Source organism: Nomascus leucogenys, chromosome 2 (assembly GCF_006542625.1).
Source record: "Nomascus leucogenys isolate Asia chromosome 2, Asia_NLE_v1, whole genome shotgun sequence".
In the NCBI taxonomy this organism is placed as follows: domain Eukaryota; kingdom Metazoa; phylum Chordata; class Mammalia; order Primates; family Hylobatidae; genus Nomascus; species Nomascus leucogenys.
Window position 1 is genome coordinate 71,562,800 of NC_044382.1, and position 144,179 is coordinate 71,706,978.

General features: G+C 44.4%; 1 protein-coding gene and 1 pseudogene across 1 annotated transcript; one reads left to right on the forward strand and one right to left on the reverse strand.

Moving 5' to 3' along the window:
- The first annotated feature begins 41,915 nt into the window (after positions 1 to 41,915).
- Positions 41,916 to 109,537, forward strand: N4BP1 (NEDD4 binding protein 1). The gene is made up of 7 exons (XM_003262977.3): positions 41,916 to 42,356; positions 89,651 to 91,341; positions 98,393 to 98,523; positions 100,571 to 100,667; positions 103,926 to 104,033; positions 105,795 to 105,902; positions 108,773 to 109,537. The coding sequence occupies exons 1-7, from the start codon at positions 42,159 to 42,161 to the stop codon at positions 109,128 to 109,130; spliced, it is 2,691 nt and encodes an 896-aa protein (XP_003263025.3). The 5' UTR covers positions 41,916 to 42,158; the 3' UTR covers positions 109,131 to 109,537.
- On the reverse strand, positions 51,367 to 52,240 carry LOC101177977 (annotated as a pseudogene).
- Positions 109,538 to 144,179: the final 34,642 nt, after the last annotated feature.

The window sequence follows — 144,179 nt, forward strand, 5'->3', positions numbered from 1 at the left end:
TGAGCCCAGGAGTTCAAGACCAGCCTGGGTGACATGGTGAGATCCTGTCTCTACAGATAAATAATATAATAATAATAACTTATGGATAGTTTAGTTCTGAAATTTTTTATTTAGTATTTTTAAACCATGGTTGACTACAGGTAATTGAAACAGTGAAAAGCAAAGTGCATAAAATGGGAAACTATTGTACACATGATTTAGATGAATCTCAGAAACATTATGCTGAAAGAAAGAAGCCAGACACAAAATTATTTAAGAATACATGCTGTATGATTGTACTTAAAGAAAACTCAAGAAAGAGCAAATCTAATCTTTAGTGTCAGGAAGCAGATGAGTAGAGCACAAGGAAGCCTTTTGGAGTAATGGAAGTGTTCTATATATTGAATGAGGTGGCAGTGCACATCTACATGAATATATCTGTCAATATTCACAGATCTGTACACCAAAAAAAAGATGCATTTTATTGTATGTGTGTGATGACTTCAAAAGGTTTGTGGAAAAAAATGAAATTAAAAGATAAAAATAGAACCCAATCCAAAGTCCCAAAAGTATGGAGCAAGATGGCTGACTAGAGATGCCTGGCATTTGTCCTACCAACAAGAAAGACCCAAGGCAACAAATAAACAATGAAGATTTCAATGGAGTGTCAACAAGAGAGTGCTGGAGTACAGCAGGGGAGTGGAGATACACCTGTGGTGGCTGGAAGTCCAGAAGGGCAGTGTGGAGGCACCTGGCCTCTGAAGCCCCATGTCCCCAACGTGGATCAGATCTGCCTAGAGTCAGAAAACCTTCCTGTTCCAGGGAAAAAGTAAACAGAATATGCCCAGCAGCTTCCATTGCCACCACAAATATCTACAGTTCTTACCACAGGAGAATCCCACAGTCCTTGAAAGCAATCAGCCCAGTTTGGAGAGCTTCCAGGAGTTCACATAGCACATTGCCCCAGATTAGGAGCACAAAGTGTGCACTCCCCACCCTTCACTGATCCCCTGTGAGCCAAGCTTCTGCAGCACAGCACCTAGACCAGAGCCTCCTCTGAAATGCACCCTGCTGTGGGGGCCAGTAGACTGCACGTCTCCAGCACTAGGGCTCCATCTTCGTTATGCCAAGCCCGCTCACATGGCTGAACGCCACAACCTCAGTTGCATGGAACTTTGGCCCAAAACTGGCTGTGACTCTGGTTTTTCACAGCAGGGAAAGCAACTCCCAACACCACACTTTCAGCCAGAGGAACAGACTGCCAGTCCTGCCCAGGGCAAACCTGCCTCTGAGCCAGCCAAACTGCTGCACACCCTCCCCCAAGCAGAAGAGGCCCCTGGGTCTCTGAGCAGCTTACATGCCCCCAGGCCAGTGGAATGGTTATACATCCATGCCCAGGACCTGAGAAACAGCTCTACAGCACCATTAAACCCCACAGATATGCCCTGTGCCCCCAATAAGGGCCTAAGAAACAGTCCCACAGGCCACCTCTGGTGGGCACACCGCCAGGCCTACCAAACCTCCAAGAGCCCACAACCCAGACCTGAGAAATAGCCCTGTGGACCATGACCAGGCAGACATGCCGTCAGCCCAAATAAGGAGCCCCATACCCATATCCCAGGCCTACAAAACAACCCCATGAGCCACTCTCCACAGAAATGCTCCCAGGCCAGCTGAGCAGCTGTGTGCCTATGTCCTGGACCTGAGAAATAGTCCTATGGGCCTCCCTCAGCAGACACACACCCAGGCCAGCTAAGCAGCCATCCAACTGCATTCCAGACCTGAGAAACAGCCCTGCAGGCCCCTTCTGGCAGGCATACCCCCAGGTCGACTGAACAACTGTATGCCCATATTCCTGGCCAGAATAACAGCCCCATGGGCCTAATCCCAGGAAGCCAGGCTCCAAGTTGGCCAGCCCACCATGTGCACACAGTCCCAACCTGAGAAACCCCTGTGAGCCCACCTTGGCAAAGTCACACCACTGTCACCACAAACTCTCAGTATAGGCCACTGAGAAACTCCAAATGCCACTAGTATGACTTACAGCTGAGGAAACTACACAAAGACTACACTACTGAATCCAACTAGAATAAAGACCAATGCACCCCACCAAACTGACACCTCAAGACCCATTCATACAAATAAGTATTTCCCTACAAAACCTACTCCATAAAATTGGAACAGGTGGCTTTTCTAACAGACGCATAGAAATCAACATAGGGACACGTCAAACGTGAAAAAGCAAGGAAACATGGCACCTCCAAAGGGAAACAATAACTCAGCAACAGGATACAATCCTAAGAAAATATATAAAATTCCAGAAAAAGAATTCAAAATAATAATCCTAAGAAAATTCAGTGAGATACAAAAGAATACAGACAGACAATTCAATGAAATAAGAAAAACAATTCGTGATTTTAATGAGAAATTCAACAGAGATAGATATCATAAAAAATAACCAAACAAAACCTTGAGCTGAAGAATTCAATGAATGAAATAAAAAATACAATTGAGAGCTTAAACAACACACTGGACCAAGCAGAAGAAGGAATTTACAAACTTGAAGATAGGTCTTTTGACATAACATAAGCAGACCAAAAAAAATTTTTAAAGAATGAAGAAAGCCTACAATATTTAAGAGACATCATTAAGTGAATAAATATTAGTATTAATATTACTGGCATTCCAGGAGAAGAAGGAAAAAGTGAGGAAAACATGTTTAATGAAATAGTAGGGCCAGGTGTGGTGGCTCACACCTGTAATCCCAGCACTTTGGGAGGTCAAGGCAAGTGGATTGATTGAGGCCTGGAGTTGGAAACCAGCCTGGGCAACATGGCAAAATTCTGTCTCTCCAAAATTGCAAAAATTAGCCAGAAGTGGCAGCACATGCCTGTAGTCCCATCTATTTGGGGGCTGAAGTGAGAGGATCATTTGAGCCCAGGAGGCAAAGGTTGCAGTAAGCCAAGATCATCCCCCTGCACTCCAGTGTGGGTGGCAGAGCAAGAATCAGAAAGGAGGAAAGAAAAAAGAAAGAAAAGAAAGGAAAGAAAGAAAGAAAGAAAGAAAGAGAAGGAAAGAAGGTAAGAAGGAAAGAAAGAAGGGAGGGAGGGAAGAAAGAAGGAAAGAAAGAAAGAATGAAAGAAAGAAAGAGAGAAAGAAAGAAAGAAGGAGGGAATGAAGGAAGGAAAGAGAAAGAAAAAAGAAAGAAAGAAGTGATAAAGAGGGAAAGAGGGAAGGAGGAAAAGAAGGAAGGCAGGAAGGCAGGAAGGCAGGAAGGCAAGAAAGAAAGAAAGAAAGAAAGAAAGAAAGAAAGAAAGAAAGAAGAGGGAAGGAAAGAAAGAAGGAGGGAAGGAGGGAGGGGAGGAAGGAAAGAAAGAAGGAAGGAAGAAGGAAGGAAGGAAGGAAGGGAGGGAGGGAGGGAGGGAGGAAAGATAAGAAATAATAGCAGAAATCTTCCCAGGTCTTGGGAGAGAGATGGATATCCAGGTCTAGAAGCTAAAAGAATCCTAAATACCTTCAACTGAAGCAAGACCTTTCTGAGGCACATTATAGTCAAAATGTCAAAAATCAAAGATGAAGAAAGAATTCTAAAAGCAGCAAGAGAAAAGTCAAGTCATATATAAGGGAATCCTAATTAGACTAACAGTGTGAATTTCTCAGCTGAAACCTTACAAGCCAGGCGAGAATGGGATGATATATTCAAAGTACTAAAACAAAAATACCTGCAATTCAAGAATATTATACCCAGAAAAGCTTTCCTTCAAAAAATGAGAAATAAAATATTTCAGAGACAAGCGAAAACTAAGGGAATTCATCACCACTAGACTGGCCTTAGAAATAAAAGTTCAAGGGAATATTAAATCTGTAAGTGAAAAGATGATAACCACCAACATGAAAACATGAGAACATACAAAACTCACTGGCAGACCTAATACAGAAAAGAAAAAGAAAAAAGAATCAAACTTTATCATTACAGAAAATTACCCAACCAAAAATATAAACAATAAGAGAGGAAGTAAGGAACAAAGGATATACAAGACTATCAAAAAACAATCAATAAAATTATAGGAGTAACTCTTCACCTATCAATAGTAACCCTAAATATAAACAAATAAAATTCTCCATTTATAAGATACAGGCTGGTTGAGTAGATTTTAAAATGAGACCCAAATATATGCTGCCTACAAGAAACTCAACTCATAAAGACACACACAGAGACCAAAAATGAAGGGATGGAAAAAGATATTCTGTGCAAATGGAAACCAAAGTGAGCAGAAGTAGCTGTGCTTACATCAGACAAAACAGACTTCAAATTAAAAGCTATTTAAAAAGACAAGGAAAGACATTCTATAATAATAAAGGGATCAATTCAGCTACAGAATATAAAAATTGTAGATATATCTGCACCCAACAGCAAAGCACCTACACATATAAAGCAAATATTATTAGATCTAAAGGGGGAGATAAATTCCAATACAATAATAGTTGGAGACTTTAGCACCCCTTTCTCAGCACTAGACAGATCATCTACACAGAAAAACAACAAGGAAACATAACATTTAAACTGTACAACAGACCAAATGGACATAACAGACATTTAAAGAACATTTCTCACAACAGCTATAGATAAACATTCTTTTTATCAGCATATGGAACATTCTCTGGGATTAACCATATATATTAGGACACAAAGCAGTCTCAAATTTTTTTTTTTAAATATCAAGACCAGGCACGGTGGCTCATGCCTGTAATCCCAGCACTCTCAGAGGCCAAGGCAGGCAGATCATGAGATCAGGAGATCAAGACCATCCTGGCTAACATGGTGAAACCCCGTCTCTGCTAAAAATACAAAAAATTAGCCCAGGCGTTGTGGCATGTGCTGGCAGTCCCAGCCGCTCAGGAGGCTGAGGCAGGATAATCACTTGAACCCAGGAGGGAGAGGTTGCGCTGAGCCAAGATCATGCCACTGCACTCTAGCCTGGGTGACAGAGCAAGACTCTGTCTCAAAAAAAAAAAAAAAAATCAAAATTATATCAAGTATTTTACCTGACCACAATGGAATAAAACTAGACATCAATAATAAAAGGAACACTTGAAACTATAGATAAACATGAATATTAAATAACATGGTTCTGAATGACCAATGGGTGAAAAAATAAATTAAGAATGAAATTTTAAAATTCCCTGAAGCAAAAATAGAAACACGACAAAAAAATCTGTGGGATTCATAATTTCTTCTTTTTTTTTTTTTTTGAGACAGAGTCTCGCTCTGTCGCCCAGGCTGGAGTGCAGTGGCGCAATCTCGGCTCACTGCAAGCTCCGCCTCCCGGATTCACGCCATTCTCCTGCCTCAGCCTCTCCGAGTAGCTGGGACTACAGGCGCCCGCCACCACGCCTGGCTAATTTTTTGTATTTTTAGTAGAGATGGGGTTTCACCGTGGTCTCGATCTCCTGACCTGGTGATCCGCCCGCCTCGGCCTCCCAAAGTGCTGGGATTACAAGCGTGAGCCACCGCTCCCGGCCATAATTTCATAATACATCAAAAGCAGTATTATAAGGCAAGTTTATAGCAATAAGTGCCTACATCAAAAAACTGAAAAGATTTCAAATAAACAACTTAATGCCCAGCTTCAGTGGCTCGTGCCTATAACCCAAGCTCTTTGGGAGGCTGAGTGAAAGGATTGCTTGAGCCCAGGAGCTTGAGACTACCCTGGGCAACATAGGGCAACAGAGCAAGACCTTGTCTCAAAAACAAACAAAGAAACAAGAACAAAAACAGTCTAATCATGTACATCAAGGAGCTAAAAAAGCAAGAACAAACCAAACCAAAATTAGAAGAAAGGAAATAATAAAGATAAGAGAGGAAATAAACAAAATTGAGACTAAAAAAATATAAAAGATCAGTTAAACAAAAAACTGTTTTTTCAAAAAGATAAAAGCCACAAACCATGAGGAGACTAAGAAAAAAAGAGAGAACACTCAAATAAATAAAATTAGAAATGAAAAGGGAGACATCACAACATATACCACAGAAATACAAAGTATCAAGAGACTACTATGAATGGCACACTAATAAATTCAAAAACCAAGAGGAGTTGGATGAATTCCTGGACACATATGACCTACCAAGATTGAACCAAGAAGAAACAGAAAGCCTGAACAGACCAATAGCAAGTATTGATATTGAATCAGGAATAAAAAGTAGTGATTTCACTACTGAGTTCTGCCAAGTCTTTAAAAAAGAATTAATAGCAAATATTTTTAAACTAGTCCAAAAAGTTGTAGAAGAATTTTTCTTAACTCATTCCACAAGGACAATATAACTCTGATACCAAAACTAGAAAAGGACATAACAACAACAACAACAACAAAACTAGAGACCAACATCCCTGATAAATATAGACACAAAAATCCTTAACAAAATACTATCAAACCAAATCCAACAATACATCCAAAAGATAATACACCATGACCAACTTGGATTTATCCTAGGAAAGCAAGCATGGTTCAACATATGCAAATCAATAAACATCGTACATCACACCAATAGAATGAAAGGCAAAGCCATATGATCATCTCAATATATGCAGAAAAAGCTCATGACAAAATTCAGTATCTCTTTAATTTGTTTTTTGTTTGTTTGTTTTTATTTATTTATTTATTTTTGCAGATGGAGTCTTGCTCTGTCACCCAGGCTGGAGTGCAATGATGCAATCTTGGCTCACTGCAACCTCCTCCTCCTGGGTTCAAAAAATTCTCCTGCCTCAGCCTCCTGAGTAGCTGGGGTTACAGGTGCATGCCACCATGCCCGGCTAATTTTTGTATTTTTAGTAGAGACAGGATTTCATCATGTTGGCCAGGCTGGTCTCGAATTCCTGACCTCGTGATCCACCCACCTCAGCCTCCCAAAGTGCTGGGATTACAGGCGTGAGCTGCCACACCCAGCCAATATCTCTTTATAATAATAAATTCATAATAAATTAGTTATAGAAGGAAAGTACCACAAATAATAAAGTTCATTATGACAATTCCAGTACTGAATGGTAAAAGGCTGAAAGCTTTACTTCTAAGAACTGGAAAAAGACAAGGATGCTCGCTCCCACTATTCTTATTCAACTTGGCACTGGAAGTCCCACCCAGAACAATTAGGCAAGAGAAAGAAAGAAAGGACATCCAAACTGGAAAAAAGGATATCAAATTGTCCCTGTTTGCATATAACATGATCTTATATATGAAAAACCTAGACCCTACCACTAAAGTCCAGAACTGATAAACAAATTCAGTAAAGTTGCAGATATAAAATTAATATTTAAAAATCAGCAGCATTTATATACATAAACAACAAACTAGCTGAAAAAGAAATAAAGAAGGCAATCTCATTTATAACAGCTACAAAAAATTTAGAATACCTAGGAATCAATTTAACCAACAGGTAAAAGACCTTTACAAGGAAAATCACAAAACACTGATGAAATTGAAGAGGATACAAACAAATGAAAAAATATCCCATGCTCATGGATTGAAAAATTATTATTGTTAAAATGACAACACTATCCAAAGCAATCTACAGATTTAATGCAATCCCTATCAAAATACCAATAACATTCTTCACAGAAATTTTTTTTTAATCTGAAAATGCATAGAACCACAAAAGACACAAAATAGCCAAAACAATCCTGAACAAAAAGAACAAGGCTGGAGATATATTATCAGACCTCAAACTATAGTACAAGGCTGTAGCAACCAAAACAGCATGGTACTGGCATAAAAACAGACACATAGACCATTGCAACAGAATAGAGAACTCAGAAATTAATCCATGTATCTACAGCCAACTGATTTTTGACAAAGCTGTCTAAAATACCCATTGGGAAAAGGACAGTCTCTTCAATAAATGCTGCTGGGAAAACTGGATATCCATATGCAGAAAAATGAAACTAGATCCCCACTTCTCACCATATAAAAAAAAAACTTAAAATGGTTCAAAGACCTAAATGTAAGACCCAAAATGATAAAACTACTAGAAAAAAAAGACATAGGGGAAATGCTTTAGGACATTGGTCTAAGAAAATATTTTACAGATAAGACTCAAAGCACAGGCAACAAAAGCAAAATATACAAATGAGATTACATTAAACAAAAAAAGTTTCTGCATAGCAAAGGAAACAATCAACAGAGTGAAAAGACAACAGAATAGGAGAAAATGTTAGCAAACTACTCATCTGACAGCATATTAATATCCGGACTATACAAGGAACTCAAACATCTCAAAAGCAAAATAACAAAAAAAATGGACAAATGATCTGCATAGATGCCTCTCAAAGCAAAATGTACAAATGGCCAACAAATATACTTAGAAATGCTCAACATCACTAACCATCAGGGAAATCCCAATGTAAGCCACAATGAGGTATCATCTCACCCCAGTTAGGATGGCTATTATCATAAAGACAAAAAATAACAAATGCTGGTATGGATGTAGAGAAAAGAGAATTCATACACTGTTGGTGGGAATGTAAACTACTACAGTCATTATGGAAAACAGTATGGAGGCTCCTCAAAAAAACTGCAATTAGAGCTATTATATAATCCAGCAATCCCACTACTGGGAATTTATCCAAAGAAAAGGAAATCATTATATCGTACAGACATTTGCACCCTCATGTTTATTACAACACCATTCATAACAGCCAAGATATGGAATCAACATAGGTGTCCAACAACAGATGAATGGATAAAGGTAATGCAGTACATATAATATACACAGTGAAATGCTATTCAGCTATAAAAATGAATGAAATACTGTCATTTGCAGCAAATAGATGGAACTGGAGGATTTTACGTTAAGTGAAATAAGTCAGGAACAGAAAGCTAATTAAACACCACATGTTCTCACTCATATGTGGAAGCTAAAAAACAAAAATGTTGATCTCATAAAAGTAAAAAGTAGAACAGAGGATACTAGAGTCTGAGAAGCATAGAAGAAAGGGAGGATAGGGAGAGATCTGTTAGAGGACACAAAATTCCAGCTGGACAGCAGGAATAAATTCCAGTGTTCTATACCACTGTAGAATGACTATAGTTAGAGAGAGAGAGAGATTTTTTTTTCCCAAATAGCTAGAAGGAAGATATTGAACATTCCCAACATAAAGGAATGATACATATTTGAGTGATGGATATGCTAACTACCCTGATCTGATCACTATATATTACATGTATGGAAACATCACTACATACTCCATGAATATGTACTATTATTATTTGTCAATTAAAATGTAAAATAATGTAAATCTTAAAAATTAAACTGTAAACTGTATTTCTCAACATAAGCTCTATCAAGTTCAAGACACTTTTGTATGCAATGATACTAGCTAAATTTTAGTCCATCCCTAAAGAACTAAGAGTCCTAGGAATTGAACCATGTCAATGCAGTCTTTTTTACATTATTAACTGAAAACAATGTGTGCTCTTTAAAGATATATTTTTAAGATTAGGAAACAAAAAAATCAAAAGGAGCCAAATCAGGACTGTAAGGTGGATGCCTGATGATTTCCAATTGAAACTGTCACAAAACTGCCCTTGTTGGATGAGAGGAATGAGCAGGGGCATCGTCATGGTGAAGGACTCTCTGGTGAGGCTTTGTCAAGCATCTTTCTGCTAGCTAACTTCCTCAAAGCACTCTCATAATAAGCATATGTTATCATTCTTTGCCCCTAGAAAGACAAGAAGGAAAATGTGTCAAGCATCCAAAAAACTGTTGCCATGACCTTTGTTCTTGACCAGGCTGCTTTTGTTTTGACTGGGCCACTTCCACCTCTTAGTAGCCATTGCTTTGATTGTGATTTGTCTTCAGGATTGTACTGGTAAAGCCATGTTTCATCTCCTGTCAGAGTGGCTGTTATCAAAAAGATAAAAGGTAACAAGTATAGGTGAGGATGTGGAGATATGAGAACCCCTGCACACTGTTGGTGGAAATGTAAACTAGTATAGTGGAAAACAGTATGGAGGCTCCTAGAAAAATTAAAAATAGAACAACTATATCATCCAGCAATCCCGCGAAATCAGCATATCAAAGAGATATCTGCACTTCTTTGTTCATTGCAGCATTATTACAATAGCCAAAATATAAAATCTATGTAAGCATCCATCAGTGAATGAATGGATAAAGAAAATGTGGCATATATATGCAATGGAATACTATACATCCTTATAAAAGAAGGCTATCTTGTCATTTGTGACAACGTAGATGAACCTAGAGAACATTATGCTAGGTGAAATAAGCCAGGCACAGAAAGGCAAATACTGCATTATCTCACTTAGGATGTGGAATAAAAAAAAAATTGAACTCTTAGAAGCAGAGAGTAGATTGGTGGTTATAAGGGGCTGGAGATGAGGAGGAAACAATGAAGAGATACTGGTTAAAGGACCTAAAATTTCATTTAGACAGGAGGAATAAATTCTGGAGATCTATTGTGCAGCATGGTGACTATAGTAAATAATAATGTATTCTATACTTGAAAATTGCTAAAAGAGTAAATTTTAAATGTTCTCATAAAAATAAGTGTGTGGGGTGATGGATACATTGATTAGTTTGATTTAATTATTCCACAAAGTATACATATATGAAAGTTTCATAATGTATACCAAAAATCTACACAATGTGTCATTTTTTTGATTAAAATAATAATAGTAATAATAATAAATTCTATGTAGCAACAATCCCTAGACTAAGGAAACAAGAGCCCCTCAGCTTTACCCCCAACCAGCTGAGCAGCCGTAGTTAAGGACATAGCTTCTCTTTGGCTATCCCTGGTCTCCTCTTCTGCAAACTTGAGACAATCACCGAGAGCCCTGGTGGCTTTTGAGAGGGCAGTTTAATGGCATGATGAGGGCAGGAGCCAGGCCAAAGAGGATTTTGAAGGGAGCTTCTGAAGGATAAACTGTTTAGTGTTTCTTGACTGAAGTTGGTAATTACAAGATGTAGTTCAGAGTTATCAAGAGGACAAGTATCTAAGCCCTGTGCTGATTGTTAAGGGCCAAGGGATCCTAAGGGCTTGGCATCTGGCCCCATTCTCCTGCATTTTCTCTTCTCTAATTTCCCAATGATCTTACCAGGACAGCTTTCTCTCTCTGCATGTGTGTGCCTGCACAAAGAGCTGCCTTGTTAAATAGTAATTCTCATTCTTACAGTCCATGTCCTTTTCCCCTGGCCCTGTTTCCTCTTTCCCTCTGTAAGGTGAATGACTGTGCAATTCAATCTATATTGGAATTAGAAGTTTGGAGCAGGTACAATCACACTGTATCAAATCATTTTGAAATTAATGTTCATTCAGACCCATAACCAGGCATGTGGCAGGTTAAGAGGGCACACGTGGAAGGGCCCCTGCCAGCACACACTCATCCTCCCAGAAACACAATCAGGCCCTAGCTCAGCATTTCCCAGATGTCAGTCATTTGAATATACCTTCATTATTTCTAAGAATATTTTGCTATATTCACTTATCACCCAACTAATTTTTTTTTTTTTTTTTGAGATGAAGTCTCGCTCTGTCACCCAGGCTGGAGTGCAGTGGTACAATCTCAGCTCACTGCAGCCTCTGTCTCCCAGGTTCCAGTGATTATCCTGCCTCAGCCTCTCAGGTAGCTGGGATTACAGGTACATGCCACCATGCTTGGCTAATTTTTTTGTATTTTTAGCAAAGACGGGGTTTCACCATGTTGGCCAGGCTGGTCTCCTGACCCCAGGTGATCTGCCTGCCTCGGCCTCCCAAAGTGCTAGGATTACAGGCATGAGCCACCACGCCTGGCCCACCCAACTAATTTTTAAATCAACTTTAAATCAGTTACCTGTTTTTTAACTTAGCTCTTCATTAAAAAATAATAACCATGAAAAGAATGGGTTTGATATGTTAATAATATATTTTTTCTAATTTAAAATATACATAGTCATTCCTCAGAGGGTATTGGTTCCAGGGCACTCCTGACCCCCTGCAGACACTAAAATCTGCAAATGCACGAGTCCCTGTATAAAATGGTGTAGTATTCGCACATGACCTATGCACATCCTTCTATATATTTTAAATCATCTCTAGATTACTCATAATACCTAATATAATGTAAATGCTATATAAATAACTATTATACTGTATTTTTTACAGTAACGGCAAGATATAAAATCTGTACAGGCTGGGCATGGTGGCTCACACCTGTAATCCTAGCACTTTGGGAGGCCAAAGAGGGCAGATTGCTTGAGTCCAAGAGTTCGAGACAGACCAGCCTGGGCAACATGGTGAAACCCCATCTCTACCAGAAGAAGTTACAAAAAATTAGCCAGGCGTGTTGACTCCCACCTGTAGTCCCAGTTACTCAGGAAGCTGAGGTGAGAGGATCTACCTGAGTCCAAGAGGTGGAGGTTGCAGTGAGCCAAAATCATGCTACTGCACTCCAGCCTGGGTGACAGAGCAAGATCCTGTCTCAAAAATTAATTAATTAATTTAAATAAGATCTGTACAATGCAATTCCTGGTTGGTTGAAGGCACAGATGTGGAACTCACAAATATAGAGAGGGCCCACTGTATACATCATGCTCATCCGTGTAACTGTTAACCTCATTTTCTGTACCACCAGTGTACATACCACACTTTGCAAAATACCATTAGAACTCATCACTGCACTCCAAGGCGATCATTGGGAAGGTGTATGCTCCTCCCATGCCTCAGCATTGCAGTAACACTTGTCCACCTAGATCCCATTTTTTCAATAGGAGCCTTCACTGTATATACTTAATCTGGATTAAGGTCATTTTTTGGAAGGGAGGAAGGCTTATATTGGTTTGCTGGGACAGCCACAACAAATTACTACAGACTGGGTGACTTAAGCAACAGAAATTTATTTTCCTCCAGTTCTGGGGGCTGGAAGGCCAAAATCAGCAGGACCAGTTTCTTCTGAGGCCTCTCTCCTTGGCTCATAGATGCCGTCTTCTCCCCGCGTCCTCATGTGGCCTTTCCTCTGTGCTTGTCGGCGTCCTAATCTCTTCTTATGGGAACAGCGGTCATATCGCATTAGGGCTCACCCCTATGACCTCGTTTGCCTTGATCACCTCCTTAAAGGCCCCATGTCCAAACACAGTCCCATTTTGAGGTACTGGGGGTTAGGACTTCCACATACAGATTTTGGGAAGACGCAAGCTAGCCCGTCGCAGGGCTTAAATGCAGGATGAGAGAGGATGGTGAATTCAATATGAGGGCCATGGTTGGAAGAATCAGGCTGCAGGGGATTACACAGGAAAAGTCAAAGTTTGAAAGTAAAATGAGGGGGAAAAAAGGCAAAAAGTAAGAATCAGGTTTAAACACCTGAAGACATTATTCATTCTGATTTACAAGTCACTGGATAAAAAAAAAAAAGAAAAAGAAAAAAGAGGATATTACTCATAACCAAGAAGTGCTTATGGCCCGGGCACAGTGGCTCACAGCTGTAATCCCAGCACTTTGGGAGGCTGAGGCAGGTGGATCACGAGGTCAGGAGATCGAGACCATCCTGGCTAACATGGTGAAACCCTGTCTCGACTAAAAATACAAAACATTAGCTGTGCGTGGTGGCGGGTGCCTGTAGTCCGAGCTACTCGAAAGGCTGAGGCAGGAGAATGGCATGAACCCGGGAGGCGGAGCTTGCAGTGAGCCGAGATGGCGCCACTGCACTCCAGCCTGGGTGACAGAGCGAGACTCTGTCTCAAAAAAAAAAAAAAAAAAAAAAGTGCTTATATATAAAAAATTGACGAGTCTCTAGAACATCCCAAATCCAATCAAAACAACCATAGTGTTGTCTGGTTGTGAATGGATCTAGAAAGATATAAACAGGCTGGGCACGGTGGCTTATGCCTATAATCCCAGCACTTTGGGAGGATTGCTTGAGCCCAGGAGTTCCAGACCAGCCTGGGCAACAAGGTGAGACCCCGTCTTTACAAAAAAAAAAAAAAAAAATCAAAAAATTAGCTGGGCATGGTGCTGTGCACCAAGTCCCAGCTTCTTGGGAGGTTGAGGCAGGAGGACCATTTAATCCCATGAGGGTCCAGGCTGCAGTGAGCCATGTTTGTGCCACTGCACTCCAGCCTGGGTGACAGAGCAAGACCCTTTCTCAATTTTTTTTTTTTTAATCTTTTTAATTTTTTTTTTTTCTTTTGAGACGGAGTCTCGCTCTGTCACCCAGGCTGGAGTGCAGTGGCGCGATCTCGGCTCACTACAAGCTCTGCCTCCCGGGTTCACGCCATTCTCCTCCCTCAGCCTCTCCGAGTAACTGGGACTACAGGCGCCCGCCACCAGGCCCTGCTAATTTTTTGTATTTTTAGTAGAGACGGGGTTTCACCGTGGTCTCAATCTCCTGACCTCATGATCCGCCCACCTCGGCCTCCCAAAGTGCTGAGATTACAAGCGTGAGCCACCGCACCCAGCCCTCAATTTTTTTTTAAAGAAAGACATAGACAACTGACAGAACAGTCTTTGTCCAAAGGGAATGTGTGTAGGGCAACTCAGGAAGATGGGGCAGAAACACAGGAGTCTGTGTGATCTTGGACACTGTCCAGGGTCAGGGAGCAGAGGGTGTAGGGAACTTACCTAGGTATTTACCTTAGAGTACAGCTGGAGGCTGAAGCGATGCCACCGGCCATGAGGATGGTCCACCTGGCTGTGCCTCCCAGAAAGGTCTGCTGACCAGGAGGAAATGTGCCCATCAAGGAGCACAGGAGTCCGAGCTGGATCTGTTATGTGTCTCATGGTTTCTCCACCCACCTCCTGGAAGCATGACTGGCAACGTAGTAATTAGGGCTAACCCCAAATATTCCAGTTCTTCTCTCCTCCCAAGAAACTGCTAGGATTGCATTTCCACTCCTTTGAAATTAGTCCATGTGAGTCCATGTGACCTGCTTTCCATGTGACCTGCTTTTGTCAATGAAAAGGGAGTGGAATAACATGGGTCTCTTCCAGGGAGAAGCTTGAAGAGACAGTGAGGGATTTGCTATAGTTCTTTTCCTTCCTCTGTAATGGTTGAAATGGAGACTCTATCAGCCTGGATCCCAGGGCACAATGATGAAATGAGTCCCTCTGCTGACCTGTGCTAGACATATAGAATAAGCAAGAAATACAGCTTTGTTGTGTGAAGCCGCTGAGGTTTGGAGATTATTTGTTACTGGAGCAGAGCCTAGCCCACCCTGACTGATAGTTAGTGTGAGCCTGTCCTATTGAGTCTGCTCATGTCAGTATTGAGAAAAGAAAGGCAGAATTTCTGTTTTGTTTGTTTGTTTGTTTGTTTTGAGACGGAGTCTCATTCTGTCACCCAGGCTGGCGTTCAATGGTGCGATCTCAGCTCACTGCAACCTCTGCCTCCTGGGTTCAGGCGATTCTCTAACCTCTGCTTCCCGAGTAGCTGGGACTACAGGCACGTGCCACTAAACTTGGCTAATTTTTGTATTTATAGTAGAGACAGGGTTTCACCATGTTGGCCAGGCTGGTCTTGAACTGCTGACCTGCAGTTTGGAAGGCCTGCCTCAGCCTTCCAAAGTGCTGGGATTACAGGTGTGAGCCACTACCCCCGGCCTGAGCCACTGCACCTGGCATAACTTCTAAACCAACAAAGCTTAGAACGAAACCCTGAGACAAAGTGATCAGTCTTAACTGGCTAACTAGCCTCCTTCTTTTCAACTTGCCCCTGTTGCCCTTTGAGATATTTGCCCTTTTATCTAGCTTGATTCCAGCAATGAACTGTGGGTCCACCCCCTTATGTTCTATATTACCCCACACAAACCAGCTGTCTGTGGGCCATGTCCAAGCTACCGACATGTTCACTTAGCATGCTTAAAATGTTTAATTAGTTAAAACTGGAGGATTTTATATAAAAATCTAGATTCCTGGCTGCTCAAAAGAAATTAGAGACTTCCAGCCCCCTTGGTCCTATATTCTTATATGACTTGAAGCAAAATCACAGCTACCCCCTTCAGATGGGAGCTGAGCACACCAAGATGCCACAGACTCCACTGTTCCCTGTTGCTTAACCTCTGTTGGCTTCATTCACTTCCTGCCTCAAGTCTGAGAGAATCTGAGTCTGTGACCTCTGTGTCTGCTTCACCCTTACACACACACACACACACACACACTCTTCCAGTCACTCCATCCAGCGTGTATTTTCCCAAACATTCTTTTCCACTGCTTTCTGCCTTTACGTTCCATTTCCTCTGCCTGGAATGCCCCTCATCATCTCTACTCACTGAAATAAGCCTGTGCATTCATTCACCAACACCCAGCTCAACTGTCACCTTCTGAGGCAGCAGACGCCTGGCTTGGCATCCATCTCCCCTCCCTGCATGGCCCAGTCTTCCCTGGAGACAGAGATGGTCGTGTATGTGAGTCCTGGAAAATGAGATGGAAGCGTAAGTGTGTGGTGGATGTCATGGAAGGCCACCGAAGGGAAACATCTCTCCTGGGAACTGGTGTGCACACCGCCTGCCTCCTCCCTCAGTCTAGCCTCTGGAGCAGAGAATGCACCCTCTCCATTACTCCTGCCTCCTTCAAGACTCTTGTCAAATGTCACCTCTCAATGAGATCTTTTCTTTTTGTTCTTTTTTTCTGAACTCTGTTGCCCAGGCTGGAGTGCAGTGGCGCAATCATAGCTCACTGCAGCCTCAAACTCCTGGGCTCAAATGATCCTCCCTCCTCAGCCTCCCGAATATCTGGGACCACAGATGTGCACCACCACACCTGGCTAATTTTTTTAGTTGTAGAGACGATATCTCGCTATGTTACCCAGGCTGGTTTTGAACTCCTGGGCTCAAGCAATCCTCCTTCCTTGACCTCCCAAAGTGCTGGAATTACAAGTGTGAGCCACTCAGCCCATCCTTAATGAGATCTTTTCTAACTGCCCTACTTAAAATATTGACACCCCTCCCTTCCCAACTCTCCCGACCATCCTTTCCCTGCCTTTCCCCTAATGTGGTCTACTTTTTAATATACCGTATAATGTACGTATTTAGATTTGGTATTTATTGCCTGTCCCCCACTGGAATATCAACCTCACGAGGGCAGGGAAATATCTTCTTTTTTTTTTTTTTTTGGTCTTTTTTAACACTTGTGTATTCCAAGCACCCAGAAAGAACCCATGATAGACATTAATAAGTATCCTGAATGAATAATACACCTCAGCCATTCCATGCCATTTGAAACCCAGACATTTTTAAGGTTAAGTGTTACTCCCACTTTCCATAAAAACCAAGTCCTATAGGCTGCCTCTGCATATCACCTCTCTGATCAATTTTATCCTCTCTATGTCCCGAAACATTGCCTGCGTTTGGGGCTCTGTCATCTCCCTCTAGCTATGGCATCAGCATATCAGCATCCTATCTTTCCTTTCTTTTTTTCTTTTTTTTTTTTCTTGAGATGGAGTTTCACTCTTGTTGCCCAGGCTGGAATGCAGTGGTGCCATCTAGGCTCACTGCAACCTCCGCCTCCCAGGTTCAAGTGATTCTCCTGCCTCAGCCTCCTGAATAGCTGGGATTATAGGCACACACCACCAAGCCCAGCTAATTTTTGTATTTTTAGTAGAGACGGGATCTCACCATGTTGACCAGGCTGTTCTTGAACTCCTGACCTCAAGTGATCCACCTGCCTCAGCCTCTCAAAGTGCTGTCTCTCTGTTCTCAATCCTTTCCCCTCCAACCAACCCTACAGAGAGAGGACCTCACTGTGTTAATGTCCTGCTTAAAACCTTTCTATGGCAGGCGGGCATGGTGACTCACACCTGTAGTACCCCAGGAGACTGAGGCAGGAGGATGGCTTGAGCCCAGGAGTTCAGCCTGGGCAACATAGTGAGACGCTGTCTCAGAAAAAACAAATTTATGAGTGTCAAGTCAAGGCTAAATTGGAAAAAATAAAATAAATTTAACCAGCCTCTCTGTGGCCCCCATGGCCTTCTCAGGAAATCCACACTCCAATGGTCCTCAAGCCTTAAGTGGTCTGGCCCCACTTCCTGCTATGCCTGCTCATCCTCACACCACCACCCCCAACATTCCTCAGGCCTGCAGAACATCTTACTGCTGGCCACAGAGCTCTCCTGCAGACATTTTCATCTTCTGCTCTTTCTGCTGAAAATGATCTCCCTGAGTCTTTTTTTTTTTTTTAAGGGTCTTGCTATGTTGCCTGGGCTGGTCTTCAATACCTGGATTCCAGATGTCCTCCTGCCTCCGCCTTCTTGGTGGCTAAGATTACAGGCATGAGCCCTGCTATTCAGGTTCCCCTGCCTCTCACCAGGCTTGTTCCTGCCTTCCTTGGGGACGTCCTCCAGGAAGCCTTCCTTAGCTTCACACCAGGCTGGGTGAGCTGCCTCATATCTGTGTTCACATATCAGCTTGTGCTGATCTCGGTCGGCTTTTCTGACTTGGCCGTGAGATTATGTGAGCCTTGAGGACTGGAGTTTTGTCTTATTTTATAATCCCAGTGAGGCTGGGTGCAGTGGTGTGCATCAGTAAACCCAGGTTCTGCAGTGAACTATGCAGTGAGCTGTGCTAATATCTGTGAATAGCCACTACACTCTAGATTGGGCAACAGAGCAAGACCCCACCTTTAGAAAATAAAAACAGGCCAGGCCGAGCGGCTCACATCCGTAATCCCAGGACTTTGGGAGGCCAATGTGGGTGGATCACCTGAGCTCAGGAGTTTGAGACCAGCTTGGCCAGCGTGGCAAAACTCCATCTCGGCCGGGCGCAGTGGCTCACGCCTGTAATCCCAGCACTTTGGGAGGCCGAGGCGGGTGGATCACGAGGTCAGGAGATCGAGGCCATCCTGGCTAACATGGTGAAACCCTGTCTCTACCAAAAAATACAATAAAAAATTAGCCGGGCGCAGTGGCAGGCGCCTGTAGTCCCAGCTACTCGGGAGGCTGAGGCAGGAGAATGGCGTGAGCCCGGGAGGTGGAGCTTGCAGTGAGCGGAGATCGCGCCACTGCACTCCAGCCTGGGAGACAGAGCGAGACTCCGTCTCAAAAAAAAAAAAAAAAAAAAAAAAAAACCCATCTCTACTGAAAATACAAAAATTACCTTGGCACAGTGGCGCATGCCTGTAACCCCAGCTACTCAGGAGGCTGAGGCTGGAGAATCGCTTGGACCTGGGAGGCGGAGATTGCAGTGAGCTGAGATCGTGCCACTGCACTGCAGCTTGGGTGACAGAGCAAGACCCCATCTCAAAAAAAAAAAGTAAATAATAAATAACAAATTAAATTTATTATTTAAATTTTTTAAATAACAAATGATAATTCCAGTGAGGATACATCATCTAAATAGTAAGCACTTAGTAAATAAGAAGGGAAGGAAAGCAGGAAGAAGGGAAGGGGGAAAGCAGAAAAGAAGAAAGGTCTCAAATGCTCAGCTCTCTTTCTGGGCATATGGTGGGGCTGCACCTCTCCACCCACTTGAGCTCGTGCACGGCCATGCGATCTGCTTTGGCCCATGAAGTATGAGTGAAAATCACATGTGTCACTTTTAGGCAGAAGCAGACAGGTCAGTCTGTGGTCTCCATCCTCTTTTTACTGCCTACCAGGTCACAGAAGCACGTGTTGAGATGGAGTCTCTGTCACCCGGGGCCCCGAGTGACTAAGACCAGCAGAGCCCCTGGTGGACCTGCAGTGGACACACAGCATGGGGGGAGAAAGACACTCTGTTCTTTTGAACTGCTGAGAGTTTAGGGTTTATTGTTAACCTAGCACAATCACGTCTCTTTTTTTTTTTTTTTTTTTTTGAGACAGAGTCTCACTCTTGTTCCTCAAGTTGGAGTGCAGTGGCACGATCTCAGATCATTACAACCTCCACCTCCCAGGTTCCAGTGATTCTCCTGCCTCAGCCTCCTGAGTAGCTGAGATTACAGGCGCCCACCACCATGCCCAGCTAATTTTTTGCATCTTTAGTAGAGATGGGGTTTCACCATGTTGGCCAGGCTGGTCTCAAACTCCTGACCTCAGGTGATCCACCAGCCCTGGCCTCCCAAAGTACTGGGATTATGGGCATGACCCACCTTGCCCAGCCACGTCTCTTCTTTTCTTTTTTAATTTCAGCTTTTGTTTTAGATGTAGAGGATATATGTGCAGGTTTGTTACATGGGTATATTGCATGATGCCAAAGTTTAAGGTACGATTGATTCTGTCACAAGCATAGGACCCAATAAGTAGTTTTCCAACCCCTACAGCTCCCTCCCTCTACCCTCTAGGAGTCCCCAGTGTCTATTGTTTCCATCTTTGTGTCCTATGCACCCAATATTTTGCTCACACTTATAAGTGAGAACACGGGGTATTTGGTTTTCTGTTTCTATGTTAATTCAAGTGCAGTTGGTTTGAGGTATCAGGGAAAATCACATCTTTTTACCCTTTTATTTGCTAAGAATATCAGACACTACCTTGTCTTTCCCACTGCTATACAATTTTAATTCCAATTGTGTGTTTTCCATAGATTCTTGCAAAGATGCTATAAGGCAAACAGGTGAAATATTATTATCCTCCACCTACAAACTAAGAAAAAGAACCTTAATGACTGCGCAGGACTCCCTGGGTAGGAGAGAGGGGAGCTAACACCAGAGCCCAGGTCCCCGGCTCCCCACCCAGGGCTTCACTGCTTGGCTCCAGTCAATAAAATAGCACAGGTCTAAAGAGTCTAAAATCTGGAGATCCCCACCAGAAAGGGGTCCTTCTTTTGTTACAAAGGAAATATATCCAAAGGTTAGAATCAGGCCAGGCGTGGTGGCTCACACCTGTAATCTCAACAATTTGGGAGGCCGAGGCAGGTTGATCACTTGAGGTCAGGAGTTCGAGACCAACCTGGCCAACATGGTGAATCCCCCATCTCTACTAAAAATACAAAAATTAGCGGGGAATGGTGGCACGTGCCTGTAATCCCAGTTACTTGGTAGGCTGAGGCAAGAGAATCGCTTGAACCTGGGAGGCAGAGGTTGCAGTGAGCCGAGATTGCACCACTGCACTCCAGCCTGGGCGACAGAGTGAGACCTCGTCTCAAAAAAAAAGAAAAAAAGGGTTGGAATCATGGACTTTAAAGCCCGACTGCCCAAGCTGGCCCCAGCTCCAGCCCTCACTACCCAGAGATCATGAGCATAGCTCCCTCTCTCTCAAGCTCCATTCCTCCAGGCCTGTAACACTGGGATAATAATAGTACCTACTTCTTACTTTTGTGAATTTTAAATAAACAAATCCGTGAAGAAGACTTGGCATGGCGTCTGGCATATAATAAAGGCTCACTGAGATTTCTCTATGACTGCCCTATTATCACAGTTCTTTCCATTTAAACAGCCGCCTTCCAGGATTGTAATGCCAGACTGCTGCCACAAGGTGGCACTGTTGTCTCTGGCCACCCTTCCTGAGTCGCTAAAGCTTCATTTCTCAAAATGCCAAGTTGAGTCAGGACGGAAGGAGAACCCAGAAAAAGATGACACAGTCCGAGAACTCCAGCCAAAAACGTGACCTCCTTGTCATATCAAAAATGATGAAGCTGCTTCCTTCTTTTATCTCTGCTCTTCCTTGTAGCTGGATTCCCACACCTCAGAATAGGCTGAAGCAGCTGGTAAAATTGGGCTGCCCAGCCCCAACCCCACACCACGGGCATAACTGGGCAGGAGGTCCTAGTGGAAGGTGATTGAATCCACTGCTGTAGAGAAGGGCTTCTAGGGCTGTAGCACGCTTACACCTCACCTGGGCACCTCGTGAAAATGCAGATTCTGATTCTCAGCCTCTCTGTGCCTTATTTTCTTCATCTCAAAATAGGGAATAATAATGGCACCTAATGGCCGGGCGCGGTGGCTCACGCTTGTAATCCCAGCACTTTGGGGGGCCGAGGCGGGCGGATCACGAGGTCAGGAGATCGAGACCACGGTGAAACCCCGTCTCTACTAAAAAATACAAAAAATTAGCCGGGCGCCTGTAGTCCCAGCTACTCGGAGAGGCTGAGGCAGGAGAATGGCGTGAACCCGGGAGGCGGAGCTTGCAGTGAGCCGAGACTGCGCCACTGCACTCCAGCCTGGGCGACAGAGCGAGACTCCGTCTCAAAAATAATAATAATAATAATAATGGCACCTACTTCAGGGAGTTATTATGCAGAAAAAGATGACAGCATGATCCATTAAGTGATTAATTGAATAAGCAGGGCACATGGCGAGTGCCCTTGCAAACTTTTATGTTAGAGAGAAAAAAAGGTCAGGCTTGGGGCTGTGGGATGGGGCCTGGCACTGTGCATTTCTTTTTTGTTTGTTTGTTTTTGTTCTTTGAGACGAAGTCTTCACTGTAGCCCAAGCTGGAGTGCAGTGGTGCAATCTCAGCTTACCGCAACCTCCACCTCCGGGGGCTCAAGCGATTCTCGTGCCTCAGCCTCCCGAGTAGCTGGGACTACAGGCGCGTATCACCACGCCCAGCTAATTTTTTGTATGTCAGTAGAAACGGGGTTTCACCATGTTGCCCAGGGTGGTCCCGAACTCCTGAGCTCAGGAGATCCGCCCGCCTCGGCCTCCCATTACAGGGGTGAGCCACCGCGCCCAGCCAGCACTGTGCATTTCTAACAAGCTCTTGGGTGAGGTCTGTGCTGCAGTTCCGGGCCCCATACTCTGAGGACCTGGCCCATTTGTGGCAAATGGAACTGGCGACCTCTTGGAAGTCAAGGCTGCAGTGAGCCGAGTTCCTTATGCATGCCGGTTCACCCAGCTGCACAACAGCCCTGTGAAATCAGTGTCATCGTTCTCGTTTTATGGATGATAAACGAAAACATTAAGTAACTGTCCCAAGGTTGTAACAGCTAATTATTAGCGGAGCCGGAACTCAAACACAATACACTTCTGCTAAATCAAATGTCATTGTTTTATGTTGAATTAAAGTAAACATGGCCCAGCTTTCCCTCCCTGACTTCCCAAGACAAAGAGAAAAGGTCACAGAGGCAGCAGAGAGTGGAAAGGAGGGCAGCGCCTGGAGCCAAACCTACTGGACTCACAGTCTGTCCAGTCAGGAGCTGTGTGACCTTGATAAGTTGCTCAGCCTCTCTGTGCCTTATTTTCTTCATCTCAAAATAGGGAATAATAATGGCACCTACTTCGAGGAGTTATTATGCAGAAAAAGATGACAGCATAATCAATTAAGTGATTAACTGAATAAGCAGGGCACATGGCGAGTGCTCAGTCATTGTCTGCACCGAGGGCTCATGTCCAATGCTGTGAGAACTGCAAGGACCCATGATCTCCACGTTGGGCTTTAGGGAGCTCACAGTCTGATGAGGGAGAGTGGGGAAAGTGATCGCAGAAGGCCCATCGGAGCACCCATGGGGAGCGATCACCACCACGCAGCTCAGCATAAGGCAGCCACCAGCACCCCACAGGAACTGTCAAAGCTCATCTGTATGTTCATCTGCTCCTACAGTCCCCCAAAAAAGTTTAACACCTTGAGTGAGTCCACTCATTATGGACGCAACGAGACCACAGAGGACATGAAATGGAGGCTGTGAATCCACTAGGCCCTTTGTTCCAAAAGCCTCTTGCAGCAGGAGCTGACTACAATGCGAATGACTGCAGTGTGTAAAGATATGATTTGTACCATCAGGCCTCTAAATGCACACCTGCGACTTCACATGGTGCCTCAACAGTGATCCATTCCAAGGTGGGAGGAGAGGCAGCCTCGCATTTACTGAGAGAAGGTGGCTGGTCTCAAATGTGGGGCCTGGCTGTTTTCAAGGGTGAGTCTAGACACTCTTTACTCTGTAGTTGCAGTTTAAACCCTGGGTAATTTGAGCCTGCTCATCTGGGTCATAGTTAACAATGTGTCTTCAAGAGACTGGAAACAAACTGCCCATCAGGAAGCCGGGTAGTCTCAGCTACTCTGGACGCTGGGGTAGCAGGATCCCTTGAGCCAAGGAGTTCGAGGCTATAGTGCAGTATGATTGCACCTGTGAATAGCCACTGCACTCCAGCCTGGGCAACATAGGGAGACCTCAACTCTAAAAATTAATAAAATAAATGCCCATCATTAGGGAACTAGTGAAAGAAATTGTAAAATAAGCTGCTTGAGCAGATAAAAACAATAGAATGTGGGGGCTCTCAATGTTCTCATACAGAAAGATTTCGTACTATGAAAATAACAAGCTACAGCTGGGCATGGTGGCTCACACCTGTAATCCCAGCACTTTGGGAAGCTGAGGCAGGCAGATCATCACCTGAGGTCAGGAGTTCAAGAACAGCTTGGCCAACATGGCGAAACCCCATCTGTACTAAAAATATAAAAATTAGCTGGGCATGGTAGCATACATCTGTAATCCTAGCTACTAGGGAGGCTGAGGCAGGAGAATTGTGTGAACCCAGGAGGTGGAGGTTGTAGTGAGCGGAGATCACGCTACTTCACTCCAGCCTGGGTGACAGACTGAGACTCCATCTCAAAAATAAAAATAAAAATAAAAATAAATAAAATGTGGAAAGATAGTCCCAGCAACTAAGGAGTCTGAGGCAGGAGAATCACTTCAGCCCAGGAGTTTGAGGCTGAAGTGACCCTTGATCGTTCCACTGCACGCCAGCCTGGGCAACAGATTGAAACCCCAACACACATACAAAAAAAAAAAGTGGAAAGATCCATAAAAAACAAACAGCAGTGGTTACCCCTAGGGGAGTCCACTAGGAAGACGGGGGACAGAGACAGAGAGAGCAGTGCAGGTAGGAGCAGACCTAGTTGCCCCTGGTGGCCTTGTTATTGTTTTATGTTGAATTAAAGTAAACATGGCCCAGCTTTCCCTCCCTGACTCCAAGACAAAGAGAAAAGGCCACAGAGGCAGCAGAGAGTGGAAAGGAGGGCAACGCCTGGAACCAAACCTCCCGGACTCACAATCTGCCAGTCAGGAGCTGTGTGACCCTGACGAGTTGCTCAGCCTCTCTGTGCCTTATTTTCTTCATCTCAAAATAGGGAATAATAATGGCACCTACTTCAGGGAGTTATTATGCAGAAAAAGATGACAGCATGACCAATTAAGTGATTAATTGAATAAGCAGGGCACATGGCGAGTGCCCTTGCAAACTTTCATGTTAGAGAGAAAAAAATGGTCAGGCTTGGGGCTGTGGGTGCTTACCAACTTTCTTTCGGTTCCCTCCAAAATCCCTCCCATCTGTGGGCGCCCTTCCACTGAATGCCTTTTTAAAAATTGTGGTATAAAAAAAAAACATAAAATATATAATCTTTACCACTTTCAACTGTACAGTTTGGTAACATTAAGTGTATTCACATTGTTATGAAAGTATTTTAATACTTATGTAATTTTTTTTTTGAGATGGTGTCTCACTCTGTCACCAGGCCGGAATGCAGTGGTGCAATTTCAGCTCACTGCAACCTCCACCTCCCGGGTTCAAGCAATTCTTGTGCCTCAGCCTACCGAGTAGCTGGGATTATAGGCACCCAGCCACCACACCAAGCTAATTTGTTTTGTATTTTTAGTCGAGACAGGGTTTCACCACGTTGGCCAGGATGGTCTCGATCTCCTGACCTTGTGATCCACCCACCTCCACCTCCCAAAGTGCTAGGATTACAGGCATGAGCCACCATGCCCAGCCCTGTGTTGCCTATTTAAGAAATCAATTTAAAAATCATTATGCCCTCATCCTACCTGACTTCAAACTATACTACAAGGCTACTGATACCAAAACAGATACATAGACCAATGGAACAGAACACAGCCCTCGGAAATAACACCACGCATCTACAACCATCTAATCTTTGACAAATATGACAAAAACAAGCAATGGGGAAAGGATTCCCTATTTAATAAATGGTGCTGGGAAAACTGGCTAGCCATATGCAGAAAACTGAAACTGGACCCCTTCCTTACACCTTATACAAAAATTAACTCAAGACGGATTAAAGACTAAAATGTAAAACCTAAAACCATAAAAACCCTAGAAGAAAACCTAGGCAATACCATTCAGGACATAGGCATGGACAAAGACTTCATGATTAAAACACTAAAAGGAATTGCAACAAAAGCCAAAATTGACAAATGGGAGCTAATTAAACTAAAGAGCTTCTGCACAGCAAAAGAAACTATCATCAGAATGAACAGGCAACCTATAGCATGGGAGAAAATTTTTTCAATCTATCCATCTGACAAAAGTCTAATATCCATAATCTACAAGGAACTTAAATTTACAAGAAAAAAACAACCCCATTAAAAATTGGACGAAGGATATGAACAGACACTTCTCAAAAGAAGACATTTATGTGGCCAACAGACGTATGAAAAAAAGCTCATCATCACTGGTCATTACAGAAATGCAAATCAAAACCACAATGAGATACCATCTCACGCCAGTTAGAATGGTGGATCATTAAAAAGTCAGGAAACAACAGATGCCAGAGAGGATGTGGAGAAATAGGAACGCTTTTACACTGTTGGTGAGAGTGTAAATTAGCTCAACCATTGTGGAAGACAGTGTGGCGATTCCTCAAAGATCTAGAACCAGAAATACCATTTGACCCAGCAATCCCATTACCGGGTATATACCCCAAGGATTATAAATCATTCTGTCATAAAGACACATGCACACGTATGTTTATTGCGGCATTATTTACAATAGCAAAAACTTGGAACCAACCCAAATACCCGTCAATGATAGACTGGATAAAGAAAACGTGGTATATATATACCATGTAATACTATGCAGCCATAAAAAAGAGTGAGATCATGTCCTTTGTAGGGACATGGATAAAGTTGGAAACCATCACTCCCAGCAAACTAACACAGGAACAGAAAACCAAACACTGCATGTTCTCACTCATAAGTGGGAGATGAACAATGAGAACACATGGACACAGGGAGGGGAACATCACACACTGGGGCCTGTCAGGGGGTGGGGGGTAAGAGAAGGGAGAGTATTGGGACAAATACTTAATGCACATGGGGCTTAAAACCTAGATGACAGGTTGATAGGTGCAGCAAACCACCATGGCACATGTATACCTGTGTAACAAACCTTCACGTTCTGCACATATATCCCAGAACTTAAAGTCAAATTAGAAAAAAAAGAAGAAAAAAAGTCATTATGCCCAAATACGTCATTGATGTCTATTTCAGTTGAGTAAAGAGACTTGTTATACTGGGAAAGAGAAAAAAAGGGGAATATGTGCCTTGAAATCAGACTGAACTGAATTCAAATCCTGTCCCTGCCATTTACTGGCATTGGAAAAGTCAAGTAAGTTCTCTAAGCCTTTGTCTCCCCTTTCTTTTTTTTTTTTCAAGACAAGGTCTTGCTCTGTCGCCCAGGCTGGAGAGTGCAGTGGCTCAATCTCGGGTCACTGCAGCCTTGACCTCCCCCGCTCCAGCGATCTTCCCACCTCAGCCTCCTGAGTAACTGGGACTACAGGCATGCGCCATGTCTGGCTAGTTTTTGTATTTTTGGTCGAGACAGGGTTTCGCCATGTTACCCAGGCTTCCCCGTTCTTCAAAATGCACATGAAAATGATGTCCATCAAATGCATTCCCGGGAGCATTAAATGAGAATTCTTGTAAAGCAAGGAGCACATAATCTAGCCCAAGAGCGCTGCGAGTTCACAGTGACTCTTTATTTTGTACTGCACTTGGAAGAATGTTGGACAAAGCGCGTGCCTTGGAAGCCAGGGCAGGAGTTCTCAACCTGTGGAGCACCAGGAACACCTGGGGTTCCTGTTAAAAATATCCATGCCAAGAGTCCCACCCCAAACCCACTGAGCTAGAATCTAATAGAGGTGGATGGAACCTGAGCCACTGTATTTTAACACCTGCCCCCCCGCTTTTTTTTTTTTTTGAGGTCGATTCTCCTTCTATCACCCAGGCTGGAGTGCAGTGGCGGAACTCCGCTCACCACAACATCCGCCTCCCGGGTTCAAGCGATTCTCCTGCCTCAGCCTCCCAGGTAGCTGGGACTACAGGCGCGCACCACCATGCCCAGCTAACTTTTGTATTTTTAGTAGAGACAGGGTTTCACCATGTTGGCCAAGCTGGTCTCGAACTCCTGACTTCATGATCCGCCCTCCTAGGCCTCCCAAAGTGCTGGGATTACAGGCGTGAGACACCGCTCTCGGCCCACCCTACCCCTTTAATTCGGGCACATCAAAGCTGAGAACAGCTAGGTGGAGATGCCTTTCGTCCTTGGGTGTCACTTCTGGGCCTCAGGAGGTGGCAGGCCCAGGCAGACTGATGTGCTAAGGTTGTCGTTCTAGATGCTGAGAAGTTCTGAAGTCATCGCCAGACAGTGTTAAGAAAGAGAGCTTTAGGGAGCAATTTCCCTCATGTGACCTGAGGGCGGGGGTAGAGATGGAGGAAGTCGCCCTCCCCACTCTGACATCTGATCACCTTCTGTCCACTTGAAGCAGCAAAAAGAGGGTGCAAAGTCCCCGTTGCATTTTACTGAGCTTCTGATGCACTCCCCCACCTCCCCAGCTGCTCTCTCCACATTCGAGGAAGCAGCGCGGGTAGCAGCAGACCCAGTCGCCCCTGGTTGCCTGGAAGTGCCCTTCCAAGCTTTTTTGCTAGAAAAAAAAAAAAAAAAAAAGCCAAGCTCGGGGCTGTGGGTGCTTACCAACTTTCTTTCGGTTCCCTCCGAAATCCCTCCCATTTGTGGGAGGCTTTTTCTGCCAATCACCCACGTGCATTTGGTTTGCATCCCAGTTCGGCCTTGCTGCTGGCTGCCAGAAGCTCTGCGTGCCGCGGGTGGCCCCGGAGTCTCCCTCGCGCTCGGGTGGAAAGAGCTGGGACGCCCTCGCAGGCTGCGCTGGCGCCGCGGGAACAGCAGGTGGCGCCACGGACCCAAGGCGCCCTGAGCCGGAGCGGTTCCTGGAGAGAGCAGGAGTGTCTGTGTTCACAGCAGCTCAATAAATGCTTGATAGGTATGTGTGAGAGCTGAAACAGTTTCCCGCTGCACTCTGTGTCCAGGTCTAAGCAGCAAAGCTGTCAGGAGGGTGAAAAAGCGAGTGTCCAGAGGTGGGAGTTGAACAATGAAAACACATGGACACAGGGAGGGGAACATCACACACCGGGTCCTATGGGTGGGTGGGGGGCAAGGGGTGGGGGAGCATTAGGACAAATACCTAATGCATGCGGGGTTTAAAACCTAGATGACGGGTTGATAGGTGCAGCAAACCACCATGGCACATGTATACCTATGTAACGAGCCTGCACGTTCTGTACATGTATCCCAGAACTTAAAGTCAAATAAAAATTAAAATTTAAATTTAAAAAAAAAAGTGAGTGTCTCCGCAGGAAGGGCGGGCGGACCCTCCGCCTTGCAGAAATGGGGAAGCCTGCCCCGGGAGCAGGGAAGGCCGCGCAGCACCAGGAGCGGAGGGGCCAGCACTCGGTCGCCAGCTCGGTGGTCTGAGACCCTACACGGGCTTCCCCAAAGACCTGCGGCTGCTAGCAACCCCCACCCCAGGGACAGAGTCCTCGGTCCTGGGGCATCAACTGAGAATTTCCCACTCTGAGTCATTTACATCCCCTTCATGATTTTGGACGTACCTACACGTCACCTGAAATATGACTCAGTTATTTCTTTCTTCGACTCAACTTTTTAAAGTTAAATGTAGGCCAGGTACAGTGGCTCATGCCTGTAATCCCAACAGTTTGGGAAGCCCAGGCTGGAGGATCTCTTGAGGTCAGAAATTTGAGAGCAACCTGGGCAACATAGCAAGACCTCATCTCTCAAAAAAAAAATTCAGAGCAGGAGTGGAAGTTTATTTAAAAGGCTTTAGAGCAGGAAAGAAAGGAAAGGAAATTACGCTTGGAAGAGACCCAAGCAGGCACCGACATCAAGTGCCCATTTTTTTTAATTAGCCGGGTGTAGTGGTGCACACCTGTAGTCCCAGCTACTCAGGAGGCTGACGTAGGAGAATCGCTTGAGCCTAGGAGTTAGTTCAAGGCTGCAGTGAGCCGGGATCACACCATTGTACTCCAGCCTGGGTGACAGAGCAAGACTCTGTCTCTAAAATAAATAAACAAGAGTTATATGTATTAAAAAAAAAAAAAAGTAACTAAGTAGAGCTAAATATAAGGGAAACAGTTTATTGCTATACTAACTAGAAGCCCAGTATTTCTCACCAAAACAGAAGAGAACTATAAAAATAAATACACAACAGTCATGATTTCTCACAAGTCTGGCAGTTTACTGCTGAAAAGCAACTGGTATCTCATCAGTGCTGTGTTTTCCACACTTGAGGAAAATCAGGGATTCCAGCGCAGAAACCAACAGGAATTCTGAATGAAATGAGATAACAGGTGGTGAAAGGAAAGCCAAGCAAAGCCTGAGAGAGAGGGGGTCAACCCTGAACGACATTCTGTGCCGGGCAGCGGATTCCAGGGCTTCTTGCAGGATGCACATTCTTCTGGAAACTGCGAGTTATTTTTGACTGCTAAGCTGGAGAGGAAGGGTAGAGGCCCAGTTTCCTGTGAGCCCGCCCCACCCCTGAGGTCTGATGCCAAGCTGATGGCATTACAGGGTCAGGTAGTCCCAAGAGGTCACCTGGCTGGCCTCCCATATCTGGTGACCGATCACCTGTCCCACAACCTTCTTGAGGGGTCTTCCTCCCTCTGCCCCAGTGCATTGCTGCTGTGGAGGTAGCTGCAGGGAGGCAGGACCCAGGGCAGCTGGCCAGACAAGTGAGTTCAGGGAAGATAGAGGAGGTGGAGTGGCCCTTCCCTAGACACGGCTTCAGTGAGCCTGTGATTGAAGAGGTGTCTGCACTGGGTTACGCTGTAGGGAAAGATAATCATGGAACTGTGGGCAAGGCATTTCCCCTCTTGCTCTTGGCTTCCTCTTCTGTAAATTAAAGAGCGTGGGTCAGACAGGATCTTATAGTGAAGAGTCGTTTCCAAGCACCTCTCCAGCCTGAGACTTGGGGCTGTTAGAGGGAGGAATTACCTGGCCAACCGTGTCTTTCACTACATGCAGTTGTTTTTCTTTTTTTTCTTTTAAAGACAGGGTCTCGCTCTATCGCCCAGGCTGGAGTGCAGTGGCCTGATCATGGCTCACTGCAGCCTCGAAACCCTGGGCTCAAGTGATCCTCCCACCTCAGCCTCCCAAGTAGCTGGGACTACAGGCACCCACCACCATGCCCAGGTAGTTATTTTATGGTTTACAGAGATAGGGCCTTGCTGTGCTGCCCAGTCTGGTATGCAAGAGTTTTGTAACAAAGTGTGCAAATGGTCTCTCCTATTATTTCAGAGAACCAAGAGCCCATGGTCAAGTAGAAGGAGAACCCTCCCCACTGTGTGTGTACCGCAATCCTGGAATATGGAAAGGCCATTTGTACTACCTTGTCCTGGAGCTCTTTATGTCAAGAAGCCCCAATTATTGATCCTGGGCAGTCCCTAAAGTAGCCTGGTATGAGTTGGGGAGTGGGACAGGTGATCGGTCACCAGATATGGGAGGCCAGCCGGGTGACCTCTTGGGACCACCTGACCCTGTGTTCAAGGGGAGCCAAGGCATGCCTCTGCCCCTCTAGTTCTGCAGGGAAGTCTTCAATATTGCACACCTGCTGTGACAGTCCTGGCTCAGTCCCTTCCTAGTGGTGGGAACTGCAGTCAAGTTAATCTCTCTAAGCCTCAGTTTCTTAATCTGTAAAATGGGCATAATGCCTACTTCATAGAATTTTTTGTTGCGGCTAAATGAGATCATTCATGTAGAGTCAGTCAATCAGTATTTGCTGAACACCTACTGTTCTAAGCGCTTGGTGCATAGCCTAGTTCCTTGTACAGGATTAGGCACGCAGGGAGTTTTGGAAAAGCAATGAATATAGGTGTATATATGTGTGTGTGTGTGTATATATATATATATGTATATGTGTATATAGAACATCTTCCATACTGCAGCAATTCCATTCAATCCCCTCTTCCAAACATGAAGGGGCTAGGCTTCCTCTTGGCATGGTAACCAGGTTCCAAGTAAGACTATTTCACTACCAAGTGTTCCAAGAAAAAGGAAGTAGAAGCTTTCATCTTCCTAAGCATTGATCTTGGAAGTCCTGGAACATCACTTCCACTGAATTCTATTAGTCAATGAGGTCACAAGGCCAGCCCAGATTCTTAAAGAGAAGCATGCACATGCAGGAAGGAAGGAATTTCTGAGGACCATCTTTGGAAACTACCTAACACAGACGAGGAATAGAACAGGCCTGGTTTCCTGTGAGCCCACCCCACCCCTGAGGTCTGATGCCAAGCTGATGGCATCACAGGGTCAGGTGGTCCCAAGAAGTCACCCGGCTGGCCTCCCATATCTGGTGACCGATCACAAGTTCCACATCCTTCTTGAGGGGTCTTCCTGCCTCTGCCCCAGTGCATTGCTGCTGTGGAGGTAGCTGCAGGGAGGCAGGACCTAGGGCAGCTGGCCAGACAAGTGAGTTCAGGGAAGATAGAGGAGGTGGAGTGGCCCTTCCCTAGACACAGCCTCAGTGAGCCTGTGATTGAAGAGGTATCTGCACTGGGTTACGCTGTAGGGAAAGATAACCATGGAACTGTGGGCAAGGCACTTACCCTCTTGCTCCTGGTTTCCTCTTCTGTAAATTAAAGAGGGTGGGTCAGACAGGGCCTTATAGTGAAGAGTCACCTCCAAGCGCCTCTCCAGCCTGAGACTTGGGGCTGTTAGAGGGAAGAATTGCCAGCAGTTGCTCACTGACACTGTAACATTTATTCATTTGTTCATTCATTCATTGCCTGCCTTCCCCTCTCATATGTAAGCTGATGAGAACAGACATTGCTTTGTTTAGTGTTATATTCCCAGCACTTAGAGTAATGCTTGGCACTTAGTAGGTGCTCAGTAAATATTTGTTGAATGAATGAATCAATCAATCAATTAAGTAATCAATTATTCAGTTGTCCTAACCAGCCACAGGAAGTTGAGTAGGACAAGGAGGTTTCATGGAAGAAGTGAGAATTGGGCTGGGCTTTGAAGACAGGGAGGCCTGGCAAGAATGTGTTCTATTGATGAGCCAATGAGAAGCAGTGAGAAATAGTGGGCTGATGCCCCAGTCACTTTGGTGGACACACAACCAACCACAAACCCTTAACTAATTGTTCTTTCACACCCCATACAGGGAGCTGAGAAGCCTTCATTAGATTTGATGTGTGTGTGTCCCATGGAGTATGTAGAAAGAGGATGCTGAAATTTTTTTTTTTTTTTTTTTTTTGAGATAGGGTCTTACTCTATTACCCAGGCTAGAGTGCAGTGGTACAATCATGGCTCACTGCAATCTCAACCTTCCAGACTCAATCCGTCCTCCCACCACAGCCTCCCAAGTAGCTAAGACCACTCTGCCTGGCTTTTTTTTTTTTTCTTTTTTCTTTTTTTTGAGACAGAGTCTTGCGCTCTCACCCAGGCTGGAGTGCAGTGGTACGATCTTGGCTCACTGCTGCCTCCGCCTCCTAGGTTCAAGTTATTCTCCTGCCTCAGCCTTCTGAGTAGCTGGGATTACAGATGCACACCGCCGCACTTGGCTAATTTTTGTGTTTTTAGTAAAGACAGGGTTTCGGCCGGGCGCGATGGCTCATGCCTGCAATCCCAGCACTTTGGGAGGCCGAGGCAGGCAGATCATGAGGTCAGGAGATCAAGACCATCCTGGCTGACATGGTGAAACCCTGTCTCTACTAAAAATACAAAAAATTAGCTGGGTGTGGTGGCAGGCGCCTGTAGTCCCAGCTACTCGGGAGGTTGAGGCAGGAGAATGGCGTGAACCTGGGAGGCAGAGCTTGCAGTGAGCTGAGATCGCGCCACTGCACTCCAACCTGGGTGACAGAGCGAGACACTGTCTCAAAAAAAAAAAAAAAAAAAAAAGACAGCGTTTCACCATGTTGGCTGGGCTGGTCTTGAACTCCTGACCTCAGGTGATCCGCCCGCCTCAGCCTCCCAAAGTGCTGGGATTACAGCCATGAGCCACTGTGCCCAGCCTAATTTTTTAAGATCTTTTGCAGAGATGGCTGGGGGGGAGTCTTGCTATGTGCCCCATGCTGGTCTTGAACTTCTGGGCTCAAGCATTCCACCCACCTCAGCCTCCCAAAGTGCTAGGATTACAGGCATGAGCCACTGCACCTGGCTGAATTCTGAATTATTAGCTCAGCCCTAGGAGCAGGGCTTTCTCTGAATTATCTCTGTAGGCCAATCATTTTCAACTGGGGACAGTTTTGACATTAGACAATGTCTGGTGACGTTTTTCTTGTCACACCGGGTGTAGGGGAGTGGTTGTTATTAGCATCTAGTGAGTAGAGGATAGGGATTCTGCTAAACATCCTACAATTCACAAGACAGGCCCCTACAACAGAGAATTATCTCACCCAAAATGTCAATTGTGCCCCTGTTGAGAAATCCTAGCTGTAGAGGTGATGGGAAAATGCTTTGAATTAGAAACATTTGGGAGCTGGCAGACAGCCGACAATCTCTGTAGTAGCACTTGGCAGAGAGCTGCGTTCCCACCTAAGGACTGCATGTTATAAATAGCTCCTCTCGGTATTGTGGCAGTTGTAGCAGTTTGAATCAATGTCAGAGGAGTTTCAATACATGGATAATAAAAATGCAAAGGAAATATATAAAGGGAGAGAATAAAAGACTAGAAGCAGCAGACGCATTGAGAAGCAGACGCGTGCCGCTAAGGAGAAGCACGCCATCCACACTTGAATGGAGAGATTCTTCCTCCAAAATAGCTCTCAGATTCCTCCACTCCCTCCCCACTGCAACTTCCCTGGTCCAAGCCCCCATCCTCTGGCACCTAGACCAATACTGCCACTGGGAAGAAAAAAAAAAAAAAATATATATATATATATATATATATTTGTTTATATAGAATATCTTCCATACCACAGCAATTCCATCCAAACCCCTTTCTCAAACATGAAGGGGGCCGGATCACGAGGTCAGGAGATCAAGGTCATCCTGGCTAACACGGTGAAACCCCGTCTTTACTAAACATACAAAAACAAAATTAGCCCGGCGTGGTGGTGGGTGCCTGTAGTCCCAGCTACCAGGGAGGCTGAGGCAGGAGAATGGCTTGAACCCAGGAGGCGGAGCTTGCAGTGAGCCAAGATCGCACCACTGCACTCCAGCCTAGGTGACAGAGCGAGACTCCATCTCAAAAAAAAAAAAAAAAACCATGAAGGGGCTGGGCTTCTCTCGGCATGGTAGCCAGGTTCCAAGTAAGAAAGTAAGACTATTCCACCAGCAAGTGTTCTTGCTGGAAGTAGAAGTAAGCCTCCACTTCCTTTTTCATGGAACACTTGCAGGTGAAATAGTCTTACTTGGAACCTGGCTACCATGCCGAGAGGAAACCCAGCCCCTTCATGTCTGAGAAAGGGGATTGGATGGAATTGCTGTGGTATGGAAGATATTCTATATAAACATATATATACCTATGTTCTTCCCAGTCTACTCTGGCCTCCTCCACTCTTTTTCCCCAGAGAAGGGAGACAGATCTTACAGCATAAATTAGATGATGTATTCACTGCTTAACCTGGGAACACCAGGGGCAGCAGCTCACTCCTACAATCCCAGAACTTTGGGAGGCCAAGGCAGAAGGGTTGCTTGAGGATAGGAGTCCAGACCAGCCTGGGCAACATAGTGGGACCCTGTCTCTACAAAAAATTTAAAAATTAGTCAGGTGTAGTGATGCTCGTCTGTAGTCCCAGCTACTCAGACTGAGAGGCTGAGGCAGGAGGATCACTTGAGCCCAGCAGTTTGAGGCTGCAATGAGCTATGATGGCATCACTGCACTCCAGCCTGGGCAACAGAGCAAGTCCCTGTCTCAAAATAAAACAAAACCCGGGAAGGCTTTTTTTCCTCATTATACTAAAATAAAATACAAAATCTGTAACAGGCCCACCACATACATTCTGGAGGGTCTGGCCTTATCCTGTCTCTGGGTGTTTCTGGAGGGCTGCATCCTGCCCTGTCCCCTGTTCCTGGAATATGTCGAGCTCAGTTCAGCCTCAGATCACTGCCCCCATAGAGTTGACAGTCTGATGGTGGAGGTGGATCTGAGTCAATCCCATCACTCAAGCACACATAAAACTGGCCCTGGTGCCACAAGTGACAGGGCCACAGTGCCAAGAGCCTACAGCAGGAGACTTGGCTCACCAGAGAGACCAGTGAATGAATTCTTGACAAAATCACTCTTCAGTGGAGCTTTGGAGGGTGAGGAGTTAACTAAATGAAAATAGGGCTTGGCCAGGCACGGTGGCTCATGCCTGTAATCCCAACTACTTACTTGGGAGGCTGAGGCAGGAGAATTGCTTGAATCCAGGAGGCGGAGGTTGTAGTAAGCCGAGATTGCACCAGTGCACTCCAGCCTGGGCGACAGAGCAAGACTCCATCTCAAAAAAAAAAAAAAAAGAAAGAAAAGAAAATAGGAGGAAGTGGTCGGGTGTGGTGGCTCGGTGGCTCACACCTGTAATCCCAGCACTTTGGGAGGCCAAGGCAGGTGGATCACCTGGGGTCAGGAGTTTGCGACCAGCCTGGCCAACATGGTGAAACCCCATTTCTACTAAAAATACAAAAAATTAGCTGGGAGTGGTAGCGCACGCCTGTGATCCCAGCTACTCAGGAGGCTGAGGCAGGAGAATAGCTTGAAGCCAGAAGGCAGAGGTTGCAGTGAGCTGAGATCGCACCACTGCACTTCAGCCTGGGAGACAGAGTGAGACTCCATTTCAATAAATAAATAAGTAAAATAATAATTTAAAAAAGAAAACAGGAGGCAGGACCAGTGAGTGCAAATGCCTTGCCATGGTGTGAGCTGGGCCCAGTGCAGAGAGGAGCAGAAGTGCGGCAGGAAGGAGACAGGTCTGGTAAGGGCTGCCACTCAAGGCAAGGGCTTTGGATTTTATTCTGACCCTGAGGGAAAGCTCTTGGAGGATCCTAAGTAAGGGTCTGACAGATGAGATTTGCAATTGAGAAGATCACTCTGGCTGCAGCATCGATATTTGTAAATAATTTATCCAAATCTCATACTGGTTGTAGCTCTTGACATTTACAGAGAGGCCAAAAAGACTATGGGGAGACATCATGGTTGTCAGAGAGATGATGGTGGCTTGGATTGTTGACAGGGGATGAGAGAAGTTCAACAGTTTGCAAATTTATTAAAACCTTGTGTGTGTAGTTGAAGAATGATATTACTGTTTCTTACTCGAAGGTCCTACATGTGATTGTACCAAAAACACAGAACCCAGGAAGGCACACCAACCTTGACACTGCTGGCCAGGGAGCATCTTTGTCTGCTGATCTGATTGGTTGGGTGTGCCGAGCAACATTCCATGTGCAGGTCTGTCTGGTTTTGACAGCATCCTACGGCAAGGACGGTCCAAGACTAAGGGGTTGGTCATGAGACCATGTGATCTCCTCTTGCTCACCTTTGCACAAGGGCAGAAGAAGGGGCTGGCTGCATATCCAAGCTTGCTGCTGCTGTCATTATGGCATAGCACATAAGGCCGCTCAGCAGAGTCATGTAACCAGCAAAGGGTCCGTCTGCTTGCCACTGGTACAAAAATGCCAGAATAACAAGAGCAAAGTGTGATAAGGAGATTTTATTATCCATCCTAATAAGGGAAGGAGTGGGTGAGATTCTTTCCAAAAACTTCCACCCGTCAATTTGTGGAGGGAATGGAGGGGTTTTTAAAGAGAGAGGGGTTTGGAATGGAGGGGGCTAGGAGGGGTCAGTGGTGCAATCCACTCCAACAGCTTATCTTGAATTATTGTTCCCTTTGGTGAAGGGGCCAGTGCCATCCTGGGCCTGACCAGGTTACAAATGAACTGCAGCCAATCTTGCAGTTAATTTCTAGTGCGTGAATGTGAGTAAACGTGAGTGAGTGTAGCCAGGAGTAAGTTTCAGCCTTGACCGGGGAGAGAATTCTGGAGGCATACGGTCCATGTCAAGATCCAGCCCCTGAATGGGCACAATGGCTCAGGCCTGTAATCCCGGCACTTTGAGAGGCTGAAGTAGGCAGATTGCCCAAGATCAGGAGTTTGAGAGCAGCCTGGTCAACACAGCGAAACCCTGTCTATACTAAAAATACAAAAATTAGCTGGATGTGGTGGTGCATGCCTGTAATCCCAGCTACTCAGGAGGCTGAGATAGGAGAATTGCTTGAACCTGGGAGGCAGAGGTTGCAGTGAGCCGAGATTGTGCCACTGCACTCCAGCCTGGGAGACAGAGCAAGACTCCATCCCAAAAAAAACCAAAAAAAACAAAACAAAAAAAAATCCAGCCCCTGAAGCTTCTAAGGAAATACATGACCAGGTAAGTGAGCATGGTGTGTGCTTGACAAGCATTTGGGTAAATAAATGTGCATATGGCATGGGAGCATGGAATGGGGAGGGATAGGGAGTGGAGGTTCATAGTCAATTCCAAGGCTGTATGTCAAGATGACAGGAAACACATATGCAGCTTGTCTCAAAATTGTATCTTGAGACCGGGGAGAAAGACAGAAAGAAAACAAGGTTTTAAAATGCAGTTTGAAGCCAAGCTGCTTGGTTACAGTCAGACTGCCTGGATTCAAATGGCTATTTCTACCACTTCACTGACTAGCTCTGTGGAACATTCCAGAACTTCTCTATTCTTCTGTTTCCTCTTTTCCCCTTAATTTACATTTTTTTGTGGGGGGGGGGCAGGTAAGAGACAGGATATCGCTATGTTGCCCAGGCACACCTTGAACTCCTGGGCTTAAACAATCCTCCCACCCCAGCCTTCCAAGTAGCTGAGACTACAGGCACCTGCCACCACCCCCGGCTGGTTTCCTCATTTTTGAAACAGGAAGAAAAACAATAGCAACCACTGTTGGAGTTTTAGGAGACCAATAAACACTCTTTCTGCCCCTTCCGAGTTCAGAACTAAGGAAGAAAAGCAGATGTCAGCCAGGTAGAGATCAGAATGTCATCTTCACTGCTGACGAGAGCTAGACTGGAGGATGTGGTTGAAGTGAAAATATTTTACCCCCAGTCACTAACACAGCAACTGCAGACAGCCCATTACCAGGGTACAGGGTGGTCCAACCCAGCATCAGAAAGTTATCAGTCAGAGAAATCCTCCTCCTGCTCTGGGGAAAAGGAGGATGAAAGCTAGATAGACATGTTCCTCCACACTTCGCCCTGCTGGGGAATGGAATAGGAATCTCCTCCTGTCCTTGAAAATATGAGAAGCAAGAATAAGTGATTCTCTCAACACCATTTTATGGGCTCATGAGGTTGTTATGAGATTAAGGAAAAACATAGCTAAAGTATCTAGAATACAGAATTCATAAGGTTTCATCTCTGGCGTCAACTGTCCTGGCTGGTCAGGCCAGCCAGATAGGCAAGGCTGGTTAACCAAGGGAAGTTGTGGTTGAGTGAGAAACAGCATGAAGCAAGGGAGTTCTTGAAAGGGGATTTTTTTTTCTCTCTCTCTCTTTCTCCTTGTTCCTTACACTCAGGAAACCTTGAGAGTTCCCTAAAGGGAAATGCTAATCAAATATGAACTGGCAAGTCTTTTTTTTTTTTTTTTTTTTTCTGAGATGGAGTCTTGCTCTTGTCACCCAGGCTGGAGTGCAGTGGCGTGATCTCAGCTCACTGCAACCTCCGCCTCCTGGGTCCAAGCAATTCTCCTGCTTCAGCCTCCCAAGTAGCTAGGATTACAGGCATGTGCCACCACACCCGGCTAATTTTTTATATTTTGAATAGAGACAGGGTTTCACTACGTTGGCCAGGCTGGTCTCCAACTCCTGGGCTCAAGTGATCCACCCTCCTTGGCCTCCCGAAGTGCTGGGATTATGGGTGTGAGCCACCACACCCAGCCTGGCAAGTCTTAAATTAAAACTGGAGGAAAAATCTCCCAAAACTATGTATCTTCAATTATACACCAACCCAGTGACTTACTAGCACAGCTTCATGGCCCAGCATTTTTTAAGCGTGTGTGTATGCACTGCTTCTGTTGGTTTTGGGTGGGAATTTTTTGGAGGGAAGTGGGGAGAGGAAGGCACTGTGGTGTGTTTTTCAAGGCAGCCTCCCTCCTCACCTCTTACAATTAAGCAATTAAGAATCGCAAGCAGGGAAGTCACTGGGAGCAAACAGGAACCAGCCCTGGGGAAAGCCCTGTCCAATCACTGAACAATAGCAATTCCGTTTAAAGTGAGTGCAATAAGGCAGGAAATAACATGCTGTGTTGACAACATGCCTTACTGATAGATTGCGGTTCTGCAAGCAATACATCAGCAATGCCACACTTTCCACCTGACCTGCCTCAGCCAATCCCAGGTCATCTACCTGATGGAGCAAGGTTGCTGGTTGTGTGGACATCAAGGGAAAAGCCCAGGGGAGCAGGAATCTGTTGGTCTGTGAGCCTAGTTGTTCCCTTCCCTGTGCTGAATCACTTCTTGGTGGGGCACTGGGAGACCACACCTGAGTTTCTGAGACATATGGAAACCCCCAGCAGCCTGGATCTCTCACAGGTTTTACCTTGGGTAAATCCTCCTACAGAGACCACTACCCCTTGGTATTTCCAACTACAACATCTTTAGCTCCTCCTCTTTTTCCTGTAGCGGGGATGTACACAGATGGCACAGGCTCCTGGGCCCACAAGTTCACTGTGGTTGCATAATCTGTACAAAGATTTTCCCTGAAAATTGGGCCTTAAATATATTGCTTAAGTTAGCAATAAAAATGTTCAGTGAGCACTTACAGTGTTGGGTACTATATTAATATTCACAATAGGAAGTACTATTATCTACATTTTATACATGAAGAATTAAAACAGAGAGAGGTAATATTCCCAGAGCCCCTGTCTACTATAGCCACAATATTTAGCTGAAGGAAAGGAATCCAACACTTTATCTTCCACAATCTGTTTTCATGGACTCAGAGAATATAAAGGCCTGGAAAAGGCCTTAGAGATAACTGAGTGTAACCTTTTATTTTACAGATCAGAAAACAGACCTGGAGAGGGGTTAGGGTTTATTTGCCCCAGTCCCAGGTAAGATCATGAGTGAGCCCCCAAACTCCCACTTTTCGGGCTTCTCCCATAACATATCCCCTTTCTTCCCTCACAAAAGAAATCACTCTCCTGAATTTATCTTTTTTTTTTTTTTTTTTTTTTTGAGACGGAGTTTTGCTCTTCTTGCCCAGGCTGGAGTGCAATGGTGCAATCTTGGCTCACCGCACGCAACCTCTGCCTCCACAGTTCAAGTGATTCTCCTGCCTCAGCCTCCCTAGTAGCTGGGATTACAGGCATGTGCCACCACGCCTCGCTAATTTTTTTTTTTTTTTTTTTTTTTTTAGCAGAGATGGGGTTTCTCCATCTTGGTCAGGCTGGTCTCGAACTCCGGACCTCGGGTGATCCGCCCGCCTCTGCCCCACAAACTGCTGGGATTACAGGCGTGAGCCACCGCGCCCGGCCTTCTTGAATTTATCTTAATCATTTTTTTGCTTTTCAATTCTCCGTAAGTATGCCCATTTTCTTCTCTTCTTGCTACCATTTTTACTGAAAGAAATAAAGAGGGAAAGAGAAAAAAGTGAGAAGAGCAGCTAAGAAGGTAAAAGGGTAGGGAGGAAGGGAACAAACAGAGAAGGAAAGGTCTCATCTGCCTGTGGATTAATGTGAAACTGAATAACTCAACTGCTAGAATCCTGGTTTGAGCGTCAAGATGTCTGAGGTCAAGTCCAATCCCTGTGACAATCTCAGTCTCGCCTCCTGGCAATTAAGTTTCCCCAACTATAAACCCATATATCTACATCCACCAGACCCCGCGAAAGCGGTTTGCCCTCATCCAAGAAGTCCGTCCAGGCCTCCAGAACCACCTCTTTACTCTCAACCAATATGGCGACTGCAGGTGACGTCAACTTCCGTCGCCCTCACCCTACTCCGTTCCTCTAGGGGGCGGCGAGCCTCAATGACGGCTGCGGCCGGGGCGCACGCGCGGCGGCGGGGCCCGGCCCGCGGCGGCGGCAAAGGGGCGGAGGGGTTCGCTGCCAGCAGTTTGCCAAGCTGCTGCGGTCTTGGCGGGATGGTATAGCCGGGCCTGAGGGCGGGCGGCGGGGCGCGGGCTGGGGCGAGGTGGCCGGGAAAGGCCGACGCCGCCTGACTGGCTTGGGTGCAGCGGCAGCAAGCTGAGGGGGCGTCGCCGCCACCGGCCCCCGGCGCCGCCGCGGGAGGCCGCGCCCGCCATGGCGGCCCAGGCGGTGCTGGACGAGTTCACGGCGCCAGCCGAGAAGGCGGAGCTGCTGGAGCAGAGCCGCAGCCGTATCGAGGGCCTGTTTGGCGTGAGCCTGGCCGTGCTCGGCGCTCTGGGGGCTGAGGAGCCGCTGCCCGCGCGCATCTGGCTGCAGCTCTGCGGGGCGCAGGAGGCGGTGCACAGCGCCAAGGTGAGTCCGGCCGCCGCCCCCGCGCGCCCGCGGCCTCGATCGGTCCGGGTCTCCGGGCTCCCGCTCCTCCCCGCCCCCGCCGTCCGCCGCGATGCGCCTGGGTTGGGAACGCAGTCTCGGGAGCCAGCGAACCTGCCTTTTCGGCTCGCGAGCCATGTGATCTTGGATAGCGGCTTGATCCCCGGATCCTCAGTTTCTCCATTTGTAAAGTGGCGCTGACGAAAGTACCTACCTCAGAGGGCTGTCGCGAGGATGAAAGTGGGGGATGTGCATGAAGCGCGGGCACAGCGTGTGGCACGGACGGGGCGCGCTGCGCATGTCGCCTGTTGTTGTCAGTTCCCCGGCCCCCAGGATGGTACGCAAGGCCTGTTGCTGGGCCCGCAGCCTCGTCCACCACCTAGGCCTTTATCCCCCAGTCCCGGGCCTCCACTACTGCAGTTCTGAGCCATTTTGGGATCTCAGTTCCTCTTGAGAATCGGAAAAAAACTATTAATAGTAATAAAACGCTCGGAGAATGTCAGAAAGAAAGGATGTATGTTTACCTATTTTTTTCTATTTGAGACAGGGTCTCACTCTGTCACCCACAGTGGAGTGCAGTGTGGTGCTATCTCAGTTCACTGCAGCCTCGACTTCCCGGGCTCAAGTGATCCTCCCACCTCAGCCTCCCGAGTAGCTAGGACCATAGGAGCGCGCCACCACGCCCGGCTCAATTTTTTTTTTTTTTTGGTAGAAACGGGATTTCACTATGTTGCCCGGGCAGGTCTCGAACTCTTGGATTCAAGTCATCCTCCCATCTCGGTCGCCCAAAGTGCTGGGACTACACGCGGGAGCCACCGCGCCCGGCCGGATATTTAATATGTTAAAAAATAGCGTTATTCTTTGTATTGATATTACGTACAACTAACATTTACATAACGCTTAAGAACATCACAGGTTACTTCAGAAGGAATGTGCAGCCCTTATAGCTTCTAATAAGGTAGATTTTATCCTCCCCACCACCACCCCGCCTTTTTTTTTTTTTTTTTAATTAACAGCTGGGGAAACTGAAACTCAAAGTGGTGACTCACCTTCTGCCTAAATCAGCATTTCAGACCTCTTCAGCACCTCTATCTACTTCCCCCCCTTTCCAAACCAAAAAGCAACATAGTATGTTCCTCCTCCTGGGTAACCAAGTTTTTCTAGGTTTTCCCATCTCCAAGTAGGGCAGCAGGATTCAGACCTAGGGAGTTTGTTTCCAGAGCCTTCGTTCTTGATACTTGCCTCTCATATGATGAGCCCTGTGCGGGGTGGGCAGGAAGGGCCCTCTTTTTGCATCCTACTTTGTCAAGTAATGTCAGTGTCTTTGAATCTGAGTAGTCGTATCTCCTATTGTTCTTAGATTTAACAAAAAATCGTGTTTGCTTTTCACATCCTTAGAGGAGACAGGGCACTCAGCTGTATAGTTCTTCACAGCTTAAAACATTGTAGGCCAGGCGCGGTGGCTCACGCCTGTAATCTTAGCACTTTGGGAGGCCAGGGCGGAAGGATCACGAGATCAGGAGACCGAGACCGTCCTGGCTAACAGGGTGAAAACTGTGTTCCTCTTGAGAATTGGAAAAAAAACCATTAATAGTAATGAAACGCTCGGAGAATGTCAGAAAGAAAGGATGTGTGTTTACCTATTTTTTTCTGTTTGAGACAGGGTCTCTGTCACCCACACTGGAGTGCAGTGGCGCCTCTACTAAAAATACAAAAAATTAGCCCGGCATGGTGGCACGCGCCTGTAGTCCCAGCTACTTGGGAGGCTGAGGCAGGAGAATCGCTTGAACCCGGAAGGCAGGTTGCAGTGAGCCGAGATTGCGCCACTGCACTCCAGCCTGGGCGACAGCGCGAAGACTCCGTCTCAAAAAAAACAAAACAAATAAAAAAGCCAGCATTGTAGATGTAGAACCAAGTTTGCTTTCCTGGGCTTAACTTTTTTAGTCAGTTGGATTGCAGACAGCTGGTCTAAGGCGCGTTCCCCTTCGTCCATTCTCCCCAGCTATCCAATCTTCTGCACTTCTCAGGGCTTAAAAGCTTGACATGATTAACTCGCATTTTCTTCTGAAAATCTCTTACGTGCATTCATTCCTTTCCTTTCTATTGCCTTTGCTGCGGTTAAGACTTTCATTCCTGTGTGTCCCCTCCCTTGCTCCATTGCCTTTACTCATTCATTGCTCCCTCCCTCCCTGGTTCAACTTGTATTAGAGTAATCCTCCTGCAAAAAGTCATTCTCCTGCCCTGGAACCTACTAGAGCCTCCTGTCACCTGTCTCATTCAGCCTAAACTCCTTCTCTAACTTACAAAACGATTAATCCAACCCCACTTTATTTTTCCAGTGTTCTGGTTTAGCACCTTTCAGCTTAAATCTCCACTGTAGTGGTAGTCTCTGCCCTTGCTGTGCGTTCTGCCTCCTCTGGGTTCTGCTGTTGCTCAAGACTCATCGCAAGCATGGAGAATGACTCCTTTACTCTACAGAAGAGCCCTGCTGGTCCTGCCAGACCTGCCCAATGCCAGTTTTCTTGGCTGTCCTTGCCACACAGTTAAGCCAGGCTGTTTGGGAAAGGTGTGTCTTACAGTTTCTTGCTAGTATGTGCTCCTGCTTGTTGATCTTTGTGATATGTATTACTCATAAGTCAACCCTCCCATTTGTAAGAAATTCTTTTTTTTCTCCCCTTGAGACTCATAGGTAAGAGTTGAATGCCACAATCAGGGCTTTTTTGTTCTGAATTTGTTTTGGAGTTTTACTTTCTTGAAGGAGGAGAAAACCATTATCTTGATTTTAAAAACTAAGAACAGGAAAGCAAATTTGATTCAACATCTATAATATTTTAAGTTAGGCTGTGGAAGAGCAGCAGATTTAAAGGAAGGAAGATTTAGAGCAAAGAAGAGTTTTTCGACTATAGTGTCTCTGCTCAAAATAAGATGAGGTGAACTGTCTTGTGTCCCACCAAGTGGTTTGCTTGTGTTTTGCCTTTAAAATGTTAATTCACTGCCTTTTGCAAATGCTAGAGTAGAGGAGAATGTGGAGCTTAGTTAGGTGGGCCTCCATTGAGTGCAGAGGGGCGAAATGGAAACTACCAGTAGACAGTGATAGTGCCCATGCAGGTTGAAAAACAGGCACTGACTCTGTACAGTGACCACTTTTGTTAAAGGGAAGATTTGTCGTAGGAAGCAGTACTTCAGCTGGATTTTGAAGAGCCAAATATTTCCAGGTACCTGACCTTCCAGACAGAGGTAGTTGTGGAGCAAAGGCCCAGAAAACATGGAGTGTCATGGTAAAAGGTGTCCAGGTGCTCCTGTGAAAGATGAAGCCTGAGGTACCAAAATGCCAGGCTAAGGTCATTGGACCTTATTTAATAGAGAGTCAGGATTTTGAGAAGCATGGAATCTTCCAGAAACAGAAGACCAACAGTGAAATGAACATTGTTGCAAGTTAGCCTTGGGTATGAGTTGGGTAGGGGAGTGGTAAGGTTTTTACAGGGACAGGGCGGCTGTGTGGATGTAGGGATTTAGGGGTCGGTTTTAAGCCAGGTGGCAGGAGGGATGGTTAAGTTGTTTGACCTGTTGACTGGTGGGGCCACCAGCTCATCAGCATTTAAGGAAAACTTCTCTGGTGCCAGGGAGTGTACTGACGGTTGCCCCTTGACCTCAAGGATCCCGTTGCCTCTTAGGGGAGACAGACATGGGGAAGATACAGTAAAGTGTGATACATATAACAACTGCAATGTGTGCAAGGTGTTTCTGTAACACAGGAATGGAAGGGTTGCTCTGCCAGCTGGTTTCCTAGGGAACAGGGAGCACCTGGCAGAGGGAAGAAGCTGTGCTGAATCACAGGGGCATGAAAGAGGGCAGTTGTATCACAGATTCCTCCAGTGGATAACAAAGTGCTTGGGGCCTGCTGAAGAACATGGATTTTTACCTGCAGGTAGTCAGTGGAGAGTCGTGGAAGAGTTAGGGGGACATGAGAAATTGACATTTCCACAAATGCCTCAGTGTTTACACCTCTGGGCTGGGGCTGCTCAGTGTGGTCTGTTGCTGGTTTTCAATAGTGAGTACAGAAATTGAGAATAAGGGTTGAGCAACTTTTATGCAATTTGGCATTAATACAGGGGCTAGAGAGGCAATGTCTGAGAGTGAGAAGTCCTTTTAAGAGGGCATTGTCCGTAGGGGACCCAGAGAGAGGGGACTGAAGTCAGTGCTGGAAGACATCTTGGAAGCAAAGGATTGTGAGGATTGAATTTCAGAGACAAAAGGGAAGTACTGGCTAGCTGTTGACTCATTCGCAAATAGAGATTAAAGTGAAGAAGCAGAGGTAGGACCCTGCCTGTGAAGCAGTGGTGGAAAGGGATGAAGTTGAGGGATCTCAGCCGTGGGGGTGAGATCAGTTAGAATTCTTCTTTTAGGCCAGGCGCGGTGGCTCACGCCTGTAATCCCAACACTTTGGGATGCCGAGGTGGTCTGATCATCTGAGGTCGGGAGTTCGAGACCAGCCCACCAACATGGAGAAACCCCATCTCTACTAAAATTACAAAATTAGCCAGGTGGGGTGGCACATGCCTGTAATCCCAGCTACTCAGGAGGCTGAGGCAAGAGAATCGCTTGAACCAGGGAAGCGGAGATTGCAGTGAACCAAGATCACGCCATTGCACTCCAGCCTGGGCAACAAGAGCAAAACTCTGTCTCAAGAAAAAAAAAAAAAAGAACCCTTCTTTTAGATCAAAGAACCACAAACTCAGAATGCTTCCTGGGACCAGGCAGGGAACCTGTGTAGGGAAGAGGGGTGGTCGGGAAGAGGGACTGTGGTGAACGAAGCCATGTGGCCCTTTTGGAGAGGGCAGATTCCCGTGCGTATCGCATTAGTCAGTTACATGGTAGGGCTCAGTGATGTCCAGTCTTCTTACTGTCTAAGAGAAGCAAGGAGTCCGGATTTAATTCTGTAAGATATTGTATTTAAGTGGCCACTAATTTACATTTTAAAAATCATACACATCGAATTCATCGAATTATATGAATAAAATATTTTTAAACTACATATTCGAAAAAACAGTTATATGTGCTAAACAAAACATGTCAGTGGACCTGAGCTTTGTTTTGTTTTGTTTTATTTTTTGTTTTTGTTTTGACCTTTTTTTGTTTTTTTTTTTTGTTTGTTTTGTTTTGTTTTGTTTTGACCTGAGCTTTGGACTGCCTTTTTGAGACAGGGTCCCCAGGCTGGAGTGCAGTGGTATGATCTCAGCCTACTGAAACCTGGGCCTCCCAGGCTCAAGCGATCCTCTTAGCCTCCTGAGTAGCTGGGACTACAGGCATGTGCCACCATGCCCATGGTGTATTTTCGTATTTTTGGTAGAGATGGCATCTCACTGTGCTGCCCTGGCTAATCTTGAATTCCCAGGCTCAAATGATCCTCCCACCTCAGCATCCCAAAGTGCTAGGATTACAGGCATGAGCCACCATGCCTAGCCCATATGTTTCTAATACTTGAAGAGGGTATTTGAAGGCCCCAGTGGTGTACAGTACAGTCTAGTTCATCCCCAGGGAGGGAGCGCAAGAGCTCCGAAATAATGGGATGTGTTAGGTGCAGTGGAACTGCTGCAGACTGAAAACTTAAGAACTTAAAAGGACTGGGATGAAGAAACGGCCAAGGAAGATTAGATAGTGTGAACTTACAGTGTCACTTGAGCCAGAAACTCTCAAGTGAAACTCTCAAGTAGGTAATGTTTTCCTCCCCTCAAGAGGTTTGTGAAGCCAGGACACAAGGATTGGAGGTAAGGGGTCTGAAATGCAATAGAGCAAGGCACAGTGGGGCCTAGGAAATATTTCTGAAGAGGTCAGCCTTTTTCAAGCTAGGACAGGGAAACAGATGAAAGCAGAAAGGGCAGAGTGAGCTGCAAGGATTAAGGGAGGGACAAGACCTTTGACGCTGTGCCCTCTGAAACCTAGGGGGTCATGCACACAGGGAGGTTAAGTATTGGAGAATTCTGGAGGTTGTAATCAGAGTAATTTCAGAGCTTAGAATCTTGGATGTAAAGGAATTCTGAGGATGACTCTGAGGGCCAAGGGGTGCCTCAGTAGTTGTGGGTGAGCTGCCAGTGTTCCATACATCTTAGAGAAGTGAGAAAGTAGAGGAGATGGCAATGTGAAGTATCTGGAGCTAGTGCTATGCTGGGGTCACCAAAGTCCATAGCAAGAAACTGGGTGCTAACAGTCAGTGAAGCCTGGATGGTTAACAAATAAAAGAATTGGAAGTAAATGGCACAGCTGCTTGTTTGGGGTCTCCATGAACCTTTAAGGTGTGGAGTTTGCTGACCACAGCTGCCCATCAGTTGATGCTTAGCTTCAGGCATTACTTGATGGCAGTGAGTAGCCACCGAGAGGCCTAGCCAGTGCCCTAAACAGTACCAGCCTGGAGGACTTCAAGCAGAGTCCTGGGAAGGACTACTCAGTCTTAAAACATTGAAGTTACAGTACACCCATGAAACTCAGGCAGGCTACCACCCAGTCCATTTTTAATTTGTGAGAAAAAGGGTGTTTAAGAACAGCTAGTAATTAATCTTTTCCCAGTTTTTACTTATATATTTATGGAGTAAGGTAAGAATGAAAAAAAATGTAATTAAAGTAGAAGTGGCCTATTGCAGTACTGACTTGAGAGGGTTCAAGTTGACCAGGTACTGTTTTACTACCTTTTCAGTTAGAAGAGCCTGGTACCTGGTTTCATGAATTTTTCTGTGCGTGTGCGGGTGTGTGTGTGTGTGTGTGTGTGATAGGGTTTGGCTCTGTCACCAGGCTGGAGTGCAGTGGTGTGATCTCAGCTCGCTGCAGCCTTGCCCTCCCAGGCTCAAGTGATCCTCCCACCTCAGCCTCCTGAGTAGCTGGGAGTATAGGCACATGCCACCATGCTGGGCTTTTATTTATTTATTTATTTATTTATTTTTATTTTTTATAGAGATGGGGTTTCCTCATGTTGCCCAGGTAGGTTTCATGAATTCTTGAACAATTGATTTGTTCATGAAGGAAAGAATTCATAGATGTAATACTGGGTAGTGACATGGAGTTTTTGTTTTGATTTTACCAGGAAGAAGGCTGGTGGCCTTTTTTGCACTTCCCAGAATATTTTTTACTCACTATGGTTGTGAAAATCATCTTCTTAAGAAACAGTGGTTTGTTCAGTCTCTTCTTATGGCTAACATTTTGGGATTATACCAGAATGTTGAAATAAGGGATACTGGTATTGCTTACGCTGGGGTCAGAAGTGATTGCCTGTAGTTTCCTCTTTCTTGTCCATTTCCCAGGCAGTATTGTAGAATTGTAATTAAATCAAGGACCACATCTTGTTCTGTGTTGGCTTTTTATGAAATTGATGTAATCATAGAAGATTAGCAGTCTTGAGTTTCAAGAACAAAATTGTAGGGGGGAAATCCTTACAGTAATTAATTAAAAAACTTTTTTAAAAATCAGTTTTTTGTTGTTGTGTTTTTTGTTTGTTGTTGTTGTTTGTTTTTTGAGACAGGGTCTCACTGTGTCACCCAGGCTGGAGTGCAGTGGCATGATCTCGGCTCACTGCAACCTCTGCCTTTTGGGTTCAAGTGATTCTCCCACCTCAGACTCCTGGTTAATTGGGAGTTCAGGCTTGCGCCACCATGCCCAGCTAATTTTTGTATTTTTTGGCAGAGACAGCGTTTCACCATGTTGGCCAGGCTGGTCTTGAACTCCTGACTTCAAGTGATCTGCCTGCCTTGGCCTCCCAAAGTGGTAGGATTACAGGCATGAGCCACTGCACCTGGCCAAAAATCAGTTTTTCATATGGAAACAACATAAAGGAGTTGTTTTGGCTTAAAGAAACTGAATTTAGCCGGGCGTGGTGGCATGTGCCTGTAGTCCTAGCTACTTAGGAGGCTGAGGCATTAGGATTGCTTGAGTCCAGTAGTTCCAAGTCTGTAGTGAGCCATGATTGTACCCCTGCACTCCAGCCTGAGTAACACAGCAAGATCTTGTCTCTTAAAGACAAAAAAAAAAAAAAAAAAAACTTTTTTAGAAAGATTCCTAACTTAGAAAGGTTTTGTTCAGTCTTAGTGCTGATAGAATTAGTAATTTACATTACTTGATGAATAAGAGCTGTAGGAATAAATTCATGTCTGAAAGTATGAAAGTCATTTGTGATTATGGCATCTTTTGATTGAAATTACCTACCTACCAGTCTTCTGGGATCTTTATCCGTTCTTGAATCAGCACCTTTTTTTTTTTTTTAACTTTTTAAATGGTTTTATTTTATGTGCAAATAATGAACAGGTGTTGTACCCATAAATTCTACTTTCCAAAAACAGGAGCTTTTTAAAGGAAAACTACGTAATAACTTCTAAAAGGCACTGGGATTCCCACCTCTAGATCATTGCTAGACTAGAAAAATAAAGTTTGTTCTACCAGGAATAACAAGTTAGAACTGAGTATTCTCCAAAGTGGAAATTCCAGAGTGTAGCAACAGTCCATGCAAAGATTATTCAGTTCTAATTCCCAACATCCACGACTGCCTATCAGAATGTTTAAACCAGGTCAAAACAGTCCAGCATAATTAAGCATCATCAAACAATGCCATTATGCTCTTCTAAGATGCAAATAAACCAAAACAGGAAATACTAAAATCAAAATAATATTTGACACTGTCATACAAATTGTTAGTTCCTTGTATCCCCCTTTCCATAACATTAATAAAGGGAATATTTGGCTGCAAATAATATTTTATTTTATATATCACTAGCCATGATTTTTTGCCATTAGTTATTATACAAATGCTGCCTAGTGCCATTATCCAGTTGGCATAACCATTTTATGTCCACAATTCACTTCTATAGTTACAAGTAGAATTTTCGTGATTTACATATCTATCAGTGAAGATTTAACACTGAGATGCAATCTAACATCCGTAATATCTGATGTTTTGTAGATGGCAGTGTAGGAAAGATATATTTTAATCACTTTTCATTTAAGTGACCTTATGTAAAAAGTAATTTAGCAGTTCCAAGTCTCCAAAGGGCATTTTCAAATGTACATAAAAGAAATGGTTACAGAGATTTTTAAGAAGCATCTTCCATGTCCACATTCTCTTGTAACTGCTGTACTATTTTCTCTTCCAACTGCTTCCCTTTGCCTGCAAGAGGGACTCAGATAAGCTGGATGTTTTGCTTGACCTCTTTGATATTCTGAACTTTCTGTAGCTCTTTATTTTTCTTCAATCTGTTCATTATACATTTAGCTTGGCGTTTCTGTTTGATATCTTCAACTCTCTTCATTGCTTCAATAGTTTTATTCCATAGCTCTCACTGGTATTTGATGGTTTCATTTCTACGTTTTTCATATTCAAATGAATTATCCAGTGTAAACTCTTTGCCACCTGCTTTCCGGAATGCTTTGGTCCACCTAACTTTGCAAGGATTGTGCTTCTTTTTAAAGTTTTTATGACATTTAGATTTACAAAATCTGAACATCTTGCAATCATTGCGGATGAACATCATGCCGTGGCCAGGGTAGATGGGCCCAAACAGAAATAACACTTCACAGTACACATGTTAAACCTGCATGGGTCACCACCAACCAAATGCCAAGCTTGAGAAGAATCAGCATATTAAATTCACAGTATGTTTCATTCTTGACCCTGGTATTTTTTAAATTAACAAAATGAAACTGTTACTTTGTTATAATAGGTAGGTTAATGAAGGTTGATATATCTCTATTAGGTAATGAATTTGCCTGCAATAATAGAAACCTATACAAAATAAGGGTTTCCTTTCATTTAAAAAGTCTAAAGATAAGCAGCAGTCCCAGGGTGAGTAATAATTACAAACTGTACCCTTATGGTCACAAAATGACCACTGCAGCTCCAGCCATCAGGTCTCTCAAGAAGGAAGGATGGAAGAAGAGGTAACAGTTTTCCAGAAAACCCTAGCAGGTTTCTGCTTACCTCTAATTGGCTAGAACTATATCATGTGACCACTAGTAGTAAAGCAAGCTATGAAATGTTCAGTTTTACCTAGGCACATCGCTACCCTAAACAAAATATGGATTATTTTCCATGTGTTTTAAAAATTATAATTCCTAAAAAGCATATAGCAAGCATTCATTTAACTCATTTGTGAGGGAACCAGCTGGATTGGAAAACTGGTTCAAGGAGCACTGGAGGAAATGAGTACAGGTGCTGAAAAAACAGTGTTAGAATAAGATTGCTAGATTTGGGTACAAAACTGGTGAATGTCCTTGTGAGAATGTAGGAATAACTGACTCAGTTTCTCCTGCTTATGTGGACTCTAACATGCTTCTAACACAAGATGTGTGGGAGTTTTCCTCTTACCCTCTATTTTGCCAGAATTTGTGAAAGAACAACCATACCCCCATTAACTCCTTAGGAATTCTGACATAGGGTTTGAAAACAGTTGCAGTTACTTGCTTAGGAATCATCCCTGCTTAGTGTAACTGTAGTTGCAGCCCTGGTCCTGTGACCACTGTATCAGATGGGGATGAGGGGCAGGGGCAGTGGGAATCGAGGTGATACTGGAAAGAAAGAAAAAATTATAGTTGTTATACCAGTATACCACTCAGCTATACCAGTTCTCCAAGCTTGTAGCCTAATTCCATCAACCTTACTTTCCTAACTTTAGCCTCTGTTAGGACTTTATGAACCGGTTTTGTTTTTACAATACTAGGTAGGGGAAGTGTTTCCCCACCAGACATAACATCCGTTTCCATAAAACATTCAAGTAAAGGAGATACATCTTTTTAACTTAAAGCCTGTTTATTACCATTCCAGTTTATATAATCCTGTCAACCCTTACCTTTTCATATTCTCCCAATCTAGTAGCCCTAGTCGGGGCTTTCTTCACCCTTTATTCTTCACCCTTTCTTCACTCCTATATCAAGGAGTTTCAGGGATTTATCTTCACCACCCCCGAAGGTTTTACCCACTTGTGTACAGAGGCTCTGAGCCCCCAGCCAGAGGGTAGGCAAAAGGACACTTGTGCTTTATCAATTTTGCCTTGATTAATCTCCCTAGGCAATTTCAGATCAGATTTCTCATTGTAATCTTTGCCTTCTGACTTTAAATTTCTCCAACGTGGGACAAATTGAGGGACCAAGAGGGGCTCCCTTAGACCTACCTTATTTTTCAGTAGTGTTTTAAAATCTTTGTTTTAGTCTCATTAATTTCATTTTATTCATGCCATTTCTTAATAACCACCCTGCTGAGAGGAGTCCTGTGACTCTCCACCTTGTTTTCCTTTTTTGTATCACCCCTATCAGTGATTTTTTACTCACCTTGTTAATGATCCCTTAAAAATTTTCCTGGAAGGAGTCCTTTGACTATCCTCCCTGCCTTTTGCCATTCTTTTGTTAATTAATGTTTTTATTAGTGTCTGTAAGACCTAATGAAGCTGAGGAAGGAAACCTGATATGGCTTCCTGAATTTTGTGGTTTTGCAGCAGTAAGGTTATGTGAGGGCTTCCACCCTAAAGGACACCCTTAAGCACAGCACTTACCAATTTCCTGAGAAAAACATCTTAAGCAATTCTTAAAAGACCTGGGAAGCAGGCATGTTTGCTGAACGAGTGCCCCAGTCATTTTAAAGCCAGTCTCATATGGCATGCACATCAGTTGCTTTGTCTGGGATGTTCCACTTAGCATTTATAGAGGGAGTTGGGTAGTCCCCCTTCTCAGGGGAGCCTTTTATCTAGTCCACCAGCCTGGCTGTTTGCTCGGGAATAACCACCTTTGTCTGGATCATGTATAGCCATGCGATTGTTCCATTGTGAGCCATGCATTCTGCATCCACCAAAACTTTTTCTCCATTTTGCAGCATTATACAGAAGCTTATGCATGCAGCCATAATAGGTTTGTTGCCTCATGTCCACAGCAAGTCAATATGCACAGACACTGGGTTGCAGTAGAGAAAGAGGTTTATTTGTAGGGCCACTAAAGGACAAGACATGAGGAAACCTCAAATCTGACTCCCTAAGGGATTTGGGGGGTTAGGGTGTTTAAAGGTTTTGAAGTGGGCCAAAGTGTAGATATCATTCATTGGTTAGAGTGCAGGGTGAAGTCGTGGGACAGGTTGAAGAAGAAGCTGTATTCTCATGCTGATTCTGTTCCTCTCTGGGGGTCTTAAAACTGGTTAGCATCAGCTGTTCTGCTGGAATTTGACATCTGAAAAACATCCTAAGCAATTCTTAAAAGCCTTATGATTCTAAGGTCAGAAATTTTATCTATAGGAAAGTAGGGATGCAAACTTTCGGTGTCCACTACTACATGACTTTTGGTTACAAGGAAGTAGGTCTAAGTTCAGCTTCATTAATGCTTAATTATAACTATCTTTCTGCCCAGAATTCTTGTTAACCCTGTGAGGACAGCTTCGTATACCCTAAATTCAGAATCTGTCTTAGTAATGGCTTTTCAGGAAGTTGATACCAATGTAACCGCCCAGCGGGTTCACCTTGCCCTCTGCCTAGACAAAGCTGATTTATCAAGATAGGAATTGCAATGAAGAAAGAGTAATTCATGCAGAGCTGGCTGTGTATGAGACTAGAGTTCTATTATTACTCAAATCAGTTTCCCCACATTCGGGGATCAGAGTTTAAAAGATAGTTTGGCAGGTAGGGGCTCGGGAAGTGGGGAGTGCTGATTGGTCAGGTTGGAGATGGAATCACGGGGGGTTGAAGTGAGATTTTCTTGTTGTCTTCTATTCGTGGGTGGGATGGCAGAACTGGTTGAGTCAGATTATGGGACTGGGTGGTGTCAGCTGATCCACTGACTGCAGGGTCTGCAAAATATCTCAGCCACTGATCTTAGTACTGTTATCCCCAGGAGCAATTTGGGGAGGTTCAAACTCTTGGAGCCAGAAGCTGCATGACCCCTAAACCATCATTTCTAATCTTGTAGCTAATTTGTTAGTCCTGCAAAGGCAGACTGGTCCCCAGACAAGAAGGGAGTCTTTTCGGGAAAGGGCTATTATCAGTTTTGTTTCAGAGTCAAACCATAAACTGAATTCCTTGCCAAGGTTAGTTCCAGCCTACATCCAGGAGTGAGCAAGGACAGCTCAAAGGTTAGAAGCAAGATGGAGTCAGTCAAGTCTGATCTCTTTCACTGTCGTAATTTCCTCAGTTACAGTTTTTGCAAAGGTGGTTTCAGTCCTTCCCTTTGGGTTTAACAGCACCTTATTCTTAAGGTGTGGGCTATGAAGTTGGGAAAGGGCCGTCAGTCACTCTGGCTGCTTTCTCTTAAGTGGGCGTAGTGGGGGAAGGTGTTGACCCCAAAGTGAGAGAAGTGGAACCGCTTTGCAGCTGTCTGAGTGTATTCACGCAGGCGAGGCTGAGGTTCCAAGGCTTCATGACAAAGGTGTTAGTATTCTCATCTATGGTTTTAGTAAAGCATTTAAGTGGACATTTAAATACTGAGTTCTAGGATAAGGAGTGCAAATTCCAGTTAAGCATTAGTTTGGGGCATTGTGGCTCACCAAATCTAAATTGCAGAGGAAAAAAAGTAAAATAAAAACTCAAAAACAACAATAACAGGCGTACTATAGTTTTTGAAACACAATGTTTCTCTCCTAGTCCTTATTTTTATTAAAAACAAATCATGATAGGACTGATTTGTTTGCAAAATAAACTTTAGTTTATTATACTTGGCCTGATTTCTTCCACAGAGCACAGCAAGAATAATTATTTCTCACATAGCCTTTGTAAATTGGCTTTGATGGAATTCAGTTCCGTAAGGAACCTCAGTTAAGACTTTTTTAAAGCCAAGCCCAGCCATGGGTTTATACCCTCAGATAGCAATGAGTTGGGTAAATTCCTCTTCTCTTGAGGTCCCAAGATAACTTGCGGCTCCTGGGCCTGTCAGAAAGTGACATTCTTTACTTACCACAGGTCAGGAACCCTGTACAGGTACTGTGTAGACAAGGTGTGAGGTCACTCTTCCCAAGGGGCTTTTATTGGCTCTATAAGTCAAGTTCGATTCCTTAAAGGTAAGCACGCCATTCCAGTCAAAACCTTGGTAAAGTAACCAGTTTCTCCAATTGTGTCCTGTGAGAAAAGAAAACATTCTTATTGCACTTATGTAAATAACTATATCACCATAAGTTAAAAATACAAATAGTTTCCAAATTCTGGAGAAACCAGGTAGAGAGAAACAAATGTGCTTCAAATTTTGTTTACAAGAATATACTTTACTGAGTTGTTAAAAGCTGTAAATAGTGCAAAAGAAAGTTTTCTTTTTCTTTTTTTTTTTTTTTGAGACAGAGTCTCACTCTATTGCCCAGGCTGGAGTGCAGTGGCGTGGTCTCAGCTCCCTACAACCTCTGCCCCCTGGGTTCAAGCAATTCTCCTGCCTCCCTAGTAGTTGGAATTACAGGTGTGCGCTACCATGCCTGGCTAATTTTTGAACCCTTAGTAGAGATGGGGTTTTTGCCATGTTGGCCAGGCTGGTCTTGAACGCCTGGCGTCAAGTGATCCACCTGCCTCAGCCTCCCAAAGTGCTGGGATTACAGGTGTGAGCCACTACATTTGGCTTTGAAAAAATGAGAAGGATCAGCAACATTGTAAGCAAAAAAAGTAAAGAAAAAGATTACTTCAGTTTTCTGTTCGGTCCGTTCAGTTAACTCCTGTTCTGCTTGATATTCATGAACATTTTAGCTATCCCTGGGAGTCCTGAAAGTTTTTTTTTATTCTAATGTGACAATCTCCAGCATTATTAGAAACTTGCATTCAGGAGCACCTGTCGAAGTTTTATAGCTAATTATAAAACCATCTTCTAAAGAGGATCAAAACAAGATAATTGTCTGTGGATGAAAAAACATTTTAGGGCAGCCACAGTCAAAGACACAATTGACAAGGAAATTTGTTACCTCTGTGGCACACAATAATTTAACATAACAATTATATTATTGGTAACATATAGTGAGGCATATTAGAATTATAGAAATCTCATACAATTTTGTAACACATACTAATAACATATTTATATGAATGTAACCCAAAGAGAATCAAATACCATTTTATATTTGACAGTGTTTCCTTTGTTGAAAATACTGGATATCAGACGGGCACAGTGGCTCACACCTATAATCCCAGCACTTTGGGAGGTCGAGGCAGGCAGATCACTTGAGGCCGGGAGTTTGAGATCAGGCTGGCCAACACAGTGAAACCTCGTCTCTACCAAAAAAATACAAAAATTAGCTGGGTGTGGTGGTGTACACCTATAATCCCAGCTACTTGGGAAGCGGAGGCATGAGAATTGCTTGAACTCATGAGGCAGAGGTTGCAGTGAGCCAAGATTGTGTCACTGCACTCCAGCCTGGGCAACAGAGCAAGACCTTGTCTCAAAAAAGTAACACTGGATATTCACAAAGTAGAATCCCAGGTCACCATAAGTCATTCATTTAACCAAAGTGATAACTCACAAATTTTAAAACAGGAAAAACCTTTACTCTGGTAGAGAGGAGACTCAGCTTTCCAAACAACAAGATCCAGTGAAGATAGCATGTTGCCAACTGAATTTGTCTTTTCTCTCCACATCGCCCCCTCTGCCGCCTTTTTTGTAGTTTACTTAAAAGGCAAACAAAAACCTTTCATTATCTTTTAATGTTACATAAAAATTCTTTTCAAAAGAGAAAACCAAATTTAATGTTTGCATTAGTGCATCTTTAAAATGGTAAGCTAGGTGGTTTTTTGTTGTTTTTTTTGTTTTGTTTTGTTTTTGAGATGGAGTCTTGCTCTGTCACCCAGGCTGGACACGATCTCAGCTCACTGCAACCTCTGCCTACCAGGTTCAAGCAACTCTTTTGTCTCAGCCTCCTGAGTAGCTGGCACTACAGGTGCCCGCCACCACACCCAGCTAATTTTTAGTAGAGATGGTGTTTCACCATATTGGTCAGGCTAGTCTCAAACTCCTGACCTCAGGTGATCCACCTGCCTCAGCTTCCCAAAGTGCTGGGATTACAGGTGTGAGCCACCATGCCCAGCCTAAATTTGGTTTAATAACATTTTACAAATCTATTCCGTTTTAATTAGTTTGACCATAAGGTAAGATTCTTAAAAACCTTTTATAACCCTTTACAATATTTTTTTTTGTTAAAGAGCAGAACAATGTTTTAGGAAAACTCTGTTGCACTTTTATTCCAATGTTCAATTTATGGAAAAACAGAATAATGCCTCTTTAACTTTAGCCAATATGTTTGCACACATTAATTTTTTATAAACCTTTCACAACTCGTTTAAACCTTTAAATTTTTCCTTCCTCACTTAACACAATCCTTTAACCCTCTAAACTTAGGTGAGAAATTCATATTCCCATGCCTTAAAATCTTTTACCAAAAGTACATTCTGCTTTCCTTACACACTTTGTGTGTAGAACTGTTTCTTCAGTAGTCTCAAATACATGTTACGCTGTTAACTCTTAGCAACTTTTACTTTCAGTGAAAAACCTGGTTAGTAAGCAATTGTAATTATGTACCAGGTGTGGAGCCTCCAGCATAGCCAGGGGACTTGGCTAACTCCACATGTCCCCAGGCCTTACCTAGCTGTAAAGCAGGCAGGTTGTAAAGTCATAGTGGCAGTTTATGAAATATTTAGGGGACCTAATAACCTTTAAATTGTACAACATTTCTTGCATAAATTCCCTTTCATGAATCCTTTCATGACTTAGACCATCTATGACATGCTTGGACTTTCTGACTTGTCCTAACCACCCCTCTCTTTAAACAACCAGTCTTTTTACTTTAGGACAAGAATTTACCATACAAGATTCTTTTATATAAAATATTTTCTTTATGGGGGCTAATTTCACATGTCCCCAGACCTTACCTAGAATGTAATGGCTCCAAGCTAGATACATTGAAGAATTTTCAAAAGTTAAAGAAGCAGTTTATGACCTTAGAGCATTTAGCAAACCTAATATTTGACCTAATTTAGATGAAATGTCTAAATTTGGAAGATATTTTTATTTACCAGTAATCTTAAAAACTGTTTATTACCAAAAGATTACTAAAGTTATATGAACTAAACTAATTCATTAGTTTTAGTTTTTCTGACAAAATATCTGATTTAAGTGCTTATTTTTCTTTAAGCTAGTTAATTAGAGCTCTTTTATATAAACATCACACACAACACATACACAGACAGAATATCCAGTAGTTATAACATTTTTCATTTGCCAGTTTCTTAAGTTGGATTACTGGCTTCAGGGCAGAGCCCTTCAAGAAACAAGGCTAGGAAAGCATGCAGTTACTAGGGCCTAAAAAGCAGGCACAGCTGGAAAGCAAAAACATTCTCAAAATTAAGGGTCTCATTTTTATATTGCATCCTGGATTTTCAAAAGGGAAATGCCGTTGGAGAAGATGGTGCAATGCTTTTACCATGCATTTAATTGCCTGGCAACCCAAACCCAGTCAGCCCATTTTATTTTGTTTTTGTTTCTGTTTTTTGGGGATGGAATCTTGCCCTGTCACCCAGGCTAGATTGCAGTGGTGTGGCCTTGGCTCATTGCAACCTCCACCTCCCGGCTATCAGCCCATTTTGTAATTAGCCCATCCCCCATGGGAGTCTCATCTCTCAGTAGAGGGTGGGGATTTTTCCTCCTTACCTTTCAGGTGGCCAAGAGCATACTTTGATTAAAGCGTGCAGTGAGCCAAGTATCCCTCTGTAACTGTCATTAGCCATCCCTTAAAGTACATTTTGTACCTAATTTTTGCACACCAAGGCTAAAAGCTCTCCCATAATGCAGAGTAATTTCTGATACCCCCAAAACTTGAAAAAAAAAAAAAAAAAAGAATGTCAGGTAACATAATGTAAAGCTGAACAGAGCCTTAGATTTTGAGAGTGATCTATCCACTTTCAACTCCTGGGGTTCCATGAGGAAAACAGGTTTTTGTTTTTTTTCCAAAATGGAAGCTGTTAGAAATTATCTTAAGTTCTCTCATGTGGGCATCAGGAGGGCAAAGTAGAGAAATAATTCAGTTGACTGAGAAGAAAAACAAAAACTTTTTCTCAAAACCGATATCCAAGAAGGAAAAAAAAAAAATCAAGGCCTTTTAAAATATGTATAGCTTGGATATCCATTTTTAATTAAGTTGATTTTAACCATAGAGCTCTTTTTAAAATTTTTTTTAATAATCTCTTATTATCAGACTCTAGCCAGGACAATCAATATTTCTGGCTTTTGAACTTTGCCACAGGTAACTTCCCATGTGAAATTAATAAGTTTTAGCTAAGGTTACAACTTAACCATGGACCCGTAAGGTGTTTCAAAGAGATGGTAAGCAGCTTCTTTTTACAAGATTTAGAATCTTCCCAAGGGCAGTTTGGAGAAAGAAAAAATTCAAGACAGGAAATCAGAAGCTAGCCATTGGGGTGGGGGTGGGACCCTCAAAAAGTGGGAAAGTTAAATAACAAACCAGAAAGGAATCATTTCCAAAGCCAAGAATTCAACCTGGGCTGCCACTGTCAAAAGACAAAAAGCCTTGTCTACTGAGTTACAACATTCAGCAGGCTCTATTGCTCTTCCCAGAAGGTGCTTAGAGGAGCCAATTTCAAGCTTGCAAAGGCTTTTAATTGCTCAAGATAATTTTTGACTTTTGTCAGCAGTTCCTTCAGAGATCCCCACCGTATACAGAAACACACAAAGACAAGACAGACAGAAGGGCTTCCAAATCAAGATCCCTAACCAATAATTCCAGAGTACCCCTTCCAAACTATCCTTCTATTCTTTGCCTGAGAAATCTCCCCTAAATCTTCTAGATTGAGGAGAAGTCTTCCTAACTAAGACTCTTCCTACTAATTAGGGAGCGCCAACTGAGACCCCTAAAGGAGCCGAACCAAGACAGACACTCTGTGTTGGAGCTGCAGACACATACCGCACCATGGAGCTATGGAACCATTTGGGAGAAGGAAGGAGCTGTGGCAGCACCTAGGATACTCACTGAACCAGACACCCCAGAATGGGGCTACAGACAGACACCCTGTGATAGGGCAACAGTTATTGGACATCTGCCCAGGATTGTTTCTCCATTGCAATTAAATTCATGCACATTGGGTCGGCAGTGCCCTGTCAGTAGAGACGGTGTCAGAGTCAGCCGCCAATCCAAGAGAACTAGGCAGCCACCTGGGCTGGCCTCTGGATCCATTGCCAGAGGGGTGCTACCAAACCACAGGCAGGTAGCCACAAGAGCAATCCTGGACAAGCCTCCAAATTTGTAACCACCCAACAGGTTCACCTTGTCCTCTGCCTAGACAGAGCTAATTTATCAAGACAGGGGAACTGCAGTGGAGAAAGAGTAATTCACACACAGCTGGCTGTGTGGGAGACTGGAGTTTTATTATTACTCAAATCCCTCTCCCCCAGCATTCAGGGATCAGTTTTTAAAGAGAATTTGGCAGGTAGGGGCTTGGGAAGTGGGGAGTGTTGATTGGTCAGGTTGGAGATGGAATCATGGGGGTTAAAGTGAGGTTTTCTTTCTGTCTTCTGTTCCTGGGTGGGATGGCAGAATTGGTTGAGTCAGAATATGGATCTGGGTGGTGTCAACTGATCCATTGAGTGCAGAGTCTGCAAAATATCTCAATCACTGATTTTAGGTTTTACAATAGTGATGTTATCCCCAGGAGCAATTTGGGGGGGTTCAGACTCTTGGAGCCAGAAGCTGTATGACTCCTAAACCATCATTTCTAATCTTGTAGCTAATTTGTTAGTCCTTCAAAGACAGACTGGTCCCCAGGCAAGAAGGGAGTCTTTCCGAGAAAGGGCTGTTACCAGTTTTGTTTCAGAGTCAAACCGTAAACTGAATTCCTTCCCAAGGTTATTTCCACCTACACCCAGGAATGAACAAGAACAGCCCAAAGGTTAGATACAAGATGGAGTCAATTAGGTCTGATCTCTTTCACTGTCATAATTTCCTCAGTTATAATTTTTGCAAAGGTGGTTTCACCAGTCTACAAAGTGAATTCCTTTGGCAGGTTCTATACCCTTGTAGGGATCTAGGGAAAAGTTCCCCAGGTTGTTTTGTGATTATGACTGATGGGCTATAAATCGATTTTCTCACAGCTCACTCCGTGGGTTTTATTAATTAGCTAAGCAGCTCAGAGAACTCTGGGGAAGACACTTACTGGTTAATTGTAAAGGCTGTTAAAAAGGTTACAGATGAAGCGATGCATAGGGCAAGGTATGAGGGAAAGGGCTTAGAGCTTCCATACCTTCTCCAGGAACAACACCCTCCAGGATAGGTATTAGCTATCCTGAAACTCTCCAAAGCCAGTCCATTTGGGTTTTTATGGAAGTCTCATTACATAGGAGTGATTGATTAAATCATTGGCACTGATGATCAAACCAACCTTCAGCCCCTCTCCCCTCCCGAGAGGTTGGAAGTAGGGCAGAAATCTCAACCCTGTCATCCTACTTTGGTCTCTCTGCTGACCAACCCCATCCTGAAGCTGCTACCTATGGATGCCAGTCATAGTTGAACTCATTAGCATATAAAAAGACTATCACTTTCAAATTCTAAAAATTTTAAAAATTGTATGCCAGGAAATATATATTTCACAGTATTACAGTCTTACAAGATAATGAAACCGTGATCTTTGGGATTGTCTTTTATGCCAGACAGAAATCATCTGTATCTATACTGGACAAAAATCTACAAGTTACAATGTAATTTCACAGATTCTGGACATTAATATAAATATGTCAAGCAAAAAAATACATTCTCCTAGGATGTACATTGGCAAACTTTTTCACTAAAGAGCTGAATGATAAATATTGTAGACTTTGTGGACCACAAAGTCTTTGTTTTATATTCCTTTTTGTTTTGGTTTTTATAGCCCTTTAAAAATGTAAAAACTATTTTTACCTCAGGGGTTGTATATACAAAATAGTCCAAGGGCTGGATTTGCACAAAGCAGTATGGTAGCCACTACCCCATGTGGCTGTCTAAATTGCTTCAGTGAAATTAAGTGCTAGTGGTCACATGTAACTAGTGGCCACCAATTTGGATAGTACAGCTATAGGACATTTCCATCATTGCAGAAGTTCTTTTGGACAGTGCTGCCCTAAAGTATTAAGTAATCCTTGATTGGACCTGCTAGAGAATAGTGTGATATTGAGGCTGGGCACGGTGACTCACACCTGTAATCCCAACACTTTGGGAGGTCAAGGCAGGTGGATCACTTGAGGTCAGGAGTTTGAGACCAGCCTGGCCAATATGGTGAAACCCCGCCTCTACTAAAAATACAAAAATTAGCCAGGCATGGTGGTGGGCGCCTGTAATCCCAACCACTTGGGAGGCTGAGGCGGGAGAATCACTTGAACCTGAGAGGCGAAGGTTGCCATGAGCCAAGATCCTGCCATCGCACCCCAGCCTGGGCAACAAGAACGAAACTTCCTCTCCGAAAAAAAAAGAAAACAGTATGACATTGAAAGAACATGCTGCCATGTTTTTACCTTATTTTCAGGATCTTTGTAATTTTTCTTCATTGCTTCCCCTTCTATATAACATCTGGAGATTATTCTTGATATCACACCCACACAGTAGCATCTTTGTATTTGGGTGATGGTAAGATGTATTAGTAGCTAGTGAGGGTAGAGAATTATCCTCAGGAAATTTCATAAGAAATCTTATATTGCATTTTAAATAGCCGGGTGAGATTTTTGCTTATTTTTTGTTTTTATCTGTTCTTATTGGCTCTTCTAAAACTAGGAAACCAACCTCAAAAAAAAAAAAAAAATCAAGAAAATTATCTCTATGTATTTCGCCTGTAGTGTCTGTACATCTAGATGAATTCCTTTTTCTTCAGAATTCCCAAAATCTGCTAAAATTTCTGTCTTTCCAGGAATTGACCTTAATACAGAACAGAAGGCTGAGGTCCTGCACCATAGGATAGGCACCAGGCCAGTTTCCTGAGCATGAGTTCAACACATGAACTACCGTTCTTGTTCTTTAATAGTGGCCATTCTATACCTTATTAAATAAAATTCTTATGTAATTCCAGATATGGCCTGGGTTGCACAGTTTGATTCTCTTCTGGTAAAAAGGGGGCCAAATTCTTAATGATCTTATGCAAGCAGCTGCATATCATGAAAAGTGAAGAGAGCCAGTGAAAGTATTTTTAATTCCTGAATTTTGAGTGTCAGGGAAAACAAGATAACATTTTGAAAGTATTTTCTTTCCATTTGTAAAAGCATAGCTTGCTAAGTGGAAGGTTAAAAATTAATGAAAAGGGGCTTCTTCCTATACCTGAGAGAAAATAGAACATTGTAAAAAATCAACTATATTTCATATAATTAGAGTTAGATTTCTTCCATTAATTCATTCAGTCATTACATTGTGTTCCACTAGATGTTGGGTTGTCTGCTTTACAAAGGGTCCCAGAAATCTTGACTGAGTCCTTTTGTGTAGTCTAGCTCGTTGCTTAAGGGATGTCGCTTGTACTCCAAAGGTTGTGTCCATGAGTCAGTTTCTTGAAGTATCAGTAGTCAAGAGTGTCTGGCATAGTCTCTTCTGCAAGACTCTGGGACTGTCATCCTCTGTTGTAGACCCACTTTCTATGCTGTAGTCAGTAGCAGAGATATAGCACAAGGAAGAGAGGAAGGAAGAAACCGCTTGTTAATGACAAGACTGGATAACCATGGTCAGTTTATACAGTAACCAACAAAATCAGGATGGAGGAGAGTTAAAATCTATTGAGGTACAGTACATAACTGTTTAAGATTGGAGCAGTGTTTATCTGAAAGCTAAGAACATATGGTAGGCATTGACAAGGCCCTAAGGCCTTCCATTCTATCTTGTGAAGTGTGTAGTCTCTAAAAAAAAAAAAAAAGTTAGAAGTTTTTCTCTGTACAAAAGTATCCAGAGAAGACCGTGCTTCCTCTTTGATTTGACAGAAACTAATCATGTTGAGCTATTTAAGAAACACAGAATACTCCAAAGAAATTAGTTTTAACATCCTTCTTGTTATAAGGTGATAAAAACAAATCTTTGTGATTTCCCAGGGACCTTTAGGAACCTCCGGAGATAGTTTAGATGTAAAAACAGAGTTGCATACTACTTAGCAATAGAAAAGGATAAATTACTGGCTGATACATGCAACAATGTGGATTAATCTCAAAACTGTTAGGCTGCATGGAAGAGCCTTACTAAAAGAGTATATATACTGTTGTAATTCTGCTGTTGTCACGTTATAGACAAGGGTGAACTAATTGTGTAGTTACGGTGAAAAAAAATCAGAGTAATTTGGAGAAAACAACTGGAAGAAGACATTAAACACAGACTGGGTATTAGATTAAGAAACTATTTTGCCGGGTGCAGTAATGACATTGTGGTTATATTAAAAAGAGCATGTGTATGTATGTGGTAAAATTATATACTCGGTAGTTAAGCATGGTGGTGTGCACCTGTGGTGCCAGCTACTTGGAAAGCTGAGGTGTGAAGATGGTTTGAGGCCAGCATTCTGAGGCTTCAGTGCACTGTGTTCACACCTATGAATGCACACCACCTGGACACCATAGTGAGACCCATCTCTAAACAAAAGTGAAAAATTCTGTGTCTGTTTCACTTGGAAATTAATCACATATTGCAAAGAGTAACCATTAATTAATATCAGTCTGACCAAAGTCTTGAAGTTAATTAATGATCTTGGAAGTTATGCTTATACTGACAACTGAGCAACATCCAACTTCTGGTATCAAAAAGTTTGGCTGGGCTCAGTGGCTCACACCCGTAATCCCAGCACTTCGGGAGGCCAAGGCGGGCAGATCACTTGAGATCAGGAGTTTGAGACCAGCCTGGCCAACATGGTGAAACCTCATCTCTACTAAAAATACAAAAATTAGCCGGGCATGGTGGCGTCTGCCCGTAGTCCCAGCTACTCTGGAGGCTGAGGCAGGATAATTTCTTGAACCCAGGAGTTGGAGGTTGCAGTGAGCCGAGATCGTGCCACTGCACTCCAGCTTGGGCAACAGAATGAGACTTTGTCTCAAAAAAAAAAAAAAAAGCCAGGCATGGTGGCGCATGCCTGTAATCCCAGCTACTTGGGAGGATGGGGCTGGAGAATCACTTGAACCCAGGAGGCGGAGGTTGCAGTGAGCCAAGATCGCGCCACTGCACTCCAGCCTGGGTGACAGAGTGAGACTCCGTCTCAAAAAAAAAAAGTTTGTTACTATTATAATTTAGTTGAACATATAATTTTATATAATCTTTTTTTTTTTTTTTTTTTAATAGAGACAGGGTCTCACCATGTTGCCCAGACTGGTCTTGAACTCCTAGGCTCAAGCAATCATTCTGCCTTAGCCTCCCAAAGTGCTGGGATTACAGATGTGAGCCACCACACTGGGCCAAATTTTATATTTTTCATAATTATAAATATATATGAGTAATGTTAGCTTACCTAATCAGTAAGCCAGTAAAGCATAGGAAGTTTAATCTCTGTAAGAAAAACATTTAAAAAAAAAAAAAAAACGTGTAGGCCGAGTGACGTGACTCACGCCTGTAATCCTAGCACTCAGGGAGGCTAAGTGGGTGGATCATTTGAGGTCGGGAGTTCAAGACCAGCCTGACCAACATGGTGAAACCCCATCTCTACTAAAAGTACAAAAAAATTAGCCAGGCGTGGTGGCAGGTGCCTGTAATCTCAGCTACTTGGGAGGCTGAGGCAGGAGAATCACTTTAACCCAGGAGGCAGAGGTTGCAGTGAGCTGAAATCACGCCACTTCACTCCAGCCTAAGTGACAAAGCGAGACTCTATCCCCCCAAAAAAAGTATAGATTTATTATATTCTACACTGGTAAAATCAGGGAAAGGACATCTATTTTTAAATTAGTATTAAAATAATCAAATAATACTGATTTGCCTGAGAATTATTTTGATTACACAAATTTGGATTCTTAACAGTGTTTCTGACCTATTGGTTTCTGTAAGTTTTGGAGTTTTTCTATTTATTGTTATTTTTTAAGAGATGGTGATCTCACAGTGTGTTATTAGCTGGACTCAGAACTCCTGGGCTCAAATGATCCTCCTGCCTCACCCTCCCAAGCAGCTGGGAATACAGGCATGTATCACTACACCCAGCCTGGGTTTGTTTTTTTGTCCTTAAAAGGCTAACATAAGAGTTGGAACCAACCCAAATGTCCAACAACGATAGACTGGATTAAGAAAATGTGGCATATATACACCATGGAATACTATGCAGCCATAAAAAATGATGAGTTCGTGTCCTTTGTAGGGACATGGATGAAACTGGAGAACATCATTCTCAGTAAACTATCGCAAGGACAAAAAACCAAACACCGCATGTTCTCTCTCATAGGTGGGAATTGAACAATGAGAACTCATGGACACAGGAAGGGGAACATCACAATCCGGGGACTGTTGTGGGGTGGGGGGAGGGGGGAGGGACAGCATTGGGAGATACACCTATTGCTAAATGACGAGTTAATGGGTGCAGGAAATCAACATGGCACATGGATACATATGTAACAAACCTGCACATTGTGCACATGTACCCTAAAACCCTAAAGTATAATAATAAAAAAAATAAATAAATAAAAATAAAAAAAAAATAAAAAGGCTAACATGTTTAAAGTATTAGATGTTTAGTTTCATTATGTTTTAGGAATTCTAGAAATATAGAGTTAAGGAAGTTCTTGTAATTGTCTGTCAAGCAACTAGAATAGAGATTGTTTGAGAAACTTTATAATCTAATGTATTAATAGCCCTGGAGATATTTCTCATTCATACCATGAAAAATAAGGCTTTTCTTATAGTCACAAATGCACAAGAACTTTCAGCTTCAACAGTCTTAATCACAGGTAAAACTAATTGAGAAACACATAACTGGTCCAGATTTCAAAAAGGCAGTTCTTTCATTGGTCCTGAAACGTGATCTTGCACTAACAAAAACACAGAAAAGACTAAAACCAGATTTTCTTGAGGTGTCTCATCTGATAGAAAATAGATCCCTATTGTCTACCAGACAGATCACCATATGGTCAGACCATAAAATCAGATTCCTAGCCAAGATCAGTTATCAGCCATGCATAGACCAGATTCATGTATACAGATGGTGCAGTTGAAACTGGCCTAGTGATTTGTATCCACTCGTCTCTGGGCCAGTGTGGACAGGGACATGTGGCTAAGAATCATCAAATGAAAACACATTATCAGAAGAAAAGGAGACAACAGAGAAACAGCAGAAGTAACATTATCTGGCTGCTTGGTATTCTCGATATACTCTGGGAGCCAAAATGAGACATGCCTGGGTTTAAGGAGCTGATGAAGTGCCCTTCTGGGGCCACTCAGTTTAGTAGCTCAAGCAGATGAGAGTCCCTTTGGGCATCTGAGTGGGTACTAACTCTACTGCCAAAGTGTAAAAATTTTTTTGAAGTTATGTAAGCATGACTTTCAGACAGGTAACTCATGAATGAGGGACCAGCAGGAATGTAGAAATGGTTCAGAGAGCACTTGACGTTTTCAAATTTATTTTTTAAATTGACAGTTAAAATTGTATTTATTATATATCCATGATGTTTTGAAGTACATAGCAATGTGGAATGGTTAAAGCTAGCTAATTAACATGCCTCACATAGATGTCATTTTTGTGGTGAGGACACATATCTATTCTGTTAGTATTTTTCATGACCACAATATATTGTCATTAACTATAGTCACCATGCTGTACAATAGTTCTCTTCAATTTGTTCTTCCTATCTAACTGTAATCTTGTGTCCTTTGACCAACATCTCCAGAATCCCTTCCCCAAACTGTGCCAGCCTTGGATAACCACCATTCTTCTCTATGTTTCTAGGAGACCAACTTCTTTAGATTCCACATACATCATTTGTCTTTCCATGCCTGGCTTATTTCACTTAACCTCATGTTTTTGGGTTTATCTATGATGTTGCAAATACCATGATTTCCTTTTTTTTTTTTTTTTTTATGGCTGATAACCATTCCATTGTTTATATTTACCATATTTTGGTATTTGCAAAAGGGTCCTGGAATCAGTCCCCTGCAGACACCAAAGGATGACTATATATAACATTTTCTCTTTTATTATTTTATTTATTTATTTATTTATTGAGACAGGGCCTCACTCTGTCGCCCAGGCTGGAGTGCAGTGATGTGGTCATAGTTAACTGTGGCCTGAAATTCCTGGGCTCAAGCAGTTCCCCCACCTCAGCTTCCTGAGTAGATGGGACCACAGGCGAGTTTACCATCATGCCTACCTACTTTTTAAATTGGTTGTAGAGATGAGGTATCCTTATGTTGCTCGGCCTGTTCTCAAACTCCTGAGCTCAAACTCCTGGCCTCCCAAAGTGCTAGGATTACAGGCATGAGCCACTGCACCCAGCCAATAATTTTTTTCATATACAGTAGTCCCCCTTATCCGCTGGGGATACGTTCCAAGACCCCCAGTAGATAACTAAAACCTTGGATGGTACTGAGTCCTATATATACAACGTTTTTTTCTATATGTAGATACCCATGATAAAGATTAAATTATACATTAGGCACAATAAAAGATTAACAACAATTACTAATAATAGAAAAATAATAACAATATACTCTAATAAAAGTTATTTTCTTATTAAGTGGAGAACTTTCATCTTTGCATTTAAAGGAAGCAATTTATTGCTTCTCTTTGGCATGTCCAAATTGCCAACATTACTACTCTTGTATTTTGGGATAATTATTAAGTAAAATAAGGGCTACTTGAAGACGGCCACCTAGATACTGCTACAGTCGATCTGATAACCAAGGCAGCTACTATCTGTTGGGCAGGTAGTATATACAGCATGGATATACCAGACAGAGGAATGATTCCAATACTGGATAGCGGAAGATTTCACCGCACTGCTTAGAAGGCACAATTTAAAATTTTTATGAATTGCTTATTTCTGGAGTTTTCTATTTAATATTTTCATAACATGCTTGACCAAGGGTAACTGAAACCACACATAAGGGGGGGACTCACTACTGTACCTGTTGGCCATTTGTATATCTTCTTTTGATAACTGTGTCTATTCAAATCTTTTGCTCATTTTTTAATTGGATTGTTGTCTTGCTATTGTTGTTTTGAGTTCCTTTTATATTTTTGGATATTAACCTCTTATGTGTATAGTTTGCAAATATTTTCTCTCATTCTGTAGGTAATCTCTGTTGATTGGCTTCTTGCTTATCCTGAAGCTTTTATTTGATGTAATTCTGTTAGTCTATTTTTGTTTTTGTAGCCTCTGCTTTTGAGGTTGTATTTTTAAAAATCATTGTCAAGACCAATGTCATGAAGCTTTTCCTCTATATTTTCATCTAGTAGTTTCATAGTTCGGAGTCTTAACCTTTAAGTCTTTAATCCATCTTTAGTTGATTATTGTATATGATGTGAGATAAGGATCTAATATCATTCTTTTGCATGTGGTTGTATACTTTTCCCAATGTATTTATTGAAGAGATTGTCCTGGGATATCATTCCATTTATTCGTATCTTCAATTTCTTTTGTCAGTGTTTTCGTTTTCCATGTAAAGATTTTTGAACTTGTTGGTTAAATTTATTCCTAAGTAGTTCACTGTTAGTTTAGAAACACTACTGATTTTTGTGTTGATTTTGTATTCTGCAACTTTATTGAATTTATTAATTCTGGGGTTTGTTTTGGTGGACTGTTAAGGGTTTCCTATATAGTAAGATCATGTCATCTGGGAACAGTTTAACTTTTTTCTTTCTAGTGTGGATGTCTTATATTTCTCTTGCCTAATTGCTCCAAAACTTTGAATACGATGTTGAAAGAGCGGGCTTCTTTGTCGTGTTCCATATCTTACAAGAAGAGCCTTAAATTTTTCCTCATTGAGTATGTTATGAGTTTCTGATTTATCATACGTGGCATTTATTGTGTTGAAGTATTGGGATTTTGTTTGTTTTTTTTATCATGAAAGGGCACGGGATTTTATCAAATGCTTTTTCGGCATCCATTGAAATGATCATATGGCTTTTGTTTTTCATTCTGGTAATGTATCCTGTTTTTTCATTTGCATTTGTATTCAGCCATCCTTGCATTCCTTGGATGAATCCTACTGGATTATAGCGAATGATCTTTTTAGTGTGTTATTGAATTCTCTTTGCTATTACAGTAGTCTCTTGTCATTTGTGGGTGATTGGTTCCAGGATCTCTCATGGATATGAAAATCTGCAGCTATTCAAGTCCCTGGTATAAAATGGTGTAGTGTTTGCGTATAATCTATGTATATTTTCCTATATACTTAAATTATCTCGAGATGATTTGACCTCCTTGACCTACTTATAATGCCTTACACAATGTAAATGCGATGTAAATAGTTATATTGTATTCTTTAGGGAATAATGGCAGGAAAAAAGTCTGTACGTGTCCAGGACAAATGTAATTTTTTTTCTGAGTATTTTCAATCTGTGGTTGGTTGAATCCATGGATGCAGAAACCACAGATAGAGAAGGCCAACTGTATTTTGTTGAGGGTTTTTGTATCTGTGTTCATCAGGGATATTGGCCTGTAGTTTTCTTTTTTTGTTTTATCCTCATCTGGTTTTGGTACCAGGGTAATGCTGGCCTCAAAAATGAATTTGGAAGTATTTCCTCCTCTTCAGTTTTTTGGAAGAGTTTGAGAAGAATTGATATTAGTTCTTCTTTAAATGTTTGGTAGAATTCAGCAGTGAAGCAAGCCATCAGTTCCTGGGATTTTCTTTGATAGGAGACTTCTTATTACTGATTTAATGTCACTCATCATGCTGAATTGACCCCTTTATTATTTTATAATGACTTTGTTTCTTCTAATAGTTTTTGACTTACAGTTTATTTTATCTGATATAAGTGTAGCTACGCCTGCTTTCTTTTGGTTTTCCATTCACATGAAATACCTTTTTCCATCTCTTCACCTTTGGTCTGTGTGTGACCCTACTGGTGAACTGAGTCTCTTGCAGGCAGCATATACTTGGATCTTTTTTTTTTTTTTTTTGTCACTTTTCTGATCTATTTACATTCAAGGTTGTTATTGGAATACAATTGCTTGGTTAGAGAGAGATTGGCTAATATCTTACAGAGCAACGACATTGTAACCTTTTGGGTTATTTTTCTAGCAGACTGAGACAGTTGGCATCTCTACTGGACAGAAATCTTCATTTGAATGCATAGCTTAACAGTCTAGACCCTAACCAATAATGAATAATGTGTTAGGCAAAGGTGTATTGCCTAGAGAATTAAATAATCTTTGAGTAGGCCCAAGAGAGTACTCCCTTATATTTGAAAGGCTGTTCTTTTCCCTTATTTAGAAGTATTTGATAATTTTATTTAACTTTATTCGAACTGCTAAAATGAAACTCCCTTCCCCCCTTTTTGGCCATTCTTTCCCTCTTAAACAGTGTTAACCACATCATTGATAACTAGGCTGGATGTCAGCCTGTGTTCCTAAACCTCCTAATTCCTGTTCTGACATGTTCTTGTTAGACATTTATTGATTAGTTCAGGGTTTCTCAGCAGTGGCACTGTTGACATTTTGAGCAGATCATTGTTGTGGGGGCCGTACTGTGCATTGTAGGATATTTGGTAGCTTTTCTGGCCTCTACCCTCTAGTTGCCAGGAGCATCCTCTTGGTTGTGACAACCAGCAATGTCTCTTGGCATTGTCAGATGCCCCCAGGAAGGGCAAAATCTCACCTAGTTGAGAACCATAGTTAAATGACCAAGGCCAGTCCCCACTCTTAATATAATACATTTACAATCTAATAGAGCTGTGATAAATGCTATAGTTTAAATAATAAGATACTGTTATGTATAGAAAGCAGAGATTAATACACTTTGGATTTCTTAGGTACTTTTGGATTAGAGTGGAAGGAAGAAAAGTTTAAACTAGGTTATAGAAATAAGCACATTAAAGTCTAGACTACAGAGACTTTGAATATTGTTCTCAGAATCTTGAACATTAATCCTACACGATGAAGAGCTTTAGAAAGTTTTTGAGCAAGGAAGTGAAATTGGTATGTTTTCAGAACTTTGGTACTGTAACAGAGGAGTGGAGTGTGGTAAGACTGACAGTAGGAAGAAGAGTTTAGAATTAGTTGCCATGTTCACAAGACTCAGCGCCTATGTCACTGAAAGGGAACTTGGGCCAAGGATGGAGTGGAAGAGAGCTGTGAGCTCTGATTCAGAACTGTTAAGTTTGAGGCACATGTGGGATAACCAGGTGGAAGTGCTCAGGGAGTAGTCTTGCAGCCTAAAAAAATCTTAATAGTTGCTTCTTCTTTGAGAAAACATCAAATGGCGGATGACGCCAGTGTAGCTAGGGCTGGTGAGGGGGAAGGGGGTGCAGGAGTGTGACCCAGAGCCCCTGGGGGTCCTGGGTTGAGGAACTGCAGAGGCTTCGGCATTGGCATCTGGGGCCAGGGCCCCAGCCAAGAACAAGAGGTATATGCCCATTACCAAGCTGGACCACCTGGTCAAGAACATGAAGATCAAGTCCCTGGAGGAAATCTATCTCTACTTCCTGCCCATCAAGGAGTCTAAGATCATTGACTTTTAACTGGGGGCTCTCTCAAGGATGAGGTTTTGAAGATTATGCCAGTGCAGAAGCACACCTGCACCGGCCAGGCATCAGGTTCAAGGCATTTGTTGCCTTCAGGGGCTAGAATGGCCACGTCTAGTGTGGGTGTTAAGTGTTCCAAGGAGATGCCATCCGAGGGGCCATCATCCTGGCCAAGCTTTCCATTGTTCCCGTGCACAGAGGTTACTGGGGGAACGAGATCGGCAAGCCCCACACCATCCTTTGCAAGGTGACAGGCCACTGCAGCTGTGTGCTGGTGCGCCTCATCCCTGTGCCCAGGGGCCCTGGTGTCATCTCGGCCCCAGTACCCAAGAAGCTGCTGCTGATGGCTGGTATTGATTGCTACACCTCAGCCAGGAGCTGCACTGCCACCCTGGGCAACTTTGCCAAGACCACCTTTGATGCCATCTCCAAGACCTACAGCTGCCTGTCCCCTGACCTCTGGAAGAAGACTGTGTTCACCAAGTCTCCCTATGAGGAATTCACTGACCACCTCCTCAAGACCCACACCAGAGTCTCCATGCAAAGGACCCAGGCTGCAGCTGTGGCTGCAACATAGGGGTTTTATACAAGAAAAATAAAGTAATTATGCCTGTTAAGAAATGTTAGAGGTTAGAGGTGGAGATTTGGAGTTATTACCAGAACAGTAAAATTTAGGATTGTAGCTTGAAGAGTCTGTGAAAGTATAGTTGAGGGAGAGGACCAGGAGAGAATTTTGGGAAATTTAAGGAGCAATAGAGAAAGAAAGCAAAAAAACAAACAAACAAACAAAACTGGGGGTGCTAGTCAAAGGTAGGAAGTATCTCAGAAGAGTGGAGAGGAAAGAACTTGTCATGGGGAAGTTGGTCATGCTACATACAGCCCAAGCAGAATGAATACAAAGGAGGAGACTTTGGGCTTGGCATTAGTCATCATTGTTGGTATTCAAGAAAGTGGTTTTGGTTTGAATGGGGGCAGATCCAGAAGGCAAGGGACTGCCAGTGAAATGGGGCTCGGGCTACTTTTTTCAAAAAGTGTGAAGCCAGGCCTAGTGGCTTACACCTATATTCATAGCACTTTGGGAGACTGAGGCAGGAGGATTGCTTGAGGCCAGGAGTTTGAGGCTGCAGTGAGCTGTGATCACACTTTTGCACTCTAACCTGGGCAGCAGAGCAAAACCCTGTCTCTAAAATAAAAGTGTGAAGATGAAAGGACAGAAATGGAGTAGTTCCACGCATCAGCAGTGGATTTGAAGGAAGCTTTCTGTAGGATGTGGGAAATCCAAGCATGTTTGTAGGCAGAGGGGCAGCAGTGGGTAAACAGAGAAGTGATGAAGCCTGAGGTAAGGCAGAATGCAAAGACATGACTTTGAAAAAGCAGGAGGGAGAAGGAAGTCATGAAAGGTAGAATTTTTAGATGAAATGGAGGAGAAGTCAAAGGGATTCACACATATTGAATTCTGGGCTCTGATCAAATATACTTTTTATTAAGAATGAGAAGAATGACAACAGACATGAGATTTGAGAACTTGAAGAGGTTCTTTGGATAAGAGTGAAGAAAAACTCAGGAGAGCTGAAAGTTTTTGAAGCTGTCAAATTATGGAGATTTATAGATGTAGTGGGGATAGCATCTAGAGTAGACACAGTATGGCAGCTGATCCTGTCTCTAGGAGTACACTCAGAGTGACCATGCAGGGAAGTCCTTTCCTATGGGGCAGATAAGCACCCTTCTAGGAATGAACTTCATAGACATTTTAGAGATGAGGTTAAAGAAAAAGATGGAACAGACAGCAAATGTTGAAATTATATTGGGGAAAAATGGCTAAGAAAGGCATTATTAATTTGATAGCAATCTTACTAATACAGATGGCTAGAGACCTAAAATAGACCTGTTATAGACTAACAGATTAATGATTAAAAGTTTGTTTTTTTCTGAGGCTTTTGTGGTACTTCTAATTCATGTTTATGCTGTAGGACTCATGTTAATGTCTGAAAGTCGTATTCTCCTTTTCTCTTAGAGATAATACAGAACACCTCTTATGAAAGAGTCTCCAAAAAAAAAAAAGTAGCATACTAAAGTGTGCATCCAGTGTTGAGAACTACTGGTCTGAACCATTTTAGAAATCCCTCTTTAATATTTTAAGAGTTTCCTTGCCTGTGTAGTTTCTCTTTTCCCAGTGACTTGTGGTTGACTTGAACATCTTACATTGTGCCATGGTGGAGTGATGTTCCTCGCAGCTGGCAAGTATGTCATACCTACCCCCATGGTAGCTGGTCTTGGGCTGCTGTGGTTTTTAACCATTGTGTCTGCCTTGAATTTGTTTTTCGCTCTGTTTGTCCATTGTCATTTGCTGTTGTATGCTCTTCAGGTAGCACCCAGTGCTGCTCCTTCTACACTTAGAGTCAGCTGCTTCTGAGAATATGCAGCCTGGGTGAAGCTGGCCGAGCCCCTTTAGTGTATGCCAGTACTAAAAAGTACAAGATGCTGAATAGTGGTGTGAAGAAACATTTCCCCAGGTCAAACCTGCATACTCTTGAGCCCCTGCTTTGGTCGTTTCTGGTTTTAGCTGTGTTTTGAATGGTAGAAGTTGCCGGGAACTCCCCTCTGGATTTGTGAAATGTTATGATAGAGTTGAGAAAAACTGAGTTTATAAAAGGTAGAATAATACAAATTCCATGTGCCATATAAAATAAAGTTAACTTATATATCATGGATATCATGCCCCTCCCCGTTTTTTTTTTAAAAGCCTGAGTAAAGTAAAACAGAATAAGAACATTGTAGGATGGGGGAGATATTTTTAACTAACATTAAAAATGTCCAGATACCAAGTACAGCCAATTCAAATGATGGGTATTTGGACTGCATTATCTTTCTTATGCGTGTAAGTAGTGGCCAAACATCTCAAACTTAATAATGCTGTATACTTTATTGTTCACTTCTGAACTCGAATATAATAATCCGTTGTTGCTACTCAGTACTTCAGAAGAATACGTTGTTAATGAAATCTGAATCTTAGGGGATAATTGTTTTGGGGACACCAAAAAAAAATGGGTTTGTGCATGTGAAGCAGTCATAAGCATTTTGCACAGCTCTTTCCCAAAACTATGCAGTTCATCTTGTGATACTAGTTTTAGTTATATGAGGAATACTGTCAGACAACTCTGTCTGTGGTGAGCCTTTCTCTGCCAGTCTTGCCAGTGCTTCCACACTTCCAGCACAGGAGACCCAGGAGCTCTCCTCTGGCCCTCTGTGATGCTTTCAGAGGATCTGACTCTTACTTAATTTTGTAACCCAAACAATATCTGAACATATTCCCCTGAATATCACTTTCTGTGAAAGGATTGTTTTATATGCTATGAGAAATCAGTGGATTTGTTGGTAAATAATACCTAAGATTGAGAATTTTCTAGTACGAAATTTCTGTAAGTTCAAATATATAATATTGACTTAAGTTGATTAAAATGTCGAGAGTTTTGTGAATGTCATTTAAAAAATGACAAAAAATTAAGGTTGTTCACTGGTCTTTTTGCAGTTACTTATCTGTCTCAACATCCAGTTTAGTTTTACGTTTTATTTTGGTTGTATAGTATGGAGAACATTTGAAGTCATACAATTAGTTATAGATTTAACATTTTCAAGCAGCTATTCTTGCATAATAATATTCAATTAAACTAATCCAGAAAAGTAACAGAGAGGTAATAGAAAATGTTTGTTTTGTGGATGAATTACTCAATATTTCATAACTGCTGACATTCCTTCTCTCAAATGTCAGATAAGAAACAAGCAAAACTTAAAATTAGGGCCAAAACTATCAGTGACACATCATAGCATGTTATGCATCCACTTGAAAATTTTTTTATTAAAAGTAGAAGGTGGGAAGTGTACCAAAATAATATATACACATGGTTTAAAACAGAAAATCAAGTAGTACTAGAAGGTTTATGTGTACAGCAGTTCCTTGCTTCTAACCCTCCCTAACTTCCTAGAGGCAACTATTTTTTACTGTTTTTAGCTGTTTGTTCTGATGGTTACCTAAAGAATTATAAATAATAAGCAGTTGACCCTTGAACAACATGAGTTTGAACTGCACTGGTCTGCTTATATGCAGATTTTTTTCCACCTCTGAAATAGCAAGACCAATCGCCCCTCCTCCTCAACTTATTCAAAGTGAAGATAAGGATGAAGGCCTTCATGAAGATCCACTTCCACTTACTGAATAGTAAACACATTTTCTCTTCCTTATGAATTTCTTAATGATATTTTCTTTTCTCTAACTTACTTATTATGAATACAGTATATAATACATTCAACATACAAAATTATATTAATTGACTGTTTCTGTTATTGGTGAGGCCTCTAATCAACAGTAAGCTATTTGTAGTTAATTTTGAGGGAGTCAACAAATTATACATGAATTTTCAATTGTGTTGGGGGAGTGTCGGTACCCCTTATCTGTATTGTTCGGGGGTCAACTATACTGCTGGGGTTTTTTTGTTTGTTTTTTATTTTGAGACAAAGTCTCACTCTGTTACCCCAGGCTGGAGTTCAGTTGCATGATCTCAGCTCACTGCAACCTCTGCCTCCCAGGTTCAAGTGATTCTCCTGCCTCAGCCTCCTGAGTAGCTGGGACTACTAGGTGTGTGCCACCATGCCCGACTAATTTTTGTATTTTTAGTAGAGATGGGGTTTCACCATGTTGGCCAGGCTGGTCTTGAACTCCTGACCTCAAACAATCCGCCTGCCTTGGCCTCCCAAAGTGCTGGGATTATAGGTGTGAGCCACTGTGCGAGCCACTGTGCCCAGCCTGTACTGCTTTTTTTTTAATCAATTGTAGACATTATTCACTTTCTTTAAGATAAATGAGACAAAAACTATCCCAGTTTTTCCAATATAGTTATGTTTTTTAGTTACCCAGTGCAGAGCCAAGAACTGTACTACATTTATGGGGTTTTTTTGGTACAACTTTTAATTTTTTCCTGAATTTACTTTTTTCTTTTTTCTTTCTTTCTTTTTTTTTTTTTTTTTTTTGAGACAGGGTCTTGCTCTGTTGCCCAGGCTAGAGTGCAGTGGCACCATCTCGGGTCACTGCAGCCTCTACCCAGGCTCAGGCAGTCCTCCCACCTCAGCTTCCTGAGTAGCTGCTACTACAGACATGCACCACCATGCTCAGCTAATTTTTTAACTTTTTGTATTGCCCAGGCTGGCCTCAAACTCCTGAGCTCAAGTGATTCTCCCACCTCAGCCTCCCACAGTGCTAGAATTATAGACGCGAGCCACCACACCCAAGCCTTTCCTGGAATTTGTATCTGCCCTGTTTTCATCCACTTGTGAAATGTGTTTTATATATACCCTTAATACTTTATAAGTATTTATTTATATCTCTATTTAGCATCGTTTTGAGGAGAACACCTCTAAAATCCTCTTCCCTCGTCTAATCCACTGGTTCCTCGGCTTGTCTGCTGCATAGCTATGACGTTTGGACTTCTAGTTGCCACTCTTGGATTGTATAACTAATTATTTCATCTCCCTTATTTTGGTGAATTTCATTGTCAGATATCTGTTTGCTAAGAAAAGAATCCATAGGAGTAATTTTATGGGTCTTTATTCTATATTGTATTTGTAATGTGGATAGGTATAGAATTATAGATTGAAAATCATCTTCCCTTAGAATTTTGGATACATTACTGCCTGCCCGTCCCCCCTCCCCCGTCATCCAGAATTGCTTTTGATAATTTGTGACATTCTTATTGTCATTCTTTTGTATGTCCTGTTCCCACCCTGCTCCCAGGATTTTTCTTGTGGGACTTTTGAAAGTAATCATGCCTAGGTATTTTGTTTTCCCTTTCAAGATGTTTCTGTCCTTTCGTTCCAAGAAAGTTGTCATTGTTCCACTAATTATGCTTGGGTTCTTATGTATTTTATTTATTTATTTAGAGACAGGGTCTCACCCTGTCACCTTGGCTGGAGTGCAGTGGTGCAAACATGGCTCACTGCAGCCTCAACTTTCTGGGCTCAAGTGACCCACTCACCTCAGTCTCCCGGGTGGCTGGGACTACAGGCACATGCCACCATGCCTGGCTAATTTTTGTGTTTTTTATGGAGATGGGGTTTCTCCATGTTGCCCAGGCTGGTCTCAAACTCCTGGCCTCAAGTGATCCACCCACCTCAGCCTCCAAAAGTGATGGAATTAGAGGCTCGTGACCTCACCCAGCTTTCTTGTGTATTCTGGTTCTGGGAAATGATTTTATGTTACTTCTGTATTAATTGCCATTGTCTCTTTTTGAAATGCTAGTTATTTGGATTTGGGATATCCTAGGTGGACCTTTAAGGCCTCTTTTCTTATTTTTCCCATTTCTTTGTTTTCATGGTACTTTTAGAAAGGTTTCCTCCCCTTTGTCTTTCAGTTTTTCTATTGATTCTTATTTTGGCCATCATATTCTTAATTTGCCCACATTTCTATTCTGATTTCTTTCCTTTTCCTCTTCTTTTTCTTCCTTCCTTTCCCTTCTTTTAGCATCCTGATTCCTGTTCTGTGGGTTCAGTATCATCTTATATCTGTTTGAAACCACTTATTAAAATTTTGTGAAGGTTTTCTTTTGTGCCCTGCATTACCTAGTTTCCTGCAGTTATCCATGTGATCTGCTTAATTGGTTTCCATCTTTTGTATTCAGGCTTTTGTTCCAGTGTGGGTGCTTTTGATGTTTGACACTAAATCTGAAATGGAAGCTCTGTATCTGGGCAGAATCTGTGAATAGGTGGGCTCTATCTTGGGTCAGATACAGCAATAGCCCCTTTTGAGGGAGCATTTGTTTTGAGGGTCTTTCATCTGGAGAATAAATCTCTCCTCTTCAGCTTGGCTAGTTGTTGCTGGTGGCCCACTGAGGAGATATGATCAACTTTTCCTTATCCAAGTGGCTGCACAGTAATCTCAATAGTATTTGACCCATGTGAATTCATCTGTTCACTTACTCATATTGGATGGGCAGCATCACTTACATTAACAGGCAAGAAGTTTCCAGTTCTGGATAAGATAGAGTAAGCTGGCCAGGCACAGTGGCTCACGCCTTTAATACCGGCACTTTCGGAGGCCGAGGCAGAAGGATCCCTTGAAACCAGAACTTCTAGACCAGCCTGGCCAACATGGTGAAACCCTGTCTCTACTAAAAATACAAAAATTAGCCACGTGAGGTGGCACACACCTGTAATCCCAGCTACTCGGGAGGCCAAGACAGGAGAATTGCTTGAACCCAGTACCACTGCACTCCAGGCTGGGTGACAGAGTCAGACTCTTGTCTCAAAAAAAACAACAGAAAAAAAAGTTTAGCAAGATTGCTGAATATTAAATCAATTTAAAAAAAAAAAAAGTAAGCACACTCCACCCTGTCAGTCCTACTGAATACAGCGACAAAACCCGAGCAGAATGCATACAGCAACTATTTGAGGACCCTGAAAAATAAATAATAGCAGGCAGATTTAGAACAAAGACCAGAATTTAAAGTACCACCAGCTGGGCGCAGTGGCTTATGCCTGTAATCCCAGCACTTTGGGAGGCCGAAATGGGTGGATCACCTGAGCTCAGGAGTTCCAGACCACCTTGGGCAATATGGTGAAACACCATCTCTACTAAAATACAAAACATTAGCTGGGTATGGTGGCACATGCCTTTAGTCTCAGCTACTCGGGAGGCTGTGGCATGAGAATTGGCTTGAGTCCCGGAGGCAGAGTTTGCAGTGAGCCAAGATCATGCCACTGCACTCCAGCTTGGGCTACAGAGTGAGACTCCGTCTCAAAAAAGAAAAGAAAAAGTATCACCAAACCAGCAGTGAGTTTACCATTTGTTCCCCTTGTTAATCCTCCAGCATAAACATAACACAGCTCCACCTGGAAGTGGAAATGGGCACCAGGACACACCAGGAAAAGCCTTCTGGTTTCTGCCCAAGTGACAGAAAAGGAAACATCTAAAACTTAGAGTGAGCCTCCCCCTTTTTTTCTTCTTTATTCTCATGCAGCCCAGCCCCAAGTAATCATGTAGTGGCAATGGAAGCTTCGATTGCAGGAGCCAAAATTCCAATGTAGGAGAACCTTTCTCTCTAATTGGAGTTGTGGGCTCCATTGATTTTTCTCTCTGTGTGTCCTGGCTGGATCCAAGCACATTTGCAGCGGTACAAGGCAATGGGTTAATCAAAAGCCCCATCTTTCTGGGTGGAGGACCAAAGGGAGAGCCCCAGGAAACCAGAAAGCACCAGGTAGATGGCAGAGAGAGAGGAGTTCAGGAAAGTGAGCCATGAAGTTGTTCATGATCCCCTTGGCTCATCCCCAAGGTACACGTGCATGGATCTGTTCCTGATCAGCATAAGAAAGGCTTTTGAGAATGGAATTAACAAAAAGACCACCATCCAAGTCCCAGAATGGCTACACAGTGGCATACATGTGGGATAGATATATAGCATTGCAGGCCAGGCATGGCGGCTCATGCCTATAATCCCAGCACTTTGGGAGGCCAAGGCAGGTGGATTGTTTGAGCCCAGCAGTGAGTTCAAGGCCAGCCTAGGCAACCTGGAGAAACCCTATCTCTACAAAAAATACAAAAATTAGCCAGGCGTGGTGGCATGTGCCTGTGTTTTCAGCTACTTGGGAGGCTGAGGAGGGTGGATCACTTGAACCCAGTAGGTTGAGGCTGCAGTGAGCTATGATGGCACCACTGCACTCCAGCCTAGGTGACAGAGCAAGACGTGATGGAGCAAGACCCTGTCTCAAAAATAAAAATTAAAAAATAGCATTGCAGGGCTTTGAAAACTGAACTGATACTGGAACCACAGCTCAGAAGACAGGTTACAGCTTGCAGCCTGAATCTAATTACGTCAACTATCTGCTAAAACAAAAGTTTCAGTATTTGTAAGATTTAAACAAGATTGAAGGTTTCAAAACATAATTTTGCATTGTTCAAAATGGATATAATTCAAAATTGGCATATAAAGGGGTAGGAAAATCTCAACTCTTATAGGAAAAGACAGCAGTGCTGAGATGACACAGATGTTGCAATTATTTGACAAAAGACTAAAATATTCAACTGGCAACTGAAAACACTCCACAGGCAATCCCAAATTCTCTTAAAACCATTAGAAAAAGTAAGTTTCAGCAAAGAAATAGAAGATAGAGGAACCAAATGGCAAAAGCATGTGATGCTGAAAAAGTATTTGAAGAAATAGTTGCTGAAGACATTTCAAGTTTGGCAAAAGATATAAACATGATGATTCAAGAAGCTCACGGAACACAATCAGGATAAACCCAGAGATTTCCACACCCAGACACATCGAAAGCACATTGCTGAAAACTGAGGACGTAAAAATTGTGAAAGCATCCAGAGAAAAGCATACCACATGTGGGGGAACAATTCAAATCACTGTGACTTATCAGAAACTGCAAAGGACAGAAGATAGTGGCACAATATTTTTTAAGTGATGAAAGACAAGAAATGTTAACCCATTTTCTTCTATTCTCAGTTTGCTGGGGAAAAAAAAAAAATGTTAACCCAGAATTCTCTATCCAGTGAAATTATCCTTCAAGAATGAAAGTGAAATAAAGCATTCTCAGTTGAAGAAAAACTAAAGAGAAATTATTGCCCACAGTCTACACTGAATAGTCTATTCCTTAGGTATTCTCCTAAGGAAAGTTCTTCAGATATAAATGGTAAATATCTGGGCAAATGTAATAGGTTACTTTCTCCTCTTGATTTCTTTAAAATGAGTTTCATACATTGAAAGAAAAATTATAATGTTGTCTGATGGGGTTTCAAATGCATGTAAATATAATGTATGAGATCACTGTAACCTAACATTGGGAGAGAGGAAAGGAACCAGGAATAAAGAAACTAGTATGCTGGTGTCCTAAAATTTTTCCCAATGGGATTTGAATTTATGGAGGTGACAGCACAGGTCAGTGCCAGTGAAAGAATTTACTACTTACATTTGCTAAGACAAGGGGACATGCCATGCCATGCAGGACCACAGGGAAAGCATCAGGGTTTGGTCAGGAGGCAGAAGCAGGCCAGAGGAAATTCTAAGCCAGAGACTTTATTGGGGCTTCTGTGGGAAAGGAAAGGCAGGGCAAGGTAAACAGTTTAGGATTAGATAGTTTGAATAATTCTCACAGGCTCTATAGGGACTGTCTCTGGTTGTCTGGTACCTGGCCTTAGGTTGATTTAGTGCAGGGGAAATATTGGCTTGGTATGTGAGAGTTAAAGAGATGAGAGGGAGCATAGCATTGGGTCAGGCAGTCTGCACCTAAAAGGCATTCTCCAGACAAGCTGGGGACCACCCCTAGGAATTAGCTGGTTCTAGAAGGGGCAGCCTCTCTCATGGTCTGAAAGGTCCCCCAACATGTCAAAACATCATATGATATAGAAAATAAGAAACATGATTAATATAAGTGGTATAGTTTTATGAAATGCTAGAATATTGATGATAAGTAGGCTGTGAAAAGAATATTGTAATCAGTGGCACTTAAAAACTATATGAAGAGATATAGATAAAAATGCAGTAGGGGCCGAGCATGGTGGCTCTCACCTGTAATCCCAGCACTTTGGGGGGCTGAGGTGGGTAGATCAGTTGAGCCCGGAAGTTCGAGACCAGCCTGGCAAACATAGCGAAACCCCGTCTCTACTAAAAATACAAAAAATTAACCAGGCGTGGTGGTGTGCACCCATAATCCCAGCTACTCAGGAGGCTGAGGTACAAGAATCGCTTGAACCTGGGAGATGGAGGTTGCAGTGAGCCAAGATCCGCGTGCCACTGCACTCAAGCCTGGGCGACAGAGCAAGACTCTGTCTCACCAAGAAAAAAAAAAATGCAGTAGGTAAATTATTATACTAAGTGTTTGTATAATGCAAAAGAAGCCAAGATAGAACAGGAATCAAATATAGGAAGCAAGCAGAAAACAAGTAAAATGGTAGACAGATTTGCCAATAATTACATTAAATGTAAATCAACACTCCAATTAAAAGACAGGCACTGTCAGAGTGTATTAAAAACACATAATCAAATTATCTGGTGTCTTCAAGAAACTGAATTCAAATATTACAGGTAAGTAAAATGTAAAAGGAGGAGGAAAGACATGTGCCATGCAAACATTATTTAAAAGAAAGCTGGAGTGTCAATATTACTATCAGTAGCCTTCAGGGCAAAGAAAGTTACCAGAGATTGAGAGAGACACTACATAATGGCAAGAGGGTCAATTCAAGAAGACATTATGTAACAGTGCTAAATCTTTATATTCCTATCAGTAGAGCTGCAAAATATGTGAACCAAAAGCTGGCAGAACTGAAAGGAGAACTTGATAAATCCACAGTTATAGTTGGAGACTTCAACACCCTTCTCTCAACAGTTGATGGAACCATTAAACAGAAAATAAATGAGGATCTAGAGGAACTCAGCACCACCATCAACCAGCCAGGTTCTAATACACATCCATAAAACATCCCACTCAACAACAGCAGAGTACACATTTTTTATGAGCACCCATAGAACTATCAAGATAGACCTTATCCTGGGCTACAAAACAGTGCTCAATAAATTTAAAATAATTGAAATCATACAGTGTTTTGACCACAAAGAGATCCAACTAAAAATCACCAACAGAAGGATAGCAGGAAATCTTCAAAAACTTAAAAACTAAATAACACTTCTAAATTTACGAGTCAAAGGGAAATTTTGAAAAATATATTGAACTAAATGAAAGTGCAGCATATCAAAGTTTCAGGATGCCTCTAAAACGGTACTGAAAGGGAAACTTCTGCCACTTAAATGCTTACATTAGAAAAGAAGAGGCTGGGCCCAGTGGCTCACGCCTGAAATCCTAACACTTTGGGAGGCCAAGGTGGGAGGATTGCTGGAGCCCAAGAGTTTGAGACTAACCTTGACAACACAGCAAGACCTTGCCTCTATAATAATAATAAAAGAAAGAAAAGAAAAGTCTTGATAATTTAAGGTTCAAGGAACTAGAAAAAGAAGAGCAGAATAAGCCCAAAGCAAGCAGAAGGAAAATATAATAAAGAGCAGAAATTAATGAAGTTGAAAACACTGACAATAGAGAAAATCAGTGAAATGAAGGCTTGTTCTTTGAAAAGATCAATAAAATCGACAAGTCTCTTAGTAACACTAACAAAGATGAGAGAAGCTGCAAACTACTAATATCAGGAATGAAACCAGAGTGTCTTTGCAGACATCAAAAAGATAAGAAAACTACAAACAACTCTACATACATAAATTTGGCAACTTAGTTGAAATGGACCAATTCCTCAAAAGGCACAAACTACCATGGCTCACTTCATATGAAATAGCTATAAGGCTATTGAAAATTATCTATTAAGAAAATTGAATTGATAATTTTTGAACTCCTATAAAAGAAATCTCCAGGCCCAGATTGTTTCACTGGAGAATTCTACAAAATGTCTAAAAAAGAATGAACATCAATTCTACACAGTCTCTTCCAAGATCTGCAAGAGGAGAGAACACTTTCTAACTCATGTACAGCCTGTATTACCCTGATGGTAAACGCAGACAAAAACAGTACCAAAAAGGAAAACCGTAGACCAGAGTCCATATAGATTCTTAACAAAATATTTGCAAATATAATTCAGCAATATGTGAAAGAATTATACACCATAATCATGTAGGGGTTATTCCAGGGATGCAAGGCTGGTTCTGTATTCAGAAGTCAGTGTAACCAACCATATTAACAGGCTTAGGAAGAAAAATAATCACAGGATTATATCAATTGATGCAGTAAAGCATTTGACAAATTTCAACACCCATCCATATTCATGATCCTAGAGAATAGGTAACTTCCTCAATGTGATAAAGAATGTTGGCAAAAACTTTCCCTGTTACATCATTCTTAATGGTGAGAAAGACTGAGTGCTTTTCCCTGTAGATCATTAACAAGGCAAGCATACCCACTCTCACCACTGCTCCCCAACATAGTGCTGTACTGTCTAGCCACTGCAGTAAGGCAAGAAAATAAACGGCATATAAATCAGAAAAGAAGAAATATTTGTAGATGACATAATTGTCTGTGTAGGAATTCCCCAGGAAACTACACATACACACAGATCCTTGAACTTTTAATAGGAATAAGTGAGTTCAGGAAGGTTTCAAGATACATGATTAACATACAGAAATCAATTATATTTGTATATACTAACAATGGACACATAGAAACCAAAATTTAAAGTACAACACTGTACAATCACTCAGAAAAATAAAATTCTTAAAACATGAAATCTCGCAAAACATGCACAGGATTTGTATTCTCAAAACTCAAAAGGCTAACGAAAGAAAGCAAGTGAGATCTAAATAAATGGAGAGAAATACCAGGTTCATGGATCAGGAGACTCAGCAGATGTCAGTTATGCTCAGATTCATGTCACTTAATTGTCAGCACAATTGCTGATAAAATTCCTGCAAGATATTTTGTAGACATAGACAAAATTATTCTAAAATGTGTATGGGAAGACAAAGGAACTGGAATAATTAAAGCAATTTAAAAAATTATAAAGAGGGAGCAAATCATTACCCAATTTTAAGAAATTATACAGTTACATTAATCAAAACGGTGTGGTCTTGATGAAGGAATAGATACACAGATTGGAACAGAATAGGGAACTCACAAGTAGCTCCCCACAAGTATGGCGAAGTGATTTTTTGACAAAAGTGCAATTCAGTGGTGAAAGAATAGCCTTTTCAAGAAATGGTGCTAGAGCAATATTATACCTATAGGCAAAAACGTGAAGCTCAAGCTAACCCTCACACCTTCTTTTAAAATGTACTAAAAATGGATCATAGGTTTAAATGTAAAACTTAGAAGATAACATTGGAGAGGTCTTCAGTACCCCAGACTTGGTGAAGAATAAAATCTATAAACTGAACTTCCTTAAAATTAAAAACTTGCTGTCACAAAACACCCTGTTAAGAGGATGGGAAGACAAACTACAGACCAGGAGAAATATCTACAAGCCACATATTTGACAAAAGACTCTTAGAATATATAAAGAGCTCTCAAAACTCAACAGTAAAGAAACAATCCAATTAGAAAATAGACAGAAGGATACTAGAGACTAGAAAGCATAGGGAGAGATTTGTTAATAGATACAAAATTACACCTCCCTGGGGAGAATAAATTCTGGTGTTCCGTATCACTGTAGAATGACTATAGTTAACAATAATATATAATTTCAAATAGCTAGAAGGAGGATATAGAGTGCTCCCAACACAGAGAAATGCTAAATGTTTGAAATGGATATGCTAATTACCCTGTTCTGATCACTACACATTATATGTATTGAGACTTCCGTGTATAACTCATGAATATATACAGTCAGCCGGGCACAGTAGCCCATGCCAGCATTCACTTGTTCTATTTGCATTTAATTTAACAGTCTGGTTTTCTTTAGAAAACAGACAAAAAATAATAGGATATAGACTGTTTCAGTCAGTAGCAACTAATTGTAATCCCAGCAATTTGGGAGGCGGAGGCAGGGGGATCACCTGAGGTCAGGAGTTCAAGACCAGCTTGGCCAACATGGTGAAACCCCATCTCTACTAAAAATACAAAATTAGCCAGGTGTGGTGGCACATGCCTGTAATCCCAGCTACTTGGGAGGCTGAGGCAGGAGAGTTGCTTGAACCTGGGAGATCGTGCCATTCCACTCCAGCCTGGGCGACTAGAACAAAACTCCATCTCAAAAAAAAAAAAAAATATATATATATATATACAATCATTATTTGTCAATTAAAAATTTTAAAAAATTGTTTTTAGCGATAGGATCCCGCTCTTTTGCCCAGGCTGGAATGCAGTGACATGATCTCAGCTTACTGCAGCCTCAGTCTCCTGGGCTGAAGCAATCCTCCCATCTCAGCCTCCCAAGTAGCTGGAACTACAGGCACACACCACCATTCCCAGCTTATTTTTTGTAGAAATGGGGTTTCACCATGTTGCCCAGGCTAAATTTAAAGAAAACTTTTTTTTAATTTTTTGTTTCAATACCAACATCTGAGAACAGCAATACTGTCCAGCGTTCACTTGTTCTGTTAGATCTGCATTTAATTTAACAGTCTGGTTTTCTAAAGAAAACCGACAAAAAAATCATACAGGATATAGATTGTTTCAACCAGCTGGAAAAAAAATCTTTTGTTAATGTTATTCTTGCTTCTTAATAAACTTGCTTTTGCTTTGAAAAAAAAAAATTAATGTTATTCTTTATACCTTCAAGAAATCTGGAAACCAAAGGGTAATAGTAGCAAAAGTCAAGATTTGTTCTGTAGTCAATCACTTGATTTGATTATCTTATCTCTTGATTATGTCATGGAAGTAATAAATTACTGGTAGCAAACAAAGATGTCTTTTCATTAGAAATGTAAATAAATCCAGCCTTGGGATTATTCACTGTGTAGCTCAGCAAATCCCTAAGATCACATTGCATAAAATGTTACAAAATACCCATCTTTTAGATTTGGATGCAAATTTTTCAGTTCCTCTAAAGATGATTTAAGCAAGTTATATCTGTTATTTTCAATGTTTTATTTAAAACATGACATTTTGTTCAAAATTACAAACATGCTTGTGATTTTTATAAAATCGGCCTGGCATTTGTAGTTACATGGTAATTTATTATGTGCTGTAAGGAACTTTTGTAAATTGACCTAATTTCTTATTTTCTCTTTACAGGAATATATTAAAGGAATCTGTGAACCTGAACTAGAAGAAAGAGAATGTTACCCCAAGGACATGCACTGCATTTTTGTTGGGGCAGAGAGCCTGTTTCTGAAAAGCTTGATTCAGGATACTTGTGCTGACCTCTGCATTCTGGACATTGGCCTTCTTGGCATCAGAGGAAGTGCTGAGGCCGTGGTCATGGCTAGGAGTCACATTCAACAATTTGTAAAGCTCTTTGAAAATAAAGAGAACCTACCCAGTAGTCAGAAAGAATCAGAGGTGAAAAGGGAATTCAAACAATTTGTTGAAGCCCATGCAGACAATTACACAATGGATTTGTTGATTTTGCCTACTTCCTTGAAAAAAGAACTTTTGACACTCACACAAGGTGAGGAGCATCTCTTTGAAACAGGAAATGATGATGTTACTGAAATTAGAGATTCTCAACAAACAGAGTTTACACAGAATGCTGCCACAGGGCTGAATATTTCCAGAGATGAAACTGTTCTGCAGGAAGAGGCAAGAAATAAAGCTGGGACTCCTGTTTCTGAGCTTACAAAACAAATGGACACAGTCCTTTCTAGCTCACCAGGTATACTTTTTGATCCAATAAATGGTCTAACCCCAGATGAAGAGGCACTTTCCAATGAGAGAATTTGTCAGAAAAGGAGATTTTCTGATTCTGAAGAAAGGCATACAAAGAAGCAGTTTTCTTTGGAAAATGTTCAGGAGGGGGAGATTTTACATGATGCTAAGACATTGGCTGGAAATGTCATAGCTGACCTATCTGATTCTTCTACTGATTCTGAAAATTTAAGTCCAGATATAAAAGAAACTACTGAGGAAATGGAATACAATATCCTCGTGAACTTTTTTAAAACCATGGGCTACTCCCAAGAAATTGTTGAAAAGGTCATTAAGGTGTATGGACCATCTACTGAACCATTATTGCTCTTAGAGGAAATTGAAAAAGAAAATAAAAGATTCCAAGAAGACAGAGAATTTTCAGCTGGTACAACGTATCCAGAGACCAACAAAACCAAAAATAAAGGTGTTTATAGCAGCACAAATGAGCTTACAACTGATTCCACTCCAAAGAAAACACAGGCTCACACACAGCAAAATATGGTAGAAAAATTTTCCCAGTTACCATTCAAAGTGGAAGCTAAACCATGTACCTCAAATTGCAGAATTAATACTTTCAGAACAGTGCCAATAGAACAGAAACATGAAGTCTGGGGTTCAAACCAGAACTACATTTGTAACGCAGACCCTGAAACTGATGGCCTTTCACCTTCTGTTGCCTCTCCAAGTCCCAAAGAAGTCAATTTTGTTTCAAGGGGAGCTCCAAGTCACCAGCCCAGAGTTCCACTTTTTCCTGAAAATGGTTTACACCAGCAGCCAGAACCCTTGCTTCCAAATAATATGAAATCTGCCTGTGAAAAACGTTTAGGATGTTGTAGTTCTCCTCATTCTAAGCCAAATTGCTCAGCCCTTTCTCCATCAACACCACTGCCCCAGCTGTTACCTTCAGTTACTGATGCAAGGTCGGCAGGACCTTCTGATCATATTGATTCCTCAGTTACTGGGGTTCAAAGGTTTCGAGATACTCTGAAAGTACCCTACAAGCTGGAATTAAAAAATGAACCAGGGAGAATGGATTTGAAACACATTGTTATAGATGGGAGCAATGTTGCAATTACGTAAGTCCATTCTCTGCAGATTATTTTATTTTAAATAGGGCTCTAAATGGTGTCTCAGAATCACAGGTATATAAGAACTATACATACATGTTATATATAGTTGATCTGTAGCCTTAGGGTCGGTTGGTGGAGGGGAATGGGAACCAACTGGTTGGAAAGGTTTTGTCAGTCCATCTTCTGGATTCATGAACTTTACTCCACTCTGCTGAATTTAATTTCTAAGGGCAAGAGAGGATAGAAAATTATCTTTTCACATTGCATTGCTCAGTGATATGTAGTATAGTGACTTTTAAGTCATTAAATTCTTAATACTGTGAGTACCATTATGTTCTAATCTAAATAAGAGAACATAGCTTAAAGCAAAAGGATTTTTTTATCTTATTATGCTGGAGTATGCCTGATCTCTAGCCAAGAGTGTGCAGTGCTAATAGGTGTGATGGACTTCTGTGGATAGAGCAATGGCAATTTCCTTTCAAAAGTAGTCAGTTTGAGCTTCATTGTGGGCTTCTGCTCTTACTAAAAGTTTATAATATTTGTTTTTAGTGAAAGACATCATTTAATGAACCTGTTGTTTCTAGTTAGCCTGTCTTGGAACTCCTCTTAGTTGAAAATCCTCTGATTTGAAACCTGTATGCTTGGGTTTCTTTTCTAAGGGGCAGTTTAAGATTGTGGCTAAGGAGAGTGTGAGGGTCAAGAGCTTCCCCGCACTGTGGACCAGCTGTTTGATTTGGGGCAGGTCTCTTAACTGTTTGGAGTTTCAGTTGCTGCAATCTGTTGCCTTCTGACCTGTCCTTGAGGACATCTTTACCATATCATTTCAACAACTATGTAAAGTCTGCCTTCAGTTTTCAAAACCAGTCACCCCATTGTTAAAAGAAAAACTTAGGGCAAATTACATTTAGCAGAGTTGATCTGCACGAACAATGATTTATGAATCTGGCAGCACCCTAAACCAGGAGAGGTTCAGAGAGCTTCACCCAGCAATGAGGGCTGGCAGTATTTATAGGCAGAAAAGGGAAGTGCCCTGCAGAAACAGCTTGATTGCCTACAGATTGGCATTTGCCTTATCCAGGCATCCTGTGATGAGGCATTTGCCTTATGTAGAAGTGGTCTGAACAATTGGCAGCCTGTGATTGGCTGAGACTCAGCCATATTTTTTTACAAAAATACTCTTAGGTTGCCATTTGTTCACATACTAAGGTTGCAGGTCACTATGTATGGAGGCACTTTTAGGCCAAATTTAATTTAATTTAACACCATCGATTTTTGAAGAAATATTCAAGGTCTGGCATTTTAAGTCGCCACAATTCAAGAAACAGGGCACCTGGACATGGAATGAGGGAGAAGTTGCCAAATCTTAAAAATACTTTTCTGAATTGCTGAATGTTTGTGTAACTTCTTTCTTAGGAGTTCTGAGAGAGCAGTAAATGCCCTGAGTTTTTAAGAATACCTATTAGGATTGAAAAATAAATGTTATTTTTGAAATATATGTTTATAGTATATTTGTAATTTTTTGTTTTGTAAATTTTTTATTAGGATTTTCAAATACACGAGATAAGATAATGAATTCCCATGGGTTCATCACCCACCTTCAACAATTACCAGCTCATGATCAGTCTCGTTTCATCCTAGCCCTTACTTCTTCCTTCACCCCTATTATTTTAAAGGAAATCTCAGATATATGTTCATAAATATTTTAATATGTATTTTTTAAAATATAAGGATTCTTCTGCTTTTTATTATTTGAATGAATTATCGATGCTGTGTTTTGCTGTCAAAAAGAAAATGTCATCATTTCAGATGTTAAAGTTTGAAGACAGGCAGCAAAAATATGCAATATGCTTATCTTCATTTCCAAATAATACTGTTTATTGTCATTTCACTTTGGTTTTTTTGGCAGCCCTGTTAGGGGAAACCCAGCAAATGACCCGCAGCTGCATAGCGATATCTAAGCAAAAATGTCACTTCAGTCACCCACACCCCAAGCCTGGAACAAGTTCTTCATTGTTACGATTTCTTGAGCCAACCGGTGACACAAAATTTAGGTCAACAATTGTGAGCAATTCTCATCCTCTTTCACTTTTCTATATGTGGAAGGATTTTCCAAATAGGAAATGCAAGTTAACATAGAATGAGCAGTGATCCTGATGCTTTTTAAAAACCTTTTGGGGTAGTTAGGGTAGTTAACAGGCATATTTCTCAGCAGGGTTACTGTTGGAATTTAGAGTGGTGCTGCCTATCCGTGATAGGATGTTTTGCAAATCTAGTCCCTCCCACTTTGCTTATAATATCCTTCCCCAGTCGTTGTGACACCCCAAACACACTCCCACATATTTCCTAATGCCCTGAGTTACAGTATCATCTCTTTTGAAAACCACCAATTATTACACTAAGAGAAAGCTGCAAGCTTTCTTTTTTATTTCTTTTTTTTTTTTTTGGAAAACTGATTGTTTTGGGAGGATTTACAGTTTCTTTGGATTCACAGATGTCTCTGTTTAAAGGCAATACTTTTACAAGAGAATGTGTTACTTTAAGAAGACAGACTTGTACTTAATTTGATGTAAATTGATCTGAAAATATCAGTAATTAAGATTTACCCATATTCTAGGAAGAAACTGCGTAATGGGCATAGAGTTTTATTTTGGAGTGACAAACATTTTGGAACTAGATGTGAGTGGTGGTTGCACAGCATTGCGAACGTAGTAAATGCTATTGAATTGATTATTTTAGTCGTGTGAATTTTACCTCAATTTTTTTTGGAAGTTGGAAAAAAAATCAGCCCTTACTTTAAATCAATTGCTTCAATGTTAAGTGTGAATTAACTTTGACTAGATTCCATGAAGAAACTGATTTGTGTTTCTTCTGTTCAATGAACTACCTCTAATACCCATAGTCCCTGACACATAGTAGGAGCTCAGTAAAAACTTGTTGATGAATTAAAGGCAAATTAGAATTTTTCTTTTTTTAAGAGGTAAAGTCTCACTATTTTGCCCAGGCTGGACTCAAACTCTTGGGCTCAGGCAATCTTTCCTAGTAGCTGAGGCTATAGGCACACCTTACTATGCCCAGTTTAGGATTTTTTTAGTGGCTTTTTACTACCCATTTGTAACTTCATGGTTACTATTCCGGTGGCCAGTTTAGATTTTTAACTGAGGCCATATATTTAATGCAACAACTATTTGAGATTTTAAAGCCGAATCACCCATTATTATGTGTCAGGCACTGTATTTTTAAAAATGCAACCTTCACACCAATTGTGAGGCAAAAGTTATAATTTATACAACATGAAGTGACTTAAAAATGTTTTCCAGGGTTACATAGATAGAGATTTGGGCCCATAATGTCTTTCCCCAGAGCTGCCATATACCCTCTCTCCTCCAGCAGAAGTTAAGGTTGGAATTTTCAGGCCAAGGCATCACTGGATACTTAAGTCTTGGGTTGCATAGCACTGCTGACTAAAGCTCACTGATTTGACCCAAGTAGTTGGGGAAGTACTTATTTGAGTCCTTAAGCAATAGGATCTGTTGGTGTGAGCCCCACCCTAAAGCAGCTTAGGCCCACCCTTTGATGTATTTTTGTAAAGTCTTTGTTCATTTGCCTATCAAGAATGAGGTCTGCAGCCCATACCACCGTGAAAACCTCCACAGTACCCTGTTTAATGCTGCCAATTTTGTATATCTTGTTCTTGCCCTCTTGTCACCATGAATGAGTCAAATGATGAGTAAGTGGAAATTGTGGTGTATGGCTAGACAGCACAGTAGTGGCCAAGAAACATTTGGGCTCTGTCAGCCTGAAACTTCAGCATGTGAGCCCCTGACATATGGGGTGATAGTTTTCCATGTAGATGGGGTTTGCCCCTTCCCTTGCCAGAATTAAGTATTTTAACCATTTTTTTTTCATACTAGTCTTTTCCATATTAGGGTTCCATAAAAAGAAATCGCTTTTTCCTGGGTAACTCAGAAAGGACTTTCCACTGTCCCCACACTGCCCTGTCTGGTGCTATGGCTGCCATGAGTTGTTATCAGCTGTGTGTCACCCGTCTCTCCTCCACTTTGGACACTTTCTTTTAGTTGCCAGCATTCTATAATATGGCAAACAACCAGATTATATAAACTTTAACCAATTATATGGAAGCAGGCATTTAAATCTCTTGAGGGCCTGCACACCTGGCCTCCCAGACTTGATAACTGTTCATTCTGCATTTGGAGCTGGGAGCCCCAGAGCTTTGGCCTTCCCATAAGTAGCAAGGTGTTATTATATATATACTTTGTCTCTGGGTCGAAATAGACCTTTGGTCTGGGTTTACCTGTCAACATGCTACTCTGGTTTGATTGCAGAGAGGCTAGGAGACAGGGATGAGTAAGCACATGTCTGCCTGCTCAGGGTATAGGACTTGAAGTAGGAAGAAGGGTCCTTAATCGACCCTCTGTATTATTTTGAGGACAATAATTTGGCTTCACTTAATTTTTTGTTGTAGTTTTATTTTTTGGGTAAATCTGTATGTTCTCCACCAGAATTTTGAACCTCTATTTTAATTCCATGCCTGAGATTTTTTTAGAGTATCAAAAGTGATATGATCTTATCACTGAGAATAACACTTTGGAATTTAGTTGAGAGCTGATGTTTCTAGAAACTCCATCTGTTCCCCCTCTAGACTTGTAAGGAGTCCAGGGCAGCAGAATTCATCGGTCTGCATTTCCTCCCTTGTTACGTAGTGACCCAGTGGAATTGAACTGGATACTCCTCCTCTATCCAGTTCCTCCTCTTGCCATCACCAGAAGCTGTTAAGGAAAAGAGGGAGAGTAGGTAGCACACATTTGTATCTGTCAAATAATCAGGGAGCCACCTTAAAAGCCTTTTCAGTGCAGTTATCTCAAGGGTTATCCTTTTGAGGACTAAATATACATATTTCTTGGTTTTTCTAAGAACTAGCAGGTTGTTCTATTGTGGATTTTCAAATTAGGGCTGTGGTTGATGTTAACTCTAGGCATGTCCCTGCTGTTAAGCAATTAGAGTGATGGATGATTTATTGTTTTTGAAAGATTAAAAAAGGCCCCCTTTAAAGAACCACCCCCAGTCTTTTTTCTAGTTAAAAATGTCACTTTGTTACCTTCTTGCCATATTTGAATGCCTTTAGATAAACAAAGCACTCCTGAATTATCAAGATTGGGTGTGTTTATTTACATATATTTTTGGGGGTAAGAGCCTCTGAAATATTTATGGTTCACTGAAAAAGAAATAGCCTTCAAAAAGAGGAGTCTGTGTAGCTCTTCTGAATCTCACAGAGCGTTAGATGTTCGTGAAGTGTCCAGCCTCTTCCTGCTCTGAGGGAACGCACGTGCAGGTGGGGTGACAATCCCACTGTGGGGTCATGGATAGGGCAGGCTTGAGGAAGCTGGAGTATGATCCAGCTCATCCCCCTGGCTGTGCAACCCAGGCAAACTGCTCTTTCCCTAGTGACTCCTTTTTCTAACAGGCATCTAAATGCCATTCTATCTCAGTGATTCTGGTGCACCATACAGGATTGGAACTCAGAAGAGGAAGGAGGCTGAGAGAGGCCCTATGTCTAGAAATAGCTTCATAGAAGAACAGGGGCCAGAATTCAGCCCATTCAGTCCTGAGGGCATTTGAAGAAGGAGCAAGGAAAGGTGCTCTTGCATTGCACATACAGAAAGCAATATAAGGAAAGACTCAGAGACCGGGAGGGGTGAGATAGCAAGACCTGGCCAAAACCAAGAGGGTTGTCGCATGGTAGTGGGAGGGTCACTTGGCCAGATCCTTTCTGACGAGTCAGACGAGGAGGGGTCCTGGAAGCCAGGTAGTGTAGGACAGTGCCTTTGAAGGCCCTGAGCAGAATCAAAGGCCTTGGGCTGCATTTAATAGTTTCACTGGAATTTGCAGGGTAGGTTGGAATTAGGAGAGCCTGGGTTTAACTCGGGACACATATGCCCATCATGGCAGGACTTTCAAGTGAAGTATTTCTACAAAGCAGTTTCGGCGTGCAGCATTAGACGTGGAGAGAAGATAGGACTGAAGATGCAGGGAGTATTGTCGCTGGAATCTAAGTGACCATTGAAGCTGTGAACATAGATTATGCTAATTTCATAAATTACAGCATCACTGTTTGAGATTTTAGTCTTTCTTTCTAATATCCATGAGTAGACAAATTACCACCTGCAGAATTTTAAACTTTTAACACTTTTTTATCTCCACTTTTAATTAACTGCTGGAGAGTAAAATTTAAGTACTTTCTTCCTTTCCATTGAAATGTGTTATGGATGGAAGGGTGGGCATTTTTTAATCCTCTGTACCAAGGATTGTAAACTATGGGCCAAATCAGGCCCACCACCTGTTTTTGTAAATGTGGAACACAGCCGCACACATTCACTTATAGTTGTCTGTGGCTGTTTTCACACCTGTTTCCACATGCAGAGTTGGGTAGTATGACAGAGACCGTGTGGCTCTTAACAGAAAAAGTGTGCTGACCCGTGTTCTCTACTGTTCATTGTTGTTGTTGTTGTTGTTTTAATTTTTTTTTTTTTTTTTTACCTCTTCTCCCTGCTTTCTGCTTTCTTAAAAGAGCCTTTCGTGGCCCCCCATTAGTTTCATTTGAGTCTTGCCCTCAACGTGTTTCTCGTAAGCTGTAAACTGGGTAAATATAGCCATTCCCTAAAAAGAGTGGAGCCCTCTTGGGACGGGACACAGTAGCATCTTCGGAGGTTGCAGGGGTTATGACCGTGTCACATCTTTGTCCCTTTCTTCTGTCACAGGGAACAAGTATTACCATGGAGCTCACTGCCTTCTATCACAACAACACACCCAGTTAGATTAACAAAATGTGAGAAAAATCCTAAGGCACTGTTAAGAGTTCTGTCCCCTACAGTGGGTTCCATCCTAACTTTATGCAACTAAATGCCAAAAATGTAAGAATATTAAAGGAAACTTTGTTCTTACTGTTTGTTGTATGTGTATGTTAACTTTCCATGGTGAAACTTACTGTGCTTTAAACAGAAATAAATTTTACTTATTTTCTTTACTTTGTTATTTCTAGCCATGGTCTGAAAAAGTTCTTTTCTTGTCGCGGAATTGCAATTGCAGTTGAATATTTTTGGAAGCTTGGCAACAGAAACATCACTGTATTTGTCCCTCAGTGGAGAACAAGGCGTGATCCTAATGTCACAGGTGAGGCAAACTGATTTTTTCAGATTTCTAGTGAAATGTTTAGTGAGTCGGCTTATAATTGCAACGCATGCTATTTAGAATAGAGCTGTGTGCCATAGGCAGCAGCTTTAAAAATAAAATTGTAAATCTACTGCACCTAGCAAAACATCAGTTGAGGACAGTGCCACAGCATCACAAATACTAGGGGGTAGGATGGAAAGTTAACATAGTTATTTATACCGGAAGTTATGTTAAGGGTTCATTATATATCACGTTTTCTTTTTACTTTCTAAAAAATGTCTTTTTATTAGGCTGGATTTCTGACTGTTTAGATAGTATTTTTGAAGTCACTTCATAAACTTGGGCCCTTCAAGTTATGTCTTTTTAACAGTCTATTTAAGGCTTAATATAAATCATTTCTGTTAACCATAAAGTACTCTGGCTGACTTGCAGGCCACACACGAAAGATTTGAACTTATTATGAATCATGAAATGTTCCAGAGAAACTTCAGGTTGTTTGTGTCATAGGTAATGATAGGAAGATAGGTGAAAGGGCTGTGCCAGGCAACTTAACACATCAGAGGGCCTGGAAAAATAAAGTAGATTGTGGGGAAGGAGGGTCAGTACAGGACTTGCCTAGCACATTAAACAGGAAGTGAAATTTAGTCACTAGTGGGGCAGAAATGGTCAAGCCACACAATTCCCAAGTATTCCCAACTTCCCCAATTTTGAAGAGCATATTCATCTTAACAGAGGGTACATAAGGAATGAAGCAGATCCACTCATTTTGTTATTTTTGCGATTGGATCCCTGAAGGAGTCTCTCTCTTTTTTTTTTTTTTTTTTTCTGAGACGGAGTCTTGCTCTGTCGCTCAGGCTGGGGTGCAGTGGCATGATCTCGGCTCACTGCAACCTCTGCCTCCTGGGTTCAAGCAGTTCTTCTGCTTCAGCCTCTCGAGTAGCTGGGACTGCAGACACGTATCACCACTCCGGGCTAATTTTTGTATTTTTAGTAGAGATGGGGTTTCATCATATTGGCCAGGCTGGTCTCGAACTCCTGACCTTGTGATCCACCCACCTCAGCCTCCCAAAGTGCTGGGATTACAGGCAGGAGCCACCATGCCCTGCCGAAGGAGTCTCTTAATGCTTAACAAAGCTCTGCATTGCTTAAGTCAGTGGTGAGTACCATTGTAGGGAATGCAGGTGTGGGAATCCCAGGCCCTGAGCTTTTAGCTGCTTTTGCCCATTACTGGTTTTCTAAAATGTAGCTTTGACCCTCCATTCTCCACTGTCACCACCCATCCCCATGAAAACTGGCAAATATTTGTATGGACACCTTTGAGAAGTTGGATAGGAGGCCAGTAGGAGGAGGCTTCAACAGACTCTTGGCATAGGGATCTTTCTTGGGGTAGAACCATTTGTCCTTCCTATCCCTAGATCTGCCCTAGCCCCACCCCTACCCTCTCTTAGGGTCTCTTATCATCCCTCTCTTTGTCCTCTACTTCTTGTAGTATAGCTCTGAAAGAGTTTTTGATGGTAGGCTTCATTAAATACCCAGGCTGGAGTGCAGCAGTGCAGTCTCAGCTCACTGCAACCTCTGCCTCCCGGGTTCAAGTGATTCTCTTGCCTCAGCCTCCTGAGTAACTGGGATTACAGGCATGCACCACCACACCTGCCTAATTTTGTATTTTTAGTAGAGACAGGGTTTCATCATGTTGGCCAGTCTGGTCTTGAACTCCTGACCTCAAGTAATCCACCTGCCTCAGCCTCCCAAAGTGCTGGGATTACAGGCGTGAGCCACCATGCCTGTCCTACTATTCTTGAGAGGCAAATGAGTTTATCTTTTTATGTTTAAAAAATAACTGAAGTTAGTTCATATGTTGTTTTTGCCTTAGTTTGGGTCTTGCTTGTATTTTTTTTTTCTTCCTAGTGAGTTAGTAAAATTGAGTCAATAGAAAAAAGGTTTTCTACAGCTCTCCAAGTGAAACATTTGAGTGTACTTTCATTTCTTGATACATTTGAGAAGATAGCCCTTTTCTGAATGTATATTCAACTTATTCCATGAACAGAACAGCACTTCTTAACCCAGCTCCAGGAGCTCGGAATATTATCTTTAACTCCTGCCCGGATGGTCTTTGGAGAAAGAATTGCTTCTCATGATGACAGGTATGAAAGGCCATTCTCCTTCCTAAGGTTGGAGTGGGGTGGTGAGGAGCCAGCCACCTGCTCTGCTGGACAGGTCCACACTTTTAGAGGACCTGCTTGATGCAGTGGGTTTAATATTTATGGTCATTAAGGTGATATGCTCAGTGATATTTGCTACATAGTTTTTAGAAACACCACAAAAGAAACTTTTTTTGGGTTTTAGTAAAACATGGCTGAAAATCTATAAGTAAAAGCAGATATTGTAGTCTCTGGTTGGTAGGTGCTAAAAGTAATGTTTGTCTTGTCTTAGTGTGGCAGGCTTGAAAATGGTTTCACATATTATCTCCTCTCAGTCTACTTTTGGTCAGTGACTTAGCCTATTGTAATGCCTGGGTCCTCAGGGTTTCTTCTACATAATAGAAGTGTCTCAACGGACCCTACTGTGATAGGAGTAAGCTGCATTTCTTTTCTTTTTTTTTTTTTTCTTGAGATGGAGTCTCACTCTGTCACGTAGGCTGGAGTGCAGTGGCGCGATCTCAGCTCACTGCAACCTCTGCCTCCTGGGTTCAAGCGATTCTCCTGCCTTGGCCTCCCAAGCAGCTGGGATTACAGGCACGTACCACCACGCCCAGCTAATTTTTGTATTTTTAGTTTAGCAGGTTGCAGTGAGACAGGGTTTTTCCATGTTGGCCAGGGTGATCTTGAACTCCTGACCTCAGGTGATCTGCCCACCTTGGCCTCCCAAAGTGCTGGGATTACAGGTGTAAGCCACCACACCTGGCCTATAAGCCTGCATTTCTTAGCTTGGCATATAACTCAGGAAGCAGGTACTAGTGCATCTGAGTCACCAAGATTTAGTCTGTACCTTTTAAATATTTCGTTTTGTTTTTGAGATAGAGTTTCACTGTCTCACCCAGGCTGGAGTGCAATGGCACAATCTCGGCTCATTGCAACCTCCGCCTCTCAGGTTCAAGCCGTTCTCCTGCCTCAGCCTCCCAAGTAGCTGGGATTACAGGCATGTACCACCACGCCTGGCTAATTTTTGTATTTTTTGTAGAGATAGGGTTTCACTATGTTGGTAAGGCTGGTCTCAAACTCCTGACCTCAGATGATCCACCCATCTCAGCCTCCCAAAGTGCTGGGATTACAGGCATGAGTCACTGCCGCTGGCCCTTTTAAAATTTTTTCTAAAAACTTTATTGAGCACTAACCAAATCTGATACACCGAGGTAGGTTCTGGGGACATGCATGATTCAGATGCACCTTCTGCCCTAACGAATTTTGAGAAGACATGTGCATAAGTAACAGAAGGGAGTTTTGCTGTGGTTGAATAAGAGAAGGTTCCAAACTTAACCAATGGAAATAGGACCAGTTTTTAAAATCCTCCTCATGGTATGAAATTAGTAGCAAGTCTACTAGTATTTGGGAGCCCAGTGGTAGCTGTTTTATTCTTTTCTCCCCTGCATTTGCCCTGTTTATTTTCATCTGGCTTATAGCACTGACAACACCCCTGGTGTTTTTGCCTGTGTTCCACCAAAACACCACTCCGTTGAAGATAGTGTTTAGCTTGTGACCCAAGCTAGTGAATGATAGTGAAATGGGTCAGAGATGAAAAGAGGGCCTGAGCAGAAGGATGGGGGGCTTGGGACCACAGCAGACATATGTTCATTCACCAAAAGGGCCTTCTCATTGACAGTCCCTTGCCCTGCACCAGGCTGGTATGCAAGACCAGATCTGATGGGTGAGAATCAGGTGGCACGGAAGAGCCAAAAGAGGATACCATATGTGGGTGGCTGGGGGATAGGTGAGAAGTACTAGAAGGCGGAATGGAAGGACACTTCTTTCTCAGCCCTGTGACACGGGCAAGGACCCTGCAGGGCTCAGGTCCTTTAACACAGCAGCTTCATTCTCACACCAGCAGGGTTGGAACACACGCACAAGTATGCCGACTAAGCTCTTGGTTGGCTGATATGGCTCTTTGGGTTTTTAGAGGACGTGCATATATGTTCTCATTCATAGTACATGAACTCAGAAGCCTTACTGCCTATTTTTGTTAGTACTTCTGGGCAAACAAACATTACCACTTACAACTCACGCCAGTTAGAAATCATTTGTAAAATGTTATTTAATAAAGCCAAAGAACTAAATCATATTTACTTTCCAAGGTTTTCTAAGATCTCTGAAACTAATGAGGTTTTTTAAATCCCCGTTAAGTACTCATCACTGCTAGTAAAAGCAGTTGTCTTTACCTTTAATTCCAGTGAGTCCCTTAATTTATTTTTTATTATCTTTGTCTACATTGCCTTAGACAAATGTGGTCACCCTAACTTAAGGGATAAAATTCACAGCCTCACAGATTTCTTATTAAGAGGGTCTGAGCATGAATAATCAGCAGTGAAATGGAAGTCTTCTTTACTGCTTCATCCTTTCCCTTTTTTATCACCATGTATCCTGTCATATCTTCCATTTGAGTGAATCTCTAACTTAGTCTAAACAAAATGGCACTTCCAGATACTCTTTAAATCAGAGCAGTGTGAACCTATGAATTTTTTTTTTGAAGCAGTCTCGTTCTGTTGCCCAGGCTGGAATATAGTGGCATGATCTCAGCTCACTGCACCCTCCACCTGCCTGGGCTCAGCTGATCCTCCAACTCAGCCTCCTGAGTAGCTGGGACTACAGGGAACACCCGGCTAATTTTTTGTATTTTTTTGTAGAGACGGGGTTTCACCATGTTGCCCAGACTGGTGTCAAACTCCTGGGCTTGAATGATCCACCCACCTCAACCTCCCAAAGTGTTGGGATTACAGGCGTGAGCCACCACACTCGGCTTGAACCTATGAATTTTTAAAAAGGAAAAAGAATTGTAAGGCTGATTGTACTAAGCAGCTAATCTTAGAACCAAAATACTGTTGCTCAGTAACTTAAATCTGAATAATGATTTCACAGGCTTGTCAGCTCTCATTCTCTGCTCTGGTCCTCATGCATTCTTATTAACACTGTTTATTGATAATACAACTTTTGAATAAATTATAGTTGAGATCATTTAACAAAAGAAATTGTATGAAAGACAATCTATTTTATAATCACACTAATAATTTTAGAGATATTCACCATTCTGATTGATCTTTAGTTGATAGGGGCTAAACTTTTCTGTGGCCTAGCCTTGGTTAAATTCTTTGATGCTTTTCCTATGAAGAGGAAATCTTCACTTCTTATAACATGGCTTCTCTGAGCCAAGGATGCCTGTTGCTCATTTTAAACTCTCTTATATTACCATAGGTTTCTACTACACTTAGCAGACAAAACTGGTGGCATAATTGTGACAAATGATAATTTCAGAGAATTTGTGAATGAGTCAGTCTCTTGGAGAGAAATTATTACAAAAAGGTAATATTTTCTTCTTTGTCTTTGGTCAGAAAAGTTTTGTTTTGTTTTTAATTGTTTGTTTCTGTGTGCATTTTGTTTGTTTTGTTTTCTATATTCCTTGGCCCCACAGAAGGCAATATAAGGGACCAAAGTATCATAAGACTGTGCTGCACTCCCACTTCATAGGTGGCTGGCCCCTCCAGGTAAGCGGGGGGCCCAGCACAGAGCAGCAGAACTGGCAGTGATGAGTGTGGGCATGCTCTGCTGTCACTGCAGCCTTCTAGGGCATCAGAGTTTTCCTGCATGAAGCAGGAGGCACAGTTAAGTGTCATGGAGCACAAATGGCCTCGTATTTTACTCAGCTGTGAAGTGAAAGGGTGAACTTCATGACAGCTGGGATTCTAGCAAGAGGAAAGGACTGAAAGCAATGTGTGCTGACTGGGCTTTCACTTCTTCATGGTCTGGAGAGAATATTTCCACTTTTTAATATCTGATGCTTTTCTGGAGGTTTTTACAGTCATGGTTTAATAATCTATATTGAAAACATCTTTAGATATCATCCAAAATAAAACAAAGTTATGTCAAGAGTTTAACATTCACTGCTGTTTGTCATTTGTAATAATACTGTGAATGTGTCCACTGCTGAAAAATGCCCTAAGATCAGTGGGCACTGGCTTCTAGGACTTCTTGTTAACAAGTATCACCTGACCAGTTATTTAAAATAGAAAGCAAGAGCCTATGATAGTGCCAGGGACAAGTCATATAGGCCAGAAATCTTAAAACGTAAAGTGAACATGCCTCACATTAAGTATAACTAATACATAGTAAAACTTGCAATATAGCTAGCACAGCTAGATACTTATCCCTGTTGGGATTTCACAGTTGCACCTTGCCTGGTATTTATATTTTCCTAAATTGTTAGAAGATTTTAGAAAAAGATTCTGTGTTATGAATGCCCAGGTGAGAGTTAATTACTGTATGCATTTTGACACCTATGCTGTTAAAAAGCGGTTGTTGATAGCTGAACCAAGAATTGGTCTTTGACCTTCTGGGCACAGTTAATGAGCTACTAATCTTGTAGGGCATGTTTCTGTTGGATCTCTGCCTGGGCTCATTGTCAGTATTTATTGACACTCATCCATGTATGCATGGAGGGTTTAAATGCAGTCAAGACTGGTGTTCTCCAGCCAAGTTGTTGCTTTCAGCATTCACAAAAACAAGGCAGAAAGGAGACCTGGACAACAAGCACAGGCACTGGACTTTTAAAAATTATTTTATTTTCTGTTTTCCCCTGATATGATAAATAGTGGTGTAAAGACCCCAGATTTCCTTTATTCATATATCGTTTTCCTTTTTAAAAATATTATTTTCAGTGGATTTGCTTATGGACACATTTATTACCAGTTTTATTCAAAAATTAAACATTTGTTCAGCATTTGTGTCCTAAGCTGACAGTCTTTAAATCTTATTTTTCAAAGTTATATTGTAAGTTACATTAGAAGAAGAAGCGGATTCCTAAGCCCAGTACAAATCTGCCAGTCTTGATGAGAAATTTGAGGGCCAGCTGATAAAACGTTCTGACTCTATTGTTTTTGTGTCCAAAACAGAAATTAAAAGGGTTTGACTTGGGTATTTTCCCCGCTTTTAGGCAGTTGAGCAGTCTTAGGATTTCTAGGCTGACCTGACCATTGCTTTGGCATTAGGTGGCTGCTTTGGGATCCTTACGCAGGCCCTGGGCAGTGAGGACCCTGTTTCTCAGCCTCATGGTGTTCTGTGTTGTAGGCTGCTGCAGTACACGTTCGTGGGGGACATATTTATGGTTCCTGATGATCCTCTGGGAAGAAGTGGACCTCGATTAGAGGAGTTTCTTCAGAAGGAAGTCTGTCTTAGGTATTTCCTTTTTCAGATTGTCTTGTATTAAAACGTCTATTTCAACTCTTTGTGCTTTAGTGCAAGTGCTGTCTTTATAGACTAAAAATGACTTTTAAAAAATTATCATTATTTTTTTTTGAGACAAGGTCTTGCTCTGTCACCCAGGCTGGAATGCGGTGGCATGATTTCAGCTCACTGCAACCTTTGCCCCACCGGGCTTCAGCGATCCTCCCATCTTAGCCTCCCAAGTAGCTGGGACCACAGGTGCATACCACCACGCCCAGCTCTTTTTTTGTATTTTTAGTAGAGACAGGGTCTTACCATGTTTCCCAGGCTGGTCTGAAACTCCTGAGCTCAAGGAATCCGTCTTCCTTAGCCTCCTAAAGTGTTGGGATTATAGGCATGAGCCACCATGCCTGGCCAAAATTTTTTAAGCCTTAAATTTAGTGCTGGTTTCACATATTTGGAAGCTAATGTAGCAAGCATCCTGGATTTTCAACTGTAGTCCTTTCAGTTTTCATCCTAGGAAAAGACAGGAGCCAAATTTTTTTGTGGGTTTATTTTTATTTATTTATTTATTTTGAGATGGAATTTCACTCTTGTTGCCCAGGTTGGAGTGCAGTGGCGCGATCTTGGCTCACTGCAACCTCCGCCTCCCAGTTTCAAGTAATTCTCCTGCCTCAGTCTCCCGAGTAGCTGGGATTACAGGCGCATGCCACCACGCCTGGCTAATTTTTTGTATTTTTTTTTTTAGCAGAAATGGGGTTTTGCCATGTTAGCCAGGCTGGTCTCGAACTCCTGACCTCAGGTGATCCACCCGCCTCAGCCTCCTAAAGTGCTGGGATTACAGGCGTGAGCCACCGCGCCCAGCCTTTTTGTAGGTTTAAAAAGACAAAGCCGGGTGTGGTGGCTCACGCCTATAATCCCAGCACTTTGTGATGCCGAGGCAGGTAGATAACTTGAGGTCAGGAGTTCGAGACCATCCTGGCCAACATGGTGAAACCCTGGCTCTACTAAAAATGCAAAAATTAGCTGGGTGTGGTGGTGCATGCCTGTAATCCCAGCTGCTCGGGAGGCTGAGGCAGGAGAATCACTTGAACCCAGGAGGCGGAGGTTGCAGTGAGCCGAGATCGTGCCACTACACTCCAGCCTGGGTTACAGAGCAAGACTCTGTCTCAAAAACAAAAAAACAAAGCTAGTTTTTCAAGCTGGTGGTCACTTACTGGCGAATACTACTTAGGTTCATCATGTATGTGTGAGAGCTCTCCCTCTGAATCACGAGTGTCTGATGGGCTCATTTTGTATGTGTGAGTGTCTTTTTACATTCATTTTCTAAAGTCATTTGCTTTGAACATGTTATGCTTATATTAATTTACTTACTGCTCAGGAATCACTGCCTGGGGGAACTATTACTTTCTACCTTCACTGAATGGAAAAGCCAGCATTCCATATTTATCTGAAAATGATTTGGTAGTTTAGGTTTTCTTTGTTGTAGTTTGGGTTTGTTTTGTTTTTAGGACACCTTGTTAGTGATTGTTTCTGTTTTCAGAATTCTTAGGTAACAGACATTAACTAAAGATTCCTGTGAACCTAACAGGGAGATCATACGACCCCATGACTGATGTTTACTCTTTTTAAAAACTAAACCAGGCTGCACTTCTGTGCATTCCCAGCTGGTATGTGCATGGGGGTGTGATGGGGGATCTAAGCTGAGAGGAAGACACACAGCTCTCTCAGCATTTTTAGGCAGTCACACTTTCCAGTCGATCTTTTCCATTTGCAGCACGAACCATTGGGAGTTGTAGGTTTGGATTCAGTGGTAGGTGGTGATGGGTTTTTTTTTATATGGTGGTCTCTTCTACCTAGGAGACCACTACAATTTCAACTCCCTGGTCTTGTGAATCATTTCTCTTTTGAGCCTTTGGGTTTTACGACACAGATGAGGACTTAATTCCCAAACGCTATGCTTTTCTACCCACATGAAGAGAATGGCAGCCATTTTCCACACCTGCTACGCTCATCAGTCCATCTCATTTTCCTTCCCGACATCTGAACTTGGAAATCCCCTGCTGGGCTTCAGGCCCGAGGCCTGTGTCTGAGCATCAATCAGGTCCGTGGGTCAGAGTTACCAGAAGGAGAGTCCTCTACTTCCTCCCACTCCTTGAGCAACCTGGCACAGGGTCTGTCCTGCCTGCCTTTTCACTCTCACCTGGTGGCTCTTTGTAGAGCTGTTCACAAATCAGTTAAGAAGTTGGGAATCACTTCCATCACAGAGGGGCTGTTGAAGTTAGTTGAGCTTTTGAAGTTGGGGAAACTTCAGCTAGCCTCATTTCTCGCCTGCAGGCCGAGTCCAGTGGGAGGCTTTTGAGCGATACAGATGCCCTCCCTGTACACACATACTCGCACACACCCATGTGCGTACAAGTGTGGGCACCCACCCACACCTCATCTAGACTGAGTCGGTGGGGACTGCCACTCTCCCCAAAAGGAGTCTCTTCTAATTTCTGTTAACCAGGGTCCTGCACAAAATGAAAATCTTCAGAAGAGTAAGACCCTGTTAAACCTTTTGAAAGCTCCCAAGGGCTCCCTGGTTAGAGCCAAACAGCTGGATGGGGTCAGTCCTCACAGCAGAAGACCTGGGAGGGTGGTGCTCCCTCATAGAGCGCATTCATTCCCTGGCATGCCTTGAGATGGCGTCAGTGGAATCCTCGCAGGCTCCTCTGTGGGTGTCTGATGTTACCACCTCCACCTCAGTCTTGCATGCTGCCTTTGGAAGCCAGGGAGCGGCATCCTGAACCTCAAGGCCTGCCGCAGTTACCTTCTAAAATAGCTCCATGATTTTTTGTTTACTTATAACCCAACTCACCAGGACTCGCTTCCATTCACAGAGATATGCAGCCCCTACTCAGTGCCCTGCCAAATGTGGGCATGTTTGACCCCAGCTTCAGAGTCCCTGGCAGCCAGGCAGCCAGCACCAGCCACCAGCCTCCAACCCGGATTCAGGGAGCCCCTTCAAGCCACTGGCTCCCTCAGCAGCCCCACTTCCCACTGCTGCCAGCCCTCCCCAGTCTCCAGCAGAACCTGCCCATGCCAGCTCAGAGATCTTCTGCAGAAACCAACGAGCTGAGGGAAGCCCTTCTGAAGATCTTCCCTGACTCAGAGCAAAGACTGAAAATAGACCAGATCTTGGTGGCCCACCCATACATGAAAGATCTAAACGCACTCTCTGCCATGGTGTTGGATTGAAGATTGTGCTGAGCGCTGAGCTTGCACTCAGGGCAGGCTGATCAAATTCAAGCTCACACCTGTATCTGATGGGAATGAACATAATGTGAAGAAACTTATTTCCCAGTGTAAACGCAGTTGTATAGAAAAAAAATGTTTTGTGTATAAATCTGGGTTTTCAAAACCAGCTTTTTTCTATATATAAATTATGCTGCTATTACAGATTTAACATTTTCTGTTAAAGGAAAGTCTACATTTTCTGCCTGTTCAGAACTGTTTAATAGCAGTTACTCTTGAGTGTATTTACCTTTTTATGTTTTTTAAACTATTTTCCTTAAAGCCGAAAATATTGACAAATGGTTATGGTTAGCCTTTATAAATAAATAAAGAGTTGCTTTCTTAAGGAAAGCAAGACCTCTTAAAGTATATTTTCTTGAGATGAATATGTCCCATCACTACCATGAAGTGTGCTCACCCTTCCAGCCTCCTCTGCCCTCACCCCCAGAGTTAAAGTGGGTAAGAGTTGGTTTGTTCTGCAATCTTTTGGTTGGAGCATTGTGAAAGTGGACCCGCGGTGCCACTAGATGGCACTTGGTGCCTAGCCATGGTGAATGACCAGGGCGAAGTTAGACTCACAGAATGCCAGGGCTAGAAGACATTGTGGAGCCCATGGAGTCCCACCCTCCTTCCCCTTCCACCCTGCACAAAAGGGGACGGCCCAGTGTGCGCGCCGTCCGGCCATGCCCACAGCCACAGCCACAGCTGAGGAGTGGCCGGGCAGGCAGCAGGCCTCCCAGCCAGGGCTTGACACGCTCACAGGCAGGGGCCTCCACATGTCTGGCCTGGCTCTGGAAGTCACATCTTAGCTTCTGAACACCGTAGCGAGTTGTGAGGAAGTTTAATGAAGAGCCCGGTCACTGTGGCCATCTTGTGTCCACAACTGCAGGAGACGCCCCGATGTGGAGTTTGTACAACTTTGCCAAAAAATGGTTTTCTATTCTCAAAAGTGACCCAAGCCAATAAATAGCATTAGTAGCTTCTGTGGGGGGATCCCAGAGCCCCTGTATTTATTTTCCCTGTGTTTGTCTCTCTAGTGTCCTCCTAAACAGCCTTTCCTGTGAGTCTTTCTCAGAATTGATATCTTAATATTGTCTGTTCTACGTGTTGCCCAAATTCAGTGTCAGTGAAATTCTTTTCCTGGGCAATCTTAACATCTTTACTCTTATTGTCTGGACCTTCAAAGGGCTTTGTATTTTACACCTGCACCCCCAGGCTGCTCACAGTCAGCTTCCTGACTGTCCGGATCTTGTCTCCTGGCCCTGAGGAGCGGAGGCTGAGGACTCAGTGCTGGTTTGTAAATGGTGAGGGGACTGGGTGGCATCCCAGAGTGCTCCCTCCAGGCCTGCTTCTTGGTTTTGTTTGATCGCTACGTTCTTCAAGGGATGAATCCAGAGCCCTCCATGAGGCCAGGCTTGTCCTTCAATCATGTTTCCTCTCAGATGCGTCCGTGATGCTTCCTGATGTGGAACTGGTTGTCCATTGTTTGGGTCTATGGCCAAGTCACCCAGATGTGGAAGCAGAGGTAGAAGACGAGGCCAGCCAGAAGGGCGACTTCAGTCACAGCTCCCATGCCTCAGCTTTGCACCTGTTTTCAAAAGCACAACTGAGGTGTGCTGGCTGGGGCTGTCTTGCAGTGACTCTGGCCTTCTGGCTCACGGTTCAGTCCAGCAGCCTGGCTGACCCACACTATTTCTCCTCTGCTTCAGAGGAAACCCAGGAGATTCCCTTACTGCCAGGCTGAGTCTCCACCCATGCTGGTTGGTTCTGGCTAGGCTGAGGGGGTCACCACTTCTTCCGGCTCTAGAAGCTACTTGACCCTTGACGTTTGAGTTCTGTAAGTCTTTTTGTTCTGACTTATTGCTTCAGAGGGATTGGCCTGTCCCCTTTCCCTTTCTCGGCTATGGGAAGGAAGGATGAGCAAAGCGCTCATTGGTTCCCTTCATCAGTTACAGCATGAGATGGAATTCATCATTCCTTCCGAAACTCCTCATATTTAATATTTAAAAACCCAAATTATCAAACCATTAAGAACTCATTACTGGTTCTCAGCCTCCTCCAGTACTAGCCTCAGTGTGGCTGCTGCGTAAGTATCTGTAGCCTGTCTACCTCCTGCAGCAGGGCCGCTCCCGCTTCCCTGTCTACTGCTCAGGCTCTCCCACTTCATGGCATCCATGTAAAGTAGCTAGCAGGGCAGAGATGTCACCCTCATTCAACAGGCAGGATGTCTGTTGCTAAGAGAGGTTGTCCTGAGGGGCTGGGTGATTCCCAGGCCTACATTCTTCCCGAGGTCCAGGCCACTGTCTCTGGGAGTAAAAGAGCCTTGTCTGACCTTAATGCAAGCAGTCCGTTTGAACCCCTGTAGGCTGCATTCAGGAGACAGAAGGTGTCTGGGCCATCCTGGACGGCCGGTCAGCATTGCTAGGCAGGCTCGGCTGTGTGGCCGAGACTCGGGCCTGGGTGGCTTTTGAGACCAGTGAAGGGAGAGCCAGCCTCATGCCCATGCAGGCTTGTGGCACGGCTGGGATGTGAGGGAGGACTCAGATCTACACACAGAAACCACTCTTCTCCCCACCCTCCCCCAGCTCCTACCTGCCTCCCACGCCTCAGGTGTGACTGCCTGTGGGACCATCACCCCAACCACTTTCCTCGCACCTCCTTGTCCTCACGCAGTTCCTGCAGTGTCTCTGACCCACGCCTCCCGCCTCCTGGCCAACTTGCCCAGGCGGTGTCTCTGGCTCACCTCCATCTGTTCATCACCTTCCTCCCCAGTGTTTCCACTTATCTTGGATGTTTTAGATTGAAACAGCCTGATTCCCGGAAGAATGCTCTTCATTCATTGCTAGTGCTTCCCCTCACCTCCCACTCTCCACTTCCCAGTTTGCAAATGTGGCTTTCGCCCACCAAGTGAAAGCGGACTGAGAGCAGCCCTTGGGGATGGCCCGGTGCCTGGCTGCAAGGCTGCGCTGGGGCTCTGTCTTGGTGGTGCACATGGCTTGACCGGACTTTACCTGCTTCCCACCACTTCCCTCACTCCCAGACCTCCCTCATTCTTTTCGTCTCTTCTTTTTGCCTAAAGCCAGTCCTTAACACCCTATTCTTCCTCAGCAGGTGGTTTGCAGACTTTGCCCCACCTTTGGGGCTCGTGGTGGTGGAGAGGGCAGCTGGTGTTGAGAGGGCAGCTGGTGTTAAGAATGCAGGTTACCGGGCATGACCCGGCAGATGCTTGCCCAGTAGTTCTGGAGGAAGGCCCGGGAATCTGCAAATGAGCTCATTCCCCAGGCAGTTCCCATGCAGGTGATCCATGGACCACATGTTGAGAAACTGCAGTCACCCTTAGGGCCACACTGTCCCTCTCCCCGCTGTCCCCTCTCTGTAGTGACCGGCCCTGACCTTCAGGAGTGCACTTTCCACTCTACCAGGAAGCCCTAAGGCATCATCAGGCTCCCCAGACCCGAAGCTTGCACGGGGCCCCTCCCTCCTTCTACACCCACCCTCCGTATGGTCCCCTGCTCTGCCCTCGTGCTTTGCTGGCCCCTGCCTGCTACTCCCACTCTCAGACACCCAGGGGTGGTGGGCCCTAACTGGCCAGCCCCTCCCAGCGCTGCCCTCTGCCGTCCAGATGCCGCAGTGCAGCCAGATTTACCTTCCAGTAACACTTCTAGTCACCCCTCCTCCTGCGAAGTGATCTGCAGTGGCTGTTTGACCAGACCATGAAGTTCACACCTCCTGAGCTTAGTGTCCGTGGCTGTTCACCTCCCGGCCATACTTGACTGTCCCCAAACTCTCCCTGTGGCCACACGTTTCCCATGGCCTGTGGGCTCTGCAGATGGACCTCTCTCCACTAGAGATGCCCTTCTCCCAAATGGCTTCCCTCCTGGAAGGCCTAGCCTGAGTCCTCCTCGTCCCCTTTCCAGTGCTTCTGCCAGAAGCATCCCCATGATGTTCTGTGACTGCACAGCGCTTTGTGTCTTGCTTTAGGCACTTGCCACTCTGGCTGGTGCTGTCGCCGCTGATTGTGTACTGTCTTGCTGTCCTTTCTAGACTGTGAGCTCCTCGCGGGCAGGGACCGCCTGTGTTCTCTGTATTTCCCACGGCGCCTAGCACAGTGCCTTGCACTTGATAGGTGCTTAATAAATGTCTGCTCAACTGAACTGGAGGACAGTGCCTTCTTGACTGCGGCATCTGGCAGTAGGACCAGTAAGAGGCCGTGATCCACCGCCCTGCGGGGAGACAGTGGGGTGGGGCTGGGGTCACTCCACTCCCTTCTGCCTCCCCTGCCAGGCTCCAGCACATGGCATCCTGGGCACACAGGTCCGGGGAGGGGTACCTGGCGCAGGCTGCGTACCAGATGCACTCAGGCTTCCTGGCCAGGGCCGACACCCGGTCCAAGCTACGCCAGTCCGAGTCACTCCTGGGGAGTTCCTCTGTGGTGGTGGGAATCGTGGGATGCCAGGCCCAGGTCTGTCAGAAGCCATTTTCCACCCTGAGGGAAGCCGACCTGTGGCAGGAAAGAAGCGGCGACATGAGAGGTTCCTGGCAGCATGAGCCTCAGGTTCCTGTTGTCAGGAAAGCCCTTCCTCAGACATCACCACACCCCAGTATTCTAACACACTTCCCTTTTTGCTTAAGCTGGTCATTCAAATTGGATTTACGTCCTTTGAAAGCGAGAGTCTTGAGTAACACGTGTTACTGTCTTTAGCAAGGATTTGCAGGTTGTTTAGAAAGGTTCAAAGACCTGCACAAACGGGGCTTCAGGAGTATCCACCCCAGTCAGAAAATGCTGGAAGGGGCCGACCATTTCGGAGTTGAGTAACTTGAAACTCAGGCCTGGGGCCCCTCAGCAGAGAACTCAGCCTGACCCTCGAGCTGTTCCCTGCTGCCGTGGCTCTGTGCCCATCCCACTGCCTCTTCAGTCCCCTGACGGCAGTTCTTTTCCCCAGCTCCCTAGTTGGGCAGATGCCAGCACTGTTCATTTGGAGTTTGACTTTCCGTATACTTCAGAAGTGTAACTAAGCATTATTTTATTATGCCTATTTTACAGATGAGGAACTAAGTTTCCTCATCTGTAAAATAGACATAATAATGCTTTCTACTTCAAGGGTGACATGAGGAATAAACGTGCTTAGAACTGTGCCCAACCCAGAGCCCCGCTCGGTGGCTGCTATTGGAGCTCTGATCAGCAGCCCTGCGGACACCTACCTAACTATTCGCCACCCTTTCAGGTCATCCCACACCCCCACCAGCCAGGTCTTATCTCCAAGTGCTGAGCCGTCATCCTCCAGGTTCTGAACGCACTCCTTTATCCCTGTGGGCCAATGATGAGGGTGCTTAGGTTAGGGCCTACATTTCTTTCAGTGCCTCAGCAGGGCCATGGGAAGTCTAGCTGTGGTCTAGAGAGGGCACTGTTCCTTGAACAAGGCAAGCACTCAGGAGAGTCCCTCGGGTGCCATCACCAGAGAGAGCGCCCGGAGGAAGTGAGCACAGCCACTGCCTGCCTGCAGGGTGCTGAGAAAGCTGAGGCCGGCAACCAGTGCTATGACCTCACCACCCCGTGTGCCCGGCAAGCTTCTGTCTCCTTTAATCCTCACCTCACTCCTGAAGTGCTGCTGTTATTATCTCCATTTTGCAGAGGAGGAAACTGAGGTACAGAGATGCTCAGGAACTATCATTTCTTCAAGCTAAGATGTCCAGGATTTAGGATTTGAATTCCAATGGGCCATCCCACCTCCCTAAAAGGCAAAGCTGCACCAGAGGTGACTCAGCCGCTGGTATGGCACCTAAGATCCCTCCACCCTTCAAGGAAAAGAATTGAGGGCCCATGACAGACCTGGGTCAAGGCTGTCAGTCTTCAGGGCACAGGGAGACCGCGGAAGGAAGCTGCCTCCCCACTTCCTGCTTGGTGGGCCTGTATCAAGCCCTGTTCCTATGGGAGGATGCCAAGAGCATATTTTTTTAAAGAAGTTGACCAGTTCTGCAGAAGCTGTGTCAGGAGTGAGTCCATGTATGTGTCAGGAGTGAGTCCATGTATGTATCAGAGCCGCCTTGCGCTTCATTTCGGGAAACACAGATGAGTTGATGTTGATTGGAAACTGAACGTGGCCTTTTTCCCGGCTCAGGTTCCAATCCCCTCCACACCGAGGATGCCAGGGCTAGGGGCATTCACTGGGGAAATGGGCTGGGCAGGCAGGGATTTGCCCAGAAACAGAGCAGAAGTACCCACGGCCAGTGCTGGAGCCAAAAGCCCGGAGGCTTAGGGCTTCTTGAACCAGCCCGCTTTCACCCCCTCCTGCCTGGTGGCTTCAGCTCCCAGAGTCACAGGACTCCAAACCGCAGACTCCAGCCTTTGGGGCTTTCCTTCCCCAGCCCCCGAGTCCCCAGGGAGCCCTGCTTGGCCCCACAGCCTGAAACCCAGACTGGGGTCAAGCCCAGGCGGGCCCTGTCCTCCCTTCCTCCCTGCTTCTAGCGAGAAGAGGAGGCGGCAGCCTCCCCGAAAAAGAATGCGCTTGTCTGCCCGCCTGTCTGGCTCCTGGATCGGTCTAAAGTTTCAGCCACCAAAACAGGCAGCAGGAAGGAGAGGGCCTCCCGCAGCCTTCCCCCAGCAGCTGCGCACATGGGCTTGTTCAGGGGACTTCCCCCAAACCAGGGTGTCTCTCAATGCCAGCAGGACCCTCTCCCCTTGCCAGCCCCTCAGGATCCCTGGCATGTCACACCTCCACTCTGAGAAGGGCTGGGAACCCTTACTTCTTCCCGCTGTGTGGCCCAGCTGGTGAGGGGTGGGGCCCAAACCCCTCATCCCCTCCGGATGCTGCACCTTCCCAGCCCCTCCAGGGTTCCTCCATCCCTGATCTTGAGCAGCCACTTCATGCAGGGGTCAGTGCCAGGGAAGGGAGAGAACAACCAGAATGGCCCTTTTTCTGAAGACCTCATGCCCAGCCAGCCCGTGGAGTGAGGGCATCGCCTGCTCCTGCACTTACTCTCCGTGACCTTGAGAAAGTCACACAGCCTCTCAAGGCCTCGGGCCCTCATCTGTCATGGGCTAGTGCTGCTGCCCTCAGACCTGGTGGTCTGTGACCCTGGCTGTGCATCGGGATCCCCGGGGACAGCGCTGCCCAGGCCACACCCCAGACCCTGGAGATCAGAATCTCACTTCCATGTTTTCTGGTAATCCCAAGTGACCCGGCATGCCCTCATGGTTGAGAAACACCTCCCTACTAAAGAGTAGTTGCAATGGTTGCAACCAGGACTGAATCCTAAGAAATGGGCCTGGCTCCTGGGAGAGTCCTTCCCATCCTGAGTCCCACGGTGAGGAAGGCACCTTTGCACCCAGGCCAATGAGTGTTCGCTAGAATACATGTGGCTCTAGCGAGGGTCCCTCAGGGCCTCATCTGACCTTTGGTGGTTTTCAAATCCAAGGCCCTACAGAGGCAGGATGCAGAGTGGGGCGCAGAGTGGGGCACAGACCAGGGGAGGCCAGGACCCCTCTGGCTCCCTCCTGGTTCCTGGAGTACCAGTGGGGCTGGCCTTGGCATCAGGTGTTTCTCCCGACCTGGCCCCACTGTGTGTCCTCACCTCCTGACAGAAGCTGGCTTAATTACATGTGGGGACTATTTCTGCACAAGAGGGAGGAGAGCAGCTAGTACCCATTGAGCTTGCAAGCTTCTTTCCACAAAGCAGCACCTTCATCCTCCCCACTGCGCACTCGCTGCAAACCCTGGTCACCATCCCACAGGCACCAGGGACCTGAGAGCCCAGCGGGGCCAGCCACACAGCTGAGAAGGGAAGGAGGAGGCCACCCAGGGGAGAGCCCTCGTTTCACAGTTGCAGTGTGGACAGAGGCCCAGCTGGCTTGGGTTGCCCATGGCCATCAGCTGTTTGGTAAGGCAGGACTGAGTCCAGGTCTTATTCCCACATTTGTTCTTTCCACTGCCTCCCCTGAAGATAAGAGTTTCTTTTCCCTGTGAGCCTTTTCCAGTTGTCTGACACTCCCAGCTTTAATAAACCCCCACCTCCCCAGCCCAGGAACTCTGGCTTTGAGGACCACCCAGAGCATATCACACCCGTAGAGGTGGGGACGGTAGAGCGGGACTGCCAGTCACCTGGTCCCTCCCTCCGAGAACTCTGGCTCTAAGAAGGCACGAGGCATAGATGGAAGAGGCCCTTGTCCACCATTTGGCCTCTGCGGAGGTGGCGTCCATCCCAGACTTTCGAGCACTCCAGTTTATCAGAATTGCTATCCCCAGCCCAAACCACCCCTTTGGGGCTTGGAATCCCAGTATCACAGGGACCACCAGGAAGATGGCCATTCATTCATGCCTTGATGTCTACCATCCTCTGTTTATAGCTTCTGCATACTAAATATCTGCTGGGATGGGCCACTGTGGAGGCTGACAGCCTCACAGGGCAGGGAAATCAGAGCCTGGAAGTACAGATGGGGTGGAAGGGAGCTAACTGGGCTGGGGAGGGCTGCAGATAGGAGAGCGCTGCAGATAGGAGAGCGCTCGCACAGGGAAACAGAAAATGGAAAGGAAGATTCCATGGGGGAGCTTTAGGGGAACTTGTAAGTATCTTGGAGCTGGAGAAGTCAGGGAAGAGGGTCTGGCTATATCCTAAGGAATGTATTCTGCCTCCTCTCCCCAGCATGGAAGGCCAGCTAGGTGCACACTCTCCTCTGGAAAACCCTTCCCAAGCCTGTGTTTCTGACCTTGGAGACAACTCTGGCTCCAGCCCTCACTGACTCTTGTAACAAGAAGGCAACCTGAGTTTCCAGTTAACCTAGCTCTATTCCTGGGGCATATTAAGGGGTGGCAAGGTCGAGATGGGGGCCTTCAATGCATGGAGGACTCACTGTTCAGCTGCTCCCAATGTCTGTTCTGGAGGGCTCAGCCTGTCAGTAGCATGAGATGGCCCAAAGGTCCTGGTACCAGATGATGGGGCTTAGTCTTCCCAAGACCGCTGAGATGAGCCAGCTCCTCTGCAGAACCCACAGTCTGTCTGCACCTCTGGCCTCCATGTGCACCCTCCTTGAAGGGCCAGGACCCAGGGGAAAGTTAGCCCAGCTGCCTAAGACTGCACAGTTCACAGCCTTCTCTGGGAGCAGGAAAATGCATCTGGATCCTCTTTGGGGAAAAAAAAATCAAGTTGGTTTTTGTTTTTTGTTTTTTGTTTTTTTGGTTTTTTTTTAATGGAGCACAGTCATTCCTAACCATGACTTAATGTATGTAACTTCCACTCAAGAGGATCCCTTAACTGCCTGGAGTCTCAGTGTCCCCTACCTGTACACTTGGTCACCCTGGTTTGCAAGTGAATACCATTGTCCATTTACATCCAGCAAGTCCTACATAACCAGGGTTGGGGTAATTCTTTTCCCTTTAGTCAACTTTTTTATTTTTATTTTTATTTATTTATTTTTTTTTAGGCAAAGTTTTGCTATGTCATCTGGGCTGGAGTGCAGTGGCACAATCTCAGCTCACTGCAACCTCTGCCTCCTGGGTTCAAGCAATTCTCCCGCGTCAGCCTCTCAAGTAGCTGGGATTACAGGTGCCTGCCACCACGCCCGGCTAATTTTTGTACTTTTTAGTAGAGACAGGGTTTCACCACGTTGGCCAGGCTGGTCTTGAACTCCTGACCTCAGGTGACCCACCCGCCTGTGAGCCACCGCACCCAGCCACAACCTCAACTTTGTATGAATTTTTAAAAGGCTTCACTCTGGAATACTGTGCAACCACAAAAAAGAATGAGATCATGTATTTTGTAGAAACATAGATGTAGCTGGAGGCCATTATCCTTAGCAAACTAACACAGGAATAGAATACCAAATACCGCATGTTCTCACTTATAGGTGGGAGCTATTAATAAATGATGAGAACTCATGGACACAAAGAGGGGAACAACAGACACTGGAGTCTATTGGAGGGTGGAGGATGGGAGGAAGGAGAAGATTAGGAAAAAGAATGCACAACAAACCCCCATGACACAAGTTCCCTTATATAACAAACCTGTACAGGTACCTCTAAACTTAAAAGTTAAATTTGGAAAAAAAAAAAAAAAAAGGTTGGCCAGGCATGGTGGCTCATGCCTGTAATCCCAGCACTTTGGGAGGCCAAGGCAGGCGGATCACCTGAGGTCAGGAGTTTGAGACCAGCCTGACCAATATGGTGAAACCCCATCTCTACTAAAAATACAAAAAAAAAATAGCTGGGTTTGGTGGCATGTGCCTGTAATCCCAGCTACTCGGGAGGCTGAGGCAGGAGAATTACTTGAACCTGGGAGGCGGAGGTTGAAGTGAGCCAAGATCACGCCATTGTGCTCCAGCCTGAGCAACAGAGTGAGACTCCACCTCAAAGGAAAAAAAACGGCTTCACTCATCTTCCTCCTGTACAGGACAGAACAGGACCCTTTTCATTGTATTTTGTTATTTTTAATTACTTATGTATCTTTAGAGAAGGGATCGAGCTACCTACACTGGTCTCTAACACTGGCCTCAAGCGATCCTCCTGCTTCAACCTCCTAAAGCAATGGGATTACAGGCGTGAGCAACTGGGTCAGCCAAGGACCCTTTTTAAAGAGCAGGGAGAGAAAGAGAGACAGAGATGGCGGTGGGGGGTGAGGGGTGAGGGCCTGGAGTGGAGAGAGAGTGTGGAAAGGCAGGGCCAGGGCTCCTGTGCATTGGAACACCTGATTTCCGTGGCTGAGGAGAAATCATCGCCCACAGCCTTTGTCATGTTCAGAATTGCCAAGCCCGAGAGCTGGGGGGACCCCGCCTCCCCTAAGGCTTTGACCTCCTGCCAAGGGGAACCTCCAGAGAGCAAATCTATAAAAAACCAACTGGGCACAGCTTTCCAAGAAAAAGAGAGCTTTTTTCTTTTCTTTAAAAATTGTATGAAATTGTCAGAATCATATGCCCAGGTGGTGGAGAGAAGCAGAAAAAAGAAGGCAGTTTCATGTTTGAAGTTGGAGTGCTGGAGGAATCGTGGTCCAGCTGGCCTGTGCTCAGGATGTCTCTGCAGCACTCTGCTCCCCTCCCTCTATGGGAGTGTGCTCCTCGCCTGCCCATCCTGCACTTGGTAATTGCGACCATCTGTTCAGAGTGGAAACTCACACTTCCAGGCCCAGGCACCGCTGCTCTCTGGAGGATCGTTGTAGGGCAGCGAGGGTGGATGTCCCTCCCCGTGTCACCCACAGCCATCTCCTCTCAGTCAAGCACAGCCCAGTTCTGATTCCAGCTCTGCTGTGGACTCCCTTGGGCTTGCCCCTTCCCTTCTCTGGGTGTCAGGGTCCAAGTGCGCGAACATACGTGAGAGTCCCCACCCGGCTGCTGGATGGGGCGACTGTGAACCCATGGAGGACTAGGAGAGCGCTGTGAGATTTGGGAGAGGCGGTGCTTCAGCATCAGCTCCAGGCCCCCTCTTCCAGGAAGTCTCCCATGGAGCCCCACCTGAGTACATCAGCCTCTGGCAGCTTGTACTGTCACTCCATGCAGCTGTCATTTTTTGGGCAGCTTCTGTGTTCAGTCAGGCACAGGAAGCACATGGCTGTGAGCAACTCAGCATGGCTTCTGCCCTTGTGCAGCTGTGGCTTCAATCACTCAGCTGGTTGGCATCTCCCATTACTCCCACTAGGTTGGGGTACAGGGCAGTGAGCAGGGTCCGCACCTTGCACTTCTACATGTTTCCATCAAGAAACTTTTACTTGCAAGAACAGACACACTCCCAACCTGGCTGATGCCAGAAGCAAATGTATCAGGAGCACCGACATCTGCAGAAGCCAGGCCTGGCACCACTGCCATCACTGCTATCCAGACACCCTCTCCATCTCTACTGGGCCAGAGTCTAGGCCCAGTTGCCATTCTGGCCCTGTCTGGCTCTGCGCATCATGGATGAGCCATGCCCTCATAAGCCTAGATCCCCGTATCAGGATGAGAGCTGGGGGCTGACCTCTGAAGGCTCTTACAGCTCCAACCTGCCCTGATTCTTGGAATCTCCTCTTCCCATCCAGAGCAGAGGAGGTCAACAGCAGGAAGAACAAGCCAAGGCTGCCTTCAAAAACAAAATGGCATACCTATCCACCCTATGACCCAGGAGTGCCATTCCTAGGTATTTACCTAAGAGCATGAACCATATGTCCACACACACACACAAGACTTGCACAAGAATGTGAATAGCAGCCTTCTTGTTCCTGATAGCCAAAGCTGGAAACAACCCAAGTGTGCAACAGGTAAGTGAATGCATCATGTAACTGTGGAACACCCATACAATGAAATACTATGCAACAGATATGCAGACTAGTACATAGAGTATATGCAGACTGCACAGGCAGATGCAGCAAGGTGGATGAATCTCCCAGGCATTATGTTGTGTTTAAGAAGCCAGGCACAAAGAGTACACACTGGATGACTCCATTTATATAAATTTCAAGAACAGGCAAAACTACATGGGAACAGCAGCCAGAGAGTGGTGGGGAGGGGAAGCACGTGAAGGGACTTTCTGGGATGGTGGAAATGTCCTATATCTTGTTTTGCATGGTGGTTATATGAGTGTATACAACTGTCAAAACATTGAACAATTAGGGTCTGTGCATTTTAATGTATGTAAATAATGCTTTAATTTCTTAAAATGATTGCGACCAGAAAAGAAGCTAGAGCCCTCAGAGCAACACACGGGGCTGTGTCCTGCGTGTCCAGCCAGGGCCTGCCCTAGGCTCTGAAGAGCTTATCTATCTTGGTAGAAGTTAGCAGTTTCCAGGCCAGGAACGTGAGAGTCCTACTTAGTCATTTTTCACAGGAACATCATCAAACAAGAGGACCAAGGGAGTGAGGTGGGGAGCTAGGAGGACAGAAGGAGCTCTTCTAGGATATCAGCCACAGCCTGGGAGAAGGGCTCATTTATCCTGTGAACATTTATTGAGCATGTACTATGAGCCAGACATGGTGGACACTGGAGATACAGCAGTGACCGAAAGACATGGTTCCTGGCCTGAGGGAGCTCGCTGGGAGACAGACATTGAGTTACTGATCACCCCAACAAGCACCTCACTCCTGGGGCAAGGACTGAGGATAAGCACAGGGAGCTCCAAGATCACAAGCCTGGAGTCCTCACCTCACTTGGGTATTGGAAGGTCTCCTGGAGCCCTGAGTTCTGAAGGATGAGAAGACAGCCAGGCCAAGAGTGGGAGGGAGAGCATCCTGCCCCCCAAAAGTCAAAGTCAGAGCCAAGAGAATCTAACACAGGAGCCACCAACTCCAGCGTCTAAGAGGGCCAGGCCAGCGCAGGTGCACTGAGCATGTGGCCATCGAGGGAGGAGGGGAGTTGGTTGTTGCCCTGTAGGATTGCAGGCCTGGTGGTGCCCCCTCTTCCCATTTTCCAGAAAACTGAGAAATCTGAAGTTGTTAACATGTCAACTCACATCAATTTTTAAATCTTGACTCAAATTTTTTGATTACTTCTATAGATTCAAAGCAATCCCAATAAAAATTCCAGCAGGCTTCTTTGGATGAAAATTTGCAAACTGATTGTAAAGTGTATATGGAAGGGCAAAGGACCTAAAATATCCAAAAATAATTTTGAAAAAGAACAACCAACTTGGAGAACTCACACTACCTGATTTCTAGATTTATTATAAAGCTACAGTATGTTACGGGCTTGTTTGTTTTTGTAGAGGTGGAGTCTCATTATGTTGCCCAGGCTGGTCTTGAGCTCCTGGCCTCAAGCAATCCTCTAGCTTTGGCCTCCCAAAGTGCTGGGATTATACGCAAGAGCCACCGCACCCCGCCTAGGACATAATGTTATTGGCAAAAGGATGGACGAAAGATCAATGGAATAGATGGCAGTGTCCAGAAATAAGCTCACTCAAATATGATTGACTGGTTCTTTTAAAACACTGTGGGCCGGGCACAGTAGCTCACGCCTGTAATCCTAGCACTTTGGGAGGCCGAGGTGGGCAGATCACTTCAGGCCAGAGTTGCAGACCAGCCCGGCCAATATGGTGAAACTCTGTCTCTACTAAAAAATACAAAATAATTAGCTGGGCATGGTGGCTCACACCTGTAATCCCAGCTACTCGGGAGGCTGAGGCATGAGAATTGCTTGAGCCTGGGAGGTGGGAGTTGCAGTGACCTGAGATCGTGCCACTGCACTCCAGCCTGCGTGACACAGAGCGAGACTCTGTCTCAAAAAACAAAAACAAACAAAGAAACCCCACTGTGAAGACAATTCAATGGAGAACGGATATTCTTTTTAACAAATAATGTGTCCACATGGTGGGCAGACTCACTTTTAGATGGCTCCCAGGGTCCCTTGCCTTTTGGTGTTCACACCTTAGTGGAACCCCTCCCCTTGAGTATGGGTGGGACCTGTGATTTGCTTCTAATCAATAGAGCATGACAAGCTACAGGAGGTCATTTTCATGATTATGTTACATTATATAAGATTCCATCTTGCTAGCTGACTGCTCCAGACTCTCCTTGCTGGCTTGATTAAGTAAGCAGTTATGTTTGGGAAGTCCCTGTGACAGGGACTTGTAGGAGACCTCTAGGAGCTGTGAGTGACCAGCAGGGAGCTGGAGCCCTCAGTACTCCAGCTGCAAGGAAATGAATTCCACCAACAATCTGAATGAGCTTAGAACAGATTCTCTCCAGTCAAGCCTCCAGATGAGAACACAGCCCAGGGACACCCTGATTGCAGCCTGGGGAGATTCTAAGAAGAGGATGCAGCCAAACTGTGCAGACACTCCTGGCCCCACAGAAGCTGTGATAAAATAAATGTGTATTGCTTTAAGCTGCTAAGTTTGTGGTCTTTATGCAGCACAGAAAACTAATATAATCCATAAACCAAAAATGAACCTCTACCCATATTCATATCATATACAAAAATTAAATAGAAATGGATTATGGCCAGGCGCAGTGGCTCATGCCTGTAATCACAGCACTTTGGGAGGCCAAGATGGCAGATTACATGAGGCCAGCAGTTTAAGATCAGCCTGGACAACATGGCAAAACCCCATCTCTACTAAAAATGCAAAAACTAGCTGGGCATGGTGGTACAGCTACCCAGCTGTCTGTAATCCCAGCTATTCAGGAGGCTGCGGCACAAGAATCACCTGAACCCAGGAGGTGGAGGTTGCAGTGAGCAAAGATCCACTCCAGCCTAGGTGACGGAGCAAGGCTGTGTCTCAAACAAACAAAAAAAGTGGATCATGTCTAAATGTAAAACTATAAAGCTTACAGGAAAAAAAAATGAAAACACCAAATGTGGGTAGATATATTTGGACAGGGGGCAGCCAACATAGGAGCCCTGATGAGGGTGACGTGATGCAGGGAGAGCCTGGTTGAGGCCCATCAGGACTTGGGGTCCACAGTGCCTGAGGTGGTTTGGGGGCCCATCAGGACTTGGGGTCCACAGTGCCTGAGGTGGTTTGGGGGCCCATCAGGACTTGGGGTCCACAGTGCCTGAGGTGGTTTGGGGGCCCATCAGGACTTGGGGTCCACAGTGCCTGAGGTGGTTTGGGGGCCCATCAGGACTTGGGAGTCCACAGTGCCTGAGGTGGTTTGGGGGCCCATCAGGACTTGGGGTCCACAGTGCCTGAGGTGGTTTGGGGGCCCATCAGGACTTGGGGTCCACAGTGCCTGAGGTGGTTTGGGGGCCCATCAGGACTTGGGAGTCCACAGTGCCTGAGGTGGTTTGGGGGCCCATCAGGACTTGGGGTCCACAGTGCCTGAGGTGGTTTGGGGGCCCATCAGGACTTGGGGTCCACAGTGCCTGAGGTGGTTTGGGGGCCCGTCAGGACTTGGGAGTCCACAGTGCCTGAGGTGGTTTGAGGGCAGCAACAGCCTTGGCTCCAGGCTCTCTGGTCCCTCTTGTCTCCTCTTGCTTCTAGGCCCCAGTCCCCATATATTCTTTAGTCTGATGCCAATCTGGTTGGCTTAGTTGATGCCACCCCGTGGGCATCCTTCCTAGGTGGCTTACCAGCATTTGGACGCATGGTTCCTGGGTCAGTGCACACCCTGGTCTAATCCATTTCCATCCTTGTGCACAGCCAGCCAATTGCCGCCTCCTGGTGTGGGCCGTGGAAGGGAAGCTGGACGAGAAAGGTCCAGTGAGGAGGAGCACATCAGAAAGGTTTCTTCTCTTTGCCTCAGTCTCCTCTGCTACCCAACAAGGGGTTGATCCTCTTCCATGCCCGCATTCTGAGGTTACCTGGAGACAGGCCCAGGCTAGGGATCCTGTGGCCCTCTGGTGCTTCCCATGACACGCCTGTGGCCATCAGCCCCTGCCATGCTGCTGGGCTGCAAGCCCCGGCAAGGTACAGTTGCCAGGAAGCCCCAGCTGAGAAGGCTGGCAAGCAACTCTTTCGAAGGCACGTGGGAGAGGTGGTAGGGGCTGCTGAAAGCTACCTGGGAAATGGCAGGGCCTATCCCTTTCTAAGAAGCACCTCCCAGGAAATAGGCAGCTCAGCCTTGAGTCATCACTGATAACCTGGGCCAAGGAGCCACCAGGTGGAGTCAACTCACCATCATCTGTGTGTGTCAGAGGTACAGGGACTAGGAGAAGGTGAATGAACAGAATGGTGGCTTGTGACCCAAGTGGCACTTGTGGAGGGAAGTGCAAGGGGGTTCCACCATGCCAGAGTTAAATGGAGGGTGCTGGGCACCCAGATTATGGGAGGTGGTGCCAGGTTTTATGCTCCCTTGGCTGATTCCCAGATCAGTCCCTATACAGCCCTCAAAAACACCCCCCCCCTGCATTTTTTCACCTGCAGACCGAGCCGCCAGGGACCACCTGTTCTCCCTTGCTTCCTAGAACACTTTGCCTTCCTCTTCACACAGCTTGGCATGTGGGGTTTCAGTGATGTCAACGTAAGCATAGCCTTAGCCCAGCACAGTGGAAGGATCAGCTAGCCAGTGGGTGGGGGCAGCGTGGGGTGGGAAATGTGACTCCTGGAATGTTCAAAGGTCAAGGAAGCTTATTTCAGGAAACAGGCTGACTGTTTCAGGGAATGCAAAAGGTAAATTTTACTGCATTTTTTTCGTGGTCCTATAAACATGCCAACGTTTTCATCAAGCTAGAAAATTAGAATAAAGGAAACCTGGAACTAGGGATGGCAGGAGGGCACAGGGCACTCCCTTACCCAAGCAAGGTCCATGCCACAGCACCCAACCAAGTTATGCTGGATAGAGGGGAAGACGCCCCCTCCCCCGACCTTAGAAAAAGCCTCAGAGACAAGAAGACAAGGGGATTGGGTGGGAGCCTTCTGGGAGGGTACCGCCTCCAAGGAGAGATGGCGGCAAAAGTGCCTCTTGGGTCACCTAAGGTGTCTGTTACTTGTCAGATGATGGTTGCTATGGTATGGGTAGAGGGAAGGAGTTTGGGGTGGGGGTTGTTTGTGTATTTTGTTGTTTTGAGTCTTAGTCAACTTATATTCATTTCAAGTGACCTAAAGACGTCACGCTGCCTGTTTCCCTAGTGCTGATGAGGGGCCCTGGGGCAGTAACAGGAACCAGCAGGTGCCTGAGCCTCAGGGTAACCTGGGAGTCTCCTTGGAGGAGAAACATGTGGGCCCTGTGGGAGGGGGCATGAAAGATGTGAGAGCACAGCCTGTGGGAGGGTGCCGAGGGATAGCGCTGCCCATTCTCCAGGTGTGCCACAGGAAGCAGGTGGTGTGTCCGAAACAATGAGAAGAGGCCAAAGGAGACAAAGAGGAGGAAGCGCTGCCAGTGGATCACAGTCTGAAATCCTCCCTGCGCTGGTGGCCGTGGGGATCTACCCTTGGCTGCCACCTACTACTCTCTCCCCCTCCAGCCCCCTATACCACCTCACTCACTGTCACCTGCTGGTTCCCAGAAGGAGGAGACAGGAGGTTCTCGGAAGGATTCAAATTCCACCCCCAGGTCACTGAGAGAGGCTCCTGCCTCTTACCAGCTTCATTCATTCAAGGTTCATGTTTTGAACACAGAGCCAGGCACCATGCTGTGCTCACCGCTAGGGACAAAACAGTAGGCACAGCAGCCAAGGCTCCTGCCCTCGTGGAGCTAATGAGACGTCACTCAAATATGCATTCCAACAGGCATGGTGACAATGTGGTCAGTGCAAAGAGGAAACCAGTAGGGTGCTGTGAGCATCTCACAGACGGAGAGGCAGGAGTGGGGAGTCAGCCCTCACATCTACTGCTGTGTAACAAATTATGCCCAAGAGCAGTGGCTTCAACAATAGTTATTTATTATCTTCCACGTTACTGTGGGTCGGAAATGTAAAAAGGACACTGAGTCTGGCCTGTCTCTACTTCATGGTATCTGAGGACTCAGCTAGAGACTTGAAGGCTGGGTGCTGGGATGACCCGAAAGATCATTCACTCCCTAGGGGCCTGGCTGGGGCCATCAGAGCTGACGTTAGCCAGTTTTGGGAAGGTGCATTGTGGGCAGAGGGAATTCCCGGTGGGACAGCTCTGAGGTGTGGAGGGTACTTTGGATGGGGCAAGTGTGGAGGTTTCCTCTTTGCAGTGATCACATTGACATCGTGCTGTTTACATGTGCATTTGAGTGATGTCTCATAAGTTCCACAAGGGCAGAAGGAATTGCCTGTGGGACAGCCCTGAGGTGTGAAGGGTACTTTAGAGGAATGAAGACAGATGCATCAGTTCTGCCTGCATCTGAGAACCCACATGCCTGGGAAGAGACGAGAGAGGACCCATCCCATCTAAGAGTGCAAGGAAGGCTCCCGGAGGAAGCTGGGTGGGAATGCCAGGGTGGAGCTGGGAGCAGAGAGAGAGGCATTCGGGGGCACGAGCCAATGTGAGCCAAGGCCTGGCGGAGATAAACTACTTGACCTAGAGAAGAAACCTTGCCAAATACCTACAACAGGCACAAGTCCACCTGAGGCACTCCAGGTGAAAATGTGTCTTCTTGGCATTTCTAAATCACATTTCTTGATCTTCTAAATCAAATTAAATCTGTTTGGAACCCCCACTTGCCAAGGTTGCAGAGACACCAATGCCAGCCACATTTTGCCCCTTCCCCATGCTAAGGCTTGCAAGGGCTCCAGGACTTTTCCATGCAGGCTCTCCAGGGCCAGGCCCCTCTGGACAATCCCCCTCCGGGGACTCCTGGTTAGACTAATGGGTTCATTTGAAGACAAATATCTCTGTGCTTAGGGCTGCCACAGGGGTGTTGTTGAGGTTGACATGGGATGTCACACCACTGCCACCCTGGCCCAGCCACTCTCGGGTGCTGGGTGTGAGGGGTCCCAGGTCTCCACCAAGGGGAGAATTGCCACCTTCCTGGAGTTCAGCTCCTAGGGTGGGCTCTATCCTCTCCCCACCTCATAAGCCGAAGCCTCTCTGAAGAGTTCTGCCTGGAAAACACAAAGCCCCTCATTTTACTCCATGCTCCTAAGGAAGGTCACAGGCCTGACTTCCGCATCCCGTGGAGACACACTGACCTCTGTGCAGTGTTGGTAGTAGTGCAAAGCAGGCCCCGGTCACATGTATAAGCAACTCATCCCGTAGCATCCTCTTGGTGAGAGTGTGGTGGTACCTCAGTTTCCCCAACAGTGGAGAGAAGGACTGGCCCAACTGTGCTGAAATACCAAGTGACTGGAGTCCTAGGCAGCATTAGCAGGGAGGGGAGAACTCGCCCTAGGCCTGGTGGGCAGCGCCTGCAGACAGTCCATCAGCTGCTCTCAAAAAGGCAGACAGCCACCGCCCAGTGAGAGCACGCCTCACCAGCCAGGGCCAGCCTCCTAAACAAAGGCGGCCTTTTCTTGTCTTCCCATACATGCTTCCAAAACAAAACCCAACACGCTCTTTCCAGCCGCCTGGTTGCCCCTGCAAGTTGCAAGTCTGGATGCCAGATGAGGACACCTTCCCTGGAACCCTTAGGGATCCTGGCAGACCTGAATCCAGGAGCCAAGGCCTGCGCTGGAGCATGGAGGCAGGGGGCAGATTTGTTTTTATTGTTATTATTTTTTTCAGAGACAGGGTCTCATGCTGTCACCCAGGCTGGAGTACAGTGGCAAAGTCATAGCTCACTGGAGTCTCAAAATCCTGGGCTCAGGAGGGTGAGCAATCCTCCCACCTCAGCCTTCTGAGTAGCAGGGACTACAGGCGTGGGCCACTCTGCCTGGATAATTTTTTTTTTCTTTTTAAATTTTTCTAGAGATAGGAGTCTTACTTTCTTGACCAGGCTGGTCTCAAACTCCTGGCCTCAAGGGATCGTCCAGGCTTGACCCCCCAAAGTGTTTGGGATTAAAGGTGTGAGCCACCACACCCAGCCAGGGAGTGGATTTTAAGGCCTTTGGTGGCTCCATCTTGGGTGAAGTTTGGTGGCAGGGCCACCTCGCTCTTCCCTTGCCCAAGATGGGGGAGGCTCAGCCTAGAGCTGGGAGCCTAGGCTGCCCAGTCCCTGGTGAGCCTGTCTTTAGCACTCTGGGCCCTGAGCTAGAATTCAGCTCTGAACTTCCATCCAAGCTTCACCAGTGGGAAGGGCTCTTGCCTGCCCCTGAGTGCCCTCTACATTTGGAGTCCAAGATTCCTCTCTCCTCCTGACCTCTCCATTGTCCTTTTACTTTTTTGTGTCTGTGTCTGTCACTCCACCCTCATCCGAAAGTCATCCTCTCCCCTCAGTGCTGTGCCTGGAGTCAGGGCATCTTCTCACCAGGATCCTGGGCATGCTCTGGGTTTCCAGGGCAATGCCAACAAACTCAGGCTCTGTCTTGGGGCCAAATAACAGCTTCCCACTTATCAATGGCTCCACCACGTGCCATGTGCCTGTTGAACAAGTTGACATCCACGTAAGTCCTGCTGAGTCCCCATCTCACCAAGGAGTCAGTCCAGGCCCAGGGTTCAACACAGGCCCATGCACCTTCTGTCCACACATCTTTTCCTGGCCCACCACCCCCAACCCCAGCCTGCACTGCTTCACTCCCCACCCCGCCCCTTGGTCTATTTGGGTTGCTAGGCGCCTTCTTCCGGGAAAACAGCACATCCTGTGGGTCAGGACAGGCCTCCCTCAAGAGCTGTCTCAGCCAGATGGCCCCCAACCCCAAGGCCTGGGCTGGGGCTTTCCAGGTGACTTTTCCATAGAGTAGCCTGGTTCCCTCTGAACGCTGCACCCCACCCATCTACCAGTAAAGCTGGTGGTGGGGGAAACTGGGCCCCACTTTACCCGCTGTGGATCGAGAAACTCCCAGCAACCTCTGCTCCTGACTTCCCTTCTGCAGGACTGGAAATTGGGGCCCCCCTAGGTGAGTCTCCCACCCCAGCCCCCAGAAAACTGTCTATTCTTGGTAATGAGCCAGCCCCTTAGTAGGTGGGGTTGGCTCCTGAGAGTTCAGATTTCCACCTGGGACCCCCTTGCCTCACCACTCTGTCCTCTCCAAATTCCCTCTCCCAACCTCTGGAAGATGGTCTCAGAGTCACCCACGGTGGCTCCACAGGGCCTGACTGGTATGTGAAGACAGGAAAAATCAGGCACTGAGTCCCATCCTCTCTAGTACTCCCTTCCCTGTTCCCACTGGGACATTTGTGTGCATCGCATTGACTTGGTTGACAAATAACATCAACGATGAAATGGTTACTGAGCACGTACTTTTTGCCAAGGGACACCGACGGTCCTGCCTGTAACATTTCAGTTAGGTTTGGAAACAAGCAATCAATGGAGGAATGAGCTGGTTCCAAGCTCCAAGTTCGAGGAGCTGCTTCCAAGTCTAAGGTTCGAGGCTCCCAGCCTGGTCTCTGCAAGCCAGTCTCCAACACGCTCCCTAGTGGGCCACATTCCTCCTCTGCTTAAAGCTCCTCAATGGGCCGGGTGTGGTGGCTCACGCCCATAATCCCAGCACTTTGGGGGCCCAAGGCGGGTGGATCACCCGAGGTCAGGAGTTTGAGACCAGCCTGACCAACATGGTGAAACCCCGTCTCTACTTGAAATACAAAATTAGCTGGGCTTGGTGGTGGTGCATGCCTGTAATCCCAGCTACTCGGAAGGCTGAGGCAGAGAATCACTTGAACCTGGGAGGCAGAGGTTGCAGTGAGCAGAGATTCGCCATTGCACTCCAGCCTGGGCAACAAGAGTGAAACTCCATCTTGAAGGAAAAAAATAAATAAATAAAAGCCTTCAATGGCTCCCCGTTTACCTGGGGTAGAGTCCAAATTCCTTATTGTAGACTATAGGCCCTCCCTGTTCCTCCTGGCCTAGGTGCCTGTTGTCCCCTCTTCAGGGACATCTCTCCACTCCACCTGCTTTGCTTGACATGCTCCGGCTCCTCCTTTAAATCACTTTCTCCAGAACAGCTTCTCCATAGCTCCCAGGACACGTTACCAGCCCTCAGCAATGTCACTTGAGGAACTCTTCCGTGGGTTGTATCTGCTTGTTCATAGCTCTGTTTCTCCTGCAGTCAGTCTTTCTCACTGGAGGAACTTTAAATCAGATTTTTTTTTTTTTGAAACGGAGTCTCACTCTGTCGCTCAGTTTGGAGTGCAGTGGTGCAGTCTTGGCTCACTGAAACCTCTGCCTACTGGGCTCAAGCAATCCTCCCACCTCAGCCTCTCGAGTAGCTGGGACCACCAGTGTGCACCACCATGCCCAGCTAATTTTTGTATTTTTAGTAGAGACGGGGTTTCACCATGTTGGCCAGGCTGGTCTCGAACTCCTGAGCTCAAGTGATCTGGCTGCCTGGGCCTCCCAAAGTGCTGGGATTACAGACATGAGCCACTGTGCCCGGCTACCACCCCCAGAGATTCTGATTCAACTGTCTGGAGTATGGCCTGGGCAGGGACAATCTTAAATCTCCTCCTGTGACTGCAACGTACAACCAGGCTGAGAACAGCTGTACTAGACTGTGAGCGCCCTGAGAGCAGCTGAGCCTTATTTATCCATGTTCCCAAGGTCTAAGCTTAGCAGGTCTCCCTCCGCATTGGTGGGATAAGCAACATGACCCCAGGTAGTCCAGGGAGCCAGGATGGATGACTGCTGAGTGCTGGGAGGCAAGAAGGAAAACTGCCTGGCCTTCCTCTGCCTTTTTTTTTTTTTTGAACTTTTTTTTTTTTTTTGAGACAGAGTCTGGCTCTGTCCCCCAGGCTGGAGTGCAGTGGCACCATCTCCGCTCATTGCAAGCTCCGCCTCCCGGGTTCACGCCATTCTCCTGCCTCAGCCTCCCGAGTAGCTGGGACTACAGGCACCCGCCGCCACGCCCTGCTAATTTTTTTGTAGTTTTAGTAGAGACAGGGTTTCACTATGTTGGCCAGGATGGTCTCGAACTCCTGACCTCGTGATCTGCCCACCTCGGCCTCCCAAAGTGCTAGGATTACAGGCTTGAGCCACCGTGCCCGGCCAAACTTTGTTTTATCTTTAGAGACAGGGGTCTCACTATGCTGCCCAGGCTGAACCCAAAGTCCTGGGATCAAGCAGTCCTCCTGCCTCAGCCTCCCTAGTAGTTGGGACTATTGGCATGCACTACCATGCCCAGCATTTAAAAAATTTTTAAATTAATAAATGTTATTTCTTAGAACAGTTATGGGTTCACAGAAAAATCGAATAGAAAGTACAGAGAGTTCCCATATACACCCTGTTCCCACACATGCCCAGCAGACTCCCTCACCATCAACATCCCCCAACAGAGTGATACATTCATTAAAAGTGATGAACCTGCCTCCACACACCATCACCCAAAGTTCATAGTTCGCATGAGAATTCATTCTGGATATTGTACATTCTATGGGTTTTGACAAATGTATAATGCCACGTGTCCACCACTGTAGTACTATACATTAGAGGAGTTGCCCTGCCCCAAACATCCTCTGTGCTCCCCCTGTTCATCTTTCCCTCCCCTTAACTTCTGGCAACCACTGATCTTTTTTTTTTTTTTTTTTTTGGAGATGGAGTCTCGCTCTGTGGTACAGGCTGGAGTGCAGTGGTGTGATCTTGGCTCATTGCCACCTCCGCCTCCTGAGTTCAAGCAGTTCTCCTGCCTCAGCCTCCCGAGTAGCTGGGATTACAGGCAAACGCTGCCATGCCTGGCTAATTTTTTGTATTTTAGTAGCGATGGGGTTTCACCATGTTGCCTAGGCTGGTCTCGAACTCCTGAGCTCAGGCAATCTCCTGAGCTCAGGCAATCCGCCAGCCTCGGCCTCCCAAAGTGCTAGGATTACAGGCATGAGCCACCGCACCCGGCTGCAACCACTGATCTTTTTATTGCTCCCATAGTTTTGCCTTTTCCAGAATGTCATATAGTTGGAATCACACAGTATGTAGCCTTTTCAGATTGGCTTCTTTCACCTACTAATGTTCATTTAAATTTCTTCCATGTCTCTTTATGGGTTCATAGCTAATTTCTTTTTAATGTTGAATAATACTCCATTGTTTGAATGTGCCAAAGTTTATTTATCCATTCACTACTGAAGGACATCTTGATTGCTTCCAAATTTTGACACATAAATAAAGCTGCTACAAACATCTATGTGCAGCTTTTTTTGTTTTTTTGAGACAGGGTCTCACTCTGTCACCCAGGCTGGAGTGCAGTGGTGCAATCATGGCTCACTGCAGCCTTGATCTGTTAGGCTCAAGCGATCTTCTCACCTCAGCCTCCTGAGTACTTGGAACTACAGGTGCACGCCACCACACTCAGCTAATTTTTTAACTTTTTTGTAGAGATGGGGTTGAGCTGTTTTGTCCAGGCTGGTCTCGAACTCCTGGGCTCAAGAAATCCTCTTGCCTTGGCCTCCCAAAGTGCTGGGATTACAGGCCTGAGCCACTGCACCTGACCTATTGCAGCATTTCGTGTAGGCATGAGTTTTCAGCTCATTTGGGTAAATACCCAGGAGTGCAATTGCTAGATCAAATGATGTTTGATGTGATATTTGATGTGAGATGATGTTTAGTGTTGTAAAACCTGCCAAAATGTCTTCCAAAATGGCTGTACCATTTTACATTCCCACCAGGAGTGAATGAGAGTTTCTGTTGTTCCACATCCTCATCAGCATTTAGTGTTGTTTGTGTTCTGGATTTTGGCCATTCTAATAGGTTCATAGTGGTATCTCGTTTTAATTTGCATTTCCCTGATGACATATGATGTGGAGCATCTTTTCATATGCTAGTTGCAGTCTGTATGTCTCCTTTTGTGAAGTATCTGATAAGGCCATTGGCCCATTCTTAAATAGCATTATTCGTTGTCTTATTGTTGGGTTTCAAGAGTTCTTTGTATATTTGGATAAGAGTCCTTCATCAGATATGTCTTTTGCAAGTATTTTCTCCCAGTCTCTGGCTTGTCTTGTCATTGTCTTGACATTGTCTTTCATGGAGCAGAAGTTTTTAAATTTAAATCAAGTCCAGCTTGTCGATTATTTATTTCGTGGATCAGGTCTTTGGTGTTGCATCTAAAACTTCATTGCCATACTCAAGGCCATCAAGGTTCTCACCTATGTCATCTTCTAGGAGTCTTATAGTTTTGCATTTCTACATTTAGGGCTATGATACATTTTGAGTTAATTTTTATGAAGAGTATAAGTTCTGTGTCTAGATTTTTTTTTTTTTTTTGAGACAGGGTCTCACTCTGTCACCCAGATGGGAGTAGTACAGTGGCACAATCACAGCACACTGCAGCCTTGACCTCTTGGGCTCAACGGATCCTCCTGCCTCAGCCTCCCGAGTAGCTGGGACCACAGGTGTGCACCACCACAACTGGTTAATTTTTCTATTTTTTTTTGTACAGACAAGATCTCACTATATTGCCCAAGCTTGTCTTGAACTCCTGGGCTCAAGGGATCCTCTTGCCCGGGCATCCCAAAGTGCTGGGATTACAGGTATGAGTCACTGCACCCAGCCTAGATTCATTTATTGACATGTGGATGTTCAGTTATTCCAGCACCATTTGTTGAAAAGACTATCTTTGCTCCATTGTAGATTGGCAGATTATATCTTTCAAGGAATGTGTGTATTTTATCTAGATCATAAAATTGGTGGGCATAGAATTGTTCATAATATTATTTTTTAGAAAATTGGTGGGCATAGAATTGTTCATAATATTATTTTTTATTCTTTTAACTCATGAATTTATTCTTTTAATTCATCTGTAGTGAATTACAGTTCTGATATTAATCATTTGTGTCTGCTCTCTTTTTTCCTAGTCTGGCTAGAGGCTTATCAATTTTATTGGTCTTGCAAAGACCCACCCTTTAGTTTCATTGATTTTCTCTATTGATTTCCTGTTTTCAATTTCATTGAGTTTTACTTTGGCTTTTATTATTTCTTTTCTTCTGCTTTGTGTAAATTTAATTTGTTCTTTTTTTTTTTTCTAGTTTCCTAAAGGGGAAGCTTAAATTGTTGATTTTAGATCTCTTTTTGATACATACATTCAATATTATCAATTTCTCTCTAAACACTACTTTCACTATATCACACAATTTTGATAAGTTGTATTCTCATTTTCACTTAGTTCAAAATATTTTTAAATTTTTCTTGAGAGTTCTTTTTTGACCTATGTGTTATGCAGAAGTGTTTTGTTTAATCCCCAAGTATTTGGGGATTTTCCAGCTATCTTTCTCTTACTGATTTCTAGTTTAATTTCAGTGTGGTCTGAGGCCAGACATTGGATGGTTTCTATTCTTTTAAATGTATTAAGATTTTTTTTGTTTTTATTTATTTATTTATTTTTGAGACAGAGTCTTGCTCTGTCGCCCAGGATGGAGTGCAGTGGTGCAATCTCGGCTCACCACAACCTCTGCCTCCCGGGTTCAAGTGATTCTCCTGCCTCAGCCTCCCAAGTAGCTGGGACTACAGGTGCATGCCACCATGCCTGGCTAATTTTTGCATTTTTAGGAGAGACAGGGTTTCATTATGTTGGCCAAGCTGGTCTCAAATTCCTGACCTTGTGATCTGCCTGCCTCGGCCTCCCAAAGTGCTGGGATTACAGGTGTGAGCCATCACACCCGTCCTTAAGGTGTTTTTTATGGCCCTGAATGTGGTCTGTCTTGGTGAATATTCCATGTGAGCTTCAGAAGAATGTGTAATCTGCTGTTGTTGGGTGAGGCCATTTATAGATCAATATATCCAGCTGTTAATGGTACGACTGAGTTCTGCCTGCTGGATCTGTCCATTTCTGTTAAAGGGGTGTTAACATCTCCAACCTATTTATTTATTTATTTATTTAGATGGAGTCTTGCTCTGTCACCCAGGCTGGAGTGCAGTGGTGCGATCTTGGCTCACTGCAACCTCTGCCTCCCGGGTTCAAGTGATTCTCCTCCCTCAGCCTCCTGAGTAGCTGGGATTACAGGTGCGTACCACCACACCCAGCTAATTTTTGTACTTTTAGTAGAGACGGGGTTTCACCATGTTGGCCAGGCTGGTCTCAAACTCCTGACCTCAGGTGAACTGCCCTCCTCAGCCTCTCAAAGTGCTGGGATTACAGGTAAGAACCACTGCGCCCAGCCAAAATCTCCAACTTTAAAAGTGGGTTCATTATTTCTTCTTGAAGGTCTGTCAGTTTTTGCCTCTCAGACACCAGTGGTCTGTTGTTAGGCGCATACATATTAAGTATTGTTGCCTTGGAGAACTGAGCCCTCCCTCATTCTGTAATGCCTTCTTTATTCCTGATCACTTTCCTTGCTGAAGTTGGCTCTGTCTGAAATTAATATAACTACTTCTGCTTTCTTATGATGTGCATTGGCATGGAATATCTTTCTTTATCTCTTTACTTTTAAAGTATATGTGTTTTTATATTTAAAGTGGGTTTTTTGTAGACAACTTACAGTTGAATCTTATTTTTTGATATACTGTGACAATCTCTGTCCTTAATTGGTACATTTAGACCATTGGGTTTCAAAGTAATTGTTGACATAATTGGATTATTATCCACCATATTTTAAAATGTGCTGCCCTTATTCTTTGTTCCTATTTTTGTCTTTTACTCTGTCTCTGCCTTTTGTGGTTTTAATTAGGCATTTTGTAGGATTCTATTTTCTCTCCTTGCTTAGTTTATTACTTACACTTTAAAAAAATATTTTAGTGGTTGCCTTAAAACTTGCAATATACATTTTTAAAAATTTTTCTTTATAAACAGACACACACAAATCAATATACGTTTGAAACTAAATCAAGACTGATTTCAAATAACACTACACCTTAAGGGTAGTGCAAGTGCCTTATAGTAACAAAATATTCCTAATTTCTCTCTCCTGTTCCTTGTTTCATTGTTATCATTCATTTCACTTATACATAAGCATCCATAAGCATGTGTATTTAAGCATACATAATTTTATTTTTTTTGACACGGAATCTCACTCTGTCACCCAGGCTGGAGTGCAGTGGTGCCATCTTGGCTGACTGCAACCTCCACCTCCTGGTTCAATTGATTCAGGCAGCCGGCCAAGTAGCTGGGATTACAGGCGCCTGCCACCCCGCCTGGCTAACTTTTGTGTTTTTAGTAGAAACGGAGTTTCACCAAGTTGGCCAGGATGGTCTCGACCTCCTCACCTCAGGTGATCTGCCAGCCTCAGCCTCCCGAAGTGCGGAGATTACAGGTGTGAGTCACCACACTCTGCCAGCATACATAATTAAATATATTGTTCCTGTTTTGAGCAAACTGTTATGTGATAGATGGATTTAAAAAAATAAAAGCTTTTATTTTGCCTCTACTTATTCATTCTCTCATGCTCTTTCTTTCTTTATGTAGATCTGTGTTTCTGACCGATACTATTTTCATTCTCTCTGAAGAACTTATTTTAACATTTTTTGCAAAACAAATCTTTTGGCAACAAATTCCCTCTATTTATTTATTTATTTATTTACTTATTTATTTATTTGAGACAGGGTGTCTCACTCTGTTACCCAGGCTGGACTGCAGTGGCGCGATCTCGGCTCACTGCAACCTCCGCCTCCTGGGTTCAAGCAATTCTCTGGCCTCAGCAACCCCCAACCCAAGTAGCTGGAATTACAGGCATGCGTCACCACTGTATTTTTAGTAGAGCTGGGGTTTCACCATGTTGGCCAGGCTGGTCTCAATTTTTGTTTGTATGAGAAAGTTTTTATTTCTTCTTCACTTCAGGAGGATAAATTTGTAGGATACAGAATTCTGGGTTGGTGGATTTTTTTCTTAAGACTTTAAATGTTTATTCCCATCTTCCTAAGTGGTTTCTAAGAATAAATTAGATGCAGTTTTTATTTTTGTTTCTCTTTAGCTAGGATGGTTTTTGTTGTGGCTTCTTCAGGATTTTTTACTTTTGATCCTTCGATTTCTTTCCTTTGTTAAATTTTTTTTCCAGACACTCTATACCTTAATCCTTCCATTTCTTTCCTTTTTTTTTTTTTTTTTGAGACGGAGTCTTGCTCTGTCGCCCAAGCTGGAGTGAAGTGGCGCGATTTCAGCTCCCTGCAGCCTCCACTGAGTCTTGTTCTGATGCCTGCTCAGTCTCTTCAAATTGTGTTTTTTTCTTTCTAACACATCTTATAATTTTGTTGAAAGGTGGAAATGATGTCCTGGGTAAAAGGAACTATAGGAAATAGGCCTTTAGTGGCATGGTAGTTGGGCGAAGGGAAGCTTTCTATAGTCCTGTGATTAGGTCTCAGTCTTTTTTTTTCTTGAGACAGGGTCTCACTCTGTCACCCAGGCCAGAGTGCCATGGCACAATCATAGCTCACTACAGCCTTGAGCTCCTGGGCTCAAGTGATCCTTCCACCTCAGCCTCTTGAGTAGCTGGGACTACAGGCACACGCCACAACATCTGGCTGTTTTTTTAATATTTTTATTATTTAATTTAATTAATTAATTTATTTATTTAAGACACATATTCACTCTGTTGCCCAGGCTGGAGTGCAGTGGTACGATCTTGGCTCACTGCAACCTCCACCTCCCAGGTTCAAGTGATTCTCCTGCCTCAGCCTCCCAAGTAGCTGGGATTACAGGCATGGGCAACCACGCCCAGCTAATTTTTGTATTTTTAATAGAATGGGGTTTTGCCATGTTAACTAGGCTGATCTCTAACTCCTGACCTCAAGTGATTCGCCCGCCTTGGCCTCCCAAAGTGCTGGGATTACAGGCATGAGCCACCATGCCTGGCCAATTTTTAAAGTTTTTCATAGAGATGAAGTCTCACTCTGTTGCCCAGGCTAGTCTTGAATTCTTGGCCTCAAATGATCCTCCCGCCTCACCCTCCCAAAGTGCTGAGATTACAGGTGTGACCCACCATGCCCAGCAGGTCTCAGTCTTTTGGTGAGTCTGTCCCTGGACTGAACACCTGTGCTTTTCAGTGTTTCCCCCATAAATCGGACAGAATTGCTATAAAGAGGGCTGGAGTTGGGTGTTATCCTTTCCCTGGGTTAATAAAGCTCTGATAAAACCTCAGAAGTTTAGGAGCTGGTAGAACAGTTTTTCCTGAAGGCAGATCTTGTTGAGAGGAACAGAATGCTCTGACATTTTTCAAAATTTCAAAAATGTTTCTCTTACCTTGCTGGAAGCATAAGGGAATTTTTCTCCTATAATTACCACGTGGACCTGGTAGAGCTCCCGGGGTAAAATTCACAACAGCATGGAAGCCCCTCATGACTGGGTGGCACTGGAATTTTGTCTCTCAGGCTTGTCCACACTGAGCCTCCAGCAATGTGTCAATTACAATTCCGGTTTCCATAGCCCTGCAGTGATTCCTCCAGAGGTTTCAGCTCATAGGCAGGTTTGTGCTTCAGTAAGGTGTGGTTCTCTGTGTTCGCCTGTCTGTCTCTCCAATGGAGGGGGGCAGTGGTGTACCCTGTGACCTCACCTCGTGGATGATTCTAAGAAGGGTTGTTGATTGTTCTGTTTCCTTTGTTGATTACTTGTTGTGTGGACAGCATGGCTGCTCCTAAGCTCCTTACTTGCCAAGCTGGAACCTGGATGTCTCTTCCTCTGCCTTCTCTTTTTTTTTTTTTTGAGATGGAGTCTTGCTCTATTGCCCAGGCTGGAGTGCAGTGGCTTGATCTTGGCTCACTGCAGCCTCTGCCTCCTGGGTGCAAACGATTGTCGTGCCTCAGCCTCCCGAGTACCTGGGAATACAGGCATGCACCACCACTCTCGGATAATTTTTGTATTTTTAGTAGAGACGGTTTCACCATGTTTACCAGGCTGGTTTTGAACTCCTGACCTCAAGTGATCTGCCCATCTCAGCCTCCCAAAGTGCTGGGATTACAGGCATGAGCCACTGCACCTGGCCCCTTCATCTGCCTTTGAATGCCTGCCCTCCAGAGACCCCTCCCTACACAGGGACAGGCCCATGCAGGTGACATCGGGGATCTAAAGGCAGAAAATGATCAATATATACTGAGAAGGTGAGATTTGACCAGTGAAATGGACAAGAAGGAGACACAGGGACCCAATGTCATCCCCTCCCCCACTCCCGGCTCTCCATCCTTCAGCCACACTGCCTTCCTCTTGGAGGGACAGACTAAGCCAGGTCCGCACACGCTCTCCCTCGGTCAAGAGCACTTCCGTACCCACCCCTCCACCCCAGGCTCCCTTCTCAGCTTTTCCAGGTAACTCTGACTCATCCTTCATAATAACTCAGGTAGCCTCAGCTCCAGCCTAGGCTGGAATTTTCTAATACACTGTCATGGAACACAGCCTGCGACACAGAAGGCCTTCAATAAATCTTTGTGGCATAAACAAGCACATAGAAATGTGTTCCCTTCCTTTAGCACACATGGCTCATGCTGTCATCAAATGTTCATGGAGGGATTGTATATAATGCCCATCTCTCTCTTTAGGCCATGGGGACTCACTTTTTCAGCACTGTATTTCCTATGCTTGGCACAATGTGGCGTAGAGTAGGTGCTCAATAAATATGTAGTGAGCAGATGAAGAGATGGGAGAGGAGGTGAGTCCCCCACTCCGCAGAAGGGATTAAATGTGTTAGGGAGCCTACATCATGTGATGGGAAGGCTGTGGAGGGTGAGCCTCACAGGCGTCCAGGAGACAGTCAGCAAGACAATCTTGCAGCCAGAGGCCAAATTCCTTGTGGATTATGCAAAGGTTGGGATTTCATTGGTGGAAGCATTGGGTTGGCAGGGAAGGAAAGCATTTCACTCTAGTCTGCAGCTCCTGTCAAAGGCAGGCAGGAGACAGCAGGCAGGTCTGGGATGGGAGGAGAGCTTGTTGGGACCAGACACCCAGAAACCAGACAGCGTTCCCAGCAGCTCCTGACTCATGTGCAGCGTGTGGGCAGAGGACAGCACCACCTGTGCCCACCACCAGCAGTTCCAGCCTGAGATGGCTCTTCTGGCCCAGCATCAGGGGCCCTGCATTGGCTGGGAGGCGGGATCTGGGTTGGGATGCAGGAAACAAAGCAGGATGGTGGAGGCGCATGGGGCCCGAGGGACAGCGAGGACGGGGGCCTGCTGGGCAGCTGGGGTCAGGAGTAGGTCCTCCCTGGGTGGTCAGAGTCCTCAGCGGGAGGAATGGAGGCCAGGCCCTCATGGAGCTAGTCTTAGACTTCCACCGTCACCTGATGTAGCCCCGTGCAGGGAACTAGAAGGTTCTGGCTCTTCTGAGCAGAGGGGCTACAGGCTTGTCATGGAAATTCAGAAGGTCAGAGCTGGAAAGACCCACAGGCTTACAGGACAGGCAGAAAAATGGGCCTGGAGTGGGGAGGACAATGTCCAGGTTGCTACAGGAAGCCAACAGCTGGCCAAACCTGGGGTGAGATGCCCCAGGGCTGCAGGGCCACCCATTTACCATCTTTGGCAGGCTGTTTTAACCTCTCTGACCCTCAGTGTTTTCATCTATAAAATGGGAATAATACCACCTATCTCAGAGGGTTGTTGTGCAGACTAAGATCACTCCTCCAGTCAATACATATTTATTGAGGGCTGTGGCAGGCACTGCTGGTGACTCTCCCCTTCTTGGAAATTGAGCCCTAACTTCCATCTAGGAACACCCTTGCATATGTGGTGATGTGATGTGACTTGTGGATATAAGTAGAAGTGGTGTATACACAACTTCACAAAACATTCTTAAAAATGGAAGTATCATCCTCATCTCCTCCTGCTGTGCTGGCTGGAATTTGGAAGTGATGACTTGAACAGTCATCACAGACCACAATGTGGAAGCCAAGAGCGGTGACTAGCAGAGCCACCACTGAGAGCAAGCCTGAATTTCCAACAATCACAGGTCACCACGCCATAAGCACGAGTTCAGCGATTGGACTCCTTACTTCTTTTGTCCTTATTTTGTCACCACTTTAAGAGATCACTCACTGTTACTCCAAATCCTAGTTGACTGGAGGGCCATTTATGTGGCAGGCCCTGGACTCTACACTGGGAATGAAATGGAGGAAAAAAAAAAACAGATGCAGTCCTTGCCCTCCAAAGCTTCTGGTGTAGTGGAGTGGAGATAAGAGACGGTCAGAAGAGCACATGCGGAAGTGAACAATTGTAAATGCCATATGTGCTGTAAGGGCAGACAGTATAGGAACTCAACCTTGCCAGGGCATGGCATGTTCCTACGGTAGTGTGTCCGGAATTGGTGGGTTCTTGGTCTCACTGACTTCAAGAATGAAGCCGCGGACCCTCGCGGTGAGTGTTACAGCTCTTAAGGTGGCGCATCTGGAGTTTGTTCCTTCTGATGTTCGGATGTATTTGGAGTTTCTTCCTTCTGGTGGGTTCGTGGTCTCGCTGGCTTCAGAAGTGAAGCTGCAGACCTTCGAGGTGAGTGTTACAGCTCTTAAGGCTGCGCGTCTGGAGTTGTTTTTTCCTCCCAGTGGGTTTGTGGTCTCGCTGGCTTCAGGAGTGAAGCTGTAGACCTTCACGGTGTTACAGCTCATAAAGGCAGTGCGGACCCAAAGAGTGAGCAGTAGCAAGATTAATTGCAAAGAGCGAAAGAACAAAGCTTCCACAGTATGGAAGAGGACCCCAACGGGTTGCCACTGCTGGCTCGGGCAGACTGCTTTTATTCTCTTATCTGGCCCCACCCACATCCTGCTGATTGGTCCATTTTACAGAGAGCCAAGTGGTCTGTTTTGACAGGGTACTGATTGGTGCGTTTACAATCCCTGAGCTAGACACAAAGGTTCTCCATATCCCCACTAGATACAGAGTGTAGACACAAGGTTCTCCAAGTCCCCACCAGAGTAGCTAGATACAGAGTGTCGATTGGTGTATTCACAAACCCTGAGCTAGACACAGGGTGCTGATTGGTGTGTTTACAATCCCTTAGGTAGATATAAAGGTTCTCCAAGTGCCCACCAGAGTCAGAAGCCCAGCTGGCTTCACCTAGTGGATCCCGTACCAGGGCGCAGGTGGAGCTGCCTGCCAGTCCCGCGCCGTGCACCTGCACTCCTCAGCCCTTGGGTGGTCAATGGGACTGGACACCATGGAGCAGGGGGCGGCACTCGTCGGGGAGGCTCGGGCGGCACAGGAGCCCACGGAGGCAGGGAGGCTCAGGCATGGTGGGCTGCAGGTCCTGAGCCCTGCCCCATGGGGAGGCAGCTAAAGCCCTGCGAGAAATTGAGCGCAGTGCTGGTGGGCTGGCACTGCTGGGGGACCCAGTACACCCTCCGCAGCCGCTGGCCCAGGTGCTAAGCCCCTCATTGCCCGGGGCTGGCAGGGCCAGCCAGACGCTCTGAGTGCGGGGCCCGCCAAGCCCATGCCCACCCAGAACTCCAGCTGGCCAGCAAGCGCCGTGCGCAGCCCCGGTTCCCGCTCGTGCCTCTCCCTCCACACCTCCCTGCAAGCTGAGGGAGCCAGCTCTGGCCTTGGCCAGCCCAGAAAGGGGCTCCCACAGTGCAGCGGCGGGCTGAAGGGCTCCTCAAGTGCTGCCAAAGTGGAAGCCCAGGCAGAGGAAGCGCCAAGAGCAAGCGAGGGCTGTGAGGACTGCCAGCACACTGTCACCTCTCAGTAGCACCAACAAAAGTGTGGTTTAGCTGTTTAAAACCACAGCTATCCCCAACAAAAAGGCTAAAATAAATGAGACAGAAAATATCAAATGTTGAAGAGGATGTGAAGCAACTGGAACTCCCTGGAACTCTCTGCCATTCACTGATGGCAGCAGGGTAAATTGTTAGAACCACTGT

Bases quoted from the DNA above. Each gene is read 5' to 3' on its own strand.
- N4BP1 (XM_003262977.3), top strand. From the start codon at position 42,159: ATGGCGGCCCAGGCGGTGCTGGACGAGTTCACGGCGCCAGCCGAGAAG. The intron at 91,342-98,392 runs GTAAGTCCATTC...TGTTATTTCTAG, and splicing joins GGGAGCAATGTTGCAATTAC to CCATGGTCTGAAAAAGTTCT. The intron at 105,903-108,772 runs GTATTTCCTTTT...TTCCATTCACAG, and splicing joins CAGAAGGAAGTCTGTCTTAG to AGATATGCAGCCCCTACTCA.